This window comes from Myotis yumanensis, unplaced genomic scaffold, assembly GCF_028538775.1.
Source record: "Myotis yumanensis isolate MYYU_CA2020_CCGP unplaced genomic scaffold, mMyoYum1.0.hap1 SCAF_6, whole genome shotgun sequence".
Classification (NCBI taxonomy): domain Eukaryota; kingdom Metazoa; phylum Chordata; class Mammalia; order Chiroptera; family Vespertilionidae; genus Myotis; species Myotis yumanensis.
In genome coordinates, this window is record NW_027223757.1 from 79,047,538 (window position 1) to 79,158,648 (window position 111,111).

General features: G+C 38.1%; 3 protein-coding genes and 2 pseudogenes across 3 annotated transcripts; 3 read left to right on the forward strand and 2 right to left on the reverse strand.

Annotated features, from left to right (window-relative positions):
- Window positions 1-10,541: 10,541 nt before the first annotated feature.
- On the forward strand, window positions 10,542-11,497 carry DEFB113 (defensin beta 113). The gene is made up of 2 exons (XM_070419111.1): window positions 10,542-10,599; window positions 11,256-11,497. The coding sequence occupies exons 1-2, from the start codon at window positions 10,542-10,544 to the stop codon at window positions 11,495-11,497; spliced, it is 300 nt and encodes a 99-aa protein (XP_070275212.1).
- Window positions 11,498-16,130: 4,633 nt separating this feature from the next.
- DEFB114 (defensin beta 114) lies at window positions 16,131-22,004 on the forward strand. The gene is made up of 2 exons (XM_070419354.1): window positions 16,131-16,188; window positions 21,859-22,004. Exons 1-2 carry the CDS (start codon window positions 16,131-16,133, stop codon window positions 22,002-22,004), a joined length of 204 nt encoding a protein of 67 aa, XP_070275455.1.
- An 11,851-nt stretch (window positions 22,005-33,855) lies between these two features.
- LOC139012907 (chromobox protein homolog 1 pseudogene) lies at window positions 33,856-34,634 on the reverse strand (annotated as a pseudogene).
- Window positions 34,635-52,206: 17,572 nt separating this feature from the next.
- LOC139012908 (DNA repair protein RAD51 homolog 3 pseudogene) lies at window positions 52,207-53,312 on the reverse strand (annotated as a pseudogene).
- An 8,156-nt stretch (window positions 53,313-61,468) lies between these two features.
- Window positions 61,469-102,618, forward strand: CRISP1 (cysteine rich secretory protein 1). The gene is made up of 9 exons (XM_070419113.1): window positions 61,469-61,536; window positions 71,738-71,974; window positions 80,454-80,524; window positions 82,440-82,558; window positions 85,053-85,143; window positions 87,578-87,726; window positions 97,099-97,196; window positions 99,201-99,289; window positions 102,491-102,618. The coding sequence occupies exons 1-9, from the start codon at window positions 61,469-61,471 to the stop codon at window positions 102,616-102,618; spliced, it is 1,050 nt and encodes a 349-aa protein (XP_070275214.1).
- The last annotated feature ends 8,493 nt before the right edge of the window (window positions 102,619-111,111 follow it).

Below are 111,111 nucleotides of genomic sequence, written 5' to 3' on the forward strand. Positions count from 1 at the left end.
TGGTCGGTCAAGCCCCACCAGGTAGTGGGCACAGCCTCAAGTTCCACGGCCCAGCGCCAGGGCGTGGGGCACGGCCTCAGGTCCCCTGGCCTGATGCCCGGTGGCAGGCAAGGCCTGAGGTCCCCTGGCCCGGTGTTGGGGCGAGGGGTGCAGCCTGAGGTCCTCCATCAAGCCCTGCTAGGCTTGGGGTACAGCCTGAGGTCCCCCAGCCTGGTGCCGGGGTGGGGGGTGCAGTCTGAGGTCCCCTGTCAAGCCTCACCAGGTGGGGAGGCGGAGCCTCAGGTCCCCTGCCCTGGCCCAGCACCACTCAGCCTCAGGTCCCTGCTGATTGCTTGTTAAGGCTCATTACGGGAACTCAGCTTCCACTGTGGGTGCAGCCATCTTGTGTTACGGAATCCCTGCCTCCACTGTGGGCACAGCCATCTTGACTATTACGGTGTGATATTTAATTTGCATATTCCCTCTTTATTGAATAAGACTAGAGGTCCGGTGCACAAAAATTTGTGCACTCGGGGGGGGGGAGGGGGAGTCCCTCAGCCTGGCCTGTGCACTCTTGCAGTCTGGGACCCCTCAGGAGATAACGACCTGCTGGCAGAGGGCAGGCCCAATCCCTAGGTGCAGCCCCTGGTCGGGCTCAGAGCAGGGTTGATTGGGGAGTTGGGGCGCTGCCCCCAGTCATGCACAGAGCAGGGCGGATCGGGAGGTTGCGACACCACCCTCAGTCACGCTCAGGGTAGGACCAATTGGGGGGTTGGGGCACCGCCCCCTGTCACACTCAAGGCAGGGTCAATGTGGAGATTGTGGCGCCACCCCCTGTCACGCACAGAGCAGGGTCGATAAGGGGGTTGGGGAGCTCCCCCCTGTCACTCACAGAGTAGGGCCGATAGGGGAGTTGGGGCACCGCCCCCTGTCACACACAGAGCAGGGCAGATCAGGGGGTTGGGGCGGCGTACCCTGTCACACTCAGGGCAGGGCCGATGGGGAGGTTATGGCTCTACCTCGTTACACACAGAACAGGGCCCGTGGGGGGCGGTTGGGGCACTGCCCTCTATCACCCACAGAGCAGGGCCAATCGGGGGATTGGGGTGCCACCACTGTCACACTCAGGGCAGGGCCGATGGGGAGGTTATGGCTCTACCCCATCACACACAGAGCAGGGCCCGTGAGGGGGGCGGGGGGGTTTGGGGCGCCGCACCCTGTCACACACAGAGCTGCAGGGTGATCAGGAGGTTGGGGAGCTCCCCCCTATCAAGCACAGAACAGGGCTGATCAAGGGGTTGGGGCGCCTTCCCCTGTCACAAACAGAGCAGGGCGGATAGGGAGGTTGTGGCCCCGCCCCCTGTCACACACAGAGCCACAGGGTGATCAGGGAGTTTGGGCGCTGCCCCCTGTCACCCTGATCCCGGTGCCGGGAGGCATATTACCCTTTTACTATATAGGATAGAGGCCTGGTGCATGGGTGGGGGCCGGCTGGTTTTCCCTGAAGCGTGTCCTGGATCAGGGTGAGGGTCCCCACTGGGATGCCTGGCCAGCCTGGATGAGGGGATGATGGCTGTTTCCAGCTGGTCACACACCCTTCAGGGTGGGGGTCCCCATTGAGGTGCCTGGCCAGTCTGGGTGAGGGGCTGAGGGCTGTTTTCAGGCTGGCGGGTGACTGAAGCTCCCAACCACTCCTTTTTTTCTTTTTTTTTTTATTCTGGGCCAGCTTTAGCTCTGAGGCTCGGCTCCAGCTCTGAGGCCTCGGCTGCTGAAAGCAGGTATCTGGTTTGTTTGGGTTCTATAATTGAAACACTGTTTCAACTCCAGCTCTGAGATCCTGGCTGGCTGAAAGCAGGTTTCTGGGGTTTTGTTTAGCTTCTATATTTGTAACAATGTTTCAAACTGCAAGCTCAGAGGCCAGCAGCGGCAGGCAGGGAACGTTGGAGTCCTCTGTCACTGAAGCAAGCAAGCTCATGTTCGCTTCAAGCTGCCTGGCTGCCGGCCACCATCTTGGCTGGCAGTTAATTTGCATATCGCCCTGATTAGCCAATGGGGAGGGTAGCGGAGTGACACCAATTTGCATGTTTCTCTTTTATTAGTGTAGATATTTGTATGTCAGGCAAAATTGAAATGTTCCCAAGAGTGTAGGGTGACAAAAAGCACACACTTCTACCCTTCCACTCCTCTACATTCATACACAACTGTAAATACACAGGACTGCATAGGTTCAGGTCAAATTTTGGTAAATATGAAGTTTATTAAATGTTGTAAAAGAAAAAGTAAACTTTAATTGAAAAATAAGTTTCCTTTCAAAGAAAAGAAAAAAACAATATCTCTTTTTCTTCCTGATAGCAACTCTGTGGCCATGACTCTCAAAAATGTCTCCCTTTTTATGCCTATTTTCTCCTTCCCTACACTTGATTTTTCCTAATGACACTCCGGGCAACTTGCACAGTGTCCAAAACTATCACGGCCCCAGAAGGCGAAGCATAGACCCACACCAAGATTTTAGTAATGCGCTGCCTTTGTCTGCCAAGCTGGGACTGTTGTCATGAGGCCTTCAGGTTCATTCCATAGAGATCTTCCGAAGCAGCCATTACCTTACACAGCTTCACCATGGTTCTCTCTGAACTGCTGGTTTACCACAAAGTATATGATTTCAGAGTCATAAGATGCACCCGATGTAGATACTCATTGTCAATTTGAGCCTACATCATTTAATACAGGAAACCAATGCAATAATTATCATAAGACATTACATTCATAGGCATATTATGTATTGGCCTGACACGGGCATATTTTCCCTGTGGGCAAATCACATGGGAAGTCAAGTTAGAAGAAGTTTCCTTCTGAGCAAAGAATAAGAACAGTGGGAATTAGAGGAGGAGTTTGAATGTTAAGGAGCATCAAAATGAAGGCCTGATACTTTCATATCTAAAATAAGTTTACTGGTAGGAGCACTATTCATATCAACATACACATACTCTTAGAGAACTACTTTTCCCAGAAAAGTTATTTGACAGGCATGATTAGTTTTTTTCTCAGGTGGCTTTGCTTCTTCTATACTTTCACTTCCAAGTATACATGTTTTGATGAACTCTGTCTTGTTTTAGATATATTGGTACAGAGAGATACTAAACAAAGTGTTTCAGACATAGGTCTTAATGTTGTAGTCTCTAGAGTCAGATGGCCCAAGGCTAGTGAAATCATATTTTTTGCTAGCTGTGTAAACTTGAGCAGTTACTCAACTTGTCTAAAGTTTTGGTTTCCTTAAAATGTAATGGAGGTAGTAACATCTAGTTTTCTAGTTTGTAGCACAGTGCCTGGCATATATTAATCAGTTAGTGTAAACTGCAATACTTATGTGATAGCATATTTTAAGAATCTACATGTCATTGGACACATTTGTTTCTTTAATGCAATGGCATAGCTTTAATTCAACAAAGATGTACAATGTTATACTATATATTTCAGGGACAAGAAAGCTATTTCAACCAGTGTTGAAAATATGAGTTGAAAATTTGTGTCAAATCACGTTGGGATGATATGACCCTACATGTGTACTGAGAATGTAGAGAGGTGGTTGTGAGACAGAGGGTAATGGACCAAATGACCTAGCACAGCGGTTCTCAACCTGTGGGTCGCGACCCCTTAGGCGGTCGAATGACCCTTTCACAGGGGTCGCCTAAGACCATCCTGCATATCAGATATTTACATTACAATTCATTACAGTAGCAACATTACAGTTATGAAGTAGCAACGAAAATAAATTTATGGTTGGGTCACAACATGAGGAACTGTATTTAAAGGGCCAGAAGGTTGAGAACCACTGACCTAGCAGAAGCGAGCAGCCTGAGAAAGGAAACAGCTGAGGTAAGTTATAGTCCGACATTACAGCTGCCTCTTCTCAAAATCAGCTTTTGTTGAATTTATATTTGACATTTGTTTAGCCATAAAAGAAATGATTTCTTTTTCTTGAATCATATTGAATGATTCACTATTTATTAGAAATAGTAATTTAGACCAGAATAGAGAACAACTTTTGATGCCATTGGTCCATGTTTATGTGTGTTTGTGTATATATGTGTGCCTTGACAGACAGCCTATACACATTAGATGTTGCATTCAATTCCAGTCAATCACAGCAGATATCATATACTCAGAGCTGAAAGACACCAATTCAAAGGCCAAGTAACATAATCTTTCAAGGTTTGGGCACAAATTATTCAGATGATAACATTTAGTTATTTAAAAAAAAACAAATTCAGAAAAGGATATTGATTATTACTGTTTTGACTTCTGGTTAAAGATGATAAGAAAATTCCAAATTTACACCCCTTTTCTTATCTCTTTCAGAACTGTTTTGTGTATATATCCTGTTTTTTAAATAGATACCCTTTCCACATTCATGCTTGATACTTCATATCACTAGGCAAAATCATACTTCAAAACCAAAAACAAAATTCTCAGAGATATCTGGCTCTGTAATGTAGTAGAGAAAAAGATAATAAAGGTCCGATATTGCTATAAATATCAGACTTTTTAGATAAAAAAGCAATTTTTAATTGTTAATTATTTAGTTGTGTTTTTCGAATGAGATAGCTTTACATACTAGATGAAAGAAGAAACCAAAACTTAGAGTGGTGTTATTAGGAAGAGGTGAGGCAGCCCAGTGTGGCTAGAGGTAGGGAAAGTACAACCAAAACCCAGCAAAAGTCTTGAGTTTTACAGAGACATAGTCATAGTTCTATGCAAGGCAGAGAATTAGAAATAACACTGTTCACGAGAGTGACATGGAGCATAGTTGTCACTCTGGGGGTGTATAGGATGCTAAGAGAGCGTTGATAGTCCAGCTGGGAACCTTGAAAAATGAGTCACTAAATTGGAAAGAGGAGCCCAGACTTCAGTTGGAGCAACTATGATAGCAGTAGAAGCACTGGAGAGAATGATCCCCTGCTAAGTGAAGATAAGAAGTGCAAAATCACTAAGATAGTCATGGAAAGCAGAGCCATGGACAAATAGCAGAGTTGTAAGTAAATTCCAGGCAGTGAACATTGGCCACTTCAAAGGAGAACATACTGGCCATCAAGCAGAACACAGAAGCCACAGCAGGACCCAGCAGGAGACAAGAGAGACTTGTGGGCTGTGAATTTGAAAGTAGAATGTCTGTGGTTCAGAGACAAATTGTTCAATAACTTCCACCCACATACTTTTTATTATGGTTCCACAATTAACTGTGCAACCTGGAGCAGTAGTTTAAAAAATAAGGGTAATAAAGTTTTTAAAATGAAAATCGGAGATTCAGAGATCAAAAGCTTGAAACCACTGCCCAGTAGAATGCCAGGGAAGTATTATGAACAAAACAGCCTTAGATAACAGCATGAAGGTTGTCTTTCTTTTTTCTTTTTTTATTGAGGTTTGTTGGTGAAGTGTTTCAGCTGTAGTCCTGCTCAATGAACCACAGGTTCAGTGGTCTTCTAAAATTGAGTAAACTAAACTCTGAACCACACAGGTGAACTATAAATATAGATATGTCTTTTATCCAAAAGCCTAGAGGGCTTCATACATATATTTTCATTGTTTCTTGCTTTAAAAAATCTTACTAAACATGGGAATTGTTATTTTAATGTTTTCCTTCTTTTGGGCACACGTAGCTGCAAATAACACATTTATTGGAATTTTTCCTTGAAAGTTCATTCTTGAAAGTTTTCTCCAGATTACTGTGTATAATCCAAGGAAAGAGTAAAGTATTATGGATAAAAAATCGAGGATCAATTCAGTAGGACATAGCTAAACTTGTGATGAAGAACATTAAGATTGAAAGAGTTTGGGTTGTGGCTGGGTAGCTCAGTTGATTAGAGTGTTTTCCCCATACACTAGCGGTTCTCAACCTATGGGTCGCGACCCCTTTGGGGGTCGAACGACCCTTTCACAGGGGTCGCCTAACACCATCGGAAAACACATATATCATTACCTATTGTTTTTGTGATTAATCACTATACTTTAATTATGTTCAATTTGTAACAATGAAATTGGGGGTCACCACAACATGAGGAACTGTATTAAAATGTCACGGCATTAGGAAGGTTGAGAACCACTGCCATACACCAAGGTTGCTGGTTTGATCCCCGGTCAGATCACATACAAGAATCAACCAATGAATGCAGAAATAAGTGTAACAACACCTCTCTCTCTCTCTCTCTCTCTCTCTCTCTCCCTTTTTCTCTCTGTATTAAAAAAAAAAAATCGATTTTTAGAGAAGAAAGAACTTGGAAGAAGTTACTGCTAGCCTTCAGATTATGGGCAAAACAGTAATTTGTTTTGTTTTTATATCTTTATTTTACATGGCTGCTTTATTTTTACTGATAATATCTCTTCCTTAATACATATTCTTTTAAAGTATTTTCCTTTGCGTATTATAGGGAAAAAAACATTGAAGAGATCTGTATCTTTTCCTAATTGATTTTTCTCCCCTTCTGAATTGCTACTCACCTCAGAGACTAAAAGAGAGAGAATAACTGAAGAATTTCACTTTCTTCACAATTGTGTAACCAAAACCCATGTTTAAATTCCAGCCCTTTATCCCAACTTTTGCCACAACAAAAGCATACATTGGTAATTGGTGAAAGAATAACTGTTATTGCAACACTGCACCTATACTAGTAATCTATTGTTAGCACCATGTTCTTGGAGATACTCCTCTTCATATGATGACATGGTGAGAGGACCAATTGGACAACACTGATGCAGTAAATGTGATGTACTCCAGGGCCCTGGTCCTCACAGTGGTCCCCAGGTGATTCACATGCACATCAGAGTTCAAGAAACAATGTTTTAGCAACACATCAGAGCTGCATCCATCTTCTGATCAATGTGGTTCTTTCCCCTCCCTCCCTCTTCCTCTTTTCTTCTCCTTCTTTCCTTTCTCAAACATTTATATTCATCTCTCAACTAACCTGAAATTTCCTCTGTAGGAGTTTCTGGTTTAATTTTTTGGGCATTGGATGGCAACATTATTGGGAGATGTAGAATGTCTCCTAAAGTGCACATGTCTCATGAATTAAAAGAAACACTCTGCTGTAAACTCCCATATGGCACAGTAGGCATATTATCTGATTGTTCCTTATGAAAGCACAGAGAGTCCAAGCCAAGGCTGACAGGAAGCAGGGAGGAGAGGACACACATATCAATGAGTCATAACATCAGGAGCAGGCTCTCCTCATTTGGGGTCAGACCTGAGACGTAGGAGTTTAGGCTGGTTCAATGTAAGAACTAGCAAAATCACGGGGAGAGTAAACAACAAGGAGAACAATTGATAGGCAGCTCAGGGAGACACCTTAGCTAAGTTACTATCTCTCCCCCCAGAGACCACTGTCGTAGTCTCTGAAATTACTTCCCTCCAGGACTCTGATCCTCCTACTCGCTTCCAAACTGTTCTACCAGGAGCCAGAGAGAATTCATAAACTCTTAAATAACTTCCATCAAACATATAATAAAATCGACCACTTCACCATGACATATAAAGCCCAAAGAGATGGAGCCCCTGCCACACCCTGACCTCCCTCTACCACTGTGTCAGCTCACGGGCCTAGTTGACTTTAGGAAAATTACTTCAATCTCTATGTGTCAGTTTCCTTCTACGTGAAATGGTGCTCAACATTATACTTACTTCGTAGGGCTTTCATGAGGTTTAAATGTGTAAGATACATAAGAGCCTTTCACATAATAAGTATTAAATAGGTGTTTTTAAAGTGCAGCAGATTAGGCGTAAGGGGGAGGCTGAGCCTCTCAGACTCATGGCTTCTAAAAATCCTATATAATAAGAGAGGAATATGCTAATTATCCATTATGCCCTGAGGCATAATGACCAAGCAAGTCATGACCAGATCACGGATCAGCAGGAGGGTGGGCCAGTGAGGTACAAGCGGACTGTGGAGAGCTACAGGAGGGGGCAGGGCAGCAAACTATGAGGCAGGGGAAGGGAAGGCAGGGGAACTACAGGAGGGCGGCAACGACCTTCTGGTGCAGGGATTCGTGCACAGGGCTACTAGTATAAATATATATATGAACCATCCGTAACTATTGGAGTTTGCATGAGAGCTTTTCACAACTGAAAGAAGTAAAAATTGTTGCAGAAGATTCAGCCATTGACATCTATGCAATTTTTGTTTTCTCAGTAATTATATATTCATTAAAAAATTTTTATGATTCTTATCAATTTCAAAATATCCAAAAGTACCAATTAATCTGTCACAGGTAGGTAATGGATTCTTTAAAAAAATTTTTTTTAAATTTTTTAAAATATATTTTCATTGATTTCAGAGAGAGGGAGAGAGAGATAGAAACATCAACAATGAGAGAAAATCATTTATTGGCTGCCTCCTGCATGCCCCCCTCCTGGGGATCAAGCCTGCAACCCTGGCATATGCCCTGACCGAGAACCAAACCTTGAGCTCCTGGTTCTGATTCATAGGTCGATGCTCAACCACTGAGCCACACCAGGTAGGCTCATAATGGAGTCTTAATCTTTAAATTTAAAGCTTTGCATTCATTAGTAATTGAAATATACATTTTTTTGAGGGTTGGGGCGTGAAATAATGCCTGGTGTGTGGTAGAGAAGAGCTAAGAATGGAAATGCATCCTGGTTTTTGCAAGGCAAACAGATCATAATATTGTTTTAGGCTCTTGTTTCTGGAATGTGAAGGCTAAGACCCAGTGCCAGAGCAACAAACCAAGATTTTATGCAGAAAAGTGGATGAAAGAATCAAGTATTTATTGAAAATTCTTGTAAGGGAACAGCATTACATTTGATATTTTCTTTTGGCCTTCTCCCTCCTTAGAATCTAATATCACTAGTCCCAATTTCACATTTAAGAAGGAAAAGCCTTGTAATTAATAAGAGTTTAGATGATATTCCAACTTGATAGGAGTGGCTTATTTTAATCTCTTTTAACACTTTTAAAAGTATTTTAATTGATTTTTTTTTAGAGAGAAAGGAAAAAAAGAGGGAGAGAGAGATAGAAACATCGATGAGAGAGAAACATCACTAGCTGTTCCCAGCACACCTCCTACTGGGATCCAGCCTGCAACTTGGGTATGTGCCGTGACTGGGAAAGAATCAGTGACCTCTTGGTGCATGGGACGATGCTCAACCAACAGAGCCACATTGGTTGGGCAGGAGTGGCTTATTTTAAACAGCTGAAATGGACACAATTAAATGAAGCAAAAATGAACAATCACCTTCTTATCCATGACATCACCATAATAGTGCCCAGCCTTTTACTTTTCTAATTTATTTTTCATACTTGCTGTTTTGCTCTGCAAATGTAAATAGGTCTTATTAAATGTCCAGCAGATTTTCCATGGTTTGGCTATAAATATATAGACAACTTTTGGATAAGGAACGAAGCAGAGAAGTAACAAGAAGATAGATTACTGCTTTTAAAACTCAGACTATAGAATATCCTTATAATTTGTTTGTCCCCAATGACAGAGGGAGTTAGAACATAAATTATTAACTTGTAAAGATACATCTTTTCGGATTTTTCACACTCAGCCTAATTATTTATGTCTATATGTCAATCACATATCAATTATTTTTCACAAATGTCCACTTATTCCTTACCATAAACTGAATCTTGAGACTCAGCTAGTAAATATGTATCCCAAATATACAGCTACTAAACAGAAGACCCATATCTCAAGTTTTATTTTCTGTATCTAAATCCAGTGTTCTTTCAGGTTTTAGCATACTGCTTTCCCCTAAGAGTGAGGTAATTCTATAACTGATTCATTACATGGTATGTAAAGAATTATACTGATTATTCTTACAGCATAACCATGATAATTTTTAATATAGTAGTACTAGAACTATGTTCTAGAAATAGATTTTATTTGTAGAAAAATTAAACTTCAGTAACAATGTCTGGCTCAGGCCATGTGTACAGAGAATAACATCGCCTGATGAACACCCATTACTCAGTTGTGAGTGAAGAAGGAGGTTTAGCATATGGACTCTGGCATCACATTATATTAGAGTCCATCCCAGCTCTACCAATCACTACATAGAGGATTTAAGGCAATTATATAATTCCTCTATGCCACAATGACCTCAACTGAAAAATTAAAAAAAAAATTCCTATGTTATAGAAATTGTCATGAGGATTAAACTAGTTAACATATATAAAGTGCTTAGGACACTGCCTGGCCCATAATATATGCTTGCTAAAACATGTGGTCAAAAATGTTAACCATGCTGATTGTGCGCTTTTAGTTAAAGAATTTAGAAAGGCTTTAACCCCACTCTTTGCTTGCAAATTGAAAATGAGTTCACATTAGGCTCATTGAGGTCAGAACAGAAGCAAATCCTGTAAACTGCCTGTTGCTGTTTCACAATAGTTACCTGAGTTTGTGCTCAATCTTGAAAGGTGACATTAATCAGAATAGTAATTACCCTGAGGAGGCTATAAAAACAAGAGTTCGTCTTTCTTTTACCAAAGAATAGCACACCTCTCAGATATTTTGAGCTCTGCCTCAACTTCACTGTAGTAACTTTATCAGCAATGAAGATACTTGGTATTTTCCTGACCTTTGTCTTCACTGTGTCTTGTGGTCCATCAGGTAATGATTATTAATATAGAAAAAGAGGGAAGGGCAACATTTTTGTTATAACTGCTTTGCTCTGGAAAAATAAAATACATAAATGATTGTTAGGAAACTGCATATACATTTATAATAAAATTCACTCTATTTTGCATGGAAGAAGGAAAGAGTGAAACTGATAGTTGATAATATAATGGGGGGGGGTCCTCCCAAGATATATAATTAAACCTGTTTGCTGTGTTCTTTGATAAGACTATGATGAACTGATACTGATTGTAGCTTTCTATAACTAACAAACCCCCAATTTGTAGCGGGGGAGAAGGATATTGGAGGTAGATGGCTCTTTAGAGCATAAAACATGCAGACTATTTTTTCCACATCCTTTTTTCTCTTGAGGAAGTATGCACAGATTAGATATTTAAGGCTATTCTATTTACAAAAAAAATTGCTAGTGGCAAAAGAAAAATTGTTAAATAATAAGAATTTATACCAATTTACTGGGGATAAAAATCACAATTTTTTAATACAGTTGTATGGGCATAATTTCAGAAATGAAATTGTTTAACTCTATACTTTAAACAACTTTATTTACTTATCTATTTATCATCTGTCTGTCCATCTATCCATTCAAGTAGATCAAACTTGGATTTGTGATCATGGCTACTTTTTCTTAGTTTCACAGAAGAAAACAAGAGAAAAAACAAGAGAAATTACAGAGAGAAAAACAGAATGTTACCTTGTTCGTGGTGCTTGTAAGACTTCATGCAACACCTGGGAATACATATATAATTACTGCAATAATGAGCCCTGCTGTGTTGTACGGGAATATATAAGGCCAGCCACTGAACCCAGCACTACTACAGCTTATACAGATGTAACTTCTGATTCTACTACACCACACAACGCTACTTTGTAACAATATTATTATTAATAAAGAACTTTGTACTCTCTTTAAATCTATTTTCCCATGGGTGTCCTCTGACCTCTTGGATTGCACAATGATAGCATGGCAAATAATTTGGCAGTTCTCCTCCACTCACATTACAAACACCCTCCTCCTTAATGTGTCCCTTCATATTTGTTTATTTGCCCTGACAGTAGGCTAATTATTTTCATATGATCGGTTAGGTTATCAACCATCAATCATGGTTTATGCCACCTTCCCATATTTTTAGTAAAAATGTGCATGGGTTTTGGACACAAAGTCATATACATCCTAATCACATAACAGGATAATATTGATAATGTGAGAAAGAATTAATTAAATAAAGCTCAACAAGGAGTAAAATGTGATAAGAAAAAAGGAAGATAAAACATTTTAAAGGTATTTTTTATGATAAAAAAGTAAGAAAATTCAGAATAATACAGAAATGTCCAAAAATAAAAAGAAAAGTCATTTCTAATTCTACCATCCAGAACTTTTATCATAATCAATTCTGAACATAGGCAACCAATCTAAGGGTCTTCTCTCCTGGTCCTTAAGAAATTTATTTAACTCCTTCATCTTATAATTCAGTATTTGATGCTTCTGTTCTTGAACTTGTCTTCAATGAACTCATTGTGTTTCCAGTTTTTCACATTCCACATTAATTCTATTATAATATTGAATTAATGTTAATATAAAATTTCTTATGAATTATAAAGATTTCCTTCAGTAAATGCTTGATATTCAGAATTTAAAATCTTCAAAGAGTGTTTTGTTGTTGTTTTTTTACCTATAGCTATAGCATAGATCTGGATAATATAAAACTTAGGACCAAATTAAAATTTAGAGGAAATGAAAAAAAGTTTAGTGCTTTGGGGGAGAGGGGTATAAGAGGAAAGAATAATTCCCAATTTAGTTTTCTTACTTGAAAAACATTACTGAACAATGTAATCATTCTTAGAAAATATCATAAAAGGTGCAGATTTGAAAGACACAAGAAAATAAAATAAAATTCATTAAATATAAAATGAACAAACAAAAAACAATCAACAAAAAAAGCTGGTTCTTTAAAAAGGTTAAAAATTGTTTTTTAGAAATCTCCAAACAGATGGCTAAAAAGAATAATCAGAGAAAGAACAAGCGACCAATATCAGGAATGGAATAAGAGAAAGTACAGATGCAACAGATACTACAAGAACAAGAAGAGAATATAATAAACAATACTTTATCAGCACTTTGGTTAATTGTTATAAAAAGAACAAAATCCACAAATGATGTAAACTACCAAGATTCACTCAAGAAAACAATTTACAACTTGAATAATTTTATATCTTTATTTTAAAATACCATATGTTTACAAATCTTCCCACATAGAAAATACCAAGTATTGATTGCTAAACTATTGAATTCTTTCAAATATCTCTCTATATATAAAAGCTTAATATGCTAAATGTTCGACCAATCAGTCTACCATTTGGTCCACCGCTCAACCAGTCACTATGATGCACACTGACCACCAGGGGGCAGACACTCTGACCAGGAGGTTAGCTTGCTGCTGGGGTCAGGGCTATTGGGACTGGGTGAGATTGGCTGGACATGCCCTGGAGCCAACCTCCCCCCTGTGGTCCCTCCCCGGCCTCTAAAATATTTCTTCTAATTAATTTCCTTTCAATGTGCATGAATCCATGCACCAGGTCTATAGTTTAAAAATAAAAGCATACACATTATACATAAATACTTCTGTACAATATAATGAGAGACTATTTCTCAAGTCATATCGGTAAAATAAGTCAGATGGAGAAAGCAAAATAGCATGTGACTTCACTGTATATAAAATCTAAAAAACAAAGTACATTAACAAACAAAACAGAAACAAACTCATAGATATAGAGAACAAACTGATGATTCCCAGGTGGGAGGGGGTTGAAGGACTGGGGAGAAAAGGTGAAGGGATTAAGAAGTACAAATTGGTAGTTACAAAGTAGGCATGGATATGTAAAGTACAGCATAAAGAATATAGTCAATAATATTGTAATAACTATGTATGGTATCAGGGGGTACTAGACTTATCATGGGGATCACTTCCTAAGTTATGTAAATTTCTAAGCACAATGCTGTACAGCTGAAACTAATATAATATTGAATGTCAACTGTAATTTAAAATTTTTAAAAATGTTTTAAAAACATTTGAAGGCAACATGATTGACTATATACTGAATCCAAAGAATTTAAAAATTAAGATAATACAACTAATAATTGAATTTAGCAAGGTTGTTGATGCAAGACCGTGGTAACCATGCCAAATGAGAGCACAGAGGCCTTGTTATTCATATACCAGGATGTTCAAGGAGGTTTTGGCATGAGCCTAAATGGGATGTTCAAGGACTCTGAGCCTGAGAATCATAATCAGGCCAAGATACCATGAGCAGGTACAAGAACACATTTGTCTAAAAGAAATCCCAAGAGATGAAGCAAATATATAAACAAATAAGAAAAGACTGTATTAGGGAAAAAAAGTATAAAAAAAGAAAATTTTCCTGATTTGAAGAAAGATACAAAGCTCACCAATGCCAGACATAACATAAAAAAGAAATTCAGACCAGGAAATGTATGACTCCTAATATTCAGGATATGAAATATAAAGAGAATATCCTAAAAGTGTCTGAAGAGAAACATTTCAAACCCTTTAAAAGGAGCTTGCCTAGCATTAAGTTTCTCATCATGATGCTAGAAGTTAGTGGAGTAATAACTTCAAATGATTTTACACCTAGAACTTACATCCAAACAATCAAATATGTGGGCACAATAAAAATGTTTTCCAGGAAGGAAATGCCACTTTTAAAAAATCTTTTCTGAGAACAAGAAAAAGAAGGGGAGTGGTAGTGTAGAGGAAAAAACAAACAAACAAAAATACCTGAGATCTAGATACCAGTAGATCTTTGCAGGAAGGCAGGTTCAGAAAAAGCTTAGAATGAAATAGGACTGGGAATAGCCTATGATACTAAGAGAAGCTAAATAATAAGGAATGACTATTAGTTATATTGTTGCCCATTATTATAAGAAAATAACAGGGGAAAAATACTTTTCAAAAATATCATTATCAAAAATAAAACAATTAAAACTAAAAGACTTGAAAACATTTGAGAAAAAAAGAAAGAGAAGGAAACAATATTAAAAGAAAATAATAATGATAAAATGATAAAAGAATCCACTTGACTTTGAAACCAAGAACATTTGTCTTTGACTAGCACAGTGTTGTCATACGAGACATTAAAAGGCAATATAATTTATACTGCTTATTGTATTACAATCTTTAAACATCAAGCATGAATGTTTCAATTCTGATTATACAGAGAGTGCAAATATCCTAGGCAAGATGAAAACAAGTATGAAGCAAGAAGTGAATGAGAAGTGGAAAGGGGGGAGGGATTTTGGAGTGAATGGCAAGGGGAATAATATCTTCATTTTAAGTAGAGAAGTGCTTAAAAATTTGATGATAACTTACAGAAATCTTCAAAAATTAATATAACTTACCAATATTTAAGAACAGCACAGGAGCCCTGGCCAGCTTGGCTCAGTGGATAGAGTGTCAGCCTGTGGACTGAAGGGTCCCAGGTTCGATTCTGGCCAGGGGCACATGCCTGGGTTGCAGGCTCGATCCCTGGTAGGGGGTGTGCAGGAGGCAGCTGATCAATGATTCTCTCTCATCATTGATGTTTCTATCTCTCTCTCTCCTTCTCCCTTCCTCTCTGAAATCAATAAAGAAATATATTTTTTAATAAAAACAGCACAGGAGAGAGTGTAAGTGATCTAAATCTGCATTTTTCATATTGAAAACCAAAAGACATACTCTGTGGCTGCCAAGCAAAAACAAAATATAAGCTAAATTCTAATTCATATGTTAATAGTAACCAGAAACTTGAAAATAGGCAAGTTGAGATGGGAAATTATTTCTATTCATTACAAGTATTTTTCCCCCAATAATTATTGTGTGCATATATTACTATGATAAAATTTAAAATAAATGAAGATTAGTTGGGCTTTTCTAGGTTAAAAAGCAGAGCTCCATAAATATTCAAATTCCATCTGAAAAAAAATTAGGCTTAATATCTAGACTTTGATCAATGAGTAATTTAGGGAAATTGACTATATAAGTAAGGATTTTAGATGAATGGACATACTGGTAAATTTACATACCAAATTAGTAACTATAATATATTTTGAAAAGTAGCTATAAGTTTAACTGACATGGTAATGTTCAGTTGTTTTGCATCTAAAATGATAAGCAAATATTTCTCTTAAACCCATTTTATGCAAGACCCCTTGTGTTGATGTTTTATTGATCACCATTGAGAGAAAGATGTCATATTTACAGCTGTTTCTACATAGAGATTTCTCCCCAAAGATTGCAAGTTAACTGCAAGTGTTTTCAATTTGGGTAATTCTGCCCACTGGCCTAGTCAGTGAAGCAGAGATAAGTGCACAAAAAATAAAACAATTTCCGGATAAAGAGAAACTTTCTTTCATTCAAAAACTATAAATAGTAAATGTCTCTTACCTTTTTGGAAAGAGATCTGGTATCTAGATTTTGTTACCAAATCTTTCAGGAGCTTCTTTCTTCAGAATGAAGATCTATTATTACCTCCTCCATTTTCTGTGTTTTGTGAGCTTCATTCTACCAGGTAAAAGATGCTTTGGTGTGTTCATATGTAGCATTCAGATTCTGGCTGGAAATGCTAGATTATGAATTGGAAAAATGCAGGTTCTTAACACAATCTTTTCAATGAAAAACATCTTTTGATTATGTTGAATCTTGGTTTTCTCATTTGGAATAGTGTTATATAAATGTACTTTAATTACTTGATTTTGAAAATTAATATGCAGATAAAATGAGATGATCTTTTGCATTTCAAACACCTTAATTTCTTTCAGATATTCAAATTATTAAGACAATAATAATTTATTAAATTTATTTTTGAGATTCAGAAGTAAAGTCTTCATAATAAATTTGCCACAGGGAAGATGAATGGACTGAGAACAACAGTATATATCTTTTGGAATATCAGTAATAGAGTGTAAGATGATTTAGGATAATAGTCTCAGAATATGTTGGAAAATAAGGTACAACAGGAATAAAGTAAAAAAATAATTCCTCAAAAAACCTTGTTGAATTAGTTAATGCATATAATAATATACCAATGGCTTTGTCAATCAATCAAAAATAAATTATAGAAAAATATATTGTAATGAAGCTTTTGGTGATGATTATATGATAATATGATATTCTCGATAGCTATAGCCTCTAAGGCAATTCAAACATAACAATGGAGATGTAAATGTATATCTGGAGGTGTCCTAATTTGGCCCTAGAGTTGAAAATTCAAGAGATACATCATGTATTAGAAAAAGAACTGAATTCAAACTTAGAAGATCTACTACTAGCTGCCTACTTAATAGCTTGTGAAACCTGCCACTCAGAGGTTTTAAGTGAATTGTCAATGTCCTTAACGAGAGAGAGAGAGAGAGAGAGAAAGAGAGAGAGAGAGAGAGAAAGAGAGAGAGAGAGAAAAGAGAAAGAATACAGAGTATAAGCAGAATCAATAATAACCACAATTTTAAAAATAAAACATCTAATATAAAATACTGTGCATATTAATTACACGTACCTCAAACTGCAGTTAAGATTTAGTAAAACAATGTATTGCAAAATAGCCAAACAAACTGAAAATGAGACTATCAACTTAGATATTATTATTGTTATTACAGTCATTGCTATTATTAATAATGAAAGGGACCTGATTAAGTGAGGAACTCAAATATGATTAGGGAAGGTGTTGGGGCCCATGGTGCTAGTGTGTCAAGGGATCAATAACCCTCTAACCTAGAGTGCCTAGTGATCTCCTGAGCAAAATGCTGGACACTGAAAAAAACAGAAATAAAAGACAGCAATGCTTTGGGCATACTTATAAGCTCCTTGAAAAAATCAAGTAAATTAATAGATTTGCTTTATTTCAAACGTTTATATAAGTATGGCTTTAAGTAGTAGGAATGGTGAAATTATGGCAATTGTGGAGGTTTGGGAAAATGTCCCAAATTTTCTGATGAAAAGCTTTAAAATTGGGAATAAGTCACTTGTATTTAGAACTTGGAAAGTGAAGGAAAAAAAGAAAAGTAAATATTAGTGTCCAGTATGTGCCAAACACTATTTTATAACTTTTCATGTAGACATCTAATTGGACCTTCTAGACAACATTCCCAAGTGACTGCTATCACCTCTTTGACATCTAAGGGGATAATTTTTCAAGGTCACACCTAGATGACTGTGTGTGATATGTTTAATACATATTCAAGCATTTCAGATCCCAGCATATTTGTTCTTTCTTCTTCATCATACTTTCTATAAAAGGCACTGAGATTAAAGAAAAGACTGACTAAATAATTTGGTCAAAGGCAGCGAGGTCACGTGGGAAGAGAGCTGCACGTCCGAGTATGAGGTCTGTACCATCAAACTGTTTTTCCTCAGTATTGCAGAAACCTTTAAAATAAGAAACTAAAACATGAGCACAAGCTTCCCTTTACCTTTTGATCATTCAAACAGATACAAGTTATAATGCCTACTGGAATGGATAGAATGCTCCTATTTGGTTTAGAACAAGTTGTTCTAGAACAATTTATAACATTCATGACCTTTACATGATGGTACTAATTGATATAAAATTTCTTCAATACTAGAGACCCAGTTACCCAGCCAAAGGATACGAGACAAGTATAACCTTTGACAAATTCATGATGATGCATCAGGAATAGAAAAAAAAAAAAAAAGGCTTAATTCTCAGATAAGAATAAGAGGTGGATAAGAGATGGGAAACTGAATGTGACATTTAATTCTCAGTTATCATCCAACTTTAAGACATACCCAAGTCAAGAAAACTGACAAATAATTCCAAATAGAGGGAATAGAATTATGTTATTTAAATTTTCCCAAAGTAAATTATTTCTTACATTCAGGTTGCAGCTTGGAACATCATTTATTAAACATATAGAGATTATGTTATCAAAATGGTATTACTAATAATTCTTTATCTATGTAAACGCATTCATTTTAATAGAATTCTATCTTTAAAATTGCCACTCAACTTTCAATTTTCACATTACTCTGTAGTCACAAAATAACTAAGGCTCCTAGACACACCTAGATCTACCATAAGCAGCATCTAATTTGAGCTAATATTCAGACACCTATTGAGTATTTTTCATGTCTCACTGTCCAACTTTTTCATTGTAGAGGCCATAGATTAAATATTTAAAGTGTGGATTCTGTACTTGGAACAATGTAAGATTAAATCCTGAATTAAGCATGTATTAGTTTTGCAAACTTGGGCAAATTATTTGGTCAATTAAAGCCTCATATTTTTATTTGAACAACATTTAACTCAAAGTTTTATAGTAGTTAAATGAGATATTTATGCAAAATATTTACAATACTTGACATATAGGTTTGCAACAAATGAAAACTATTTTCATTATTTTTTGTTTTTTAAGCTAGACTATCAGGTTCTATTTATACTCAAAGACGAAACTCATACAACATGTTTTTGCCTGGTTCATGTTCTTTTTGCATAATTATGATGAATGCAATGAAAAAAAATTAAGAAAATGGAGAGAAATTTTATGTCCATGAATAGGAAGACAATATTTTCAAGAGGTTGATTTTCTTATCTTTATCTATAAATTCAATGCAACCTCTAAAAACAATAGTAATTTCTTTGGTGGATATTGACAAACTTACTCTGCAATTTATATGGAGAGGCAAAAGACACAGAATAGTAAACTTATTATGAATGAAGAACAGCCCTGGCCATGTGGCTCAGGGGATAGAGTGTCAGCCCATGTTGTTCAGTGAATAGAGTATCTTGGTAGTAGGTGACCTCGACCTACCTAGGTTGTAGGTTCAATCCCCAGCCCAGTCAGAGTATGTGTGGGAAGCAACCAATTAATGTGTCTCTCTCACATCAATGTTTCTCTCTCTCTCTCTCTCTCTCTCTCTCTCTCTCTCTCTCTCCTTCTCTCCCCGCTCCCTTTCACTATCTCTAAAAATAAATATCTTCTGGTAAGGAATAACAAAAAATAAAATAAAATAAATAAATAAAATGGTAAGAAAAAAAAAGAGAGAAGAACAAAGTTGGGGTACTGATATTACCTGACTTCTAAACTTATTATAAAGCTACAGTAATCAAGACAGTGTGGTATTGATAAAAGGATAAAGAAATAGATCACTGGAACAGGTTAGAGAAATCAGAAATAGACCCTCATAAATATATTCAACTGATTTTGACAAAAGAGCAAAGGTAATACAGTGGAGGAAAGGCAGTCTCTTCAACAAGTGAAGTTGAAACAAGTAGACATCGACATGCAAAAAAAAAATCTAGGCACAGACATTGTATTCTTCACCAAAAAATGACTCAAAATCAATTATAGCCCTAAATGTAAAATGCAAAACTCTAAAACTCCTGGACGGTAACAGGAGAAACTTAGATGTCCTTGGATATAGCAGTGGCTTTCTAGGTACAACACCAAAGGCATAAATCATGAAAGAAAAAATTAATAAATTGGACTTCATAAAAATTAAAAACTTCTGCTCTGCAAAAGACAGCGACAAGATGATGAAATGACAATTAAAAACTGGGAGAAATAGTTGCAATAGACACATGATAAAGGACTATCATTCAAAATATATAAAAGACTCTTAAAATTCAACAATAAGAAAATGGAAAACCCACTTTTTAAAAAATGGACCAAAATTCTTGAAAGTCACCTCACAAACAAGTTATACAAATGGTAAATGAGCATATAAAAGGATGAACCACATATATGTCATCAGGAAAATGCAAATTAAAACCACAGTAAGACATCATTTCACACATATTAGCGTGACCAAAATCCAGAATACTGATAACACCAAATGATGTTGAGGCTATGGAGCAACAGGAATTCTCATGCACTGCTGGTGGAATCGCAAAATGGTACAGCCAATTTGGAATGCATTTTGGCAGTTTCTTACAAAATTAACTGTTACCATATGATCCAGCAACTGTGCTTCTTGGTATTTACCCAAAAGAGTTGAAAACTTATGTCTGAACAAAAACCTACAAATGGGTGTTTATGGAAGCTTTATTCATAGTTTTCAAAACTTAGAAGCATCTAAGATGTCCTTTAGTAGGTGAATGGATAAATAATATTCCATCTAGACAATGGAATATTATTCATTGTCAAAAAGAAAAGAGTTAAAAAGCCATGAAAGACACATGGAAACCTTAAATGCATATAACTAAGTGAGAAAAATTCAATCTGAAAAGGCTATGTGTTGTATGATTCCAACTACATGGCATTCTAGAGAAAGCAAAACTATAAAGGTAATTTTAAAAAGTCAATGATTGCCAGAGTGTTTGGGGGACAGAAGTAGAGCCCAGAGATTTTTAAAGCAGCACAAGTACTCTGTATTAGATATATAATCCATTTGCCTAAACCCATAGAATGGAAACTATGGACTTTGGATAATTATAATCTGTGAATGTTGGTTCATCCTTGGTACCTGGGTTAAAAAAAAAGTGTGATTTTGGTGAATAATGTTGATAATGGGAAAGCTATGCATGTATGGATGCAGTGGCTATATGGGGAATCTCTGCACCTTCCTCTCAAATTTTTTGTAAACCTAAAACTACCCTGAAAAAGAAAATCTTTAAAAAATGAAAAACATAAAAGAGCTATTATTAATTAATGAACAATGAAAACATATACTAATAACATAATAAGCAAAGTATGTGAACAATTAAATAGAGAAATAAATGAAAGAAACTGTTCAAAACAGAAACCAAAGGCATAAAAATTAAAATTGCAATTTATTTTGGGGCAAAAGTTACATACATTATTAGTGATAATATGTAAGTAAAAAACTCTGAACTCTCTCTCTTTTACAGCTATTTCAATATGTGTCATGTAAGTATTAAAATATGCAATGTCAATTTGTTTATCACAATGCTAAAATGTTAAAACTTTCAGTATGACCTAGTTGAAAGATTTAATAAATTGTCTCTTGTAATTTCAAGGGAGTGTATTTTGAAGCTCTAAAAAATCTTTAATCTTTGTTAAGAAGAGTAATATATGACAAGATTTAATTATGTGTTAATTAAAAACAAATTTCAATTTTATGGGGATATGTAATATTGTAATGTCTTCTTATTTTTGTTGTTTTCCAAATTTGTTACAATGTACACATAGTATTTTTTGTAATCAGAAATAATATATTCTAAATAAGAGATTAGTAATTTCGGTTATTCTTTTTTTTACTATAGCTACATGTACCTTGGTGGATCCTGAGAAGTGTTCAAAATCTTTTGGTTTCTGTAGGAGACGCTGTTTTAAAACAGAAAAGCAAATTGACATATGTTTTTCACCAAGTAAGATTTGCTGCTTTGAGAGGGAGTTTGAAGACGATTAATCTGGAAAGGAAGATGTACCTCTCACCAAAGAAATCATGTGTTCACCAATGCAGAGAGAGAGAGAAACATAAGTAAATAAACACATAAACCAATGTTGATATCTTCCTTTGTAGGCACTATTATGTCTTCAGTGAAATGAGGTAGCATATTTTTTACTGTGTCTAAGCTAGAGGTTTTGGTAGAGGCATATCATGGATACCATGTTTGTTTCGATTTAGGACCACTTTTGACATGTTATGGTTCAACTAAACTTAAACAATTAACCATTTCCAAACTTAACCATGATCTCATTAGAAATTTGATTCATAAAAATTAAAAACCATAGGCTAATCGATGATCTAGCTGTCATCAACATGTTAGTGATGTTAAGTGACAGGACACCTGAGTAGTGTGATGAACACATAAGTAACAGCAGAGCATAGAGGTACACCTTGGCCTTTCCTCTATTCTCTCAAGTTTCTGCTCATTCAAAAAGGCATGTTAATTGAACACTATCTGATTCTAGTATTACTAATCTGGGTTTAAATACAATCTGCACTTTGGCTAAAGAATTTAGACTCAAAATATTAGCTCAGCATTTTCTTAATTAGTTCTGGATAGCATAGGAAATTCATAAGGTCTGTTATTTCAGCCTCAATATAAGCAACAGACAGATAGTCTCTGTAATGTTGACGTTAGAGAAGAAACATGGAGGCTAAAATTTTTCCAGCTAAAAACAAAGGCTAAATCAACCCTTTATTAAGATTCTACCAGCTTCCCAAACATATTTGTTGATTTTCATGTGCTTTTAAACTATCTGAACTACTGGTCCAAAATTATTGTTTTGTTTTGTTTTTTCCCCCCCAATTAGAAATCTGGTGAAGCTAATGGGAATTTCCACCTTAAATAGCTTGTAACTGATCAGGCATCATTTTTAGCCACCAGGAATTTAGGTGATGTGTATCTTTAAAAAATGTTTAATTCATGTAGAATGCACAAGTTAGAGGCAAGGAGGATAACCAAAGCCTATACAATCACAAATCGGATACTATGAGGATCAAATTTAAGTATTTCTGAAGAGAATAAAGAAAAAGTTCTAGGGGCAAGGAACAAGTTAAAAAAGTTAAGTGCAATAACACATAAGGCAAAAATAATTCAAGATTTACATTAAAACTGTGAAGAAAGAGATTTTGGATAGTGGTGATGGCATCATAGTAGCTTAAAATAGAGCAACGAAATGGTGAAGTCAAAGTGCATGAAAACATTTACTACAAACTAGGTGACAAGATATCCCGACTTATGTTATCATATAGATGGGAAGAGAAAAAAACAAACATCAAGAGCTTAAAGGCCTTTGTGGAATCTATATCTGTGTGGGAGAAATTCAATGGAGAAAAGCAACCTTTTGATGGATCTGAGAATGGAAGATCCCCAGAGTGGCAACAGCATTCACAGGAAGGATAGCATGCCAGTTTGATTCCAGCAGCTATAACTGGGAGGAATTTTCCAATCTAACAGCTGGTAAGTGAAGCGATAATAGGATAATGACCGCCAGAGCTGGAGAAATTTATGCCTCTGAACTGAAACTGACAGGACAAAACTTCTATTAGAAAAACAAAACAAACAAACAAACAACAAAACTCCTGGGAGCATGGGGGGGGGGGGAGGGGGGGGGAGTGGCCAGTATTAGGAAAATCACAAAGGGAAACTGAATTTTTGCCCATGCCTACTGTCAGTGGCAGATCCATGTCCAGAATGAGCATTTCTCAATATCCCAATTTAGGGTGTCAATGACAGACAAAGAATGATGTAAAAAATACACAGTCCTAAAGCTCTAACCGAGGTATTGGCTGCATCATGTACTTGCTCATTATATTATATTTCATTGTGTTGTGACATTTGTAGATGCTCCTTCCACAATTAGCTTTCAAGTAAATTATAAGCATTTAGGAAATATTAGATCATTTTCCTTTAGCTCTCCTCAAATCTATAATAGGCTATAACCATAATCGATATTAATCAATAAATTTGAGAAATTAATAAAACATGTATTCAAGATATTTTTTATTGATTTTTTACAGAGAGAGGAAGAGAGAGAGATAGAGAGTTAGAAACATCGATGAGAGAGAATCATTGATCAGCTGCCTCCTGCACATCTCTCACTGGGGATGTGCCCGCAACCCAGGTACATGCCCTTGACTGGAATCGAACCCGGGACCCCTCAGTCCGCAGGCTGACGCTCAATCCACTGAGCCAAACCGGCTTCAGTTATATTCAAGATATTATGTCTAAAGTAGACAACATTTTTTATTATGGTTTTGGATTCATTTTAATGGTGAGCTGTAAAACTCTGAGATTTCTGGAAGAAGGCATTACTAGTATCAATACTAGAGGATTTACTATTGACTTAGCATTTTCTTAACTCCTAGACAAGTCACTAAACTAGTTGTCAGTTTGCTCACCTAAAAATAGTAATACAAATATATTATCATTAAATAAGTACAAAATAAGCTATGAACCTGCATTATTTCAGTCCTCCAAATGGGAATTTTAATCTTTATCTATATACCTCCCAACTATTTAAGATGGTCCTTATATGCACATCATACAAAACATTACAATTTTTTTCTTGGTTTCTATCATTCTGATACACCAAGATGACTTCCCCTCCATGGTAGTAAGAGTGGATATGATGACAATTAATTAAATTTTTTATTCATTTTGAAGGTAGAGCCAAAGGAATTGCTGTGGACAGAATGTAAGAATGTGACTTGCAACCTTGCAAGCCATGGATGATCTTAGTTTTTTATTTTTTGTTCAGATAATTGTAAAAATAGAGTTGCCATTAAATGAGTAGGGAAACTGTGGGAAGTATAAGTTTAGCAAGAGTGTGCATGTCAGGAGTTCAGTTTGGGCATGTTAGGTTAGATATTTAATAAGAAATGTCAAATAGGCAGTTGGATATTTGTCTAAAGTTTAAATGAAAGGCTTCAGGATGGTAATTAAAAGCTTAGAATTGCCAATGTCTAGATGGCATTTAAAGTCATGAGATTGACCTGAGATCTCATGGGAATGAGTACAGATAAAATTTCCAAAATTAAATCCTATATTTTTGGTGTAGCAAAATTCAAAGATTGATGAGATGAGAAACCAATATAAAAGACTAATATGAAGTAACCAGAAAGTTAGGAGACAACTAAGTAATGTGATATCCTAAAACTCCACTTAAAAGCATGTATCTATTATTGATAATAAGCCAAGTAAAAGAAAGACAATAAAATGACCAATAAATTAGTATTTGAAGTGTTAGAAGACCATTACTAGAACAATTTCAGAGGGATGAAAGAGGCAAAAACCCTGCTCATGAGAAATTGAGAGGATGGAAATTTAATGAAAAATATAGAAAACTATTTTGAAGAGGTTGGCAATAAATGGAACAAAAGAAATGATGTAGTAGCTTGAGGTTAAAATGATGTCGAGAAAATTTTTTTCAACATTTATAACTGGAAAATTTAAAACATTAAGAGATTTGTGGAGAAGAGAAAATAGACCATTAACTAGGCAAAAAGTTTGATCCAAATAAAAAACAAAGATGTCATCCTTTGCTGGACTCACGGGATCTCAGAGAATTCATCCAGAGCATAGAACTGAGGTAAGTCCCACTGGTAAAACTGGGGAACGGTAATTTTGGAAGTTGATAAAGTTTTCTAATGATTTCCAAAATCTCTCAGCAAAGTAGAAAGCCAGTTCTTGAGCTAAAACTTAGAAAATGGGAGAAGGCTCTGGTAGCTTCAGAGGTGAGGAGAGAGTATAAAATAATTTTCTAAAAGAGAAGTGTGACAGGAACCAGGAAATGTAATATGACTGCCAGAAAGCACTAATTAATTACTGGCACTAAATTTATTGTGAAAATAGTCAGTGTGTTTTTGTTCTCTCATCATGTGGGAGTGCAGACATGGTGTAAACTGAAAAAGGACTTGTTCATTAGATCTGGAAGTCGGTCACTGATTGTTGGATTTCTTGACTCAGCAGAAATAAAAAAATATATTGATACTAGAGGCCCAGTGCATAAAAATTTGTGCCCTCAGGAAGGGGGGTCCCTCAGCCCGGCCTGCACCTTCTTGCAGTCCAGGACCCCTCAGGGGATGTCCACCTGCCAGCTTAGGCTCACTCCCTGGGGGATTGGGCCTAAGCTGGCAGTCAGACATCCCTCTGGCAGCCCGGGGCATCCACAGTCAGACATCCTTAGCACTGCCAAGGAGGCGGGAGAGGCTCCTGCCACCGCTGCTGCACTCGCAGCTGTTAGCCCGGCTTGTGGCTGAGCAGAGCTCCCGCTGTGGGAGCGCACTGACCACCAAAGGGAAGCTCCTGCATTGAGTTTCTGCCCCCTGGTGGTCAGTGTGCATCATAGTGACCAGTTGTTCCCAGATGTTCTGCCCTTAGGGTCAATTTGTATATTACCCTTTTATTATATAGGATTGGGATATAAGTATCTGGAAAGGGTTCTCTAATGAAGTACAGCTGTAAATATTCAGCTATAATAACTATAGAAATTAATCATTTAATCTTTTGCTAGTTTATCACTCCATTCATTCAAACATTGTTAAATACCTAGTATGTACTTTGTATACAAAATACTGATGAGTTGTCTCCTTGCTGTATCCTCAAAAGGCCTTTTCTCTGTGCACGCACATATCTGGTGTCCCTTTTTCTTTTATAATAACACAAGTCCTTTTGGAGTAGGGCTTCACTTTTTTTTACCTCATTTAAATTTATTTAACTCTTTATAGGCCCAATGTCCAAATAGAGTCATACTGAGAGTTTGAGCTTGAACAGAAGAAATTTAGAGGACCGCAAATCAGTGCATAATAAAAATTGATAAAATATGGAAAGAAAAAAAGTCCCATGAAATGAGGATATAATTTTCTAAAGAAATAAAGTTAAGCTATGCACTAAAGATGGAGCTAGAATACAAAATGTCTTATTCCTGATGCAAAATTAGGGGGCAGTTCCCAACACCACCTTCAATTATGACACCAATTGTAAGTTCAGGCACCCCAAGACCACCTACAGTTTTTATTATTCTCTAGGAGAATTCACTGAACACACTGAAAGCTGTGATATTCATAATTATGATTTATTAGGGTGACAAATATAGCTTAAAATCAGCCAATAGAAGAGGTAAATGGGACAGAGTCCAGGAAAGGTTCAAGTATGGAGATTCCAGTTATTTTTTCTCAATGCAGTCAGGAACGTTGTTACTTTCTTTCAATAGCAATGCATGACGATACATATGGAGTATTGCCAACAAGGAAGGTTTACCTGAGTTTTAGTGACCAGAGATTTTATTGGGGGTTCATCAAATAGGTATAGTTGACTTTCCACCTGGCTGATCTGTCCCCAACCCATCTGATGTTTGAGTTTATACTACATAACCCAAAGCCCTCAACTGAAATCACATTCTTAGGCTGTCCTGTGTAACTCAAGATGCCATGTGAAACTAGACACTGCTCTCAGGCATGACATTCTAAAGGGTTAGAAGAGCTAGAACACAGGCAAGGCTTCTCTTAAAGCATTGTTAAGTTCTTTACCACACAACTTCTAAAGTATCGCTGAGTTCCAAATTTCTTATCTTACACTAAGGAAACTGAGGAACAGAGAGTTATGAAACAGTACAGCCTGGTTGTGATAAAATTTGGAAAAGAATCAAAGATCTTGAACCATTCTTCTGTACTTTTCTTTTATCACAGATTTATCTTTCTAAAGTAATAAGAAGGCACATTTAAAAGAAGGAATATACCAAGAAGAACCAGGCCAAGCTAACAAATTATAATGATCATGAACAGATGCATATTTAAAAGAGAGATAACAAATTACATAGAATTATTACACAGTTCTTTCAAATAGCTTCAAATTGATAATGAACTGTATTTATTGGGTTCATTGAGGTTTTTAAAAATTATTGATGAATGGAAGGAGGTGAAAATAAGTGCCATTATGTTTCATTGTGAGGCCATGAAAATGAGAACTTAAAATGTCAAGAAAACATGACACTACTAAAGGAATACAATAATTTCTCAGTACCTGACTCCAAAGACACAAAGATTAGTAGTTTATCTGGTAAAGAATTTTAAATCGCTGTTTTAAGAACACTCAATTGACTACAAAAAACACACAGAAAGACCATTCAACAAAATCAGAAAGTAATATGTGAACAGTTTAATAGAGAAGGAATAATCAAAAGAACCAGACAAATCGTGGAGCTGAAAAAATACGACTTAAATGAAAATGCAATAGAGAGCATCATCAACAACATAATGAATCAAATATAAGAAATTGTTGGGGTCCAGCCCCAGCAGGTCCAGGGGTTCCCAAAGGTGTGGATGGAGTCGGCAAAGAAGGAATGACACAGAGACAGTGTTCAGTTGATCAGCATAGCCAGGTTCTCTCTTTATTCTCCTGTTACATCTGGCTTTATACCATTTGATCCTATAAGCATGCCTCTATAGTCACATCATGGTATGTTTTGGGTCCTCCCTTAACCTTCTACAGTTCCTTGTTTCATGTCCATAGTTTCTTATCTGACCTTTGCCAAAAATCCTGTCTCTATCTAATTCTGTTTATTTTAATCTTATCTAGGTTAATCTGTGTTCCATTATAAGGGTTATTCCAAGGGCACTATTCTACTACTCTACTGATAAGCTACAAGTAAGTGACTAAAGGAGATTATCCTACCCAGTAAAGGTTATGTCCTCCCAGCCTCGCTGCTGGCCTTCCCTGGGACTGCCCTGTGTCAGTGGGTCTCCAGGGGTATAGGCTTTCGTGCTTTCCCTGGTGGGAAGACCCTTGGGGATGTGGGCCCAACAAGTCCCAAATTTATTGCCAACAGTCTTAGTCCAAGTTCTTCATAAGTCCTTTCTAGGGAAAGTGGCCCTGGCTAGAACACAGAGAGCTAAGAAGGGGAGCAAACATATTAAGAACAGTATGCCAGGTCCCTTGAAACATATACTGTGCAGATGTTTCTTCCCTGCAGTGACTGTGTCAAGCAACAAGGATGGACCGGCCTCTGGCAAGAAATATTCTATGATGTAGAAAATGAGACCCTTAAAATTATCCAGCTTTAAACTATCCAAGGGACTCAGAAGAATTCTAGGAAGGTACTCTAAAGTACAAAAGTGGTGAGGGAGTACCCTGTATTACTCTTTAAAGAACAACAGCAAAAAAATATGTAACATAATTATGAAAAATTCAAAGTTATATTCACTTATATTTTTCTAATTCTCAGTGAATTAAATATTTTGGATAAGTACATTAAACTTTTGTATGTCTTCCCTCCTGACTTCCTTTTTCATTACTATCTCAATTTTCCTTAGGACTTTGTATTTTAAAAATAATTTTGTAATATATATATATATACATATATATATATATATATATATATTAAAAGAAAGATGCTAATTGACCATATCTTCGCTACACCAGAGCCACGCCCACCACCCAATCAAAGCGATTATATGCAAATTAACCCAACCAAGATGGCAGCCCACAGTCATGGAGCTGGAGCAAGCAAGAGGCTTGGTTGCCCCAGCGATGGAGGAAGCCAAGCTTCCTGTCTTCTTTGGCCAGCTTTTGCCTCCGCAAAAGGCAACAAAGTTTCAATTATAGAAGCTAAATAAATCCCAGATACCTGCTTCCAGCGAGCCTCCAATGGGAGCTTGGGTAGCTGGGGGCTGTGGCCAGCCTGAAAACAGCCATTAACCCCTCACCCAGGCTGGCCAGGCACTCCAGCAGGGATCCCTACCCTGAAGGGGCTGTGGCCAGCCTGCAAACAGCCATCAGCCCCTCACCCAGGATGGCCACACCCTCATGGAGTGAGGGTCCCTGCTGGGGGGCTTGGCCAGCCTGCAAACAGCCAGCAGCCCCTCACCCAGACTGGCCAGGCACCCCAGCAGGGACATCATTGATGTTTCTATCTCTCTATCCCTTCCTCTCTCTGAAAGCAATAAAAACATATTTTTAAAAATTTCCAGTAATAAAAAAAAAAAAAAAATCCCAGTACTATGGAATTTCTTAGACAACTAGTTATAAAAAATCATAATAACCCACTGGGGATGTCATAAGCCCTTTACATTCCCATGTTAAAGAAAAGCAATGTCCAGCGCTTTTGCCTCAGGCACTGCTAACAGGATTGTTAACCTTTGATAAACATGAATGACCAAATTCATATCACTGCAGGGAAAGGAATATAAAAAGGTACACTTTCTACGGTCCCCTTACTAAAAGACACCAGCTGCTGATTTGACTCTCTTCAAGCATGAAAACTGTGGTTTCTCTCTTCATTTTATTTTTCTTACTGGTCCCATTGCCACCAGGTAAAAATGGAAATATTATTTGAGTAGGTGAAATATCTTTCTGAAGAGAGAAGTCATATTTGATGTTAACTGGGGAAAAAGAGTGACTGGATTGCCAAAGGAGTGGTTTGTTATGGTTGCAGGAATGAATTTCAAAGGGACTTGTGATCTTCCTAAAAAGTAAGGCTCCTTGTTAGTTATATCATTGTGTGGTAGACATTTTAAGGACTTGAGCAAATGCTTTGTTCTCGGTATGGGCTGGCTGGTGAAAAAGACGAGTTAGGTAAAGTATCAAAGTATAATCATTTGAATCCCTGGAAAATAATGGGGCATTGTGTGTAGTACAGGAACAGTGGGTTTTCCACTAACAAGAATGATAGATTTGGCTAAATTGTGTTGCATAATTTACTTTAAGAATTCTCATTTTTAAAAGTTTGGTGTTTTCACTGATTTAGAGTCTAAAAACATCTTATTTTATTTTGTTTTATTATATATACTAGAGGCCTGGTGCACAAAAATTTGTGCACTCAGGGATCCCTCAGCCCGGCCTGTGCCCTCTCGCAGTCTGGGGCCCCTTGGGGGATGACCACCTGCTGGCTTAGGCCCACTTCCCTGGGATTGGGCCTAAGCTGGCAGTCAAACATCCCTCTGGCAGCCTGGGAGCCCTTGGGGCATGTCCATTTGCCAGTGAGGAGCAGGTCTAAGCTGCAGTTGGACATCCTTAGCGCTGCTGAGGAGACGGGAGAGGCTCCCACCACCACCCTGTACTGGCAGCCATCAGCCTGGCTTGTGGCTGAGCAGAGCTCCCCCCTGTGGGAGCGCACTGACCACCAGAGGGCAGCTCCTGCATTGAGCATCTGCCCCCTGGTGGTCAGTGTGTGTCATAGTGACCAGTCATTCCCAGTCGTTCTGCTGTTAGAGTCAATTTGCATATTGCCCTTTTATTATATAGGATAGAGGTCTGGTGCATGAGTAAGGGCCAGCCTGTTTGCCCTGAAGGGTTTCCTGAATGAGGGTGGGGATCCCATTGGGGTGCCTTGCCAGCTTGGGTGAGGGGCTGAGGGCTGTTTGCAGGTTGGTCACAGCCCCTTCAGGATGGGGGTTCCCGCTGGGGTGCCTGGCCAGCCTGGGTGAGGGGCTGGTGGCTGTTTGCAGGATGGCCACAGCCCCTTCAGTGTGGGTGCATGAACAGCCTGGGTGAGGAGCTGAGGGCCATTTCCAGGCTGGCCACACACCTTCAGGATGGGAGGGTCCTGCTGGGGTGCCTGGCCAATCTGGGTGAGTGGCTGATGGATGTTTTCAGGCTGGCCAGGCCCACCAGCAGGGACCCTCACCCCGTGAGGGTGTGGTCAGCCTGGGTGAGGGGCTTATGGCTCTTTGCAGGTTGGCCACAGCCCCAGCCACCCAAGGTCCCAGTGGAGGCTGGCTGGAAGCAGGTATCTGGGATTTATTTAGCTTCTATAATTGAAACTTTGTTGCCTTGAGTGGAGACCACAGCTGGCCAGGGCAGGTGGGAAACTTGGCTTCCTCCATCACTGGGGCAACCAAGCCTCCTGCTTGCTCCAGCTCTGTGGCTGCCGTCTGCCATCTTGGTTGGATTAATTTGCATATAGTTGCTCTGATTGGCTGGTGGGCATTGCTTGGGGTGTAGCAGAGATACAGTCAATTTGCATGTTTCTCTTTTATTAGATTATATATATATATATATGTATATCTATATACACACATACATACATACATTATTGTTTAAAGTATTGCATATGTCTCCTTTTTCCCTGATTGACCCCACCTGACCACTCCCACCCCTGAGGGCAATCCACCACTGTCCCAGTGTCTGTGTCCATTGGTTATGCTAATATGCATGCATATAACTCCTTTGGTTGATCTCCAACCCCTGTCCCACAGCCACCCCCCACCCCCCCGCCTGCTTTCTCTCTGAGGTCGGATGGTCTGTTCAGTGCTACCTTGACTCTGAATCTATTTTTGTTCATCAGTTTATGTTGACCATTATATCCCACAAATGAGTGAGATCATGTGATATTTATCTTTCTCTGACTGGCTTTTTTAGCTTAGCATAGCGCTCTCCAGTTCCATCCATGCTATTGCAAAGAATTCCTTCTCTTTTTTTATTTTATAACTCTATATAGTTTTATTAAAACAAAACCTTACAGTGTTGTATGAAGTTTACATTTAGACAAAGTTTTCACAGAAATCTAACACATGCCTAAAAGGATTTTACAATGAAAGTCAGATGTAGGTCTGGATGTCAAGAACTGACGGATTTCATGAGTCAAGACAGCATTTTGGGTACTAGTTAATTCTTGGGATAAAAAAAAAAAAAGAATTTTTGTTTTGTGTCTTAAAGTGAACCACTGCCCCAATCTGAAAGTGAAAGTTTAATCTTCTCCTGAGAGGACTTTTGAAATGATCCAACTCTTGAAGTGATTCAATGAATTTCTGCTGTCAGTGACTGAACCCTGCCACCAATGGTTTCAGAGTTCAAAGTTCAAAAAACAGAGAGGCTCCAAGAGTTTTTCTGTCCTAAAGACATGGGCCCCTCTCTTCACTCTCACACCTCTTATTCCATCCTCTTCACCTCCCCCCAAATACCTCAGCTAGGAGCTTGGATGGACAAGCCAATATCTTTGGCTTCATAATTAGAAAAGAAAGGGTCTTGTCAATTTCAAGAATTAGCACCTCTAAGACAGAATGATCTGCCTATATATATGCTCCAATAAAAGACTTTCCCTTCTCAACTAATTTCCATCCCCCCCCCTCCCGCCCCCGCCCCGCCCAAAATGGCAGCTTTGGTAACTTATCAACTGGCTTAGTCCTTTGTTGGGAACAGAATTAATCTCAGGCTGGGAACACCTTGGCCTGTAAGTTTCAGGCACTTACCGCTTTTAAATAGTCTCTCAGAGTCCTCAATTAGATTGCCAATTACATTTTTTAAAAAGAAAATACTCTGGACACAAAAGCAGTTCTTTAGCTGTTTCTTCTTTTCATTGTTTCATCATTTCCCCAACCAGGCCCCAAATTTTAATAAAAACAATCCTACTCATCTCCCTTCCTGCACCATCCCTCCCACCCCTAAACAATACAGCAGTAATAGCCAAAAACTACACACATGCTACGCCGTAAAAATGCAGCTAACACTATTGGGAAGAAGGCTGTGGGTTGTGGAGATGCTCTTTGAAGATCTACAATATCTTTCTGCTCTCACACATACCCTTCTGCAGGTTTTGTCCTTCATAGAAGGCCCTTCGCTTTTCTCAGCAAAGTGCAGAATGAATTGCCTTGAAACACTTCCCCTCCTTCCCCTCCACATGGATGGGTGTGCAAACTATACAGCATGGAACGGCTTTAAAGCACTTGGGCTGCTGTAGGGCACAGAAACTATACTGGCTCTTCAAAGGACATCTTCTCAAGCCACTTCTATGGTATCAAGACAAGTAGAACTCCCTCCCCTCTCCACTTGAAACCCATAGTCAGATGTGACAGGGGCTGGTACTCAGGAGAGTTAATTCTTGTCATCTTTTTTGTCATCATCCTCTGAGGGATCAGAATGCCACGTCAGCCTTTCCTCATAGAAGGATATGACGACCTGGGGGCACTTGACATTGGCTTCCTTGGCTGGGACCAGATCAGCCTCATCAGAGTTTTTCCATTTCATCAGGAACATGAGCTCTCCACTGGAGTCTGTAGCTCTAATAATCTGTTCTGGGTCTTCTTTCTTCTTTGGTTTGCTCTCCTCGCCCTTATCTTCAGAATCAGAGTCAGCTTTGCACTTGCCTCCTTCTGATTTATCTGTCTCATGTGCTGTTTTCTGTGACTGTAAAAACTCAGCAATGAGGGTGGGGCAATCCAAGTTCTCTTCTGGCTCCATGTGTTGTCCTCATCTGAGAACTCCGTCCACTTGAGGAGGTACTCCACTTTGCCCTTTACTTCTCGATGGTCAAGAACTTTTTCCACCGCATATTCCTCTTCCTCCTCTTCTAGCACCTCCTCCATTTTCTACTTGTTTTTTTTTCTTCCCCATAGTGCTGCCAGTTTTCTGGTATAAAGGGTGACGCTGCTCAGAGCAGCTCTCAAGAGCACGAGAGGAATTGGTGCTGCACTACTGGTGCATCAGTCGGGGCACCAGAAGAGTGGCGCCCAGAAAAACAACAGGCCGGGTGGCCGCGTTGAGCCCCTCACTGAAGCAGCATACCACAGGCCCAAGCCAATGGCCCTCTCCTTAGCCCAACAAAAGAGCTTCTCCGAAATTTTTTTCTTTTTTATAGCCGCGTAATATTCCATTGTGTAGATGTACCACAGTTTTTCTTTTTTTATTTTAGTGGCTCTATTACTTCAGGTCCAATTATGTAGCATTTCATATTAATCAGATAATGAAATGAACATGACCATTGAAGCTACTGATACCTGGGTTCAGACTGGTTTTCACTACCTATTGACTGTGTAAATCTATCAGGTTATTTAAACTCCTTTGGCATCAATTTCCACATCTGTGAATTAAGTGTAGTAATTAAGTTTACCTCACAGAATGTTCATGAGGATTAACAACATATACATATGCAGAGTGTCTAATATAGACTATAAGATATATGAGGTTCTTCCTAAATATTATAATTATTTTTGCATTGTATTGAAATATCTTAGAGAGAAAAATTAAGCATTTAGTGCCTCATTTTGGAGGGAGAAACTATTCTTTGACAACTATTATAGGAGACAGTGGAGGCAGTATTTTCCCAGTTGAATTTTCTGTGGTTGGGTTGTGTACCCTGCTTTGTAAATCATTTGTACTAATGGCTCGAGTTGGATTAGCAACCAAAAGAGTGTGTCCTGATAAAGATTATTAAATGAGCTATTTTGACACATTTCAGCTACTTGAAATAAGGAAAGTATTTTTCTTGTGTACACAAATACACTGTATAAACACATACACAAGGAAATAATTTCTCTATCCTTAAAAACAAACAAAAGAAAGAACCAAAACAAAAACTCTAGGGGTTTCCAGTTTAGGAGTGGCCTAAACTTTGCTACTTTAATACAGGGGTCCTCAAACTTTTTAAACAGGGGGCTAGTTCACTGTCCCTCAGACTGTTGGAGGGCCGGACTATAGTTTTTTAAAAAAACTATGAACAAATTCCTATGCACACTGCACATATCTTATTTTGAAGTAAAAAAACAAAATGGAAACAAATACAATATTTGTATTTGCATATAGCCCGCGGGCTGTAGTTTGAGGACCCCTGCTTTAATATATGAACACCAATTTCATGTCTTAGCAGCACAGATGAAAATCTAGCTTTGAGTGAATTTTAAAAATCAAGTACTTAAGAATTTTGGATAAAGGATTCAAATGGTTTGTATTATTTTATAATTAAAATAAATTGAAAATTATGAGGAATACTAGTATTATTTTACTAGAGGCCTAGTGCACAAAATTCATGCACTGGTAGGGTCCCTAGCAGCTGCCGGCTGCCAGCCAGATACTCCCTCTCTTTCCCTGGCCTCCTGCTGCCACTGGGGCCTACCACCCTTCCCCCAGCCACCTGCTGTAGCCTCCAGCTAGCAGCTCCCTTTCTTTCCCTGGCTAGCCCTGCCCCCTGGTTAACTCCCAGATGAACTCCTAGTAGAGGGGACAATTTGCATACTTTGCTTTTATTATATAGGATTATATTCTTTCAAATTCAGGACAAATTGAATTAAAAACAGGTTTTGTTTTTATTAACCCCAAACAATATTTTTTTTCTTAAATAGAGAAGGCTAGTATATAAAACAACCATATAATAAAATATTAACTCCAATTATCCTATAGAATAAATAGGTAATATGCAAATTAACCCTCACAGCCTCACAAAATGGCTGCCTATGACCAGGCTGACAGGGCAGTTAGTGAGGGACAACCAAATGACTGAACAGCTAGGTTGCGTGGGGTGATCAGGCCAACAGGGGGGCGATAAGGTCAGCAGGAGGGGCAGTTAGGTGCAACCAGGCCGGCAGAGGGGGGAAGTAAGAGCCAACCAGCCTGACAGAGGGAGTGTAGTTGGGGGCGACCAGTCCGGTGTGGGGGGGGCAGTTTGGGGCGACCAGGCAGGCCGGAAGGTGAATGATTCAGAGCCAGCAGTCCAGGATTGTGAGAGTGATGTCTGACTGCTGGTTAAGGCCCGATCCCTGTCGGGCCTAAACTGGCAGTCAGACATCCCCCAAGGGGCCCTGGATTGGAGAGGGTGCAGGATGGGCTGAGGGCTCCCCCCCCCCCCCACTGCATGAATTTCATGCACAGGGCCTCTAATATTGTCATGATTTGCAGGTGTCCCTCATGCCTTGGTTTTAAAAAATGTGAAAACTTTCATGACATTTTAAGTATCTTCAGAAACCCAAGAAACTTGAGTGTATGCATGTTCTTATCTAAAAGTTGAAAAACATACAATGCCTTCTTATGAATGAATATGAATTTTTATATGATGCAATACCTGTTACCTAGAGGGAAACTATTTATTGTTTTTGTTAGTAATGGAAAAATGCTAATTTATAATTCCACTTAAATAATGCTATTCTTTCTCTATACTGGTGCTTGACAGTTGTCATCTTCTGTTGTTTGTATATTCTAATAAGTGAACATACATGTTTCACACTCCTGGTGTAGGACAGTGTAATTTGAGGATGCATTTTTGATCTAGTGAGATAATGTCTTTCCCCTCTAGCATGAAAGGCAATAAATAGCACCTTTCTAGATAATACAAATAAGGAGACATAGTTAATTTATACAGTGGAATGACGATATCACGTGGTATAAATTATTTGACAAGAAAATTCATATTATATGGGTTTACCTCTTTTTTTTTTCTTATAAAGTCTAGTTACCCAAAGTAACAGAAATTTTATGCTAACATAACTTCACTGAAATCAGAGGGGATCACTATCTTGGGTTATCAGTATTATTTACCATTGTGTCCTATATGTTAAGACTGCTTTTACTTTGAGGGTCTCCCTCCCTGAGTGACCCATTTAAAAATGCAAATAATTATTGAAAAGGTGAAAGATTAAGTCTTCTATCCATGATATGTATGAGTGCATTAGTTGGTTTATTTTGTGTTAATGTGGACTTGAGGACTTTATAGAGGAAAGGACTCAGAAAAGGAGACATGAGAAGATGCTGACCAAGTTAACCCTTCTTCACTGTGTGTCTAAGGCTGGTGGTGAATGGCGTAGCTAGTACTCCCAGCAACCCCTTCTTCCCTGACTAGCCTCAGGTCATTGCATGTGTTCAAAGAATCCCACTTACTCCAGTGTCTGCTGGGATTCTCTCCATCCTTCCTGTAAGAAAGAGTCCTAAAGATAAAAGCAATATAACAATTTAAACAACTAATTTTTCCATGTTTTAATTCTAAAGCCCAAAATGTGTGTGTTTGATTTCTTTTGAATTAGAGGAAAAAACAATTAGTTTGGTAGGTAGCCACAGGGATATATGATGTCTGTTCCAAAACCACTCTGGTCTAACAATATCTATTTAGAAATTTTTATGAAAAACTAAGCTTTAGCCACTAGTTGGTCCAGCTAAAAGCTGGAGAAGGAAAACAGACAATGAAGCTAAAAATATCACAAAACAGTCATTGCCAGCAAAATAAATCACTTCTTCAATCTCTACAACAGGGGAGAAAACTTAACATATGCAGATGCTATAATAATTTTCATGTCAATGATTGCTTAATAATTAATTAGCTAATTATTAATTACTAGAGTCTTGTTGCATGAAGAGATTCGTGCAATAGGCCTTCCTTTCCCTTGGCTTCTGGCTCCGGTTTTCCTCCGGCACCCGGGACCCAGGCCTTTGCTCTGGCCGGAGATTTCAGTCTTTGTGGCTTCAGACAGAGCCTTCAGTCTTTGCCCCTACATATGCAAATTAACTGCTATTTTTGTTGGGTTAATTTGCATACTCCCCTGATTGGCTGGTGAGCATAGTGGAGGGATGGTTAATTTACATACTTGTCTATTATTAGGTAAGATCATCTCAACAAGCTTGGGACGTGAAGACACATATAATAATGCAATGATTTCTATGCTTTTCTTTCCTTTCACAGTGAAATGTGCCCTGAAAGACACCGCTAAGTGTTTTATCAAGCGTGGAAACTGTAGAGCTCAGTGCCTTGTAACAGAAAAAAAAATTGGTCCCTGCATAAAAGGAGAAGCCTCCTGTTGTAAATAGATGTCTGAAATTAAAATCAGCTTCCCTGACAAATAAAGCACAGTGAATGTGACTAATAAATGGAACTGAATTATCATCTACTCTTAACGTCTACTCTTAACAGGTGCTTTCCTGGTCACACCGCATCACTTGAGGAACTAGGTTCTTTCCTAAGGATCTAGCAATAGCCAAAGATATTCAATATATAAGGTTGTTTTGTGGAAACATGCCATCATTTTGGATGTAAGTTCTCTATTAATTGGCAGGAAAATGCTAAGTGATACAAAAAAAACCTTATTATTATCAGGATTCTTCAATTCAAAGATATTTCAACTTGTCAGAACATTTCTCCAAGTGAGGGAGGAGTTGAGAGACACCAAAGAAATTAAACAAATAGGATCTTCGGCAGGTTATGGATCAGGGGACCTGATTCAATGTGAGCAGGAAGTCCTAACATCAGTTAAATCCTTCAGCTTTTTGCGTTTGTTTTCTCAAATAAGGAACTTAAAAAAGAGACAGTATTTAAAACTAAGCGTAGATGTATGGCAATGAAGACAGGCAACAGCGAGCTCTAATGAAAGTTGAAAGAGTTCCACAGCTAACACCTATAGAGCAGGGGACAAAAATTCAGTCGATCACTACAAACGATAACTCTTGTTCACTAAAAAACATTAGAAACTTTATTTACAGTCATATTTTTATGTTGTATATTAATGTGTGGTTTTGAAACACTTTGTGATGCAGAAATGTTTTTGACTGACACAAAATGTCTAGGAGGTAATGCAGTGTTCATGGCATAGACCAGGCAACTAACCAGAGAATTGTACTTAACAGCACAAATACTGGAAACAAATTACCAAGGTTCTAATTTAGGGGAGCAATCACGGTGGGATTTCTTAAATAAATCTGATTTGTTAATTAATGTTTTGAGAGTTTGTTTGGCCACATAGTTAATTACACAGTTATACATGACTGAAAAATAAGCTCTGTTGTACAATGAATACAATAAATTTAAACACAGATTTGAATACATTGGAACAGCTGGAGAAAGAGGGCAAAGTAAATGCAGAGTTGAAAAAAGAAGCCATATCTGAAACTAAGGAGCAGCCATAGACAATGAAAACAGGTAATTAGGGAGGTCTGATGACCATATGTTTATGTTTAGCTGCTAGCACTATAACTAAGCTTAGGAGACAGACTTTTAATTAGATTGACCTGGTAGCCAAGTAATAAATGCTCAAACTTTTATTTCTTTTTATCTGTCTTTTTTCTTATACATAAAACTTTTCAGATTCTCTTTAGCAACTGAAACTTTTATAAAGAGATAGAAAAACCAATTCTATAATTCCTCAAGGTTGTATAATTTACTTCCAAACCAATTTTCCTGTGAGTACATAATCCATATAAAGAAAAAGTCACTCTCTTATAACCTAGACTATTAATTTCAAAAATTTTCACAAATAAAAACCCATTTTACACAAAACTTCATAGTTCTTTTATAGGCAAATGGTTACAATTTAGGGCAGTGGTTCTCAACCTTCCTAATGCCGCGACCCTTTAATTCAGCTCCTCATGTTGTGGTGACACCCAACCATAAAATTATTTTTGTTGCTACTTCATAACTATAATTTTGCTACTGTTATAAATCGTAATGTAAATATCTGATATGCAGGATGTATTTTCATTGTTACAAATTGAACATAATTAAAGCATAGTAATTAATCACAAAAACAATATGTAATTGTATATGTGTTTTCCAATGTTCTTAGGCGACCCCTGTGAAAGGGTCATTCGACCCCCAAAGGGGTCGCGACCCACAGCTTGAGAACCTCTGATTTAGGGAGTTTAAGAAACTACAGTATGATCTAAAATTAATCTGCATATGCACACACACATACACACATATTTATATGTGCATAAAGATAAGTAGTTAGGAAAGCAGATGGGTAGATAGATAGATAGATAGATAGATAAATAGATAGATAGATTAGATAGATTTATTATTCTATAGGCAACGTTTGTATGTATTTGTATTCACCAACCACTTTCAATCAGTTTCCTACTGGATTCCTACCCAAATAAAATTGGGTACCATTGGCATAGACAGTTTTACAAAATGTTCATAAACTGAATACCTCTCAATACCACAGTGATCGGGGCACATAAGTAAGTAAGTATGCAAGTGAATTAATAAATAAAACATTGCTTGTCTAATCTGCATTATCAAGTGAGTCATATGCACCAAGGTCCGTTAACAGAGCAGTCTAGTCAGCCAAGCTTGCTCTATTCCAGCTCTGATGTCAGAACATTGCTCATTACTGCAAGTTTGGAGGAAGCCACAGCCATCACAGAAAGCCACTTGCTGTGAAGCCAGAAATCTGTTGTCATAGTAACTATTATTGATACCTGATACTTAACCCTACAGCAGCCACTGAAGAATTTAGTAGTGTTAATTATAATAAAAAAGAGATAAATCAAGAGGCGGTTGGAACAATACAGATGAGAGACAATGATGACTCAGAGAAGATTCCTGCAATGAACATAATTGAGTGAAAATTAGTTATACCTGGATGGTAGAATCTACAGGAGTTGAAGATTGATTTTATGTGGAAATAAAATAGTCCAGGAGGTACTCAAGGACAGTGCAGTAGACCCTCCCGCTCTCTACTAGGTAACAGCCTCACTTGCTCACACCAGGCAGGACTCTAAGTTTTGCTCAGGTGATCTATTTATAATTCCATAAACCAATGTAAATATCAGGTTGGAGATTGACTATCAAACTTAACTTTGTGTGGAAAGTTCATTTAAAGTGACTTTGTAATGAAGTCATGAATACCATTTTAACTGGAATCCCAAGGGATAATTCCTAATCACAGCCTCTGGCTACTTCTCTCACAAAATTTCTGCCAGGGTTATAAATTCAGGCTTGGACATTCCTTTTGCTATTTCTAAAATCACCTTACATGAACCTCGATAATTAACAACCAACCCTCATCAGTTTCTTAAAATTACTGCTGAATTGTAGTTTCCATGTCCTGGAATTTTAGAACAATGTTTCTTTCCTTTATGTCCACTTTGGTCTCTGATTTAGAAATACAGATGGACTCTGGACTTATCATACTCCTTAGTTTTCATGTTTGGACAATGGAGGCCCATATGTTCTAAACACCAAGGTAAATTGTCTGCAGCCCCCATTTCTCTCCATGTGCTTTGAGTTGTACTAAAGAATTTATGACATTTTTCATCTTGATTGGTTATATTGTAATTGCCTCTTATTTTTGCTTCTTGTTCTAATAGTTTCCTACAATAGTGACACTCCAGTTTCACCAGACTAATTTTTAGAAAAGAAATTTTCTAAAGTCACTCCCATGCTTAAGCATACTAATGATTCCTCATTTCTATATAATAGTCAGTTTCACAATGGCCTATTCTTCCTAATCTTACTGTCAATTCTTCACATCTAGTGACATTCACAAATCCAAGACTGTCCTTGCATTTTTAAAAATACTCTTCCTTACTTTCAGTGTATAAAATTCCTCATTCTTCAAAATATATTATGATTGTTGTCTCCTATGATACTCTTCCTGCTTCTCCATCATTGGATTAAGCAAATACTTTAAGCTAGTTTTTGTTATTGTTGTTTTAGATTTTCTGGATAAACAATATTGGTGTTATGATTCCTATTATTGTATCATAAAAATATACTTCTCATTATGTCTTTCATCCTAAAATTAAAAGTTTCTGATTATGGCATTAAAAATACTACATCCCTATGAGAAATCTTTTTAGAAAACCTTTAATGGTTAAAAAATCATGTTTTGGTATCCTCAGAAAATTTTGACTAACTAGAATTCTATTATATAAAACCTTAGAAAATTTATATACATATATATTTATTTTATAGCTGAGTTATACATTGCTTTATATGTGCTACCCTGACAACATGTACATACAGCATTTCTGACCCCCAGAAAACTTTTCAGGGTTATTTCTTTATGTGTTTTTCTCTGGTATAAGATTACCATCTCCTTTGGGATAGAGATCATGTCTAGATCATTTTACTATTCCTCCATATTTGGATATCAATTAGTTAGTTGAATAAGTTAATAAATCCATTGCAATATTTATCATAAGGCTATATTCTAAATAAAAGAAGCATTTTATATGTCTATATCTTTGATTGATTTATAAAACCAATCAAAGGTTGGAATACTTCTAATAGTATAGTTATATCTAGTAGGCTATATCTTTACATCAATTTTTGAAAAATTGTTTCTGCAAGTATCTAATATTGATATTTTTGAGAAATATCACTCTTCCCATATTTGGGTTGGAAAGGAGGATTGTAGAAAAAAGGGTGACATCTCTAGAACACATATTCTTTTTCAACCAACAAATTTCATCAATTTTGATGGAAAAGATACCCTTTATAACCTATCATTTCAGAATCTCAATAGAGACAATCCTCTGACTCCACTCTAGGTTCCAAATCCTACTAGCACATATCAAATAGAAAGAAGTCATAGTTACCAGGTTTCTGGATGGTGGCTAAGTCCATGAAGACTCATTAGACTTTCCATTCTAAACAAAAATTGAGGAAAATCACAATTAAAATTTTATGATTTCACCTCATTATGTGCATTCTCATTAGGTCTCCAAGAATTGCAATACCTCCACCTTAGTGTTTCCAATTCTTTTAATACATGCATTTTTCATTAAAAATGAGGGATGGATTAAATACAAATAACTAGAACTTTACCAGATTGTGGGTATATGTGTGAAAATATTGTATTAATTGCCAAATGTCACTGGTTCATGTCTCTCAATGGCTTTCGAGTAGAACTTTAGTAGTTACAACCAAGACTCCACAGAAATACTTAGGAATCTCAGAATGACATGAGACTTATTCATGGAAACAGCGTCCTCCGATTCTTCTTCCAAGTCAGGCTATCACTCTTCTCCCTTACTTCTATGCTGCTTGTGCTGACCACCAGGCCTCGCCAACATCAGTTCTATTATCTTACAAAGGTCAGATCCTGGCTTTGTTCTCCCAGGTTTCTCATCTCTAAAATGAGTGGGTTGACTGGACAAACTCTAGTTCTTATCAGACCTAAAATTCTATGACTATAGATTTTCCCATCTTCCCATGTAAGGGCAATGATGAGAGTAGAAGTATGAATGTGTAGAGCTTTGAACTGAAATAGGAAGCCCATCCTTTTCCAAAACAAGGTAGGATAACCATAAAACAGAATGGATAGTGGCAATGTGGTGGAGTAGCAGTTTGATAGGGGTTCTAATGGACCCAGAGTAAGAAGAGTTTAATGAGAGATTACAAGGGTAGATATGACAGTGAGTTGGAACAATAATATAATACTAGTACTGAATGAATGAACACTTTTTATATACTGTGAGCTAAGTCCATATTTCAGTCTTCACCATGAAGCTGGTTCTATTATTATCTTCTACAAAGATGGAAACTAAAACTTTAAGAGATTAGTAATTTAGTCATACAGCTAATAAATTAAAAAGCTTGGACTGGAACCTCTGTCTAGTGTATAGTTAAAATCCAAAATACTTGGAGTATGGAAATATGTAGAAAGAGAAAAGGGAAAGAAAATGGGGAGAAAAAAAGAACAAGATAAATCTTTTGAGTTAAGAAACTGTATCTATAAATCTCTATATACCCAAAATATCCAATAAAATAGGCTGTAGATTAGGCACTCAGAAAATAGTGTTGACTAGCTGTTCCTGCTACACGCACAACACACACACACAACACACACAGATATGCACACACATTCAGGTACACATATGCACACTAGCTCAGAAAGAAGAATCAAATAAAATTTAAATTTATTCATTATAATGACTCTAATACTAATCACAGAATTTATTTTAGCAAACCAAATTTTTTAGTATGCTTAATGCAGCAGCTGTACAAAATGCATCTTTTGTGTTCTTTGGGCTTCACACAAATAGACTAATCAGGCACAAACAGTTATCTGTGGGCGGTCATGGTCCAGGTTTCATACTTGTTCATTTTCCAAATAATACTTAAGATTAAAAGGTATCATGTGGTGTTTTTAGTTCCTGCCCCATTTCATGCTTGAATTCTTTCTAACATGTTCCCACCAAATAGTTACCCAACTGGTTCTTGAATAACAGTACATTTACAACTTCCCAGAGTAACTGATTCCACTTTTAGTTGATCAAAAAGGTCTACAAATCATCTTCCCCATGATGGGCCTCAAACGCTTTCCCTGTATCCTTGATATCTTGCTTCTATACTTTGAGGTTATATTTAAGAAGTTTAAATGCCTTCCCATGTCCAACTTTCAAATATCTGAAGACACCTTGATATAGTCTCTTTCTATTTTATGGTTTTTTTCTGATAAACATTACTTTTTCTTGTACATGTAATAGGGTTTTACATCTTCATACAATTTTGACAGGATTTCCACTGCATTCCATTCTCTTTATTAAAATCAAATGCAAGATTCTACTTGCATTTGACTAGTGACAAAGCACCTTCCCTGTTTGGTATTCTCTTTATCTACTCTTACAGTCTAACTTAATTATCACAATCAAAAGCATGTCTCTATCCAGGGACAGTTAACAACTCTTTCACGAGGTTAGCAAAGCTAACATCTTCTTTCTCATCTCTCTTCCAGACACCATTGAACATACAGATCAGAGAGCTAAAGCAAACTGATAGTACCTCTTCTCAAAACTACATCCGTTTCAGAAATAAATTTTGCTATCATCTATATTTTGTGATGGTTTTCCTGAAATTACATAGATTTAATATATTATATACATATTATACTAGTGTGTAACATATGTTTTATGTGTAAATACAGTGTGCAGTACAGCATTAGTCAGGCATATTTTGGAATTGTACATGTCTTCTAATGCCATGTTGTTCCATATGTCTGATAAAGCCTATTAACTCAGATCCACGCCCCTACCACAAACTAGAGTTGCACCATTCTAAGAAGTTTAACGTTATCTGTCCTCTACCGATGTGAATTCTCTACACTTAATGACTTCTTTGGGTGCGGTTGCATTACTGGGGTATCTTTCTTCTACCATATGGAGCTTCCTCTCCTTATCACTTCCCGTGCTTCCTCTTCTTTCCTAGTTGGTTGATAACTATCAATATTGTTCAAGACAGAAAATAAGTGAAGCTGCTATGGCGCAGGGGTGCCTTGTATATAAAGCTGATTTACAGCAGAGAAGGCTGGAGGGCAACTCACCCTTCTTGGCTTAGACTTGGTGACAAACTGGAATGATTGGCTTTGGAGGAGTCATCCCTAATCTACATACTGGTAAAAGGTTTAACTGTGCTTATTTATCACATTGCACTATAGTAGACATGAGATTATAAAGTTTTCAATGATTTCACTAATAACAGTCTTTACTTTAAATTTTTTTTTATACCTGAATAATTTAGGGATACAACCTCTAAATTATCTTTATATTTTTCCTTGTGCATTATTCTCTATGCCTACCAGCATTATATTTCCCTACCTCTCCGAAGACACAAACTTGTCATAGCTTCAACATCACACGGAAGCTTAATCAGAGTGAAGAATAATGTCATAAAAATATAAAATGGCATCTGGTGTAAGGAGCCACAGAGGGGATAAAAGGGAGAATTAGAAAAGTTTAAATACTGATTGGATGATCTAATGTATTTGTAAGAGAAAGGGTTGCTTAAGCATTAGGGTTCATTTTAGGTAATTTCCTGTGATTTTTTCAACTCTTCAGATTGGGGAAATGAAGTAGAAAAGAAAGAAAACAAAGTTAAGTCAGGACCTGGCCTTTAAGGAATTTTTCTCTCTCACAAACCATGTGGCTAATCGGAGGCAAGGGGTTAGCCATTTAGCAATTTTGGTTCTCAGACTCCCCACCTATGAACCAAAGAGTTAGAACGAATTACCTTAGGTAGTTGTTTTCTAATTCTAAAATCTATATTTCTAAGAAAGTCTTTTTGGAACACAACTCTGTAACAACTCTGACATAGGCATTTTTTCTCTCTGAAGATACTGAGATGTGTGTTTCTATAGACGCCTGGCTTGAGTTAGCTCTAGATACTGGCCCATGTGCTGAATGTGAGTTTGCTGCTAGAAAACTGCTGTAAGGGATTGTTTTCTAGGGAAGAAGAAATAATATGAAAAGTAAATTGAATTTGCCCCTGACTTTGGCCTCCCTTTAACCTCAATTACAGCCAGAGGAAGTGGACAAGTGAACAAAGGTTCAAGGAGGCCTGGGTTTCAACGGTGTTTTGAAGGATCCTGGATATGTGCGTACTCTGTCAAATATTGGCACACATTTTAGGGCCAGTATGCCGTTCCTGTAATCTCATCTGTGCTGGAAAAGTGACAGTAATGCACTGGCCACCAAGCTGCCAGGAGTGCCCAGTTGTACTCTGGGGAAGTCATTATCATAAGCATTTCTTAGATCTCAAATAAACCTTGTCTAAGCATATTAAAAAGTCATGAATACTATCCAATAATATCATAGCAGTTATTAAACCATGTCAATCTTTCAGATGAAGTAACTGAGGTCTGAACATATTATATCGTTTATTCAAGTCTACAGTTAGTGGGACAGCTGAGACTATAAACCAGAGCTGAAACCAGGTCAAGGATTCTTCCTGCTCTGTTTTGATTTTGTTTTTCTGAACAAAAGAAATCGGGTCATATGAGCATTAAAAATATTTTTCCTGATCTTCCTGATCTAATAATTTACTGATAGAAACTTCACATATATGGGAGTCAAATAACTTTTTGTAATGTCTTTGCTATCTCAAATGCGAAGCAGAAATTATTTTGAAGATGAAATGTATAGAAATGAATTAAGAAGAAAACTGGTTTGGTTTTCTTTCTTTACTGTAAAGTTTGTGGGTATTATTTTTACTATTGCTCTTAAAATTCAATCTCATAAAACCTAAGCTGTTTTACTACAAAGAACCTATAAGTTAGAAGAACAAGCAACAGGTTTTAATAATTCTTTGTATTTAAAAAGAACTGATACCTTTATTCCTATCATTTTTCTCCTGCTTTTTAATGAATTACATTTTAAAGAGATTTTACTGAAATTATTTTCATTATTTCAAAAAGATTAAAACAAACATGTTTCTCTATGATGTGTATAATAAAAGTCATTTATAAGACCTCCTCTTTTTATTATATACTAGAGGCCCGGTGCACAAAAATTTGTGCACTGGGGGGGGGGGGGGGGGGAGAGGGGGTCCCTCAGCCTGGCCTGTGCCCTCTCGCAGTCTGGGACCCCTCGGGAAATAATGATCTGCTGGCTTAGGCCTGCTCCTGGGTGGCAGAGGGCAGGTCCAATCCCTAGGTGCAGCCCCTGGTCGGGCTCAGAGCAGGGCCGATTGGGGAGTTGGGGCACCGCCCCCTGTCATGCACAGAGCAGGGAGGATGGGGAGGTTGCAATGCCACCCCTAGTCACGTTCAGGGTAGGGCCGATTGGGGGGTTGGGGCACTGCCCCGTCACACTCAAGGCAGGGTCGATGGGGAGGTTGTGGCGCCACCCCCTGTCACGCACAGAGCAGGGCCAATAGGGGAGTTGGGGCACCACCCCCTGTCACACACAGAGCAGGGTCCGTGGGGGGGGAGGGGAGTTGGGGCGCCACACCCTGTCACACACAGAGCAGGGTCCGTGGGGGGGGGGGGAGTTGGGGCACCACCCCCTGTCACACACAGAGCAGGGTCCGTGGGGGGGGGGGGGAGTTGGGGCGCCACCCCCTGTCGCACACAGAGCAGGGCCGATCAGGAGGTTGGGGCGCCGCCACTGTCACACTCAGGGCAGGGCCGATGGGGAGGTATGGCTCTACCCCGTCTCACATAGAGCAGGGCCCGTGGGGGGGGGGGGGGGGGGGGGTTGGGGCGCTGCCCCCTGTCACACACAGAGCCGCAGAGCGATCAGGGGGTTTGGGCGCTGCCCCCTGTCACGCTGATCCCGGTGCCGGGAGGCCTCACGGCTTCGCTGATCCCGCCCGGCAGGGTCACAGATCCGGGTCCCAGACCACAGACAGCCTTGCCTGCTGCCGCCTGCCTTCAGTATGCAAATTAGCCGCCATCTTGTTGCTTCAGGGTGGGGGTCCCCACTGGGGTGCCTGGCCAGTCTGGGTGAGGGGCTGAGGGCCGTTTTCAGGCTGGCGGGCGACTGGAGCTCCAAACCTCTCCTTTTTTTCTTTTTTTTTAATTCTGGCATTTATTTACCTTCTATGGCTGTCACTGGAGCTGAGAGCCGGCTTTCTCTCTGAGGCTCGGCCGAAAGCAGGTTTCTGGCCTTTGTTTTCTGTATTCGAAACAATGTTGCGACTCCAGCTCTGAGATCCCGGCTGACTGACAGGAGGTTTCTGGAGTTTTGTTTATCTTCTATAAATGTTACTATGTTTCCAACTGAAGCTCAGAGGCCGGGGAACGTTGGAGTCCTCTGTCACTGAAGGAAGCAAGCCTCCCTGTTCGCATCAGCTGCCTGGCTGCCGGCCGCCATCTTGGCTGACAGTTACTTTGTATATACTCCCTGATTAGCCAATGGGAAGGGTAGCGGTCGTACGCTAATTACCATGTTTCTCTTTTATTAGTGTAGATATTTTAATAGAAAAGAAAATTTAACTCAAAACAAATTACCAAAGAATAAATAATTCTGTATTATTTCCAATGATAAGAATATTGTCATTGATGTTCAACACAGCAACTTATTAAATGGCCTACAAAACTGAAGAGATAACTTTCTAGAATCCAATCTTAAAGATTAGAGTCCAGAGGCATCGGCTGATACTACAAACAAGATTCCAGCTGCGGAGCATTTGGAGTGAGCATTCAATATTATTTTGTATTAGTTTCAGGTATACAGCATAGTGGTTAGACAATCACATACTTTACAAAATGTTCCTCCTGACATTTCAAATACATATTTATTAGGTGAATTAATGAGATTGACAAGTAGCATTTGTACTTATTCAAAGAGTTGGTTTAGAAATCTGACAGCTATGACTTTTCAGTAATATTGTGTGATCTTGAATTCTCAAGGCTCTCTTTTGTCATAAATAATAGGTTGCTAATATGCCCTGGCTGGTGTGACTCAGTTAGTTGAAGTATCATTTCATGCACAGAGGGGTCACAGGTTCGATTCCCAGTCAAGGCACATACCCAGGTTGTAGATTTGATCCCCAGTTCTAGGCAGGTCCTGGGAGCAACAGATTGATATTTCTCTCTGAACTGGTGTTCTCTCTCTCCCTTTCCCTTCATCTACATCTAAAATCAATCAATCAATCAAACAATAATAATATGTAGATAATATGATTGCTTGGGTTTTTAGATGAGATAATGCAAACCTCCTTGTTCTGGACGTTGTAAATAATAAATCCATTGTTTTAAGTATTTATTTTTGTTATAATTTTTTGTGATTATTGCATTTAATTTTAATTTTTAGTATTTTTCCAAATGATAGATGTACATGTTCCTAAAAGATAAAATAATACTTTCAATTTTTAATAAAAAATAGCACCTCTTATCCCACTATTCCCCCTTATAAATTCCATTCCTTAGTGCATTTCACTATTTAATCTATTATTACCTCTATGTTTCTATATAATACATTAATACTAACACTTTTAATTTTTTTAATTTTCTATAATAAATAAGGGCATAAAACTCAAAAAATCTTTTCAACATTCATAAATTCTCCTCTTCTTATTCTCTCAAGAGTTATATAATAATTTTTTAAAATCTCCTTCTCCACTGATTATGTTATAATTAAATAATGCTCTTAGATATTAATAGCATACTGTAATTAATAACATACTGAGAAAAAATGTGATTATTTATTAATTCCTTGTGTTTAATTTAGAATAACAAACATTGATAATCATTTAGAAATTTCTTATTTACATACTGTAATATCTCAGACAACAGCGAAAACTCATTCAATGTCCTCAAACATATGAAATAATCTATCATTACAATTTATTTTTTTGGATGGTCTTATTCCAATTCCCCTTTCTTAAATGACTACACACCAATATTCCTAGGATTCCTAGGTTTTCCTTTTAATATCATATTGGGAATTTTCTTTATCTCTCCTCTCTTTTGAATTTCTTGATTCTTGGTCTCACTCATTCCTTCTCTTTTATGTTTATGTGTTACTCTTTTTCAATGATGGATTATGCCTTCTGTTAGCCTCCTGAATGGGTAAATAGCAAATAAATATTTTGAAACTTTATATGCTGGAAAACATTTTTTTATTTTTACATCATCCTTAATTTATAACTTGGATGGGTATAAAATTCTTACTAAGAAATTATTTTCAATCTTTTTCAGTATCTCAAATATTTTAGTCCTCTGTGATTTTCTGTAAGTAAAAAGGGAAAAGATCTTCAGTATGTGAGAATACTAAATTATAAGATTATTAAAGATATAATTCTATTTTCAAAAGTTAAACCTAATTGAGTTTTGAGTGTGTTTAAAAATGTAAACCAATAAAAAATTTGCTATTTAGGATGAATACCATTTATTATATTATCTGATGTGAATTCACATATTTATTTATCTTTCACTTTTTATTTTTTTTAAAAAAATGAAGCCTACATAAGATTGCAGAGTCCAATAAATTTCCAGATGTTTTGCTTTAGAGGTACTAACTGTAAACTCACTACATACACTTTCCCTCTCTTTCACTTTCTGTTAATAGATGTACAATATGTACATATATACTGCTCATTTATTTCATTATATTTTGAAACCCTTAAATCTGAATTTTTAAAATATATTTTTATTGATTTCAGGGAGGAAGGAAGCGGGAGAGAGAGATAGAAACATCAATGATGAGAGAAAATCATTGATCAGCTGCCTCTTGCATACCCCACACTGGGAATGAAGCCCGCAACCCCGGGCATGTGCCCTGACTGGGAATCAAACTGTGACCTCCTGGTTCATAGGTCAATGCTCAATCACCAAGCTGTGCTGGCCAGACGGAATCCAAATGTTTAATTAATTCAAGCAGTGTTAAGATTATTCAAAGGAAAATGTCTATATATCTAGAATTCTAGAATGAATCACAAATGCAGAAATAGCTGTGAACTTATTGACTTGGCTATTCTGGAAGATATATGTTCCAGGTAAATTCTAAATGAAATAGCAGTTCTAAAGTCCTCTCTTTAACATTATAAAAATAATAAAAAATAAACAAATGGCTTAGATTTTAGGACTGAGGTAACTAAAATCATATTGGTTATCTAAAATGTGTATCTTACCCATAAAATTGAATGTAATGTTATGCTGACTCTTTATAATAATAAAATGGGTCATTTTAAGAATTATCAAAGCTACATTTAAGGAGGAGAACACAAAAGGAATGTAAAAAAATAACCTTTTCTTCCTAGGATTTTCTGGGCAATTAGCAAAGAAAGGAGGAAAGAACAGCCTGAATTTTAAATTGAGATTGGCCACATGAGATCAGCTTTCCACAGTCGCAAAACGCAACCCATATCATCCCTAATGAATGTTACTAAAATTGAAAACATGGAACAATATAGTTGCAGAAAACTCTTTCAGAGAATCATATGTATTAACTATATTTCATTTAATATATTCCTGATTCATTAATGCCTTAGCATGTGTTTATATTTTAAAGTAAGGAGTCTTCCTACTATTTGTATACATTGCATCTCACAGACTGGTCTTTGGATTCTTCTTGTTCTTCTGATTCTTGTAACCATTTCTGGGAATTCAATGAACATTGTATTTGAAATGAACATGAAGTAGCAACAACAGCATTTCTAAATCCCTGAGGTGCGATTTAATAACAGTGTGGTGATTGCTGGAGGGAGAGGTTGAGGGGGGTAGAGGAAGAGGAGGGTAAAAGAGGGAATAAATGGTGATTAAAAAAATTTAAAAATAAATAAATAAGGGAAAAACAGTCCTGTAGGTTCCTTCTGGCTTGGTATTTGTACAATGTTGCCAACCTTTGCTTCTGATCCCATTAAAAGTTAACTGTATTGCACCAGTTTGACCCCAACTTTCTCCCAATGCTGGTATCAGCAAAGCATAATTTCTCTTTTTTTTTTTTAAAGCCTGAATTCTATCAATCTTTATTGTCATCTGATTGGTTAAAATTACAGCTAATCTGTGATTATCTGCAAGGCTGATCATTTACTGCGGTAGGCCAGTTAGTAATCGAGTATAAAGGGATAGGCTATCAAGGTCATGATGAAAAGGAAAAGCAACACCACCCACTACCGCTAATCGGATCTTTGAGTGTTCTGAAAGGAAGTGTGGAAGGAGATAAACTTGTGCTACCAGCTCTGTGTAGTCACGACAATAAAAATATTGGAAAGAATATTTTCAGGAGTGAAGCTCCCCAAAGCCTTTGGGTGTTGCCTCCCCCATAGGTGTTGTGGTATAAACTGAAGGTGCTGAATGCAGGCAATAGCAAGGTCTACCACTCAACCATAAAATTTTCCTCTGCACCAATAAAAACTGCTTCATCTCCCACTCCTCCAAAACATTCCGGTATCTGCCATCTACTCCCAGCTGCATACTGACTCAGCTGTACCAGCAGGTCTTGGCTTATTTGTGAGACATTCTCTTCTTATAATTTGCATTTTCTAAGGCTTCCTCTTTAGCTACCCAGACCTCTTTGCTGAGCTGGGAGGGTTTCACTTCCAGGAGTTCCTCAGTCCTCTAGAAACCTGTAGGCACCAGCTTTAATCTGCACCCCTGGGGACAGGGCAAACCCGCTAAATCCCGCTGCATTTCAAAGCTGACCCCTCCACGTGCAGCCGCACAGATTACTTGGGTACTTATTGACTTAATAATTTCAGAAGAAGTTGCAGGTCTAATGATCCTTCACCTCTAAGTATTTCAGCATATATCCTCATAGAACACATTATTATAAATAGTCATAGTATGCTTATAAAGTTAAAGAAATGTATAATGATGAGATACTATTGTCTAATTCAAAATTGATATTCAAATTTTATATTGTCTTCTTTATTAAAGAAACACTTTTATTACTACTATCTAATACATAGACACAAAAGCTTTTCTTTTAGGTATTTCTACTTAATCCATCCATGTACACATTGGTTATTGTACATATTTGAAAATTAATTTACATTGTCTTAAAAATACATTTTACAGAAATTTACCATAACAAGGATCCAATACCAAATCACACATTGTGTTCATTTTCATAGCTCTTTAGTTTTCTTTAATCTGATACCATTTCTAAGCCATTCTTTGTCTTTCCTGGCGCTGATCTTTTCAAATAATACTTCAAAATTATTTAGGAAAAGTTATTTGGTAGCATATTCATCCTGATGAGGATCTGATATGAGTCTTTAATTTTGCCTAAGTATGCTACCTAAAGTGTTTTCTCTAAAGCATCTTAATGAGAGGCACATAATGTCAGTTTTCCCATCATCGATGATGTTCTATAATTACTTGGCTACAGGGATGTCCTCCAAATTTCTGCTAGATTAAAAATCTTAAAAAAAAAAACACAAAACTTATTCTTTTGAAAACATGATAAGTAGGGTAAAACAACAGATATAACTCAGGTTTGCCAGAAATATAACTTCCAGTAGAGATTAGATTTCTAGTTTGTCTATAAAGTCTCAGACTAAACCTGAAAGACTTATGCTTAAATTGGAAACAAGTTAAGGGCATCATTACAGTAAATTTAATCATATATGTGCCCAGTCGCTCAATTGAAAATTTCCTAAAGAAGTGTGCTCCCTGTGTTGTTAAAAGCTATATCTTACAGCTTGTTTAGGAAAAGGCCCTTCATATCAGTATGGTGTCTTCTTCTATTTGCTGCTTAAAACACAGGTGTGACTCTTTCCCTCTTAGGCCCCAGTGACACTGTGACTGACAGCTACTCTTAAAAGATGAGTGCATATCTCTTTCTTAAGAATCTCTTTTCAAGGAGCTGCCACGTCATTTTAATACAATTTTATCAGAAAGGGGCTATCTGATAAAATAGCCTTCATTATACATTCACACATTCAATCACACCAACATCACTTTTCAAATACCATCTCTTATAAATGGACACTGTTCACTTTCTCAACAGTGAAGGCATGACATGTGATTTCCACCCATCAGTGGAGATTTAAATCACCCAGCATACTACAGTTTCACGCCAAGTTAGCACCTTCATCGGGGGAATGAAATTAACAGAACAAATCCTGGCTAATTGTAAAAGATGCTAATTACCCGCTCACCCTGTAAAATAGGGCATGAGTGATGTGTGTCGAGCCCTGCAGGAAGTCATGAGCACTTGGAAATGCAACACTTAAGTAAAGCCTAAAACTGCTTATGCAGAGAGAAATGGAGACCAGACAGAGAGCAAAAATATACACACGGTCAAGGACATAAGAATGTGCAGAAATTTTTAAAATCTCATTTTAGAACGCTAGCCAGACTAGTGGGGACTTGGGTGACTCCAGGAATTCATTATGAAGCCTTCACTCTCTGTCTCCAGTGCATATCTCCATCTGATCATGGTGAGAACCAGTCTTCACTGATTAATCGCTGTTCACAGCTGGGATAGGACTTAGCTGTGAAAGAGGTGACCCCCGTTCAGCTACTCCCGGGGAGGGGGGTCCACGTTACAGACTGGCAGTAATTAACTCCCCTGCTGGTGGTGGGCTCTGCAGAGAGGCCAGGAGCTGAGCAGGTCACAGGACATGAATCCTGAGCAGACATTTCAGAAGCAGCTAAGCCTCTCCTTCCTGCGTGGTGCCCACCAGCTGGTGGAGGTGAGAGAGAAGGATTTAGCCCTGTGACTGTCAATCTGCTACGCCCCTCTGGATGGGAGACTCTTTTTCCCAATGTTGTCAATTTGTCACCTCTCGCCAGCACAAGGCTCACGTTAAGAAGGGAAACGTGTTCATTCATAATAATGCTGTTTAAGGGTGTGTGTGTGTGTGTGTGTGTATGTGTGCACAAGTTTAACATGCAACATGATTACCTTTTCCTGCTCCTCTTAGCTCTTCTGAAGATCTGAGCAATCACTTAAGACTTCTGTACGATTAAACCCAAATTTAAACATTCAATAGTTCAATTATTTCAGTTTGTCTGATAGGCCCCCCACACTAAATTTGCTATGAAAGGCAATTATCACATCACATTTAATTAAAATGTCCCTGACTAATGGCTTGTGCAAACCACAAAGAAATTATACCATTTACAATTGCAAAGGTAACCCAGAGAAAGAGATTGTTTGTGGTTAATTTGTGTAATGATGCAAAGGTGATAAAATATTAAGTCCCCAAAGAGGCAACATGGGAATTCTCCAAAAGATAGCTTTGTGACACCATTTAAACCTTCAATCTGACTAAAAGGAAAAGGAAAGAGAGAGGAAGAAGAAAATAGAAACACAAAGAAAATAAAAAGGACAAATGAAATTCCCAACTTTCAAATGATCTTTTAACAAAAAAGAATGAATTAATAATAAAATGTGCTTATATCATAATTAAAGGAATTTTATATAATCTTTTTAACTACAGAAAAACCATAAAAAGGAAATATTATGTTTTTAGAGCTTTATTTTTATTTATCACAAATAATAATTTCTTAAGATAATGGTGACTGTTCACTTCATTCCATGACTATTGTTCCCAAAATGGTTTACATGTTCTGACATATTCTATATCAATATCAATTGCTTGATTTCATTCCCCGATGAAGGTGCTAACTTGATGTGAAACTGTAATATGTTGGGTGATTTAAATCATATATATTTATATATAATGTAGAACAGAATATTGTAAAAATTAAGTTACGGAATTTTTATTAAAACATTTCTTACATACCGTTATGTTGGCTGGGCCACAAAAATATTCCTTGTGGGCCGCATGCAGCCTTGGGCTGCAAGTTTGACATGCTTGTTGTAGAATAAATATATCTCTGTTCTCTGTGAATTAGTTGAGACTAATCTTATCCCAAAAAATCATTCAGCTGTTGATTGCAGAAATTGAGTAACAACAATAGAACTTAGAAACTAAGAATCACAGAATCATGGATTACAGTTCAAGAAGATAGTTTGGTCATCTATTACAGAATAACATTTTGTAAATGGAAAAACAAGGTTCAAAGAAAGATAAAAGATTACACAGGTGGCAAATGGCAAATCCAAGGCTTGAACCTGAATCTAAATTTAATTCAGAATTTCTTTTGATTACTTTCAAATTAAAAATGATGTATTATTTCAGAATATGAGAGATGCTAGAGAAAAAAACATACTATCAAAAGTTGATGGTCATGGAATCTTGATTTTCAATGGGTGTATTTGTGACAGTTTCATATGGCCAACCCATATACACACTGACCCAACAGGCAGCCCCCCTCACCGCCCCCACACATATACTTCAAGACCATGAGAATTCAGTGTGAGTGACAGGCTTCTTTCTCAATGAATTGAGAGGTATTATCAGTATCTGGGTATTGTTTAAATGGAAACTTTCATTCTTAGAAGGTTTTTTTGTGTGTTTTAATACAATCTCTAGGAAACTTGCTAACCATACTTTGTTCTCAGGCCCTATCTGGCAAGGTCAGGGTAAAGTTTGATCTCTCATTCATCATTTATCATTCAAGGTCCACCTGGAATGAAGTGTCCTTTGCTTTAGGGGCAGTTACACATACAGAAGACACAGGTATCAAACTGGCAATTCCTCAGCCAACTTTGTCTAAAGGTAAATAAATGTAAATACAGGTTCTCAAATAATTTAATAAACCATTTCTTCCTCTCTTTTTTCACTTCCTGCTGGGCTTTATGAGTTTTCAGTCATGTATGTACTAAATTTATTGATGTTCTCTAAAAAATTGATGTTTTTATGGTTTACTCTACAGTACATGATAAAAACTGATAGCATTTGGACTCTCAGAGCTTCACACAGAATCTCAGTCTCTTGAAGATACAGGAAGAAAAACCAATATCATTATTTGTGTTCCCTATAATAGAGTTTTATTTTGTTGTTAATTTGCAAGCAAATAAATATTATCTAATCCAGTCTTAATAAGGAAAACAAATTGCAAAATACTACTATATCCTTGTAATATGTATAAATTAAATCATATTAAAATTAAAAGCAATTACATTTAGTAATAACTTTATAATTGCTTGCTTGCTGAATAATTATTTATAATGTTCTTGTTGCTGAATGACTGTTTGACAGAATGTTGTCAATTCTAATATAACAGATTGGGTCAGACTTGATTGGTGCCTTAATTATTCTTTACTCACATGTTTGGGGGTTGTTTGTTTTTTCTGCATTGGCTATACACACTGACTACTTGCATAAATCCCAAAGTTATCTGACTTTATATTTGCCCTGGGTAGCTATGGGAAAAAAACTTAATGGTAGAATGGAACATATAATTTGGGGAATTAGGCAAAAAGTTGAACTTCTTCTTAAATTCCCATTAATTTTACTTACTATTAGAAAGAATACTCTCTGTAGAAGGTAAAGCACTGTGTCTACTATCCTTAGCTTCAGCCTGCCTCTGATCCCCCGCACCCCCACACCAGCTAAGAATAGTTTGTGTTTGTTTCCTCGAAGATACTGAAGGGCTGTTTCAAGCAAACCTACTTGTGATTTCTTGTTCTGACAGGGACCAGGACAACAGCCGTGGTGTCCATCTCATCATCAGTATTTCTGTCGGGGAAGGAAGAGTGCCAACGCTGAGCAGTCTGCTCAGACCTCTCTTGGCACCGGCAAGCGTGGTGCTGACAGCTTCTTGGCTCACGAACATTTCCAACATGGCACACAACCCACGCCCTGAGGGCCTACATGGGCTGCACCTACGTGTTTCTTCTTGCTTAGCATTAAGTAGAGTCATGTATGCATAAAATGCTTGAACAAATGTTCGGTAACCAGTTCAGCTGTTGCAATAACTACATTCTTCAATGTAAAAAGTGTATGTCAATGGCCAGTTGAGAGATGACTTTTTCTTTTTTCCTAGATGAAATAGTAGTGGCCCATTTAACCTGGAGGACCCTGCAAGTGATAATAGATGGTCAGAGCTGGGTAGAAGGCTATGATTCATGGCTATTTCTAGTAGATGAGAGTTGGGACCTTAGGTATTAAAGGCTCTAAAGGCATAGGATTTTACTTGACATTGGCTTAAATGCGTGACATATATGCTGCGCTTTTTTCCTGCTAGCTCTGTTCCTCACAGGGAAGTCATACCAATTCAGGCTTTTCCAAACATTGATAGGTTTGGGACTGTTCGACTGGATGAGGGGGAAGATACTTCATTTACTCAGCAAACTGCCATCTAATTTTAATGCTTCTTTTTTTCCTACCAGGAAGCTTCAAGGCTTTGTTGAGAGTGATCCTAACCAGAGATCAATTAGTGGGTAATAACCCTGTGAAATCCCAGACTCTTTCAGGACAAAATAATCTGCACCTGTTCAATTTTGAAGTGGCCAAAGATTCCTTCTGCAAACGAGGGATCTATCTTTGAGTAACTGTATATTCTTGTTGCTGAGATTACTAATGTGTTCTTTTTCCATATCCAACTTGATACATATCCAACTGTTTTTGCTTCATAGCCTTCCATTTATTTTTAGAATGCTAGTTATTTTTTTGAGAAGCTAATTCAGTTTTATTTTAATTTCTTCTTAGATTACGCTTTAATTTGTTACTTTGGGGGTGATCTCTTATTGGGATCCTTCCATTAAATTAATTCTTTTTTTTTTTTTTTTTTTTATGGAAGCCTTATTTGGGGAAGGAATCTCTTGGCCAGGGGTGGGCAAACTTTTTGACTCGAGGGCCACAATGGGTTCTTAAACTGGACCGGAGGGCCGGAACAAAAGCATGGATGGAGTGATTGTGTGAACTAATATAAATTCAAAGTAAACATCATTACATAAAAGGGTACGGTCTTTTTTTTTTTAGTTTTATTCATTTCAAACGGGCCGGATCCGGCCCGCGGGCCGTAGTTTGCCCACGGCTGCTCTTGGCTAATTTGTGGTTTTCTCTCCATGCCTACTCCTCACTGTTTGTTTGCTTTGCACCTCAGGATTCTCAAGTGAAAACCAGCTCTTACATTCCTGATTCTGAATTGTTGTCTTAAGAAAATATAACCAGCCTGGCAAGGTGACTCAGTTGGTTGGAGCATCATCCCATACACCAAAAAGATTGTGGGTTAGATTCCCAGCCAGGGCACATGCCTAGGTTTCAGGTTCATCCCCTGGTTGAGGCATGTATAGGAAACAACTGATTGATATTTCTCTCTCATGTGGATGTTTCTCTGTCTCTCTCTTTCTCTCTTTCTCCCTTCCTCTCTCTCCAAAATCAATGAACATGTCCTGGGTGAGGATGGAAAAAAAGATGTAACCAATCCATTTCCAGAGTCAGTATGCCATTTGGCCCAGTTCTTGGTGGAGGGATATTCATGGTCCTTCCTTGACCCTCCAGAGATATTGTTCATTATAAGCTACAGATCCTAACCCTAGACAAAGCTATCTCCAGCCCCCCTTTGAAGACCTAGTGCTCTGTTCCCTCACAGTGAGTGGAATATTGTTAGAGCTGCTTCTTGTAGGAATTAAATAAAAGATGCTAAGAATCATTTCCAGTAGGGCAGCCCTATAGGCTTCCTCTTCCAGTTGCTCTTCTGGAAGGTCATTTCATTTCTGCTCCTCAGATAAAGATATTCTGCTCATAAGCATGGGTATGTCTTTTTAAACATGTACTAATAATGTTTCATCTGTCGTGTGTGTTCTGAGTATGGGGATTCAGTGTGAATTATCTATAACATATTTATCAAAAGAAAAGCATTTTTAAATATATTTTTATAACTTCACATATTACAATAATTTTTTTCTACTGCAAAATCCAAAGATCAGAAGGAATACAATAAAAGCATATTTATCTGAGCATGGGGTTTCTAAATAAAAGTGTGGAGAGACATGGAAAATAATTGGTAAAGTTGGTCCACAGAATATTTTACAGTTCTAAGATATTTAACTCAGCCTTAGCTGGTTTGGTTCAGTAAATAGAGCATCAGCTGGAGGGTCCTAGGTTTGATTCTATTCAAGGGCACATACCTTGGTTGCAGCCTCAACCTCTGGCCTCAGGTGTATGCAGGAAGCAACCAATCAATGTGTCTCTCTCACATAGATGTTTCTCTCTGTCTCTCCCCTCTCCCTTTCACTCTCTCTAAAAATCAATGGGAAAATGTCCTTGGATTAATAACAACAACAAAAAGGTATTTAACAAAATAAATATTTAACCCATAAATACAGTATTTTAAATATCAAAACATACCTATTGGGATCTATCTATCATCTATCAGTAGATATATATAGTGAGTATCATTTAAGGGATTCTGAGACTTGAATATGTAATTCTTGGGTGTACAATTCCTCAACAAAAAACATGCTCAGAATGCTATTAATAAAGTACAATTATCTTTATTTTTAAAATATTTTAATCTATAAAATACCTTATCTTTCTCTGTAAAAATATTTTAAAGCATCATCAATTAGTTTGGGTTTTTTTATACAAAATGTTGGTTTTAAGAATCTAATACCACACTAAATCATTTTATTGCTTTAGTTTTAAAAAAACCCTTAAATTTGTAATATGACTATTCGGAATAAGCCATAGTATTGTGGAAGGCAGCTAGACAGACTTGCGAAGAGCAAGAACTATGGGCCAGTTACAGAAGGTCACTGGGGCTGAAAGCTCCGAGTGCCTAACAGGCAAAACTGGGAAAACAAGGACCTTGTTCCAGGGCAACCTTTCCTCCCCCAGCATATTGCTGGTCAGCCTCAGTGATATATCAGCTCCAGGCCCAGAAAAGCAGTAAAATCGAACAAGTTGATGCCATGGCTGACATTAGAACCATCTGCAATGACTAGTGATCCCCTCTCCTGCTGCGAACCAATCAGTAGGACCATGACCCAAAAGAACACATCTGGAAAGTTGATGAATATTTTATTGGGATCCTCCCCTGAGACTTTCAGGTAAATATCCTTAAGGCAGAGGATCCAGTATAGCTGTCTCTATGGAGCACATGGAACATGCCCATTCCCTTCCCTCTTCCCTTCCCCCAGGGTATTTTCCTTGCGTCTTCTCTTTCTCCTAAACTCTAAGGGCCCTACTTTTACCTCTTATTCCCTGAGCTCACACAGCCCAGCTGGCTCACTTTTTTTGTGACCAGAAAAAGAACCTGACCCCTTGGCGGGCCTGCTAGGACCAGCCAGTAGTGTGTGGGTTCTTGACTTCATGCAGGAAAAAGTTCACAACAGAAGTCCAGGTGACTATGAGGGAATGTTTATTAAAGCTGGGGACAGTTAAACAAGGAAGGGCTTAGCATAGAAGAAGCAGCGGGGTGCCTAAGCTTGGCTGCCCTAGCTCCCTGGGAAGTCAGAGGAAAGAGGGCCTTGGGATCAGGTTCAGGGGTTGGCCTGGGAGGAGCTGTCACTGCCCACTGCCCATGGCTTCCTGGTTGCAAGCCTCATGGGGTCCTTTAGGATTAAGGACATGCGTGCCTGTCGGGGAAGATGGGAAAGGGAACGGCAGGGGCTGCTTCCCAGAGGGAGAGCACGCCTGGGCCCTTTGTCTTGAGGCTCTATCTATTTCTCACAGGCAGGAACCTTAGGGGAGGTCTCCAGGGAGGGTTCCAACAGAATATTCATCAGTTTTCTAGGTGTGCTCCTTCAGGGTCTTGGTCTTCACTGATTGGTTACGGTCAGGGCAGAGGGTCGATAGTCATTGCAGCTGGTCCTGGTATAGCCCACCTGGTTTTGCTGCTTTTCTGGGTCTGTAGCTGAAATTCAACTGAGGCGTAGATGTTATTTCTAGGGAGGTGACCTTTGTATCTGCAGTAATTGCTCTGTCATTTTGGTTAGCTATCTATCTCAGTTTCTCTATTTCAGTTGTCCTGGCTCACTGTTCTGTCTCATTTCCATGTCTTGCTTCTTCTACCTCTGTGACTTTCTTTTTATTTTTTTAAATTTTTTATTGATTTCAGAGAAAGGAAGGGAGAGGGAGAGAGAGTTAGAAACATCAATGATAAGATAGAATCATCGATCCACTGCCTTCTACATGCCCCCTACCAGGGATTGAATAGCAACCTGTTCATGTGCCCTGACCAGGAATCAAACCGTGACCTCCTGGTTCATGGGTCAATACTCAACCACTGAGCCATGCTGGTCAGGCCTACCTCTGTGACTTTCTTAATAAACTTTTACTGATATTTGATTCTTGGCTATGAATTTTTTCTGAGCCAGAGCTCAAGTACCAAGGTTTGCTACCTAGAGGTCAAATTGCCAGTAACATTCTGATACTGTTTTTGCCACCAACAGTATGAATCAAATTTCTTGCTGGTTTGTTCAATTTAAAGTTGCAGAAACCAAAATAGGAAGAATAATTTTTTCTTCATTGGAAAGAATACATTTCAGGTATTTATGTATTGATCTTATGTATAAGACTAACACAAGTCAAAATTTCACTGTGGCCAAACACAAAATGTTGCATGCTAGTTCTTTTAATGAGAATGTGGCAAAATGTGTATAAATAAGTTTGAACCATTCATTCACTCAAGAATAGAGCACAGTTAAATTCTAAGTGAAGCACAAACTAAGATACAACTTTTGCTGTACTAACCACCTGCTATTTTTACCTGTACTGCATCTTTTTCTTTGAGGAATTTTCTATCTCATAGAGCACTTGAACCTGGTATATTAACTTTCACAGACTAAAGACTCTATAAATAGCTATTAAATTAAATCATTAATATTCATTCTTATAATTTAAAATGGATGACAAATGTAAAAAAAATAACAAGAGTATAAGAAAGAAACTATAACTTTAAGAAAATGAGAAAGCCATGAAAATAATTACATCATAACTGATATTTAATTATTTTCTGGCTCGTAGAGAACACACAAAGTTGTTTCTATATATGTAAGCCAATAGTGAGAGTTTGTCCAGCATTCAATAAGTACTTTCTGAATTTAAGTGACTACCATTTGGGGGATTCTCAGCCATCAGGACCTCACTTCCCTCTTCTGTCTCTCCTGAAATGTATGTGCTCTACCCTTAATAATGCCTTTGAAATATGTAGATAAAGACTTTGTTTTTTTTTCTTTTTGATTACATAGCATCTGCCACCACTCCATATGTCTTTGCCAGATTGCCTTTGACAGAAAATGTCACAGAGATTTTATGTGTCAATATTTTTGTCAGATGCTCCCAGTTTTATCCTTTCTATAGTCTATTTATTTAAAAATTAAACACATTTTTATAAAGGGATTATGTTGTGATTTCCAACCCTATTTTTCTTAGAAGTCTGGTCTTTCCTTCTAAAATACCAAGATTTACATGCTGTTAAAAACAACATTCAGCCCAGTAAACTAAAAAATCTAATTGGCTCTATTAAAAGATTCATGAATAGTGCAGTATTTCATCTAGCCACTAGAAGGGCACTTGATGGCCTGGACAAAATGGAATGCTTTTATAGGATGAAGGGTGGGGCAGGGAGCTATTAGCAAAAGAAAAGAAAGAATTGCTTTGAAGCCAAGAAATCTTTTTGGGGTGAAGGGACAAGCAAAGGTTATATCATGCAGATTGCTTCTTCTTTCTGTGGGGAATGGATAGGACCCATATGACTTAATTAGTATTTGACCAGAAAATGCCAACTGGTTGATTAATGTTGCATTTCTGGAGAAGTTTGAAATTGCAATTAGGCTAGGTATTAAATCTAGTTTTTGTATCATAGGCTTCTAGCATAAGTGAAGCTATTTGCCACCCCCCTTTTTTTTTCTTAAATAATATCCATATTCAGTTTTACTTTCTTGTTTTCATTTCCCCAAACTTTTACATATCAGCAAGACTAGTTCCCTTGAAGGGTAAAGTTGGGATCATAAGAAATAAAAGAGATCATTAAGTTGGCAATAGCCCTTTGTTGGCTATTGAAGGTTACACTGCTTTGATGAGATATCTCAAATGAGAAAAAGGAGAACTCAATCGTCAGACTTAATTCATTTCATTATAAAATTACATCTTTTTATAATTATTCATCATATTCAAACAGGACTCATAATAAATACTTTCTATCTCCAAACTCTTATTATTGTCCTGCCATCTCTTTCCCTTTTAGCTGCCAGGCTGAAAGAAATGAGTTAAAATTGCATGTAAATGTATTACTACAGATAACAAATTTAAAATACTCTGTTGGGGCCAGCTGGTGTGGCTCAGTGGTTGAGCATTCACTTACAAATCAGGAGGTCACAGTTCAATTCCCAGTCGTGGCATATGACCGTATTGTGGGCTTGATCCACAATAAGGGGTGTGCAGGAGGCAGCTGATGGATGATTCTCTCTCTTCATTGATGCTCTTATCTCTCCCTATCCTTTCCTCTTTGAAATCAATAAAATATATATAATACTCTGTTGGGAAATAATGTGACTTGATGAATACACTGATAGTAAAAGTACAAATCAAAGAATAATAAGAGCTTTCTGTAAAATTAGATTCACAAAATGATGTCAAAAGTTGGTGCTCACATGTCAGTTTGGACATTCTTTTTTTTTTTTTTTTTTTTTTTTTTTTTTTTTTTAAATATATTTTATTGATTTTTTACAGAGAAGAAGGGAGAGGGATAGAAAGCCAGAAACATCGATGAGAGAGATCGATCAGCTGCCTCTTGCACGCCCCCCAGTGGGGATGTGCCTGCAGCCAAGGTACGTGCCCTTGACCGGAATCGAACCCGGAACCCTTGAGTCCACAGGCCGACGCTCTATCCACTGAGCCAAACCGGTTCGGCAAGTTTGGACATTCTTAATAACAAATGTCATCACTTAGAGATTAAATATTTTAAGTATCAAGATGCTTTATAAAATTGCTTTAAAATAAAAGATTAAATCTTATTAGGTGGAAAAAAATTCAATGAGCTTTCAACATATAGAATTAACTATGCATCTCCAATGTCATATATTTTGGTTTACATGCCAATCTATAATTTATTAACTGAAAGCAAGGCTCTTTTAGTTTCCATCAAAATGATGGTGTCTAGACTTAAAAGTATAATATTGAGGGGAAAAATGTCCATAAGATAAGATAATATCATGTGCTGAAAGATCATGAGTAGAAAAGTACAAAACACTGGATTACAATCCTAGCTCAAGAATGCCATAGCTATGTGATCTTGGGTAACTACTAAACCTTTCTTCTTTCAAGCAACTTCACTGAAGAGTTGTTTTAAGAGTTACAGATAAAGCAGCTAGCTGAGTATCTGGCAGCCAAGATACAAAATGATAAATAATATCATATTCATCATTATTATCATAAAATTACTTTAAAAGTATATGTTATTTCTCTACTAGAGGCCTGGTGCACGAATTCATGCATGGGTGGGGTCCCTCGGGGTGGCCTGTGGGGACCAGGCCCCAGCTCATGCCCCCAGGTTTGCAGCACTGATTCTTGATATTTAACCCATAAATGACACCACCCCCCTCACTTGCTCCACCATCCTGCCTGTGAGGCAATTCTATTGGGGCCAGGCCCCGTGCCTGGCTCCCTCAGCACCTGGGAGCCAGGCGGCAGACCCGCCCCTTGCTGCTGCCTCTGGTTGCTGTCTATGGGGTGAAGGGTTGGGACCGGGCCGCCTGCTGCCAGCGCCATGTCACCGATGCAAGCCATGTTCCACACCACCCCCTGGTGGTCAGCACATGGCATAGCAAGTGGTCGAACTCTCGGTTGAAATCCTGGTTGAACAATTTGCACATTAGGCTTTTATTATATAGGACTAGTGTCCCAGTGCACAAAATTTGTGCATGGGGGGGTGTCCCTCAGCTCAGCCTGCACCCTCTCCAATCTGGAACCCTTCAGGGGATGTCCAACTGGCAGTTGGACATCCCTCTCGCAATCCGGGACCACTGGCTCCTAACTGCTCACCTGCCTGCCTGCTTGATTGCCCCTAACCACTCTGCCTGCTCACCCCTGACTGCCCCCCGACCGGCCTTCTCGCCCCCAACTGCCCCCCTGCTGGCCTGCTCGCCCCCAATTGCTACCCACCGGAGGCCTGATCACCCCCAACTGCCCTCCCCTCCTTGCTTGATCACTCCTAACTGCCTCTGCCTTGGCCCTGCCACCAGGCTTTGTCGGGAAGGTCTCTCGGAAGGTCTCCTGGTCTAATTAGCATATTACCTTTTTATTAGTATAGATTTCCTTCAGTCAAAGTTCAGTACTGAGGTATTCTGAATATATACTTTGCTTACGAAACATTTTGCAAAATTGTTACATATTTAAGACTGCAGAATAAAGTCTTCATATTATAGGTATACTCATAAAAGGAGTTTTTAGGGATGAAAGAGGCAGGTTTAGAAAATTTTTAAAAAGTAAAGGGTCAGTGGAAAAACACAGGGCTACAGAGCTGCAGAAGGATACATTTCCATACGAAAAGGGAGCTGGGAGTAGTAAAAGGTCTATATTTACAAAATAAAGGAGGAGGAAGAAAACCCAGAAGAAATAGGAGAACAATAAGAGGGAAGAAGGAGGGAGCTTCACGTACTTCACCGGAGGCTTAAACTTATATTGAGTCTATCTTGCTAGCTAAGTTCAGACATAGTAAACATATTTTTTGAGTTACCTATAATGAAGAATGAAAAGCATGTTAGAAAGTTGGTTACTAAGAAAATCCCTCTGAACAGACAAAGCTCAGTTGATTACAAAAAGAAAAACAAGTCACATAAGTTTGTGTTTCTTTTTATAGCTTTCTTCAAAAAAAATCTACAATGTCATTTTGGGACTGTTAACTCAGATTAAGAGCAAATTAATGGATTTTTTAAAATAGTGAAGTGAATTTGTTTTGCATACATTGAAAAATCTCTTATTTTAGAAAAGGTATTTTAGAATTAGTTCCCCTAAGATAAGTGGGCTTATAATGATTATACTTAGATGTCTATAAGCAGGAAATAAGGAGAAACAAGTTCTCAGTTAACTGGTCATGATAGTAACAGAGGTCATCTAGGCATAAAGGTGTTGCCAGAGGTTTGGGTGGGTGGGTGGAATTCCTAGTGGGAGTGGAGTTCTTGTGATATCTTTAGAAAAGGAATTTTCTAAGACTCACATGGGAGAATGAAGGGTTTTTATTTGCATGGAATTATATTTCTAGGTTTCCAAAGTCCCATTGTCTTTAAACCAGTCTTGGAAAATATGCAGCTGGGGCTCCAGCAGAGCCAAAAGCAAAGCCAGTGTCAAGAGTCTCTGTTCCATGGGGGTGCTGAGTCCCATGTGGCATTAGGCTAATTACAGTCCATTAGTCCATTGTGTGGGTCCCATGTGGCTCACAGTGAATGTAGGGGAGTGTGCCCCCTGCAGCAGGAGTCCCAAGAGTGCAAGAGGGCAAGAGAGAGAACTTTCTTTGCTCAGGAGTTAAGTATTTCAGATTTTGCATCCATGCAGTGGCCACACCTATTCTAGCCACTGACTTGCTCTCAGGTGTGATTGGCAGATAAGCATCTTTCCATGTCACCCAGACCTTACTGGGCATGGGTCTAAACTGCTTTCGTCTAGTCCCTTCCCCATCGATCTGGGGGAACAGAATTGGAGAATGTTAACTGCAGCTTCCTGGCAAAGCTGTATAAATGGCGTGCCTATATCATCTAGTCTCCCCTTGGTTCCTTTTCTGTTAAATAATAACCAGGTTATTTAACAGTATCAAAGGGACTGCATAAAATTATGAGTATAATGTCTTTCTGTCTAAACACCTTCATCATGTCAGATGTCCCCTCTGTCTATAAAGTCCCTGAAGAGGCAGTTTACACGTAACAAAGGTGTTAAATATAACCTACTACTTTGGTTTTTTACCTTTAGAATTAGATATAGTCATTCCCTTAAGAAGACAACAGAAGTTGTTCCTCCTTATGTGCTAGTGAGGAAAATTAAATATAGGGGTGTTTTCTAGCCTAAGTCAAGGTTAACAAGTTTTGTCTTCTATTACTCAAAGGATTGCCAAGTCTAGCTGGGAATATGACCTGTGTCATCGCCTCACATCTGCTAAATCCTGAAAATAACCCGTTCTGGGTCTAATATCCGGACAAATAGCACATTCTCATGATTTATGTTTGGCATATCTGCAAGTATTCATGAACACTGCCAGAAAAATAAGTTATTCTTATAGGAATTTTTAGAATTAAAATCATTTCCTTAGTTATGGTTCGTATATACAGATATAATGTAATGAGCCAGGAAAATTTGTGGGCAAAGTAAGTTCTTAATTGGGTTGATCACATATTTGTAAAATATTAACCATCCTAAATAATAAAACCCTAATATGCAAATTGACCAAACAGTGGAACGACCAGTTGCTATGAGATGCACTGACCACCAGGGGAGAGACGCTCAATGCAGGAGCTGCCCCCTGGTGATCGGTGTGCTTCCACAGGGGGAATGCTGCTCAGCCAGAAGCTGGGCTCATGGCTGGTGAGCGCAGCAGGGTGGCAGGAGCCTCTCCCACCTATGCTGCAGGCGGGCAGTAAGGAGCGAGGGGTTCCAGACTGTGAGAGGGCCCAGGCCAGGCTGAGGGACACCCCTGCCACACACACACACACACACACACACACACACACATACAATGCACAATATTTTGTACACCGGGCCTCTAGCAATTTTATAATGTGCTCTTAAGAGTCAAAAGGGAAGGAAATACCAGAATTACAACTTTAATAAGAGGCAAGAGGAAAATTTTCTCAGGTATAACTCGGTGTTATATAGAAAGTTTATCATTAATATTATAAATAAAAAGTGACTGCTTTGGTATTCTTCATTTAGACCCTGTATTTTTTTAAAGGAGATTCTGGTGGCATTTTGCTAATTATGAGTCATATTATAACTAAAACATGGTTCTTAAAAAGAAAAGAAGGCAGAAAAAAACCCTTCTGATTTAATCAGTTCAGTTTTTCAGATTTTAACACCAGGAATATAAAATCTCATTACATTACATGAAAAGCTGAGTAATTTACAACTAGCTGTAAAAATAAAGACATATAAATGTCAGAATTACTTCTTTAAAAATCTGTCATTTGAGTACCATTTAAAAGTGAAAATTTTATAAAACTAAAATAGATTGTATAAAGCTTAAAGAAAATTTGGGTGAATTTTCCCCCTTAATTTAAATATTGATAAAATTATGCTTATATTTGAGGTAAAATTAAGATTTATATCATTATAACCCTTCCTTGAAATCAAAAAATTATTTTGTTGGTTGTAAATATTGAGTAACAATAGAGCTCACCAAATATTCCAGCTACTGCCTCATATTCTGTCCGCCCCCCCCCCCCCCCCCCCCGCACCGACATTAGTGGGCATACAAGCATCTTCAACCATTAAACTGTGAGCAAACATAATATGAGTTATTTCTTGGCCTAAGAATATAAACAAACTAATTAGCAATACTGTGTTTCTTCCAAAGCCACAGTGATTCAGCAATTCACATGTTGCAGTTAAGATGCTTAAATATTGCCTGAGTCACTTTATATGTAATTCACTTTGTATTCCCAGCTACCTTACGGAATAGTGTTATAAATTAGGAATTTGAGGATAAAATTTATTGTCACTGGCATGATGGACATCGTGATTAAAATAATGTCTTTAGATCAAACAGAAAGCATTCTAGTCCTGTCTTTATAATTTACTTCTTATGTGATCTTGGCCAGGTTATCTAATATCTTACAATCTCTGATAGCTTTATCTGAAAAAGGAGAATGATTATAGCGCCTCCCTGTAGGATTGTAGTGGGAGTTAACATATTATAAACACTCAATAATAGAGAGCTATTTATCTTATAGTGTTAAAAACCCGAGGGCTGTTTGAAATCTTTTAATCTTTTATATCCTGTTAGTTTGGTCAAGACACAGGGGAAATCAGTTTTAAGATGGGGCATCTTTAAGTGACAGAATATCAGGTAAAATCAATTTTCCCAGCAAGGCACAGCTAGAAATCCTTATTTGAATTACATGAATAGCATTCTTTGTTTGGTTCTTGTTGTTGTTGTTGTTGTTGTTGTTGTTGTTGTTGTTCTTCTTCTTCTTCTTCTTCTTCTTCATGTGGACAATACACTTTACTACTCTTGTCTATAACTAAAACATTGCAGAATTATCAATTCTGGGTCTCATACGAAATTTTTAGAAAATATTTGTTTTTATCCCTTTGTCCATTAAAAATAAAAACATTTTGAGGAAGTAAAATGGAGGTGTGATAGGAGTTTCATTCTTAATATTCCTTTGTTAAGATGTCAAGGAGTTTTTGAACAATATTTGTACCTAAGAATAAGAAGGTGGATAAAGGTGAGCTTTCTAAAATGACTAAGACTGCCACTTGCCTACGTAAATCTTTCATTTTTTAATTTCCTCAAGAATAAGATTCCAATATTTTTAGCAATGAGTATTTTGATCTATTCTTGAAACCTAGTATGCCTTTCATTAAATTTAGTTTTAAATCCTAGGGATGAGTAAAGAAGTTGTTCAGAAAGTAAACCCCGATAGTCTGTAGAGAGCAGTCCAGCAGAGACAAGCAGGCAGAAACCTGGAGAAAGAGCATTTAAGCATTTGGATCTAGCCTTAAATGAAATTCATAAGTATCCCATCGGAATTTCCATATACAGAAGACAAATAGGTCCTTTCATTTGCAACTCTACCTATTGATACTGAGTTTCATTTCTCTATTCCCCTACCCCCCATACCCCCAGTGTCCTTAAGGTGGGGACTCTACACTAGTGTGCATGAGAATCGCTACAGAAGCCTGTTAGTTACAGATTTGGAACTTTACTCTTAGAATGTATGAGTGAACCATTTTGGGAAAAACCCCAGAAACATATACTTTTTTAGCCATTATCTCATGCGTTTCTTATACATCTGAAGGTTTCCATACCTTAAGGAAAACTAGCTATAAGGCTTAATAAATTATGTAATTTAGTAGTACTTAAAAAAACATCAATAATAATGCCCGATGTGAAATATTAGCTCTCCTTCTTATTACTGAAAGTATACACTCAGTAATATTTGCTTTACTCAATCAGATTACTGAAAATATGCAATCAATGACTGTATTTTTAGAGAGGCATACTTCTGATCAATAACCATTGGTTGTCTTTAGCTAACACTCAACACCAGTGCACACTAACAAATGGTCACTGCAATTAATGACTTCATTTTGTACCAGGTTCAGGACAGCTGTTCCAGAATCTTCTAAGGTGAACTTAGACTTCTCACCGCTGATGGCTGTCCTGGCCTATGCCATCACACCACCTGCTCAGCAATCACTCCCAGCAGCTGCTGTTCTTGGCACCATCTGCCTGGCGATCTCTTCATCCATCTGTCCTTCTCCTTGGCACTGCCCAAGTTACAGCACATTTCACTCTCCGCTCCTAAACAGAGGAATTCCCAAGTCATTCCTCCTGTTAGATTTAGGAAAGCCCTTTGTGGAAGATCCATAGGACTATCTTTCCCTTTTGTCTCCCACTTAAAAATTTCATACTATTAATGATTTCTTAAATTTGAGGGGAACTTGGTCTTATTGGCCACAGCAGAAATACAGACCTTCACAAATGCAATTATAATGATAGTTGGTGTTCAGATGATAATAATAATAAATAATAACACTAATGACAATAAAATTATTTTAGTTACTTATATTTTATTTCAGTAAATGTGTAGGAAATGGTAGTGTATAAAGTGCCTTGACAAATATTGTCATTATTGAAGCATAACCCATTAGAGATTTATTTCAGGATTTGCTAATGTTCATCCTAAAAGAAAGAAACCAAATACTTAAAATGAGTCACTAATACTTTACTTCTAAGTCACTCTTTTCTGGAAGTTAAAGCCCATATTGTCATGTAAGTTCTATATTTTAAGATATCAAAGTACCAACACTAGTGCTGCATAATCCAGATAGGAAGGTCTCTTCCTTTCCAGAGTTGAATTCAAATTCAAAAAATTACTTTCACTTTATTCTGTGCATGACAGATGTTTGGATTTCTTAGAGTCTAGAGAATTTTTAGGTGGGCGAGCCCCAGTTTCCAGGCAAGTTTAGAGGTGGATAGCCTTGCAATACAGAGAACTTTGCAGCATGAACACAATTTCACTGAGCAGTATAAAGAAACAATCAGCTTCAAATGGACTGATTGGGCAAGTTAATAGGTTGAATCTTGCCCTCAAGATGTTATAGCCACGATGTATGCAACTGCTTTTATAGATGTATCATTTTATAATTATGTTTCCTATCTGGATGCTGGCTTCTTCTTTTACTGTTTAAATATTTGTGTGGTTTTTTTAAGTTTTGGTAGCCAACTTCTAATGACATAATTTTTTTAAGATTTTGTTATGGGCAATGTCAGCTCTTGGTTCTTGAGTTTGGCAAAGAAAGAATGCAGAACCAAGAACTCTAGCACAAGTGGACGTTTATTTAGCTTGCAAAACGAAAGTACGTTGGAAGAGAAGATTTGAGCAGGCTGTTCAGAGAGCAGCCTTGGTCTCATAGAAAGAAAGTCACAGAGGCAGACATAGTAAGCCAGCTGGGCTGGGAGGACTCAGGAAATAAATTACAGAGGCCCTTGGAAATGGGGTTAGGGAGTGAGCCCAGGATGAGCTACCACTGTCCACTGCTCCCCTGGTTGCAAGTCTCATGGGGACCCTTAAAGCTTAGAAAAAAGAAAACAAAGATGCATACCTCCAGACAGAGGGCACAGGCATGCTCTAACAGTGATCGGCGAACTGCAGCTTGGCAAACCACGGCTCACAAGCCACATGTGGCTCTTTGGCCCCTTGAGTGTGCTCATCCACAAAATACAGGCTCTTCCACAAAATACTGACTTCTGCGCATGGGCCACAAAGTTTCAATTGCACTGTACGTGCACGCCCACAAGTGGTATTTTGTGGAAGAGCCACACTCAAGGGGCCAAAGAGCCGCATGTGGCTCGAGAGCCTCGGTTTGCCGACCACGGCTCTAGAGAGAGAGCAGGCACTGGGTCCTTTGTCTTAAGGCTTATGATCTGTTTTCTAAAGGCAGGGATTTTAGAGGATGCCTGAGGTGAGGATTTCAATAGAATACTCACAGGCTTTCCAGGGGTGTCCTTTAATATGCTGATCCATCAACATGAGCTATAGGGTCCGAGTCCTGGTCTCTACCGATTGGTTGGTGCAAAGTAAGGGGTCACTGGTCATTGTATCTGGCCCAGATGCCAGCCTTGGCATCGCTCCATCTGGTTTTGCTGCTTTTCTGGGCCTGGAGCCGAAACACAGCTGATGCCTAGATGTTATCTCTATAGTTTGCTCAAAATTCTGTCTCTGTGGTCAGCAGACCGGAGACTTTGTTCCTAAGACTGTTTGATGCTGATGAGAACCTCGTTGTCCTGAGGGCTTAATGCTTACAGGAGTGCTGTGCAAGGCGAAGGAGGCAGGTGAGTCCGGGTGCTGGATGGGGCGAGTTTGAATCAGCTATTGTCTCAGTTTCCCTATCCCACTTGCCAAGGAGTTTTCCTGGGTTCTTCCTATCTTGCTTCAGTTTTTTCTTTTTTACAGGCATCTATTTTAACAAATATGATATGCTTATGAGCACATTATTCTTCAGCCATCCATCCAAGGGTTTTTCTGGGATAGTTCCAATCAATTCTATCATGTTGTTATATCATATGTTAAACCAATGTGTCTTGGTTTTTGGTTTTAGAAAAAAGGCCATTGCAGATTATTTCTTACTCTGCTAAGAAGCTTAAACATAAAAAGAACAATGTATGAAAATAAGAGAGGTGAGCAGAGGCAGCCAACTGGCATCCATGCTTGAGGCTCACATGCCAATCAAGTTATTCTTTGCTTTCCAACACTTCCCAATTTTTTAAAAAACACGTATTTGAGGCTGGATGGCAACTCTATAAGAAGACATTGATGACATAAATACAGACAGCATTGTGTTGGGTAGAGCAATGCCAGGAATTGACAGAACCAACAGTTAAACCAAAGCAATTAAGTTTCCGCAAACACTTGACTTGGTGTTGAATCAACACTCTTCTTGATAAACAGCAGTGTGCCAAGCGTAACTGACAAATCATACATTTCCAATATATAAACTGCGCTGGTTTGACAAAGTAATGCAACCCTTTTCCAGCTTTCTTTTTACAGTAGGGGAGAAAATAAGTTGCTCAGTAATTTGTGCGTTTTCCTTCAGTGATCATACAAAATTCTCTTTCTGAAAAATGCTTAATGATTTCTGGATGAGCTTGGCACGCTTCCAGCTTAATACCATCTTCCTCCAACAATATGCTGACGGCTATTGGTGATTGATTTTTAAATGGCATTTAGTTCAGCGATGCCACAGACCGTTTCCCAGGCATTCATTAAGAGCGCTTTGGCAAAGCCAGAAAACTCCGTCTTAAGAGCCTGCAACCTTTCTCTTGTTTTTTATTTTATACCCCCCACCTCAACCCACAACACCAAATAACTCGTGAGTACACACTCTTTACCTTATTTTGTTTTGTTCTCTTGTTGATATTCAATTGGCCTTTCTCAGGAAAGATCTGAGGAAAATTTTTATTAAATAATGTCGTCTTTCTCCCAATGAACAAAGGCCTTATCCAAAATGGAAAAAAAAAGATACAAGCAAGCCATGTAGACAGAGACATCACTATAAATGGCAATGCACTCGTAGACACAGACATTTGCCAAGTTTTCAGAATAATAAACTAAGTAAAAAAACCTGAATATACCTGGTTTTGAAGTGATTTTCTACTCTCACATATGGTTTCTGTCTGGGTAACAGTGTCCTTTGCTTTAAAAGTCTTATTTATTTATCATTGTCTATTGCAAATGACATCTAGAGTATTTAGTATTTTACTATTTGGTGTGATAGCCTTTGAGTATTTTCGGACTCTTCAAGGCAGTTAGTTGCTTCCACATCACTTCTGGACCAATTTATATTAGAATGTTCCCATCTTGCAGGTAGATTTCCTACGGAGCAAGAAGTTCCATAGGAAAATGGACTCTTTACCTTTTAATCCCCAGATTCTCTGGTATTTATAGTGCAGTTTCCATAAATGCACTGTATGCATTATGTGCCAGGCACTAGGTTACAAATTGCATGAGATTGTGGCTTATATGTTCGGTTATTCTATGGATCTGCAGTGTCTAGAAGGGAGCTTGGTTCATATTAATACTGCAATAAATATTTATGGAATGGATGCATGCCTGCATGTAATAATGCTGATAAGCTGCCTCTCTCCTCTGGGCCATGGGGTCTCTATCCCGTTCAGAGCTTTTGCTATCTGATCATGGCTCTATTGAACCATGTAGCTAATCTTTGCAGCTTGTCCCAAATATGGGCATTTAAAAGCAATGAGGTCCTTTAAAGACATTGCCTTGATTATGAACTGTGAATGCAACAACAATCATAATTCATAATCTTCACAAGCCCTAAAGTTGCTCTGATTATTATGCTGCATGGGGTGACCAGGCTGGTGGAGAGGCCATGAGGGGCAACCAGGCCAGCGGGTGGGGGGGGTCATTTGGGGGCCACCAGGCCAACAGGGAGGGCAGTTGGGGCAACCAGGCCAGCAGAGGGGGGCAGTAAGAGGCAACCAGGCCAGTGCGGGGGGGAGTTAGCGGTGACCAGGCCAGCTTGGGGGGGTGCAGTTGGGGGCAACCAGGCTGGCAGGAGGGGCAGTTGGGGGCAATTAGGTTGGCAGAGGAGTCAGTGAGGGGTGACTAGGCCAGCAGGGGGAGCACAGTTAGGGGCAATCAGGCCGGCAGAGGGGGACAGTTGGGGGCAACCAGGTCGGCAGGGGGGCAGTAAGGGTTTTCCAGGCCAGCGAGGGGGGGGGGGGCAGTTAGGGGCAAACAGGCCAGCGGGGGATAGGGGGGAGTTAGAGCTCACCAGGCAGACATGCAGATTAGGAGCCAGCGGTCCAGGATTTTGAGAGGGATGTCCTACTGCCGGTTTAGGCCCAATCCTCGGGATACCCTCCAAGGGGTCCTGGATCGGAGAGGGTGCAGGCTGGGCTGAGGGGACTCCCCCTCCGCGTGCATGAATTTCATGCACCGGGCCTCTAGTTAACCATAAAGAAAGATTAAACTGGAGACATTTAAATTAAGATCTTCGGTTTGACAAAAGATATAATTAAGAGAGTTCAAAAAGTAAGCCACAGACTAAGAAAATATATTTGCAGTATATACATTGACAAGTACTTCATATCAAGAACATATAGAGAATTTCTACAAATCAATAAGATACAATCAAATTAATTACAAAAATGGGCAAAAGGTTTGACAGGTATTTCACCAAAGATGGTAACCAAGTGGCTGGTAAACATATAGAAATGTATTCAATATCATAGTCATTATTAGACAAATACAAATTAAAAGTTGTGATATATACCATTACACAAACATAATGGATAAAATCTAAAATAAATTTAAAAAAAGACTGAGAATACTAAATATGGGTGAGGCTATGAAGATGGGAGAAAAAATATACAATTTTTTATGAATCATTTGGAAAAAGATTTGATGTTATCTACTGAAGGAAAACATATGTATACCATATGACCCAATGATTCTACCCTTGAATATATACTCAAAAAAAGTGAATAATAATATGTACAAAAGACATATGCATAACATGTCATAGAAGTTTTATTCACTAATGTTCACTAATAGAATGGCTAAGAAAATTATATTGTTAATGTACAGTAGAATACTGCATAGCTATTAACAAAAATAAACTTCACATTCAACATGGATTCAAGCAAAAGAGAGTATTTATTAAAAATATATTTTTTATTTATATGAAGTTTCAAAACTGATAAAACTAACCCATTGTTAAAGAAATCAAAATGGTTTTTACTCTAGAGAGTTACTGACTGAAAGGGGAAACCAGAGATTTTCTTCGCTGCTGAAACTGTTACATATATTGTTTTTGGTGGTAGTTACATGGGAATGTACATACTTACAAAGTTATCAATCTCTACACTTAATACTTATGTACTTTACTAAATGTAAGTTCTACCTTAGTAATTCTTTAATTGACAAACTCACCGAGGCAAAGAAGATAAAAGGACTGGCACTATATTCCTTATAATGTCTATTCTTATGAAGTCTTTGGCTAAGACAAGGCTGGTACTGTTCTTCCTGTAGGTACTTTCTGAAACAGTCGTGGTCTAACCCTTTAATCTGTCCGAATGCATACCTAAGGGCATGCCAGAGGGCAGTACTCAATTTTCCTCAGTTTTTTTTCTCATTTTTGATCTTTCCTTCAACTAATTATAGCTTGCAAATATCCAAGTTCTGTTTATATATTAATGAAAATACATCCTGAAACAGCCATGTAAGGAAATAAATTTAAGTACTCTGTCAAATTTCTAGTATTATTATCTGAAAATATTTTTAAGAGTTTTGGCTTGAAATTGCCTATTGGGTGTAAAATAAGAGTAAGCGGGGATTGATCATAAAGCCAGTGAGGTGATGATCCCTCTGCTGCTTCTGAAATACTCTGTTCAGAAAAGCTGCCTTTGGCCCTGGCAGTAGCTAAGTTGATTAGAGCATCATCCTGATAAGCCAAGGTTATGGGTTCCATCTCCAGTCAGGGCACATGCCAAGGTCAGCCTACAAATGCATAGAAAGAACAGTAGGTTGACCTCTCTCTCTCTCTCTCTCTCTCTCTCTCTCCACCTCCCTCCCTCCCTCCCTCCCTCCCTCCCTTCCTTACTCCTTCTCCCTTCCCCTCTCCCTCTCTCAAGTCAATAAATAAAATTAAAAAGAAGAAAAGCTGCCTTTATCTCAGTACAAGCACCATGTTTAGGTTAAAATGACCTACTTAGGTCCTAGATTTGCAGACCTCCAGGTAATGGAGAACCATTTGGACTTTTCTGGAGGCCTGGCCCAAACCCTGCCCTTATTCTCTAGGGAATAAGCTGCTGTCTGGGTCCCTGGAGTCTCAACTTGGACCCACTTGTTTTTCCACCCCCACAACATCTCTATGTCTGCCTCCGCATTACTTCTGCAGGATTGCTGTTGGCCTCAATCTCTGCCTGTTCCCTACCATTTTTGCATCCCTCAGGCCCCACCTTTGACTCTGTGTCTGAGAACTGTCTAAGTCATTAAGTACAGTATAAGTCATTCACATAATCAAAATAATGCTCATAATAAATTATGATAGAAATTCAGGGGCAAAGTAGTAAACAATATTTTGTAAAAATTATGTGTTTATATGTAACTCTAAGCAGTGAATTTGTCCATAAGGGGAAAAAAAAGACTTAAGAGACAAAATCTTTAAATTGTCAATACTAGTGGTTTAATTGATGTGAAATAAATAATATTTTTGGTACATCTTAAACCACTTATAACAAGCTTTTTGAGGTATAATTAAGGTCCACTTTAGTGCATACCGTAAAACATCATAACAAAATAATGAGCATACACACCACCCGCAAAACACTTCCCTCAGAAAATGCAACAACAGAAATTACAGACAGCCTCATAATGGAGCCTAACTTAAATAATAACACCTTATGAATATATAAATGTGTGTATAAATAAGTACACATATATATGTTGCTATAAATGAAATTATATATATACGTATATGTATATCAACCTACTATATTTAAGTAGCTCTTTTTAAATTTTTCTTCAATTAACTTAGGGGGAAATTATGTTTTTTACTGCATTTTTTTGAGAGTTAAGTAATAGAATAGAATGCCTATTTTATCTTCTATGTCACTATATTACTACAAATCTTGGGGTTTGAGGATATGTGACATTTTGGAGGGAAAAAGAGAGGAAAGGAAAGAAAAAGAGGACTAAAGAACAATAAAGGCAAGATTGTTTTCATGTGCACATTCCCTGACGTAATTTACAAAATTCCCATGATATTGAACATGTTTGACTGTGCACAGGGGAAACTTAATGTGTTTTTTGGAAGTTTTTCTTAAAATGAGAATAAAATTGTTTGCCTTTTTTTTTGTCCCTTATCACTTAGCAGGATGGAGTAAAAAATAAACTTGGCAAATTGTTAAAAAAAAAAAAAGGTGCCAACCAAATTTAATAACCTATTCTTATTCATATCCTAAAGCAACCTCTATTGAATATAAATAAAGAAGAGGGAATACTAATTCTGATTTTCCTGACTCGCAATGACAATAATCAGATGTTACAGAATATCTCTAAATCGTGTACATAACTTACTGGTAACCAGTAAGGCAACAGAGAATTCAAATGTAATCCTTTTGTGCTTTTATATTAATTTCCTGTTGCCACTTTAACAAATTGCTAGAAACTTAGTGTCGTAAAATAACACTAATTTCTTATCATACATACTCTCTGGAGTTCTGGAGGCCAGAGTTCCAAATGGGCCTGGCTGAGCTTAAATCGGGATTCAGCAGGGAGGGTCCAGGCAGGATCCATGTCCATTCCTTTTCTTACTGCCCGAGGGAGCTCTTATTCTTTGGTGATGGTCCCTTCCTCCATCTTTGAAGTCAGCAGTGGCTGGTCAAGTCTTTCTCATGATTTATTGTTGACACTGCCTCCCTCTTCCACATTTAAGTATCTTCCTGATCACATTGAACTCACATGGACAATCCAGGATACTCTCCCTGTTTTAAAATCAGCGGATTAGCAATTTGAATTCCATCTGCTTAATTCTCTCACGTCACATAATGTAACATATTCAACAGTTCCAGGAATTAAGACATTAAATTTATTATTCTTCCAACCACAGTTCTGTCTTTACCTCTTGATCCCAATGACTAACATATTAAACCTTTCAATAGTCCTGCTGGTTTCTTTTTTCAGGAAATGCAAATGTATGTAAAAGTGGTTTTAAAAAAATCTTATTACGAAACTTTATCTCAGGAGTTGACAGTAATCTAAAATTATCTTACTTTTCTTTCCAGGATAAAAATGAAACACTTCTTATTTTTGGCTGCTGCTGCTGGATTTCTGCCTGGTTTGATTATAAGAATATGTGGGGTTTGTATATTTCATAATTATTTTCCAGAAGAAATAGAGCTAACCCTGTAGTACACTCACTTTGTTACAGGCACTATGTGAGGATGTTATGTCTACTATTCACCTAGTTCTCACCATCGCCCTATTAGGCAAGTACTATTCTTTTATTTTGTTTTGTTAATCCTCACCAAGGATATTTTTTTCCCATTGCTTTTTAGACAGAGTGGAAGGGAGGAGAGAGAGAGACAAAGAGAAACATCGATGTGAGAGAGACATATTGATTGGTTGCCTTCTGCCGGTGCCCTGACCAGGGCCTGGGATTAAATCTGCAACCCAGGTATGTACCCTTGACCGGGAATTGAACCCGAGACTCTTCAGTGCACAGGCCCAGGCTCCAACCACTGACCCATACTGGCCAGAGCAGCAAGTACTATTCTTAATCCCTCATTACAGAGAGAGGTTAAGTCATGCAGCCAAGGTCAGATAACTAGGACGTGGCAGAGCTTGAAAGTACCCCTAAGTAGTCTGATTCCACGGGCCCATGCCTGTGTTATTATAATCCCTCTGGGCAATTCAAAAAAAGCTGAGAATGTAGGGCAAGAATTACTTATTTATCCATGTATTTTCCATGACTAAATAGGGAAAAAATACTGTTCTGTTGACCCAGAAAAGGTAACTATTCCATTAATATCCAAACTGAGCTATCTGGTTTGTAACGATAGCAAGATTGTAACATATTAAAAGAAACTAGGAAATTAATGATGCCAACAGCAAAGTGAGAAGAGTCAGGAGCAATTAGCAATGGAGTGAATATATAAGGCCTGAATCTCACTACTTATTGAAAACAAGAACTTCAACAGTCAGAAACAGAAACAAAATGCTCAATGGTATAATTAGGAAGAAGTCCCATATATGTTGTGCTCACCCACTAATGTGTACCTCTAAATACCTCAATGATATGAAGAAAATATGACATTTTTAATGTTCCCCAAATTAGTTTTATTATAAGCTGAAGTCAATAGCTTCAGTATAGAAAATGGTTTTTATATTTTTATATGCTAGATAGGATAAATCAGATGTGTAATATAAATAAGCTGCTCTTTATTGCAATTAATGGTAACCTAAAACATTAAGGATATTTATTTTTCTTCTTGGTGAGTTGCAGATAAAAGGTAAACAATTTTTTAAAAGTCACAAATTGTGGATTATGGCTGATTTGAATCTTATATTAAATATATTTTTATTGATTTCAGAGAGGAAGGGAAAGAGAGAGATAGAAACATCAATGAGAGAGAAGCATTGATCAAATGCCTCCTGCACGCCCCCTAGTGGGGATCAAGCCTACAACCTGGGTATATACCCTGACCAGGAATGGAATCATGACCTCCTGGATCGTAGATTGCCACTCAACAACTTAGCCACAGCAGCCGGGCTTGAATCCTACTTTAAACTTACAGATGCAAATATTAATGTTTTTTCATATGAATAAAACATACATGGTAGTAGTTTTTATTTGGGAAGCAAAGAGAACACGCGGCGGTGTGGTAGGGAATGAGCCAAGGAAGCAAAGTCAGTCAGTAAAAGGTTTGCTACCAAGATTATTGTGATTCACATTGCCCAATAACAAGTGCTTCAATGTGGTCCAAAGAACCAATTATAAAGTTCAAAAATCCCCACCACAGGCTATTGCACTATTCTATAGACTTGTATAACATCATACTGACATTCAGAAATCCTCAAAACCAGCACTGAAGATATGGAAAGTAACACATAGAGATAACAAATTGTAAAATGCTGCTTATCATTATTTATTCAACATAAACTGTGAATTAAAATTGTGTATAGGCCTGCACATAACACATTGTACTTGAAAAATTGCACTTTGAAGAAGTAAGACTAATTAATCATTTTCTGGTAACAGGGAAATGCAGGTAAAGTTTCATATGATTCAGTCCTTACTTGGTCACTAGCTGTCCAAAAAGAAATTATTGATTTACATAACACCATCAGGAGAGCAGTGAATCCACCATCCAGCAACATGCTGAAAATGGTAAGATTAATTAAAAAGCGATAGCAATGATGAAAATAATAACAATGGTGCTTCCTGAGTTTTTATTAAGTTCTATTCACTTTCAATATGCTGCAAGTCAGGTCTTCATAAGCAAACCTATGGCCTAGCAGAAGAGAGGCTCAGAGAAGGTAAGCAATTTCCCCAAATCCTACTGTTAGTAAATGACAGAGCAACAATTCCAACGCAGACAGCCTGGCTTCATTCATACTGTGTCCTGGGACAGTTCTCTCAAACTCGAGTGTGCCTAAGGATCGCCTGAAGAACTCAGTACAGCACAAGTCTCTGAGCCCCGCTCTCTGAGACCTTGATTTAGGAGGTCTGGGGTAGAGACCAGGGCAAGTTCCCAGCGGATGCTGACGCTGCCAGTCAGTGCTGTTAGTATAGCAATCTTTGCCTACAAGTTATTGAGGTCTTTCATAGCTGTCATCAATGGTAGGACACTCTTCTGAGAATAAAGATGTCCAGATTCTAAGCTGGGTGATGCTGTCAGGTAAACAAAATACCGACAAATCTATTTTCCAGTTCCCTTGCATCTCATGAAAAGAGAGAAATTGTCTTTCCACTAGAAACCAACAGCTATCTCAGGCATTGTTATACTGTAAGTGCTGCCACTGACACGCCTATGGTGCTTACACTGACAGGCACTCTCCTAGAACCTACTATGTTAATTCATTGAATTCAATAATTCGGTGGTTAGATACTATCATTTCCATTTTACAAATGGTTAATTTGAATCTCAGAGAAATGAGGTAGCTTCTCCAGTCATCAGCACTGCATCAGTACAGAGTCAGTACTGCAAATGGCCAGCTCCAGGCACCCGCTCTTACTTAGATACTTCCCTTAGGATGAACATGGTCCAAACTCCTTGGTTTCTAGATGAGCAAATAAGTGTAGCGAGGAGGTTATCGAGTAGATAGAAAATATGGCCACTACTATATGTTATTATTGTGGATTAAGGTTTATATAATGGAAACAGACTATAAGAATGGCTGTATTCTCGTGCTAACTACAAAGGTGTGAGAGACCAACAAGATGACAAATTAGGCGCACCAGTAAAGCTGGGTAACATTTTAAAGGGAATATGGGAATCGAGCTGTCCCATAAACAACTCACAGGATCTGGATAGAAAGAAACTGATAGAATTACAGACAGTATGGCTGAAGTACCCATCACCACTGCCAGCCAGGGATTAAAAAAAAAAAAAAAAAGTTTCTGTATAGTGGGTAAAGGACCTGATTAAACAGAACCACTTGTCAAAACCAGAATTCATGACTTTGGTGCAATAACCATAAACACTCACTTGCTATTTTAATCAGGGATGTACTAGCGTCACAAAAACAGAGTATCTTGCCAACATAATGTCCTACAGAGCATCCTCAAAGAGGTCTGAACAGCAGACTCTGTGTAATGAATGCTGCCGTTAATTTACACAATAACCTAAGCTGACTCTGAGATGGAAATTATCATGCAGCATATTTATTTGGGGAACAATTCCAGGTGCACACTTACCTATGGAGGGAGAGCGAGCAGCATCATTGGGCAAATGGAGGAATGGGATTGTGACACAGTCCGAGCAGAGGCTTTAGCTAGTCCCATGGGAAACTATCCAACTAGGACACAACCCTGCTGAGCTGTCCTGAGTTGGAGGGAAATGTCCTAGAAGTTACAGATGCCATGTGTGCTAGCTGTTGGATATGGGCTACCCCAGGGAAGGGATTATGCTCATGGATAAGGACAATTTTAGGGAGCACAGGCAATAATAGAGTTGTCTGTGGGCAGGACTCTCAGCTTAAGAGGAAATAAAAGCTTCAGTTCACAAGGGGACCTGGGTAGTGCATCACAGTATGTATGACAAGCAATCTGTGAATAAAAATGAGACAATATACATATAGAATTGGGTACCGATCCTGGCATGAAGTATTAGCTATAAATTTTATTATACACAATTTTATAGGAAATATGTGACACTACACTTGCTTCTAATCACAGCCATTATTTATTGATTGAACGTGTAACATAAGATTTATCACATCACAATTGTATTGCATTAATTATCATATTAAAATTTTTGAACAAACTATTTGGTATAAAGTATGGATTACATTTTACAGAGGAAGAAACTGAGATTCCAACAGACTAAATAATATGTACTCATGAGTGATGGGAAGGATTTCTAACCCTGATATGTTTTCCAAGAAGTATTTACTTAACCTCTTTAATACTTCTGAGAGAGAAGCTACACCTGAAATGTGTTATCAAATTTTGATTTTGAAAGCATAAAGGCTAAAAGAATGAATTGAAAGTTTTGTCTTTCTCTTTCAACTAGACTATTTAAAGCAGTATAATTATTTAAATTATCTTCAATTATTTAAATTGAGTATATTTCTGGCCTTGGATTCTTAATAACAATAAATTGGAATCTTATTATGGAAATGTTAAGATCATGTGTTTGTATTTTACTCTGCCGCTGTAGAGTTGGAATAACGAAGCTGCACGCAATGCCAGAGAATTGGCAAAGACTTGTGACCTGGCACAGAGCAACGCACTTAAGAGAAGAATTTCAAGTAGGTGTATGTCTATGACTCACCTTTGTCTTCACAAGTCCTCAGGGATTGCTAAGACACCTGGAAAGTCATGTCATCTGTGTTTACATTTGCCCCATAAATGACGGTGAATTGTGGCCCACTGTTTATAATAATACTATTTCATTATTATTAATTATTTAATTTGGATTTTCAGTGTTCAGATTCTAATTATCATAAGGAGAGAATAAAAGCTCTCAGTGTTACAGAATAGTTGAGTGATGGACACCTTCTATCCACTCTATGCAGTTATTTCAGCTACCCACAATATCACCATACCTTAAGCTTTGGAACACTAGTACAGTTGAGAAGTTATATTCAACTCTACTGCGCTTCCCAGAAGAACAATTGTAGGTGCTCAGATATGAGTCTATCTCATGGCATTTATAATAGGTGAGTCACTGTTAGTTTCCAGGAAAGCCAATGCTACTTCCTACTAATGCAGAGATTAATAATATTTATAAGATATTTGTTTATCACAAAATATTAAAAAATACTAGTGAAACCTCCATATTTGCCCAATATTGTTGAGCAGTGAATTAGCAATGCGAGTCTTTCCTTCCCCAGAGAAATGCAGATCACTCCTGAATGCCATATTTGATTAGAACTCATCTCACAAGTGGGATGGCTAAGTGAGTAAGTGCTTATTTCAAGGACTTTACATGATTCATACTTTTGTGTGGCTCCTTTCAAACCATGGGCCCTGTTACAACTCATAGTCTGCTCTGACTGATTTCACCCTTCTTATCAGCTTGGAGGCGACAAAGACTGAAATGTTGATTGATTTGATTTCTAAGCCTCACACGTCATCTTCTGCTGTCAATGTCTCACCAAACCTGAGCACCAGAAGTGTACTCATCCAAGAGGGAGAAGATTGCCAGTAGAGAAACCACTGAGCTCACCTCCTCTTATAAGATACTAGAGGCCCGGTGCACAAAAATTTGTGCACTCGGGGGGGGGGGGTGGAGGGGGTCCCTCAACCCTGCCTGTGCCCTCTCGCAGTCTGGGACCCCTCAGGAGATAATGACCTGCTGGCTTAGGCCTGCTCCTGGGTGGCAGAGGGCAGGCCCAATCCCTAGGTGCAGCCCCTGGTCGGGCTCAGAGCAGGGCCGATTGGGGAGTTGGGGCACCGCCCCTTGTCATGCACAGAGCAGGGCGGATGGGGAGGTTGCGGCGCCACCCCCTGCCACGCACAGAGCAGGGCCGATCAGGGGGTTGGGGCGCTGCCCCCTGCCATGCACAGAGCAGGGCGATCAGGGGGTTGAGGCGCTGCCCCCTGTCACACACAGAGCAGGGACCATCAGGGGTTTGGGGAGCTCCCCCCTGTCATGCACAGAGCAGGGCCGATCAGGGGGTTGGAGAGCTGCCCCCTGTCACACACAGAGCAGGGCCCGTGGGGGTGGGGTAGTTGAGGCGCCACACCCTGTCACACTCAGGGCAGGGCCGATGAGGAGGTATGGCTCTACCCCGTCTCACATAGAGCAGGGCCCGTGGGGGGGGGGGTTGGGGCGCTGCCACTGTCACACACAGAGCCGCAGGGCAATCAGGGGGTTGGGGCGCCGCCCTCTATCACCCACAGAGCAGGGCTGATCAGGGGGTTGGGGCGCTGCCCCCTGTCACACACAGAGCCACAGGGCAATCAGGGCGTTTGGGCGTTGCCCCCTGTCACGCTGATCCCGGTGCCGGGAGGCCTCGCGGCTCCGCTGATCCCGCCCAGCAGGGTCACAGATCCGGGTCCCAGACCGCAGACAGCCTTGCCTGCTGCCGCCTGCCTTCAGTATGCAAATTAGCCGCCATCTTGTTGCTTCAGGGTGGGGTCCCCACTGGGGTGCCTGGCCAGTCTGGGTGAGGGGCTGAGGGCCGTTTTCAGGGTGGCGGAAGACTGAAGCTCCAAACCTCTCCTGTTTTTCTTTATTTTTTATTCTGTCCTTTATTTACCTTCTATGGCTGTCACTGGAGCTGAGAGCCGGCTTTCTCTCTGAGGCTCGGCTGAAAGCAGGTTTCTGGCCTTTGTTTTCTGTATTCGAAACAATGTTGCGACTCCAGCTCTGAGATCCCGGCTGACTGACAGGAGGTTTCTGGAGTTTTGTTTATCTTCTGTAAATGTTACTATGTTTCTAACTGAAGCTCAGAGACCAGTGGGGAACGTTGGAGTCCACAGCAAGCAAGCCTCCTGTTAGCTTCCAGCTGCCTGGCTGCCGGCTGCCATCTTGGCTGACAGTTAATTTGCATAAGGATATGCTGATTAGCCAATGGGAAGGGTAGCGGTCGTACGCCAATTACCATGTTTCTCTTTTATTAGTGTAGATTGCTTGGATAGCCAGAAAATCATTTATAAAGTAAAAATAAGGAAGTCATTCTTCTAAAGTACTTTCAAAATTTTAGAGTATGACCCAACCCTTTTCCCTTCTTTCAGATACTTTTTGTGGAGAAAATAAGTATTTGACTCCTTATCCTATCACATGGACAGATGTGATTGGAATCTGGCACAATGAATCTGAATATTTTGCGTACGGTATCCTGTCATCAACAGATGATGAGCACACAGTTGAGCATTACACTCAGGTAACTTGTGAACTGGCAAATATACACATTGCTTAAGCGGCTATGATCATGTGTGAAAAATAGGTGACTGATAACCAAGGGCAATCATTCTACCCACTTTTTTCAAACTTATACTTGACCTACTGAATTCCTCTTATAAGTTGCAACTCAAGGAAATGTGATTCCATTAATAGAGAACGTAGAGAGGATTTTTCCTTCTTTACATAATTTATTTTCTGGGAAGTGAAAAATAAATATTAATATACCAATGTAATTTATAAGTTATATTTTTAAAGAATGAAAATAATTGTAACAATACAGAGAATCCCCTTCTTTCCAGTTTATTTTTATTGTGGTAAAATAATCTATATATATAAAAGCCTAATACGTTAAGGGTCCCACCAGTCAGTCGACCTTTCAGTCAACTGCTTGACCAGTCTCTATGATGTGCACTGACCATTAGGGGGCAGATGCTCTGACCGGTAGGTTAGCTTGCTATTGGGATCTGGCCAATCGGGACTGGGCGAGACTAGCCCGACACTCCTTGGAGCCCTCCTGCAGACCCTCCCTGGCTGGCCAACCTCCTACAGTCCCTCCCTGGCAGGCTGTCCCTGATTGGCCCCGATGGGGATTGGGCGAGAAGGCTCCCATGGGCCCTGATTGGGACTGGGCAAGATGGGCCAGACATGCCCTGGAGCCAACCTCCCACAGTCCCTCCCCAGCCTCAAAAATATTTCTTCTAATTAATTTCTTTTCAATGTGCATGAATTCATGCACCAGGCCTCTAGTATACATATATATTATTAAAGTTATCATTTTAAAATTGTGTACCATTAATGTTCACTGTCATTAACTACATTCAAATTATTTTGCAACTATCACCCCTATCCATCTCCAGAACTTTTCATCTTCCCAAACTAAAACTCAGTACCCATTATATAATAACTTACCATTTCTCCCTCTCCCCTTCCTCTGGCAGCCACCAGTATACTTTCTGTCTCTTTAAATTTGACAGCTCTAGATACCTCACATAGTTAGAATCATACAATACTTGTCTTTTAATGTCTGCCTTATTTCATTTATCATAACATGCTTAATCCATGTTCATTCATGTTATAGCAAGTGTTTCAACCTATTAAGGCTGTACATTATATGTACATACCACCTGCTGTTTATCCATTCATCCATCAATAGATAATTAGGTTGTTTCAACCTTTTGGCTATTGAGAATAATGTTGCGAAAAATATTGGTATACAGATATTGGTTTATATCCTGTTTTCAGTTATTTGGGGGAATATACCTGGATGTAGAATTGATGGATCATATGGTAATTCTATGTTTAATTAGTTAAGGAACTGGAATACTGTCTTCCATAGCAGCTTTATATTTTTACATTCCTGACAGCAATATTTCCAATTTCTTCACATCCATACTGTATTGGTCTGCTTGGGCTGCCATAAAAGACATTTCAGGCTGGGTGGATTAAACAACACAAAATTATTATCTCACATTTCTGGAAGCTTTAAGTCTGTGAACATCTGGAGTTTAGTGAGAGCTCTCTTCCTGGCATATATGTGGCCATCTTCTCATTATGTTGCCACATGATCTTTCTTCTGTGCATACCTGGAGAGAGGTAGGGGTGGGGAGAAGGTGCTCTCTGGTGCCTTTTATTTTAAGGACACTAATCCTATATAATAAGAGGCTAATATGCAAATTGTACCCTCTGGAGTTCGACCATCCAGGAGTTCTACCACTCGCTATGGTGTGCACTGACCACCATAAGGTGGCATGGAACAAAGGAAAGCCCTGCCTGCCAGCCGAAGGAAGGCCCAAGCTGACAGCCAGAAGGCCCCAATCAGCCCTGATTGCTGGCTAGACCTAGGGTCCCTACCCATGCATGGATTTCATGCACCAGGCCGTTAGTTCTATTATATCATGGCCCCACCCTTCGGACCCCATTTAACCTAAATTAATTCCTTAGAGGCTTCTCCAAATAGAGCCATACTTCTGGATTAAAGCTTTGGAATATGAATATTGAGGAGATGTAATATTCAATACCTAACACATACACTTTTTATCCTATGTAATAAGAGGCTAGAATGCAAATCGATGGAATGGCAGAACGACCAGTTGCTATGATGCGCACTGACCACCAGAGGGCAGACGCTCGCTGCAGGATCTGACTCCTGGTGGTCAGTGAGCTCCCACAGGGGGAGCGCTGCTCAGCCAGAAGCAGGGCTCACGGCTGACAAGCACAACGGCTGTGGTGGGGTCCTCCCCCCCCTCCACAGTTGTGCTAAGGATGTATGGGGAGCAGGCCTAAGCCATCAGTCAGACATCCCCCGAGGGCTCCCAGACTGCACTGTGAGAGGGTGCAGGCTGGACTGAGTGACCCCCTGAATGCACAAATTTCATTCACCAGGCCTCTAGTATTTTATGTTGTTTTTTTGTTAGTGCTGGTTTTTATTTGATATATTAAAGAAAATACAGGTCTGAAGTGGTATTTCACTGTGGCATGGTTGTGCATTTCTCTAATGATTGGTGATGTTGAGCACCTTTTCATGTGCTTGCCAGACATTTGTATATCTTCTCTGAAGGAATGTCTACTCAAATCCTTTGCTTATTTAATCAGTTTTGTTTGTTTGTTTTTTAGTTATAAGATACCTACCCTTTATCAAGTTTATAATTTGTAAATATAAATTTCTATTGTATGAGTTACATATTTATTCTGATGATGGTATCCTATTTATGCTCCAAATTTTTATAAAGTCCAATTTATCTCTTTTTTTTCTTGCCTGTGCTTTTAGTGCCATTTCAAGAAATTATTGCCAAATTCTATTTCATGAAGTTTTTCCCTTTTGTTACATTCTAAGACATTTATAGTTTCCACATTTTTATATAGGTTGTTGATCCATTCTGAGTTAATTTTTTTATGTGGTGTAAGATAGGGCTGAACTTTGTTTACTTCCATGTGGATATTTGTTTTCCTAACATTATTTGTGGTAAGCCTTTTCTTTCCCCATTGAATAATCTTGGCACCCTGTTGGAAAATATTTAACCATATATGTGAGGGTTTATTTGTGAGGTCTCTATTCTATTTCATAGGTGTATATGTCTATCATTATGCCAGAACCACAGTTTTATTACTGTAGCTTTTACTAAGGTTTGGAATCAAAAAGTGTATGACCTCCAACTTTGTTCTGCTTTAGGATGATTTTATTTATTTATTTTTTTTTTTTGTGAAAAGAAAATGTATTGGGATTCTGACAGAAAATGAATTAAATCTGTAGAATGCTTAGAGTAATGTTATTATGTTAAAAATATGAAGTCCTCCAGCCCATGAACATTGGATAGCTTTCTTATCATTTCGGTCTTCTTTAATATCTACCAGCTATGTTTTCTAGTTCTCAGTGTACAAATCTTTCACCAAGTTAGGTTTATTTATACCAGGGTGGGCAAAAGTAGGTTTATTCTGATATTATTTATTCATTGTAGTATTCTTTATTATGGTTATTAACTTGCTTTTGCTCATCCCTCTAAATATTGTATTTTTTGGTGCTATCTTAAATAAAATTATTCTCTTAATTTTTTTCAGAGTGCTTACTGCACGTTTTTGAAAACACAATTGATTTTCCTGTGCTAATGTTGTACTCTGCAGATTTTCTGAATTTGTTTATCAATTGTAATGATTTTTTTTTGTGGCATTGTCAGGGTTTCCTACATATAAAATTATGTCATCTATGAACAGATAATTTTACTCTTTCCTTTCCTAATTGGATTTTTTTTCTTGTCTAGTTGCTCTGGCTAGAATTTCCAGCACCTTGTTTCTTAGAAGTTGCAAAAGTCAGCACTCTTTTTTTGTGGCTGATCTTGGGGAATAATTCCACATTTCCCATTGATTATGATGTTAGCAGAGAGATTTACATATGTGGCTTTTACTATGTTATAATAGTTTTTTCTTATTAGTTTGTTGAACACTTTGTATAATGAGATATTGAATTTTATAAAATGCTTGTTTCAATTTATGTAATCATGTGTCTTTTTCTCATCATTGTATTCATGTGTTAGTCTGCATTGATTTATTTTTATGTGTTAAACCATCCTTATTTTGGAAGAATAAATCCTACTTTGTCACAGTGTATAATTCTTTTTTTAAATTTTATTTTAACTTTTCCAATATGCAAAATAAAACTATTACAAGATTTTAGATACAAAATAATTAGCCATTTATATCCAATAAACATTAGTATTTTAAGAAAAATGATTTTAAATATAATAATGTTACTTTTAATATGATTCTGAATTTAATTTGTTGAGTTTTACATTGTTCATATGGGATATTGGATTGTAGTTTACTTTCTTCTTTAAATTGATTTTAGAGAGAGAGAAAGGGAAGGAGAGAGAGAGAGAGAGAGAGAGAGAGAGAGAGATGTTTGTGTGAAAAAGAAACACTGATAAGTTGACCCAGTGTGCACCCTCACCAGGGTGCAAACCTGCAACTTGGGCATGTGCTTTTACTGGCTGACAGAGAATCAAGCCTGTGACCCTTCTATGCATAGGACGATGCTCAAACAACTGAGCCACACTGGCCAAGGCTGTAGCTTACTCTTTTTTATAGTGTCTGTGTCAGTCTCCAGTATTAGAATAAAACTGGTTTCATAGTAATTGTTAAAAAGTATTTTTTCATCTTGAAACTTTTAGATGACTTTAAAAATTATTGATATTCATTATTCTTTCAATATTTGGTATAATTTACCAGAGAAGTGATCAGAGCCAGATGTTTTTTTATTTTGTTAAAGCTTTTGTATTGCAATTGCTCTGTTTGAAGAATCACCTCTTAGAAACATTGATTTTTTTCTATTGCTTTTATCTTCTTTATTTTGTTTATCTTTACTCTAATACTTATTATGTAATTTATTTGATCATTCAATTTTCCCTTAGTTAATCTAGCTAATTTATCAATTGTATTGATCTTTTTGAAGAAGATTAATACTTTTGGTTTTATTGATTTTTTTATTCTTTATTTTTTTTACCTATACTTTAATCTCTGTTATTTCCTTCAGCTAGCTTTGGGTTTAACTTATTACATTTTTCTAGTTTCTTAAAACAAAACTTTATATTATTGATTTGAGATCTTATTCTTTAATGTGACCTTTTATAGCTATAAATGTAACTTAGCACTGTTTTTGCTGCTTTAACCCTGTTTTAGTATGTTGAATTTTTAATTTTTGTCTTAAGATATTTTCTAATTTCCCATTTACTTTGTCTTTTACCCACTTGTAAAGATTACTAATATACACATATTAGTAAATTTTACAGTTTCTTTCATCTTTTGATTTTTAGTTTCATTCCTTTGTGATAAGAAAAAAAAATTTGTTATATTTAAGACTTTAAATATATTAAAATTAGTTTTGTAGTCTAACATATAGTCTATCTTGGTGATTTTTCCATGTGTACTTGACAAAATGTATATTCCATTGGTATTGGTTGGAGTGTTTTATTTCTTACATTTTGGAAACTGTTTTTTTTTTCTTTTTTGTCCCTCATTTTCTCCATTACCATCTTTTTTGTTTATTTATTTAGTGGACTTTTTGTAGTGGCACCTATTGATTCCCTTCTCATTTCCTTTTGTGTATTTACTATAGATATTTTTCTATTTGGTTGCCATGTAAATTATATGTAATATTCTAAAAGTATAATAATCTGTTTTAACTGATAACCTTTTGCATACAAAATGTGCTCATTTATAGTTCCAGCACCCTGCTTATGCAACATATTATTTTTACAAGAAAGAGTTATTACTATTATACATTTATTTTTAAATCATGTAAAAATTGTAAAATAGCACTACAGAACAAAATTTCAATGATCTTGGTTTTTATATGTTACCATGTATTTACTTTACTGGAGATTTTATATTTTCATATGTCTTCAAGGTACTGTTTACTTTCTTTCCATTTCACTTGAAGAATTCCCTTCAGAATTTTTTGGTGAGGCAGATCTATTGGCAATAAACTTCTATAGACTTTGTTTTGCTCAAAATATCTTAATTTTTCCTTCATTTCTGAATGACAGTTTTGTAAGATACAGTATATGATTTTTGGTCTACTATTTTTTTTTCAGAACTTTAAATGTATCACCCACTGACTTCTGTACTGTGAGTTTTCTGCTGAGAAATTCTCTAAAGATCTTATTGCAGATTCCTGTACATGATGAGTCACAGTATTTTTTTCTGCTTTCAAGTTTCTTTCTTAATCTTTAGTTTTTGACAGTTTGAATATAATATCAATTAGTACTGGTTGTATTCAACTTGGAGATCATTGATCTTCTTGGATTTGTTCATCAAATTATTTTTTCAAATTTGGGAAATCCTAAATAATAACGTTTTCAAATGATCTCTCTACTTCTTTTATTCTATATGTTCCTGGTAGCACTCCCAAAATGTATATATGGGTCTACTTGATGATGTCCCATAAACCCCCTAGCCTCTGTCAAATACAATAATTCCAAATTACCTGTCTCATAGTTGGTCAATGCTTTCTTCTTCCTGTTCAAATTCATTATAGATCACCTCTAGTAAATTATTTGAATTTAGTTATGCTATTTGCCACTCTAGAATTTCTCTTTGGCTCTTTAAAAAAGTTTTTAATCTTTGTTGACATTCTCATTTTTTAATATATTGTTTCCCTGATTTATCTTAGTTATTTTCTGAGTTTTTCTTTAGCTCTTTAAGCATATTTAAGACAGTTGTGTAAAGTCTATGTGTAGTAAGTCTAACGCCTGTGTATATTCAGGGTTTCTGTGATTTCATCTGTCCCTTCGAATGAGACATGTTTTTCTTTTTTTTTTTTTTTTTTTTAAATCTTTATTGTTCAGATTATTACATTTGTTCCTCTTTTTTCCCCCCATAACTCCCCTCCTTCCAGCTCCCACCCCACCCTCCACCCTCACTCCCCACCCACTGAGTTCATCCATAGGTGCATGATTTTTGTCCAGTCTCTTCCCGAATCTCCCATTCCCCTTTCCCCCCCAAGAATAGTCAGTCCATTCCCTTTCTATGTCCCTGATTCATTATAGTCACCAGTTCATTCTGTACATCAGGTTATTTATTCACTTGATTCTTAGATTCATTTGTTGATAGATGCATATTTGTTGTTCATAATTTGTGTCTTTACCTTTTTCTTCTTCTTCCTCTTCTTAAAGGATACCTTTCAGCATTTCATATAATACTGGTTTGGCGGTGATGAACTCCTTTAGCTTTTCCTTATCTGTGAAGCTCTTTATCTGACCTTCAATTCTGAATGATAGCTTTGCTGGATAAAGTAATCTTGGTTGTAGGTTCTTGGTATTCAGCACTTTGAATATTTCTTGCCATTCCCTTCTGGCCTGCAAAGTTTCTGTTGAGAAATCAGCTGACAGTCGTATGGGTATTCCCTTGTAGGTAATTGAGCCTCTTTCTCTTGCTGCTTTTAAGATTTTCTCTTTGTCTTTTGCTCTTGGCATTTTAATGATGATGTGTCTTGGTGTGGTCCTCTTTGGATTCCTTTTGTTTGGGGTTCTCTGCGCTTCTTGGACCTGTAAGTCCATTTCTTTCTCCAGGTGGGGGAAGTTTTCTGCCATTATTTCTTGAAATAGGTTTTCAATATCTTGCTGTCTCTCATCTTCTGGGACTCCAATGACTCTGATATTAGTCCGCTTAAAGCTGTCCCAGAGGCTCCTTACACTATCTTCACACTTTCGGATTCTTTTTTCATTATGCTTTTCCAATTGGGTGTTTTTTGTCAAATCTTTGGTTTGATTCTTGCACTCCTCTGGTCTGCTATTGGGTATAATATTCTTTATTTCAGTCCGTGTATGCTTACTTTCTAATTTCTTTATCGTAGCATCGAGGGTCTCATTAGTTTTCGTGAGGCTCTGCACAAATTTATGGCAAGCCCTCAAAATTGCGATTCTTAGCTCCATATCCTCCATTTCTGTCATGTTTTTTTGTCTCCGCATCTTTTATGCTTTCTTGGTGCACCCCCTTGTGGTCTCTGTGCGCAGTCTTGTTCTAGCGAAGCCTTAATTGTTGTAGTTAACACTAGAGGGATTTGACCATCAGGCCGACTGGCGGTGGAAATCAGCTGTGGGAAAACTTCAGTCCTCAGGGGAGGTGCTAGACCAGCCCTTGCCTGAGGCGGTCGGCAAATGGTTGTGCGCAGGGCCTGGGCGGGGCGGGCTCAACAGGGCGGGGGGGGGGGGGGGGGGAGGGAGCAGGTATGGCCGCTCTCAGTCCGTCCCCAGGGGCTCTGCCTCTCTGTCCCAGCAATCGCTGCAAACCTCGGAGGGGCCGTAGCTAGACAGTCCCGCTTCTCCCGTTTGAGTCTGGGTCCCTGGAGACTCGCCCGGATCTGTAGCCCAGAGTCTGAGACTCACTCCTTTAAATTTTCCACACTGCGCCTCCGCTGAGCGTCGGAATGCTGTTGTTTTTGCTTCTAGTTGAAGAGACTCTCCTCAGCCAGCCTTCCCGTGGTTCTGGTTGATGTCCGCTCCGACTTTTAGTTGTATTTTTGAAGTGGTTGTCCACGGCGGCGGTCTCCGGTGTTTACCTATGCCACCATCTTCGATCTCCTGATTTTCTTTTTTTTTTCTTTTTTTTTTCGACATGTTTTTCTATTTCTTTATATAACTTGTGATTTTGTTGTTGTTGTTGTCAAAAATAAGACATTTGAACAAAAAAGCAACTTTTCCTCGTCTTTGCCATTTTGTAGGAATGACCTTGATTAATTAACAGGGTACATTTTGAGACTGGGGATCAAACTAGGGTGAAACTTAGAGGTCGTCTCATGTTATTTTTCTAAGCAAGTATCATACCTGAGACTATGTCTCTGACTTTTTTCCATTTCCCCAAATGCATAGCTGTTTTCAAATGTCTTAATTTCCCACAATTTCTCATTCTTGTTGGCACTTTAAATGTCCTAGAATATTTTCTTATGCATAGTCCTTTGCTGCAGGTGTCAGTGGGTTTGCATTTCTCCTTTCAGCTATAATGAGGTTGATCCACCATTTCCTATGTCTTTTCATGCCTGGAAACTGAATTATGGAATAGTTTACCATATGAGCTCTAAATGATGAAAAAAAATATTGCTTGGGGCAGCACATAGCACATTAGAACCTTGCAAATAAGGTCCTTTCTAGTTTGTCCAACCCAAGTGAGGAAACAAAATCTCAACCATTTCCTACCAACCACTAGACACATGAGAATCTTTCTGTTTTTATGACTTCATAAATAGCTATGCTGAAAGCATCCTAATAGCAAAGATGTTTATTTTAAATCATAGATAACAATATTCATATTATAATCATATAGAAAATAATCAAATTTTAACAAAACAATCTCTTTATATTTACAGATTATTTGGTCTTCCTCTTACCTCATTGGCTGTGGTGTGTCATCATGCTGCAAAAAATCGGCACCTCAGTTCCTCTATGTTTGTCACTATTGCCATGAGTATGTATTATACAATCTGGATTCACATAGCTTTTATTCTAGTTCCTTAAACAGAGAATAAAAATTAAATAAATATTACATTTCAGTTATTTAGCTATTCCTAAAACATTGCACACACACACACTCACAAACACACACACACGTTTCTTTACAACCTATTTTTGTAAATAATTCTATATATCACTAATAGAATATTTAAATCCAGAAATATTACAAGTAGTCTTACTATATGTTATTGGGCTAGCGTAAGTAAAAAGCAGGGATATTTACTTCAACAATGCAGAGTATTTTTATAATGCAAGGGCAGAAATACAATGGAATATCGAGAATAAACAGAAAAAGCCAAGTGTTCTTATCTTTAGCTTTTTAGTATAACTATCGATGTATGTCTTTTCTTTAAAAATTAAGTTTATATATTGCCAACAGTGTGAGTGCCAATTCCTAGAAGAAATAATCTGATTGCTTTAGTGAAGGCAGGTGTGCTCCTTTGTCCCATGGTATTTTGCCACTGTCTCCCATATGTGTAGCACAATAAAAAGATGTTTAATATGAACTAATGAAAATGATTTAGCTGACCCTATGCTATCACCTTTACACTTTAAATGATGTCTCCAAAATCACTGTAGAGTCAATTTATATAACATCTTATACAATAAAACATAATATGCTAAGTGTTCGACCAATTGGTCGACTGTTGGGTCGACTACTCGACCAATTGCTATGATGCACATGGGCCACCAGGGGACAGACTCTCCAACTGGCAGGTTAGCTTGCTGCTGGGGTCCGGCCCATCAGGATTGGCGAGAGGGCCGGACACACCCTGGAGCCCTCCCACGGTCCCTCTCTGGCTGGCTGGCCAACCTCCTATGGTCCCTCCCCAGCCTCCATTGGCCCTGATCTGTACTGGGCAAGATGGTCCCGATCAGCGGCCAGGCTGAGGGACTGCACCTGTGCATGAATTCGTGCCCTGGGCCTCTAATATTCATATAATAGGTCCATGTGAGTTATTTCTGGTCTTATTATATCTTTATTTTAGTAGTTAGTATTTGCTGTGATTTTTTTTTTTTATCTATGTAGTTAGTGCTGAGAAAAATAATGGTCTGCTTGCATTTAAAAGCCATAAATTGTGCTAAATCTCTGAAGGGGTTGGTGGTCTGTGCTGAACTGCTGACAATACAAAACGAAGTAGAAAGCATGGAGTTGTGATTGAAAAATTTTCTTAGCAAAAAGATTTCATGGTGTATCTGACAAGATCCCTTACTGAATTAAGTAATAAAAATATTTTATATGGTAAATTTTTTAACAATGTATAGATCAAGGAGAATATTAGATAGAATATTAGATATTAGATAGAATATTCTTTCAGCCAAAACATTTGCTTTATTTTTTAAGTGTTAGATGAAGTAAGAATCAACTTAATCTTTCTTAAGATATCTGCAGGCAAACCTGTCTTTTAAATTATCTCAGAACTGGAAAGTCTTACCTACTCACTCTATCCTCCAGATCTTTAGGTTGAGTGAAATATGGTGTACTTTTACTTTGTATAATACTTCATCGGTTTCTATAAAAGACAGTAACATGTTTCAATTTTCTTATCACATAGTGCAAGATAAATTTAGAACAACTCCACTCAAAACTTTTCACATTGTTAAGAACCATGTACTTTCATGTGACTATTTATCAAGTACTTAGGGGTATAAAGAAAAATTTCCTATTGTAAATGGCTCTAAAGTCATTCTGCTTAGGACTTGACTGTTCAAGAGGTACAAACTGCCTCAAACTATTCTTAGGACAGCAGAATTGCCTGTTGCACATTTAAAAAGGTAAATTTTCATTGTACAACTTACAAAGTCTAGAAATACTAAGCTCATCTAAAAGATTAACATTGTGATATACAAGTGGTTTTCAAAAATTGTCTTTAAAGTTGATAGTAAATAGAGAGTACATTTTATATGTATTTTTCAAACTTCAAATTTATTAGACCACTTTTTCTTTTTTCTTAAGGGGAAATGATCCTGAACTAATGGGTATGCCTTATGTAATAGGAAATCCATGTGATGATTGTCCAAATAACTGTGAAGACGAACTTTGTAGTAAGTTTTACATCCTAGTTTGCTTAATATTGACCATTGATTTGATTCAATTTAGTTGCAGATATAGGAAATTTTAACAATTTCACCAAAATCTGTTGGTATTCACAATTGAATTCAGTAAAGTTGCAGGATACAAGACATTATACCAAACTTAGTTGTATTTATACTCACAAATAATGATCAGAAAAAAAATTTAAAAAGCAGTCCTAGTTACAATTACAGCAAAAAATAAAATACCTAAGCATAAATTTATTCAAGACAGTAAAAGATCTATATACTGAAAATTATAATACATTGATGAAAAAAATGAAGACACAAATAGAAAATATATTATCTACTTATGTGTTATAAGAATTAATATTGCTAAAATGTACACATTACCCAAATCTATCTACAGACTTAATGTAATCTCTATCAAAATTCCTTTAGCATTTTTCACAGAAATATCACTATCAATATTAAAAATTTGTATGAAACCACAAAAGACCTCAAACAGCCAAAGCAATCTTAAGGGGGGAAAATAAACCTGAATTCAAACTATATTACAAACTTTAGTCATCAAAGCAGTATAAAACTGACATAAAAACAGACACATCGATCAATGGGACAAAGGAGAGAGCCCAGAAATAAACTGATGCGTTTTTAGTCAATTAATTTACAACAAAGGATCCAAATATACACCAGGGGAAAGAATAGTCTCTTCAATAAATGGTGGTCAAAAAACTAGACATGCAAAGGAATGAAACAGGACCACTATCTTACACCATTTACAAAATTAACTCAGTGAGGAATAAAATCTTGAGTGTAAAACTTGAAACCGTAAAACTCCTAGAGGAAAACATGAAGGTAATTTTCTTGATATCGGTCTTGGCAACGACTTTTTAAATTTAATACTAAAAGCAAGGCAACAAAAATAAACACATGGGACTACATCAAACTAAAAAGTTTCTGCACAGAAAAAAAAAAGCCATCAACAAAATGAACAGGCAACCTACAAAATGGGAGAAAACATTTGCAAATCATATATTTGACTTAGGGTTAATATCCAAAATATATAGAGAGCTCATACAACTCAATAGCAAAACAAAACAAAACAACAACAACAACAAAATAATCTGAGTTAAATATGGGCAGAGGAATGAAATAAATATTTTCCAAAGAAGACAGTAACTGTCCTGGACCTTCTGATACTCTGTCGTATCAAGTACATGAACAGACACTTAACATCACAGGTCATCAGAAAAATGCAAATCAAAACCACAATGAGTTATCACCTCATGCCTATTAGAATGGCTATTATAAACAGACGAGAGATAAGTGCTGGAGAGGATGTGGAGAGAAGGGAGCCCTTATACACCTTTGATGGAAATGTAAATTGGTGCGGTGACTTTGGCAAATAGTATGGAGAGTCTTTGAAAAATTCACAACGGAACTATCATGTGATCCAGCAACTCTACTTCTAGGTATTTATCCAAAGAAACTTGCCCTAACCGGTTTGGCTCAGTGGATAGAGCGTTGGCCTTCGGACTGAAAGGTCCCGGGTTCGGTTCTGGTCAAGAGCATGTACCTTGGTTGCGGGCACGTCCCCAGTGGGGGGTGTGCAGGAGGCAGCTGATCAATGTTTCTCTCTCGTTGATGTTTCTAACTCTCTAGCTCTCTCCCTTCCTCTCTGTAAAAAAATCAATAAAATATTAAAAAAACAAAAAAACAAAGAAACTGAAAACACTAACTCAAAAAGGTATCTGTTCATTGTTAGCACCAATAGCCAAGACATGGAAACAACCTAAGTGTCTACTGACAGATAAATTGATAAAGAAAATGCGATATACTAATCAGCCATAAAGAAAAGCAAACTCTGCCATTTGCAAAAACATGGATGAACCTTGAAGACATTATGTTAAATGAGGTGAGTCAGACAGGGAAAGATGAACAATATATTACCTCACTTATATGTGGAATCTAAAAAAGTCCAAACTCATAACAGAGAATAGATCGGTGGTTTTCAGAGGCTATGAGATGGGGTGAGGGAAGAATGAGTTAAGGTGATTAAAAGGTATAAAATTCCAGTTAGAGAAAGAATAAATCTGGGCATGTAATGTGCAGCATTTTGCCAATAGTTACAAATGTTGTATTGTGTATTTGAAAGTTACTAAGGGAGTAAATCCTAACAGTTCTCATCAGAAGAAGAAAAACTATTAAGGTTATGAATGCTACCTAAACTAATTGTCAATCATTTCACAGTATACTGGTATACATACATCTTAATATTGTGTTGTACACCTGAAATGAATACAATGTTCTATATCAATTATATCTCAATAAAACTAGGGAGAGTAAAGAATAAAAGAAAAAAATAATAAAAACAATTTAGAGAAGTCAAAGAAAAACATGTTACATAAAAAGAAATACATATTTCTCACATCATATTTCTCTAAAATACTACATAGAAGAAGACAGTGGAATAATGATAAATAGCTGATTTAAAGAAACATTGATATAGATATGTGCTTGTTGATAGTATAGAGCCCACTGCCTTTTTATATAAGAAAATCTCTGGGTAAAGAGGTTATTTGAGAAATTTTGCTATTCTGTGTGTGGATTTTATACGATTTTTACATTGGCCATGTATGACTTTTTTTTTCACTAAGAATGCTAAATGACTTACACTTTCTCATTTCAAAGCTCATTACAAAGCTATAGTAATCAGAGTGGTGCTGGTTTAACAGACAAGTGCCAATGGAATAGTATAAAGAGCCCAGAAACAAACCCTAGCATATATGGGTGTATATTAATTTTAATAATCCAAAGCAATTCCTTACTATCAAATGGTAGAGCATCATATAAGCAGAATACAACACATCAATAAAACTTTATTATATATAGTTTATGGTGTTGATGATCTCAAAATGATTCATCTCTAATCTGCTTAGATATGTCTGACCAAAAATAAATAAATAAAAAAATAAATAAATAAATAAATAGTGATTAAAACAACCTGTTTAATGTCAGAGGTGACTTTCATCTTTTTTTTCTTTAATGACTGACCTCATTTAACTCATTACCTGTTTTCCATTCTAATTAGTTCGTGATAATCAAAATTGATAAGCTATTGTTGGTCGATTTTATGTTTATGTCTTTAGGAGCTGCCCTCTTTCCCCACTGATTGTGATTGTGTGAGATAACATTGCTTTTTCCGTTCAGCTAACCCCTGCACCTATTATGATGAATACGTTGACTGCCATATACGGAAAATGGTTCCTGGATGCAGCGCCCTGTCAGTCACACTACAATGCAAAGCCAGTTGCTTTTGCACCACTGAGATCAAGTAACCTTGGTGACAGAGCTGTAATATGCTGTTAGTGAAATGTCCGCTGCCTTGTACCTTTCTCCTTACTTTGCTTCAGTAGCTGTTGCTGAATTTCATTTGGTTTTCATTATACTTGAGATCCTTATTTTCATTAATCATACATGGGCCTCAGATATTTGCACCAATGCCACCCACTCCTGCCCTGCTACACCCTGAAGGAACATCGTTTTCTTTCTTACTCCTGGAGCGAAAGGTCCAGTTAACACCTGCCCCATATTTAAATCACGCGAGTTAGTGTTCGTAGATAGACAAAGTCCAGTTGATGGCCTAACTGGCTTCCTCTTTCTCTGTTTAACTCCCTCCCCTGCTTTCTCACATCTCCAACAAACCTGGTGTTTGTCTTCTCTGCAAACGTACCTGAACTAATAATTTTTCACTTCGCAACTTTACTTCGATGTTAGTTAAATCGATCATTAAAGTAATCTACAAAGCAAACAAAGAGTCCAGGCTCAATAATTGCAAGATAAATATTGCCTCATTGCAAGTGGTTTAAATGTCTTATTGTTTCACTGTTTTAACTGTACACATGTGTAAAGCAGGAAAAAACCCATGTGCCCTTAAAAAATAAGGATTCAGCACTGATTATATGCAAAGCGTAATTCATAAAATATAGAGGGTATTGCCTTCCTCATTTCAAATAAAGATGTAAATATTCCTGAATCTGAACATAAAAGAAATTAGTGAAGTGTATTGTATGGCTACCCAGAGAGCCCAGTACCTGGTATTTTCTTTTCAGTTTCAGGATATTTTCTATAACTGTGCTCTTCCTTTCTTAAAGTTTATATAAAGAAGAAAAATCTATAAAAATTTCACTTCGGGATATTTATCCAAAGAAAACAAAAGCGCGACATGGCAAAGTTATATGCACGCCCTTGTTCATTGCAAAATTATTTACAATAGCCAAACATGGTGGAGGGAAGCTTATGTCCATTTACAGATAAACGGTAAAGAAAAATGTGAAATATTTATGCAGTGGGTTACAACTTAGCCATAAAAGGGGATATCCTGTCATTTGCCGCAACATGGAGGGCTCTGGAGGCCATTAGGCTAAGTGAAATAAGGCAGATGTAGAAAGACAAAATATTTTTTGGTCTCACTTCTTTGTGGAACCTAAACAAACAAACAAACAGAAATCAAATGTATAGAAAAAGAGATCCCATCTGTGGTTACCAGAGGCATGGGATGGGAATTGGAGAAAGGTGGCCAAAATATGCAAAGTTGTAATTATAAGATAGAAAAGTACTGGGGTGCCATGTACAACCTCATGATTATCATGAACACTGCTACTGTATGGTGTAATTGAAACTTGCTGGGAATGTGGATCTTAAAAGTTCTCATCACCAGGAAAAAAATATGCAACTATTTGAAGAGGTTGATGTAAGCTAAACTTATTATAGGGATCATTTCACAATAGATGTGTTCCAAGTCATTATACAGCGGTACACTGCACCAGGGAAGAGGTAAGACAGTTGGCCATGGGTAAGACAGTTTAGAAAGATCAGACAATAGAGCTGGTCAGGACTTCCCGCTGCGGGGGGCAGGGGTGGGAAAGTGCAGAAAGGGACCTATGTCTTGCCTCACAGCGTACTTGGATGCAGCTATCTTTGAGAAAGCCAGATACATTAAAGTTCCAAGCACTTGGCAACCTGGCTGTCACAGACAAGATTTCCTTATCAATGAGCACAATGCTCTCCCCTTTGCCAGGAGATCTTATGCCTTGCGTAGGTGTGCGCTGTCTGTTCTATTCCTTCAGTCATATATAGCATTAACAGAAATATGTCTTTTGGCATACAGTAATTAAAAGCCGCAAAACCATGTGTGTTTTTTTCCTCTGTTCCAGGCTCAGTTACTTAATCCATCTCATGGCTTAGAGAAGTCATTCACGTGAAAGGATAATTCTAGGAAATGACCACAAGATGGCAGTATATGAGCGTTAGTTAAACCTTTGAGGCCAAGGAAACGAAACTGATAGATTAACACGCTAAAATTATTTGAAAGAGTAGCTTTACTTTACTCAACTATAAGCTATTATGCAAATTATTTGAATGATTTGCATAATAGCTTATAGTTCAAAACAAAACAAAACAAAAAAGACCTCCACACTCCGCTGGCAATAAATAGTAGTCCTTTAAGTAGATGCACAATGAGAAGATGAGAGTGGTTAGGAGTGTATGTGTCCCATGCCTGCAGAGTTCTCCCTTTCGTCTTATTTGTAGAACAGCTGTTGCTGCCATCTACCTGATAACATAGCTACCTCAGTTTCCTCATTTTCAAATGGAGATAGTAATAGTAACTCCCTTATAGAGTTTCCAGGAGAATAAAGGAAGTGATGACAGAGAATTTGTAACATCCTGGCGTTTTGTATTCACTCTTAATTTTTATTATTCACCATTTTCATTGAAATGCCTGACACTATACTTGCTTTTAATCAAAACTGTCATTTATTAATTGTGCACATACTATAAGATTTGGCCTTCACAATTGTGTATTGCATGGAGATTTCATTAAAACTTTGGAACACAGTTTGCATGTGAATAATGGGTCACACTTAGAAATGCAGAAACTGAGATACAAGGAGATTAAATAACATGCTCCAAGTAAAACTGTGAATACATGGCTGGAATAGATTTCTAACCCGAGTCTGATTCCTGGAAGCATTTCCTTCAACTCTTTACTACATTTGAAAGAGCAGCAGTGTCAGAAAGGGAATACCAAATTTTGATTTTGTGAATTCAGTGGCTGATACATTACTTTCAATGTTTTTCTTTCAATTAGAATATTTAAGAATAATCTCATTATTTAATTTTTATTTTATAAATTAAGGATATTGCTAAATTTAGAGTTTTAGAAAAAGGTAAACCAGGATTTTATCATAGGAATTTTAGTAAGACCATGTGCTGGGTTATTATTCTTTCCCTGTAGAATAGGAGTGAAGATGCTGCACGAAATGCCAGAATGTTGTCAGGACAGTGTGCACTCACAGAGGACAATGCAAAGGAGTAGAAAACTCTAAGTACATATATGTCTATATGATGTGCTCACAAACCACCGGGGATTACTAAGTATCCTGGCAATGATGATTTAAGTCATCCAGGCCCTAATCAGAGGCAATGTTGCAAGACACACCTCAGCAACATCCATCAGGGACCTTTGAAAACACAAGGTTTATACTCACAAGTCTTGGTGGGTAGATGAAATGCCTGGGGCCACTTGCCTCTTTATCTAGTTGTACAGCTAGTTGGCATTGTGTTTATTCCAGATGAATGCCTCTGAAGTGGATGCCCCAGTGATCAAAGGCTTAGATAAGGGCAGCTGATATTATAATAAAAGAAGTCAACAGTCATCTCGTGGGTGTGGCTCAGTGGTTGAGTATCAACCTTTAGAACAGGAGGTTATGGTTGGATTCCTGGTCAGGACACATGAACAGGTTTTGGGCTTAACCCATAGTAGGGGGCGTTCAGGAGGCAGCCAATCAATGATTCTCATCATTGATGTTTCTATCTCTCTATTCCTTCCCATTTTTCTCTCTAAAATTAATCAAATGTATCCTATCTAATAAAAGAGAAATATGCAAATTAACCATCACTTCATCACAAAGATGGCGGCAGCCACAGAGCTGGAGCGAGCAGGAGGCTTGGGTTGCCCCCGGTGATGGAGGAATCCAAGTTTCCCGCCAACCCCGCCAGCACTGGGCTGCACTCAAGGCTACAAAGTTTCAATTATAGAAGAAAAATAAATCCCAGATACCTGCTTCCAACCATCCTGGCCTCCGCTTAAGGAGGGGTGGGGAGCCTGGGTTGCCAAGGGGCAACCCAGGCTTCCTGTGGACCTGGGTTTTGCTCAAGGCTACAAAGTTTCAATTATAGAAAATAAATAAATCCCAGATACCTGCTGGAAAAAAAAAAGAAAGAAAAAAAGGAGAGGCTGGGAGCTTGGGTCACTGGGGATCATGGCCAGGTTGAATACGACCATCAGCCCCTCATCCTGGCTGACCAGGCACCCCAGAGGGACCCCCCCCCACCTTGAAGAGGCTGTGGCCAGCCTGGAAACAGCCCTCACCTCTCACCCAGGCTGGCCAGGGACCCCAGTAGGGACCCCCACTCTGAAGTGGGTGTGGCGAGCCTGAAAACGGCCAACAGCTCCTCACTCAGGCTGGCCAGGCACCTCAGCGGGACCCCCACCCTGATCCTGCATACCTTTCAGGGCAAACCAGCTGGTCCCCACCCATGCACCAGACCTCTATCCTATATAATAAAAGGGTAATATGCAAATTGACCCTAACAGCAGAACGACTGGGAATGACTGGTCACTATGACACACACTGACCACCAGGGGGCAGATGCTCAATGCGGGAGCTGCCCCCTGATGGTCAGTGCGCTCCCACAGTGGGAGCTCTGCTCATCCACAAGCCAGGCTGATGGCTGCTAGCACAGCGGTGGTGGAGGGAGCCTCTCCTGCTTTCTCAGCAGCGCTAAGGATGTTCGACTGCAGCTTAGGCAAGTGGACATCCCCCGAGGGCTCCTGGGCTGCCAGAGGGATGTCTGACTGCCAGCTTAGGCCTGATACCCTGGGGAGCGGGCCTAAGCCAGTAGGTGGACATCCCCCGAGGGGTCCCAGAATGCGAGAGGGCACAGGCCGGGCTGAGGGACCCCCCTGGGTGCACAAATTTTTATGCACCGGGCCTCTAGTTTTAAAAGGAAGTTAATTGTTAGATGACCACACTACAGTTACAAATAAAAAATTACAACAATATTTGAAAAAAATATATTTTTAAAAATACTAAGTGTATAGTTCAGTAAGTATTTTGACACTTTGGGGCAATCATTACCACAATACACCTCCAGAATGTTCATCTTTCAAATCTGAAACTGTACATATTAAAGAGTAACTGCATAATTGGTCTTTCTTCCCTCAACCCCTGCAGACTGCCATTTTAACCTGTCTCTATGAATTTGACTGCTCTAGGTACTTCAAATAAATAACAATTATTCAATTATTGCCCTATTGTTGTCTATTTCACTTAACAATGTATCTTCAAGATTCATCCATTTGTCATATATGTCAGAACTTCCTTCTTAAGGCTGAATAATATTCTACTGTAGATTAAACTACATCTCTGTATTCATTCATCTCAATGGACACTTGATTTGCTTATGCCTTTTGGTTTGTATATAATCCTGCTAATGAACATGGGTGTATACAAGTATCTCTTTGAGTCCCTGCTTCAATTCTTATTTTGTTATATAGTCAAAAGCAAAACTGCTGGATCATAAGGTAATTCGATTTTGTATTTGTGAGGTACTGCTGTATGCACTCATTGTATGCACCATTTGACATTTTCACCAACAATTTATCCACATATCACTAACACTTTTAATTTTCAATTTTGTTTTGATAATAGTCATCATTATGTGCATCTCATTGTGGTTCTAATTTTCATTTCCCTCGATTTCATGTGGTTCTTTCACATGCTTACTGGCCATTTATGTATCTTCTTGGAGAAATGTCTTTCAGCTCTTTTCTCATTTTTAACTGGATGGTTTATTTTTATATTATTGAATAGTGTTATTAATATATAGGATATTAATGTGTAGGATATTAATTCCTTGTCACTATTATGATTGGCAAATATTTTCTCACATTGCATAGTTTTTCTTTTAAATCAATTGTGTTCTCTGATACATAATTTTTTAAAATTTGTATGTAGACCAATTTATTTATTTTTTCTTGTATTGCCTGTGCTTTGGTTTCTTATTCAAGAACTAATTGCCAAATTCAATGTTATGAAGCCATTCCCTTATGTTTTCCTTCTACTTATGTTCCAGGTGTTAAGTTCAACAGCATCCCTTGTGGAAAATGTACATTTGTTACACTTGTTAGAATGAATGAGAGGAGAAACCTGCCCTGTAACATTTTTGTAGGCCCATGTAGAGCAGTAGTTTTTTGTTTTGTTTTGTTTTGTTTTGTGTTTTTTTTAAAATATATTTTATTGGTATTTTTACAGAGAGGAAGGGAAAGGGATAGAGAGTTAGAGACATCGATGAGAGAGAAATATTGATCAGCTGCCTCCTGTACATCCCCTGACTGGGGATATGCCTGCAACCAAGGTACATGCTCTTGACCAGAATCGAACGTGGGACCCTTTAGTCCACAGGCTGACACTCCTTCCACTGAGCCAAACCAGCTAGGGCTAGAGCAGTAGTTTTGATGAAGGCCTACATTCCATAATAGTATATGATTAAAAACCATATTATGTTAGGAGAGATTGGCAATAAGGAAAGCCTTCCTGTATGAGGAATGGTCAGGACATTTTATCAGAAAGAGTCACTGCAATCTACTCCTGATCAAAAACAAGAAAAATGGAAAAAGAAACTTAGACAAAGTTTCTTGTAGGAGCTGTGTACAACAAAACCTATTGAGGTTTAATGAGGGGGGGGGGCGGGGGGGGGGAGGTGGAGTTAGAGGAAGTTGGAGAAATACAGGGTGTCTCCAAAACATGTATACATAATTTAACAGCTGATAGCTCAATTTTGAAAATGAAATGTATTTTAATAAACACTGCCTTTATAATCATGCAAAGTGTATAATTATACAAAGTGTATAATTGTGGATTCTTGTGGGATCTAACTTTTTGTCAAGCGTGTATACATTTTTAAGGACACCCTATATATATTGAAAATATTCCCTTTTCCCATCTCTTACATATTTTGTTATTTAATTCAGACTAAACACCTGTGATGTAGCGGATGGTACTATTATATCACATTTTATAGATGGGAAAATGAAATTTCAAGGCATAAGTACACTGTTAAGTAAAATCCTACAAAACAAGTGCTAGAGATGGGAATTGAACCTGAGTCAATTGGCCTCAGAGGATAATTCAGTCCTCTGCACAATGTCTATTTCCCTGGCCTGTAAAGAAACTTGCATCTAGGCTCTGATTTTATCGAACCAAAGTCCTTACTGTAAACTGGGATTCTTTCCCCTCAAAATCTCTGCACATCTCACTCTTTCAGTGTGAATCTGGCATCTTTTCACTTTACAACAAAGAATGATGAGATGTCTCTGGATGGAGGAGAAGGGAAGGCAAATTTGTCCTAGTATTGGCAAAAAAAGAGAAAGCTTATAAAGTGACAGAACATGGTGAGGGAAAAAGAGAACAAACAAGAGAAAGCTGAATGAATATAGAGAATGCCAAGAGAGCTAGAGGGCCAGGTAATGTTGAAGAACAGTCAGAGAGGGTGACTTTGACCAGTTGATAAAACAGAGGTCCTGGTGATACAGAGAAACATTTGACCTAGTGACTTAGAGGTGTGGAAATTTGGGGTAATCATAATATGCTGGATGAGACCATGTGAGTGGGAGAGCTAAAGATTAGAAGAGAAGATCTGAAGCAAGAGTTCAAGGGCCTGAGATATCAGAAGGTTAGGGTCACTCAAGTGGGTGTTAACAGCCCCCGCGTTGAGTACTGAACTCAGGATGGGCAAGCTGAATTTCTTTCAGGACACCTAATTTTTGTGAAAGAGAGGAGTTGGCATGAAAGCCATTGTGTGAGAGTCAGTGTTGGGTTGGGAAGCTAAGCATCATGAGTTTTACCGGGGCAGGATTCTTCTGAGGAAGGAGAGTCATAACCTGGAAATGATAAGGGGATTCTTGTAGGTCCCCCAATTTTTGTCAAGTCTAGACCAGAGCCCCCTGCAGTATGACAGGAGAACAGCACCACATGAATGTGCTTTGAAGAAATGATGTCCACAGGGGACAGACTCTAGGGGCATCTTCTGGATTCCAAATGTTTGCCCTCTCGTCCCTGACATTGTTTATGTAAAATAATTGACAATAACTATTTCTATATTTGAGCAAGTATGATGTTGAATGTTGTCCATTCAGAAACTGCTGAAAATCCTATGGAAGTTGGGGGAAGAAATAGATACCACTAAAATTATAACACACACACACACACACACACACAGCTCTTTAGAAAAATGAATGCTGTCCTAAAATATCTAGGTCTTTATATTTTTTCTTAGTAACTGGCAGGATGAAAGGTAAATAAATTCAAAGAACAGGACAAATTCTAGATTGCAGTCTGAATTTGGATTCTCTTTATTTTACACTAGAGGCCTATTGTAAGAAGATTCCTGCAAGAATAGGGCTTCCTGAGGCCGGAGCGAAGCAGAGAAGGAAGCGAAGCCCTCCACCTGGCTCCCTCCCTTCCCTGCCGCCTCGGCTCCCTCCCGTGTCCTCTGCTTCGCTCCCTCCCTTCTCCGCCACTTGGCTCCCTCCCATGTCAGGTGCCTCAGCTCTGCTCCCGTCTCTGCTACCACCGATCCGTTCCCTTCTCCACCACTCGGCTCCCTTCTGCAGTGCTTGGCTTCCTTCTACACTGTCTTCAGTCTTTGCTGGGCGCCTGTGTATGCAAATTAGCCACCATCTTTGTTAGGTTAATTTGCATACT

Coding starts and splice junctions, on each gene's coding strand:
- CRISP1 (XM_070419113.1), top strand. CDS start 61,469: ATGACCCAAAAGAACACATCTGGAAAGTTGATGAATATTTTATTGGGA. Junction 71,975..80,453: donor ATTCCCAAGTCATTCCTCCT/GTTAGATTTAGG, acceptor TTTTCTTTCCAG/GATAAAAATGAAACACTTCT. Junction 82,559..85,052: donor CCAGCAACATGCTGAAAATG/GTAAGATTAATT, acceptor CTGCCGCTGTAG/AGTTGGAATAACGAAGCTGC.
- DEFB113 (XM_070419111.1), top strand. CDS start 10,542: ATGAAGATACTTGGTATTTTCCTGACCTTTGTCTTCACTGTGTCTTGT. Junction 10,600..11,255: donor TGTGTCTTGTGGTCCATCAG/GTAATGATTATT, acceptor ACTTTTTCTTAG/TTTCACAGAAGAAAACAAGA.
- DEFB114 (XM_070419354.1), top strand. CDS start 16,131: ATGAAGATCTATTATTACCTCCTCCATTTTCTGTGTTTTGTGAGCTTC. Junction 16,189..21,858: donor TGTGAGCTTCATTCTACCAG/GTAAAAGATGCT, acceptor TTTTTACTATAG/CTACATGTACCTTGGTGGAT.